Genomic DNA, 119,993 nt, shown 5'->3' with positions numbered 1-119,993 from the left:
AAATCTGCTGGGATGTCAAATGTGAAAAGACGCTTGGAAAGCATCTCAAAGTTGCGTCACTGAAGCTCTGGAGGTCTAGACTTGGCCACACCTATTTTAAAAGCTCTTAATTAGTGCTGATTACCCTAAAGTCGGTGTTGTTGGATGTTGGCCACATGCAGTTTTCTCATTTAGGTTAATCGGTTACATTCTGGCAAGTGAGTGAAAGCGGGTTGATTATGGATTAAACCTGCGTCCTTCAGCCAGGTGAGCTCATCTCCTGGGAATAAATCCTCGTGCGGCGCGCGCTTACGCCCAAACTAAAGCCCACGACATTTCAGGGAAGAGCAGGCAGGAGCTCCAAGGGGAAGTTATGATGTTTGACTCGCATCGATTGGAAACTTAATCATCCCTGCAGATGTTTGCATGTGCTAAGCCTCTTCTTCTTCTTCTGTTATAAACTGCAGCGCCTTCCTGTCCCAGAGCAAACATCAGAGATAACTCTGCTAATCCAGCCACTTCCTGAAGTGTCAGGTTATCATAACAGACTCTTCTTGTAAAGCGTTAAGCCTTGAAACTCTGTAAATGTTAGTTTTGTTGCTAACATTTGTATTCAAAGATGTTCAATATGTTTTTTTTAGAAGTGCTCAATGATGCAAAATCAGAGAATGTGAAGTGAAACAGTGAAATGTTTGCTTTACAGAAATCCAGTAAGTCCTACATTCATTAAAGTGCAGCTTAATAAATGATTGTTCTTGAAATTCAATAAAGTAAAACTTATATTTTATATGAATTAATTGTACACAGACATAAATTTAGATGATTATTGCATACAGGTGAGTTCTGTGTTCCAGAATATTGATAGAAAGTTGAGTGGAAAGAAAATAAATAAAACGTTTATTCAAGAGTTTTCATAGAAATACTTTGGTTACAGAAGTTTTTGTGTCGTTTCCTTTGTTAGCTCTGGGTGCAGCGCCCCCACAGGCCAGGAGAGGAACAGGTTTTCCAATTATTTTAGTTTGTTAGACGCAGAGCAAAGTGAAAGCAAACTTTGGTCCCAAATCAAACCTTCTGGATTATCAGGTGTGACAACAGTTTGCATCCATTGCATTCAGAGCCAGAATTGAACAACATTTGCTATTCCTGGCGCCGTCTGTCTGCTGTTTTCGACATCGTTCCTCGTCTTAATTTTTATTTACTCTTCTGAAGCAGACGTGAAGTTCTGCAAGACGCTCTAAAGTTTGCATAAGGTTGGTCGGAGGAATGTTTGCGTTGTGCTTCTGCCGCACCTGCCTGTCTTTCCCACCTGATTTTGGGTCATGTGTTGTACCTGGAAGCGCCAGCCCATTTGGATCAGAGTGACCTGGTCCGGGCCGCCGGCCAGCTGCCTCCGTTTCCACCGCCTGCTGCAGGAAACCGCGGCTCGACAAGGAAATATTCAGCAATCGTTTGTTTTTCTTCTCCTGTTTTCACACTAAGCCTCATTCTTCACCTTTAACAATAAAAATAATTCAGGCTCAGATTATATATTTATGAACATAAACAGTTTAGACGCTCTTGGTGATGGAAGAGGTTTGGAAATGTCAGTTTTCCGCCTGCCTGAGTTTTTCCTCAGTAATTTATTGAAAAGTAGATGAATAATAAATGAAGACATTTGACTGAAGCCTCAGGCTGCGTGGGAGGTTTATCTGATGACTGATGTCTGCTCTCTCTAAACATCATCCTACGGTCGTAATCCCTCCATGCGAACAAGCAGCAGCTGCAGCTCCGCTTAATAAGAAAAACAAAAACTAATTTTAACATCTTATTTAAAAAAAAAAACTTTCATTTTCACCAGATTTGCTACTCAGGATTAAGTTCAGCTTTTTGTCATATAACTTCAGTTTTGGACATTTTGGCGAAACGATTTGTAATTTTTTCATTCACTTTCAACAAAACTACACAACTGGTGTTAACTAAATATTATATTTTCTAAGATTTAACCGTTTGTAGTTAAACAAAAACAATGCTGCAGCTAAAGAAATTGTAATATTATCAAACAGTAAATGTATTTTAGTTATTTGACTCAAAATGTGGTATTTATATGGAAACCTGAAAGTGCCATAATTAAACAAAGCCGTTTAACATTTAGACGCGTTTCTGCTTCAACACTCCTCAGCTTGTTTAAATTTAAAGTGACAAAAAAAATCTTATTATCTATGAATTGTGCAAAAATTGTGCTGAAGATGTTTTTGTTATTCTGTAAACCGATCCTGACCTCTAGAAATAGTTTGTTTTTAGTAAAAAATAGTCCTACAGTTTTTGATTTTGCCCAGATAGTTGTGTTTCCACCTAATTGCGAACTTTTAAAGTGTCAGGAAAAGGAAAATAAATGTGTATTAGATGTGTTTTCACCTGTTGGTTTGGAGCGAATCAACCAGGCTATGGAAGGCTTGAACTGACCACATGATGGCGCTGCATACGACTTTAATAAAGAGGATCGCATATCGTGCCTCTGGATCGCTATATTAGAACTTACTCAGCCAATGGGAATCCATCTTCAGCTTATTTTCGTAAAAAAGCGAAACCATCAAAGTGAGAAAAACTTTTTTGTGTGAAATTGAGGAAGTTATTTAAGAATCTCTTGTTTCCATCAACGATACTTTAAAAATCCTTGACGGAAACACGGCCAGCGCTTCATTTGTTGCAGAAGGAGTTGCATTTCGCTGCTGCTTTGACTGGTCAGATGGACGTTTTGTGTCTTTTCCAGGCGGATTTTGCTGCTTCCTCCTGAACGGAGCAGATTACATCAGCGGATGGTTGACGGCACCTGCTGTAAAAAGGCCCACAGCCTCCAAACGGCTGCTATCTAATCCATACATCCTCTTCCTGTTATCTGGCGCTGGCTGGAGTCGGCCCAAGTGAGGCACAAGGCATGAGCGATTTAATTAGGGACGGGCCGGCGCGTCCCCCAGGCTGCGTTTTCTGGCCGCTGATTAGGTTATTTTCTGCCTGGTTACTTTCACAACTGCTTTTGGTGTTTAAAGTATTATTTTTTTAAGCTTTCCTCTCAGTCCGGATCTCCTTCCAGTTTACTTATCCGGCTCCAGTGCAGGGTAATGTTTTAGGCCGTTGCCCTGGCAAACGTTGATGGGAGCAACAGCTGATTGGTGGCTTTTTTTCCCCAAACATCCAGAGGTGGGTCTGATTGAACCCCCCTGTTTTACCTTTATATCCTGATTCCTGGGCCAAAGATTGTTGTAATTTTCAACAAACTGGTTCTAATAACGCGGCTGAAAGCTGTGCATGCTTGAGACCCAATCTAAAAATGCTTAACAGTTTAAACTCAAAATATAACTCAATTTGCTTAAATACACACAGTAGAAACCATATTAGCGCTATGCTAACTGAAGCTAACGTCAACAGATTTTTAGGAGAATCAGCCAATCAGACGGTAGGAAAAATGAATGCCACCACTGGATTGGGTACTTTGGAAATCAACTAGCATTGCTGCTAGGTATGTTAGCTTCCCAAATCGCTTACATTTGTAATACTTTACATATAAAAAGTATCTATTTGTAATCCATTCCACACATTTTTTTTTTTTTTTGCATAAATCATTCTTAGATAATGAGAATTTAGGGCGTCTGTCTCTTTAAATCCAGATAAAATGCTTTTGGCCCAAACTACCTTACAGCTTAGAAAAGCAGAGATGGATTTCACTATATTTGTGTTTTTATCACCAAAAACTGAAGAACCTTATTGCTGAAATGTGCTTCACAAATAAATGTGATTTATTAAAAACAAAATAAACTGAAGGGATTAAGATTTTTTGTAATATAAGATTAGCTTAAGTAGCTTCTGCTACTTGTATCATTTTTGTCCAGTTAATCACCAGAATGCTAAATTACTAAAACAATCTTTAGCTGCAGCTTTACAGTTGGAAGTTCCAGGCAGTAAAGGTCAGAAGGTCACGGTCCTGCTCCTGTTCTGTTTGCTGTCAGAGTGGCGAGTAGTAGGAAACGACCCCCAGCTGTGACGGTGATGCCGCTTCCCGCGGCCCGGTGCAGGACATGCAGCGGCGGCGACTCCGCCGGCTCCGCCTCCCAATCTCCTGCCCCGCCCCCCAGCAGCAAACATCTGGCTGACAGGAAGTCCACGGATCTCTGGGTGTGAAAACACTCCGGCTCTCTGAGCTCGTCTCTGATTGGCCGCGTTTCTGAATCGCTCACCTCGAACTGGATCGTTTCAGACAGCTTGACCTTTAACCCAGGAGGATTTCAGTTCAGCTTTGATTGGGATTAGGGCTGACGGCGACCTTTAGCGGTACATCCACAGGTCAGGGGTCACCAGGAAACGGTCCAACACGGCCACAGGCTGCATGGTTATGGTGTCCATAGAAACTGTGAGGCGCGTTCATGACAGGAAGTAGTGGAGGCGACGCTTGGTGAGCGTCTGGCGGCGATAAGTTTGGTTCTCTGAGGAGATTAACGGGTCAGCGGAGGCAGATTGATCTGCTTTCACTCTCAGTGGATCGACTGATCCCTCATTAGCAGATGCTGAACACAGCAATCAGGGCAGTTCAGTTCGGTTCGGTTCAGTTCAGTTCAGTTCGGTTCGGTTCAGTTCAGTTCAGTTTGGTTCGGTTCAGTTCAACAGGTAAAGGTGAGTTTCAGCATCAGAGCTACATCAGGAAACAAAGAGGCCGACTGTCCATCCATCCATTTTTATCCACCTGTTTGTCTCGTCGTTGTAAAAATGGCCGACATAATAAAACGTTTATCTCGATGTTTTCCATCGTTTTTGTTTTTTATCGCCAAACTCGCTCAGCGTTACTTGGATCTGCAGCCGATTCTCCTTCTCTTCCTTTGAATCCTCATCGTTGCTCCAAACAGAAATGCTTCAGGTTTTCTGTCCTGTTTTGTTTCAGATAAGTTCAACACCTACGTGACGCTGAAGGTCCAGAATGTGAAAAGCACAACCATCACGGTGCGCGGCGACCAGCCCTGCTGGGAGCAGGACTTCATGTTGTGAGTCACTGAACAAACTTTCACACATTTATCAGAAACAAACCTTCACTGCGGGTCTGACTCGGCAATAAGACCAAATGGCCGTAACTCTGCTGTTGACCTTTGACCTACTTTGACAGCATTATGCTGCAGCTGCTTTTGCTGCCACTCGTTTAATTTTCTGGATTTTGATGACACGGCCACCATGTTGGTTTGCCTTGCGTCATTGTTTGTCTTTGCTGCGGTGTTTGTTTTTCCAGGCCTTCATCAGCGTCTGTCAGAGGCTACATGCCGAGTTTCCAGCAACCAGATCGACTCAAATCCAGAAAGTTATCAGTTATTTTAGGAAAAATCCAAACTTTATTCTCAGTTCAGATTTTTTTTATTATGAAACTCCTATTTTTTATTTTGCCTGTCTAAACACTCAAGCAGTATGAATGAAGTTATTCTGGAAAAAAAGAGAAGTTGAGGAGAGGAAACAACTGTTTTTCAAAATAAGAGCATGTATATAAACATCTAGCTACTTAAAATTTTTACTAATTAAATGCGACCACAATCAGATTTCTGTGTGAACATTTTACGACTCCAAGCGAGTGTTAGCATTTGTTGCTAAGACTCGGCTTCCCTTAAATTAATCTTTCTGGATCATTTCTAAAGCGCTAATTTGCTTCTGTGTTTTGTAAACAAAATTAAATGGGTGCTTCCGGGTTGCACTTTCTGAATGGAAGATTTAATTTCAATTGAACTTAGCGCTTTAGCATTAGCTTCCAGTAAGTACAATGCTGACGCAGCGCATTTCCGTTAGCATATCCAATGTTTATGATTAGCGCTTTCGGGTTAGCATAGCTAGCTTTTTAGTTAGCAGTGTGCATTACTTATTAACCATTCAAAATACATTCACTAAAAAACAATCAACATTTTTAAAACTATTTTTTTGTTGTTTTATTATGTTACCTGATGATTTTTGTGCTGTTAAAACTGATTTTGTCCTTATTTGTTATAAAAAGTCAATAAAGTTTGAGATTCTAATGTTAAGTAAAATGGAGGAAAAAAGTTTGTGGATCATTTTTCAAGCTACCCAAGAATGAAACACATTTTACATATTAATTAATCACATACTGGTGTTTTGAAACCTTTATTTCTGTTAATTATGTTGATTTTCCACTTGTAGTTAATGAGAACTTGACATTTTAAAAACATTTCATAATAGAGATTTGGATACAATGAAAAGTAACACCAGCTTAAATATTGTTTTCAATAGGAGCTTTGAAAAAAGAGGCTTTTCAAAAGGCTTATTTTAATTTATTGAATGGAATGAAATGGATTATTTTGAGTTTGGTAATTTCTCCAAAATGCTCGTCTGTTTTTTTAAAGCAGCAATTTAACAACATTTTCAGTTGCTTCCTGAAATGCTTGTTAGTTTTCTTGTATTAAATAATAGACATGTGAATTACTGACGTTATCGCCACCCCAGACAGTTAAAGTCTCCCAGTTTGTCCCAGTTTGATGATGGATCTGTGGTTTATTCTTCTCAGCCTTCATCTCTGCACCTGGCTGCTCCGTCCCAATTATCTGCTGCCTTTGATTATCTTTTCTCATCTTCCTTTTGTTGGCTCTCGATGCGTCTAAACTTCAACATGCAAATGTCCCAGTCATCCTTTCAAAATGGAGGCCTCTTTTTATGCTGCCATCAAGCCCTTTGAGAGGCATGTTGAATGAAATGAGGCAGAGGTGGATTATAGCAGCTAAAACACAGCAAAAAGCGTCTTTTGTTGCAGCCTGATGGTAATTATGTCGAGATTTCACCTCTATTAAATGTTTTTCCAAGCAACAAAGCCGCCTGTTCTTTTATCTGTGACATTTTCCACTGGGTGCGTTAGGAAAACATCAACATTTCCCAGTAAAAACGCTGTTTCTGCTTTCAGTGAGATCAACCGGCTGGACCTGGGGCTCATTGTGGAGGTGTGGAACAAAGGCCTGATCTGGGACACCATGGTGGGAACGGCCTGGATCCCCTGAAAAACATCCGCCAGTCTGAGGAGGTCAGAGATCAAACTTACCCAGCGACAGATGACGCCCAGAAGCGCTAGCTATCGCGGCTAACAGGCGCTACAGCTGGTGCCTGTGAGCAGCGGCTGATGACATCACTGCGGTGAGAGTGAAATGTTTCTCCGTTTCCGATCACAGGAAGGTTCAGGCGAGTGGATCTTCCTGGACGCAGAGGTTCTGATGAAGGCTGATGAGATTTACGGCACCAAGAACCCGACGCCCCACCGAGTCCTGCTGGACACGCGCTTCGAGCTGCCGTTCGGTGGGTCTCATAAAACTATTAATCTGTTTTTACAGTGTCTCATCAAACCGCTGATGCCAAACAAAATGGCTGCAAGATTAATTGATTTTATTGATTAACCAAATTATTTGTTTTTGAAGATTTTATTTTTGTCAAAAGTAATTTCCTTCTCTGTTCTTTTTCTTTCTGTAATTGAATCCAAATGAAAGTGTTAATTGAATCTGTCTTTTCAGTAAAGTCAGATTTATTATTTTTTTTGAAATACTGTAATGTTTATTGCTAATATATCACTAATATTTTAAGATTTTTTGATAAAATTGTATGAATATATTATTGCTAATATTGTATAAATAATTTATTGCTAATAGTTTATTTGAATATGTTAAGTTCATGACTAATGTTTAATATTTATTGCTAATATTTTACTACAAATAGTTTGCTGAGGTTTTGTAAAGATAATTTAAAGTTTTTTGTTAGTTTATGCTAAAATGTCATTTAAAAAAATTATAGTTTTTCTTTAAAAACTTGATTATTGGTAATATTTTGTTAAAAATTGTTCAATATTTTATTCCATTTTTTGCTAGAAATTTTTTTGTTCCCTTCTAATATTTTGTCAAGTTTTTTGCTAATGTTTTGAAGTTTTTTTTTTTTTGCTTAAATTTCTTTGTTTTTCTCGTTGAGTTTTGAATTTAAATTTTTCTGCTACATGACAAAAAATGCAAACCTCCTGTGTTGAGAAAGTACGTTTATGTGTTTACGGCCTAGTTAAAGTAAAAAATAAAATAAAAAATCTGCATCACACAAGAATATTATTTCTGTAAATGTCTACCATTAAAATCTTGAGCCTTTTCTGGGAAAAATGTTGGTTTTTGACATGGATGGCAGGAAATCTGTCACATTTTTGAATCTTTTTTTTGTGCAGCGTCACATTTTTCACGGCGTGCTGGTTGCTGTTCTGAGCAGATCAAAGTTGCTGCTCAGCAGTGAGGCGCTCTTGGCGGCCATTAAAGCTGCAGGTCTCTTTGAAGGCTTTGTGCCCTTTAATGTGCATCTGCAGCCGCGCAGCTTCAGCTGGGAATAATGCGACGCTCCACTTCCTGTCGCTCACATTTTGTTCCAGTTTATTTCACATACACTGTAAATAAATAATGGTGTGTTTTCTGAATTATTAACTCAGATATCCCAGAGGATGAAGCGCAGTATTGGACGGGGAAGCTGGAGCGAATCAACATGGGAATCCATGATGAGGTAAAATTCAGATAAATTCAACTTCAATAAATTAGTGAATTTGTTTTAGTTTACCGACTGATCCATAAATAGTCGATTCTTCTTCATCACTTTCTCTAATTTATTTGTGCAAAATAAACCAACACCTGTACAATGAGAAAATACAACAAAAAAAGATTTTACTGCAAATACTTTTTCCTTCCACTCAACTTTTCATTTACGTTCTTGGATTTACGTAACATGCACTGCAAAAAACTAAATATTATCAAGTATTTTATGTCTAGTGAAAATATTTAGTATGATAAAACTGAATTACAAATAACCTTTTAGTGAGCTGTAGGAGTTTGCTTTAAATCAATAAAGCAAACTTTATTGATTTAAAGCTTTATTGATTAAACTACAACATGTTTTCTTTCCACTAAACTTTAATGTGTTTTTTACAAGGCAGTGTCAGTTTGAGCCCATGTTCCTTCCTCTTAACTTTTTATTAATATTCTTTTAATACTAAAGTTATTAAGATGCGTCTTTAACTTCTGGGGAAAAAGTATTTAAAACCTGAAATGATGTTTGATTCTCTGTTTTCTCTGTAGTTTCCTCTTCCAGATGAGGACCAGAGGACTCCGCTGCAGTGTGCACCCTCCAGTGCTGTGAGTTCCCTCTGTTCTCCGTTCAGCCATAGAGGGCGTCAGATAATTTAGTTTGAGCTTTCTTCTGTTTCTTTCTGTATCTTTTTATCAGAACCAACCAAACTTTTTGTCACAGCTGTTCAGGTTGATGTAGAGAACTTTTTTTTTTCTTGCTGCCTCCGTTTGGTCTGAAATCTCATTTGTAATATTTGCACTTTCACCAGGCAACTATTTCGGATGGGCTGACCCACTGAGTATGTAACGCAACTTAATGGATCTCTTCTCCTGGCCAACCCTAAATATTCCTGAATTAAATCTAACCTATAACTTTTCCATTCATTTTATTCATGTTTCTGCAGTCTAATACATTTTTTCCTTTTGTTTCCTTGATGTCCTTTCATTCCCACCAATCTCTTGCTGCTTGATGTAAAATCAGTTTTATTGTGAGAAACGTTTGACAATAAATGTTGAACTGAAATATTTTGAGCTTTTTGGAGGGAATGCTTTCCTGAAAGTCTTTCCCTCTACAGACAGTGAGAGAATAACAAGAGAAAATTTAAACTGCAGTACCATGTTTCCACCCCAAGAGGGCAGAATTTCAATGTTTTTAGCCCAAAATTTTGCAGAAATAAACAAATTTACACTAAAATGTCAAAATGTTTAAAGAAATTTGGACAGAAACAAAGAAAACACCATTAAAGACCAATTTAAATAGTTTATAAGCAAAATGAATTTTAATTGGGGATTAGTTGCACTTAAAGAATGATTAAAATGTTTAAAATCTGAGCGATTCTTGTTGTGATTATGCCAGAAAGATTTCTGCTTTCAGATTATGGCCTCCTTGCAGCCATCTGAGGACAGCAGGATGTATCTGTAATAAATTTACTGCCTCTAATTAAAAAGGGGGCGATGTCTAATTGTGGTTTCCCTCTGTTTGCCCAGATTGAATCACTCACACATCACACTAGGCTGTTCCTTGGTAACCACTCACAGCCCCATTATAATCCAGCTGCTCATTTATTCTGCAGTGTTGCTCCGAAAAATCCTGTTTTTAGTTGGACTGGATTAAATTTACTGTTACATTTACTGTTGTGTGCTTTAATATTATTTTATCTATCAAATCAAAGCAGTTTTTATTTTTTACTGCATTAATGAGTCAGTTAATTTTTTTGCGGAAATTGAAGCCAAATAATTAGATCCTTTGTCTTTTTGCACTAATTCATAATTATGGGTTTATTCCAAATTTTCCACAGAAATAATCAAAAACATCGGGTTTAAGTGACGCTAACTCCCACCAGCAGGTGGCAGTGATCGACGTGGCGAGTAACAAAACTTTTATCGCAAATATTGCAAAATTCTTCACCTAGCAACCCAAACACAAAATCAAATGTTTTATTTGATTTCTGTGCAGTTTCTAATGTAAATATCTTGGTTCATTTGAAATAAAATTAAACTAATTTCCAAGTAACTTTTTCGACAAGACAAAGGAATTTTTTAAAATAAATAATTTGTAAGTATAACAAAGAAATTTAAAGTGACAGAACCCAGAAAACAACTCATTCTGAAATGAGCGACTAAAATCTCTTTGTCTAAGAAGGATTTTGAGTAAAAAATGATGGACCTTTCCTAACTTGTTCAAGTGAACATTTAAAGGTGGAAGGTCGTCTTTCAATTAGTTTTATTGATCAGATCTTCCTGCTGCAGCTTTGGACGACCAGGACAGCGCCGTGGACGACCGGGATAGCGACTACCGCAGCGAGACCAGCAGCAGTTTGCCGCCTCGGTACCACACCACGGCCCAGCCCAACTCGTCCGTCCACCAGTTCCCCATGGGGCCCCGCGGCGCCCAGCTGCAGCCACACTGCTGCACCGACTCGGTCCACAGCTTGGACCTGGACTACCGGGACCAGAGAGGAAGCAGGTAGAGCCGAGCATAAACACCCATTCACACTCTGAACTGCAAAAACACAAAGTCTTTTTGTCTAAATTCTACTGCAAATATCTTAGTACACTTTAAATAAGACAAAACTAACTTGCAGGTAACTTTTCAGCAAGATATAGAAGCTTGTTTTACATCAATAATTCATAAATATGGATAAAAACAGTAGTTTCAATAGCAGATTATTTCTCTGGTCACATTGGAAAAATGTCAAAATTAAATAATCAACTAGTGGAACTAGTAAGTTTTTATTCTGGATTAAAGAATTATGAGATTAAATTAAGCTTTTCTTCCTGTAAAGTTACTTGTAAGTTAGTTTACCTTTTATAACACCTAGTGTATGGCTGAAACAATTAATCAATTAATCATTAATTAGTGTATACATTTAAAATAAAGACCATTTGCTGAATAAACAACATATTCAGAACATATGTCAAAGCTATAAAAATTATTATATTTTGGATTTAGGATAAAAACAAATTTGTCTGTAAATATCTTCTACCTCAAATTGTTAGTATTAAATTGTATTAAACTATTTTCATAATTAAAACTGAATTTATTTGATTTATCTGCATCTTTTGATGTATTTCTAATGTTGTATAAAAAAGCTTAAGTGGTTAAATAAAAAATTTGTACTGTGCCAATTTAGTTGCAGTCTTACTTTTCGTTAATGTTGAAACAGCAGCCTTACTAATGACATTTTCACCAATTTAAAAACCTGTTTTAAATTGGTGTCATTTATATATTTTATTTTTGAGAAACTGAATTTTGACTTGTCATTAAATATATAATAATCAGCTTTAAATATTTTTTTGAAATACCATCACTTTTTGGAGATTATTGAGTGGTATTTGTTGGCATTAAAATTATTTAAAAAAATAATTTTGAAGGGAGTTTTTGAATGTGCAGTTGTTAGACCATGGAGAAATGCTCTTAGATTCATTTACACCAGTGAGAACATCACACAAATCTGTCTGCGCTTCCTGATAGCAAGCTGCTAATTCTGCTGCAGAAAAGAGAATAAAAAATGGGATTCAAGCTCTTTGTTTCATTTTGTCAAAGAATCTGTTGTGCTGCTTCGGCTCCTCTGCAGTTTCAGAAGCTTTCGGAAGAGAAAACCTCTCTGTGACGCTCCCAGAGGGAGAGGGTCAGGCTTCTCTCTTTGGGGATTATAAACTTCTGAACCAAATGCCGTATGTTGGCGATTTAGGGTTTAGAGAGCTGGACATTTGTTCAGGCTAAATCTAAATTTGTTCAGGCTTATACAAATATGGTGACACAATATGTTTCAACACAAAAACAGAACTATTAACCATGCAAAATGCACAGAGGTGTGAATCTGCAAATATTCAGTCTCTCCAGGATGTTTCTGTTTGCTTTTATTTATCTACCTTTGCATGCAGTTTTCCTGTCTTAATGGCTTCTTTTTATCTTACTGTCTAACTTCTGTGTTTTTGTCTTCAATTTTTCTTTTTTTTTTTGCTTCCCCTTCGTCTTTCTTTCTGCTCCCATCCTTTACTCACTAAGATCTTTAAACCAGAAGGGAAGAGTTAGAATAATACCTGTAGATTCTGGCATGGGGTTTGAAGAGTGGGAAAACAAATACAAAGGACGATCAAAGCCTCAGCTGAGCGACTTCCTGGATGACAAGGAAGACACCGTAATCTTTCGAATGGGAAGACCTTACCCGGAGCCGACGAGAACAACAGTCAATCAACCTCAGAGCAGTTTTCGGGCTGCAACTTACCCTGAAAGCTATGACACTATTGACCGAAGGAGAAAGAAAAAAATAATGGACCCTGGAGGGCTTCTCCGCAACCACGGAGAAGAGACGCCTGCCGATCATCTTGCAAAGTTTCCGGAGAGAAGAGGGAGTCATTCCTGCGACAGGTAGCAGAGATGCAGGAGGAAGAGGAGCGCTTCATGACTTCATCGTGCCTCAGGCCGTACAAAGACGGACTTCTCTACAAAACAAGGATGTGGGCGAAAAATGACCTGGATAACACTTTGGAGAACTATGTAGCATATAAAAAAGGGTGCGAACCTCATCCGAAAGCGCGGTTTGACTTTGAATTTGACTGCAGGGATGCTACGTACCCTCCAGCGGTCAATAAACATACTAATGACTTTGTGGCTGGAGACTTTTACGAGCAGCATCACAAGGAGCGGCATCCCAATGAGGGCTACATGGAGTATCCCCAGGGTCTCCGTGAAAAGAAGTGTGGCAGAACTGGAGGATGGGTTTCTGAGGCGATACTTTCCCCTGTAGAGGAGCCGATTGATGAATATGTTGACCCGATGGATGAGCTTCAGTGTCTTGTTGAGACGGTCTCTGAATATCTCGCTGAAAAAGAAGAGGAAATTAGTAAATATGGTTCCCTTCCCAAATCAAGCAAGTCGAGGCTATCGTCTCTGGGTAGCAACCGGACAGATTCATTTGGAGAAGATCAGAGTATTTCAAAGGACTGTAAAGAAGAAGCTGATTCGGATCAGGGTATTTCAGGTGTGAAGAATGCAATGAGCTCATTGTTTTGCTCCATCACTGACAAAGTAGGAGGGGGAATGAAACAACCTTCACCGGCTCCACAACCTGCACAGTCTGGCATAACAAGGCTTCTATCCTTTATCCCCACAAAGGCAAACAGCACGGCTCCTGTAGCAGTCGTATCTCCAGTAGAAACTTCTCCCGACAAGTCCTTCGGTTCTCTGTCTCAGAACAAAACACAAGTCCCACAGGAAACAGGAAGTTCTACTCGAACCTTAAGAGAACATTCACCCAAGGTCCAGACTCAACCGCAAACTACACCAGGAAACTCAGTTATGGAAAAATTGAATCCTTTAAAGCTTTTTTCAGGAGGTGAAGTTCAAAGTTCTGCTGAATCCAAGCAAGAGTTTGAGACTAAATATTTCCAAGCAAAGAACCAGTCTAACGGAAACTGGGTTTCTAAAACCGTTCAAGGTAAACAGTCAATGACGGACGTTGGTGCTATGAAATCAGTGAGGTTGGGGAGTTCAGCTCAAGAAAACTATCTGGTGCACAGTCATGACAAAAATATACACTGGAAACAAAATCCAGATATTTATGAGCAAAATTTAAATCCTCCAGAGCCTCAGAAGTTTACTGACCAAACTACAAACACAGGATTTTTTAGCCCTTTCAAGAAATCATTGAGTTCATTGATTACACCAGTAGGTCTTGTTCCACCTCCAAATGCTCCTCCTGTGGCGGTTTATCCAGTGTTTCGAGCTAACGAGAATCCACAACCACAGAAACCAGTGGGGAACCAGCCACTAAGTAGCAAGCCAAAATGCCTTTTGTCCCCTCAGAAATGTTCCTACTCAGCAGTGTCCAAAACCAGAAGGAGGTGTACTTTCTGGTTTTTTGAGATTTTCATCCATTGAAGACACTGGTGCCTCTATGAAAACACAGAATTACCCACAAGAATATCATGATACTTCCCATGCCCCTACCGCCGTCCCACAAGAAAATGCAGAAAAAGGATGGTTTTCCAGCCTCTTTAACCCCTCGCCCAGTCCTGCTGGTCCAAACCAGAAGACTAATGTTCATCCTCAGAGCAGCAGAGTGCCAACTGACCGACAACATACCTCAAATCAAAAGCCAACAATAATGCCACAAAACCCTAATCAGCCTGGATCTCAGCATTTCAGCACAACACCTTTGAGAGGCAGCTCAGCCGAAAACATTTCTCAGATCGGCTCTAGTCAACCCAAACAAGGACTGCTATCTGGACTACTTAGCCTTGGTTCTGGTAGTGACTTGTCTGGCAATCCATCACCAAAAGGCAATATTCCCTCACACTCTAGCTCCCAACAAAGTTTCACCACTCCCCAAAAAGGTGGCCTTCTCTCAGGACTATTGAAGTTTTCGTCGACAGAAAATATACCACAAAATGTACAACAGCAGCCGCCTGAAGCTGAAAGGCAAAGGGAAATGCGCAGCAGTAGCCCTGGACAGCAGCAGACATCAGGCGAAACTCATCAAGTACAACCTCAACAGAGAGGCTTGCTTTCTGGCTTACTAAAGTTTACCTCCACTGAGAATACTTCAAATTCTCAAACAGATCCTCGATCTAGCAGTGATCAACAGCAACAAGCTAGCAGTGTGCAGAAAACTCAAGGACTAAGTGGAGGTATGAGAAACAGAAGAATGAGCCAGCAAGAAGTCCAAGAAACCTCTAAACCAGACTTCATTCGACAACAAACTGTTCCACCTCAGCAACCGTCGCAACAAGGTGGTCTTTTATCTGGTCTTTTCAAATTTTCTTCAGCTGACAGCATAAATAAACAAAGCCAACCATCAGCACAGCAGCATAAGATTTCCTCTAGTAAATCAAGTCATGAGCAGCCAAGACAAAGCGATTTCCCAATTTCCAACCAAAATCAGCCTCAAAGTAGCACAACCCAAACAGCTCAAGGAACTGGTTTGTTTTCTGGACTTTTTAAATCCTCTTCAGAAAATGTTTCTCAGCAACAGCCACACAAAAGCACCCAGGAGATTCAAGTAAATCAGCAAGTCAAAGTGCCTTGTAGCCAGCCTTGCCCAACACAGACAGAGGCAGCAAGTCAATCGGGAGTGCTTTCTGGGTTGTTCAGCAAGTTAACGAAAACACCAGAAAGTTCAGACCTGGCCTGTCAGAAATCAGCAGAAAAATCAATTCAAGAAAGGAACGTTGTGTCTACAGTTGCAAAGACAACTCCACACCAAGACCACATCCTTCATTCTGTTGCCAATTTAAAACAACAGCCCTTACAAGGACATGTAGATAAAGATGAAATGATTCACGGTGCTGCTCCGCAAGGTTTTATGTCAAGGCTGTTTAGCAAAAATGCAACTGAAAATCCTTGTTTCAAGGAAGCAAAGATGGGAAGTCAGGATGCAGAGCAATCAACACAGTGTGCCAAGACGACAGGATTATCTTCAGATTTGATAAGAAGAAGTACCACAAGTCTAGCAAATGAAAGGGTTGAAAGCTCTTCAATTTGTTTGACTCCAGGACATAGTAGGCACGCTTTAATTAGCACACCTGTGGCCATTCACAATGAGAGTCTAGACCTGCGAACTTCAGCTGCTTTTGTGCGATCTCTTCAAAGTCAGGCAACACACTGTTCATTTAGCACAGGTAATCTATCTCAGCTACACTACTCTCTTCCTTCAAATAACCCAATGGCTTACAGCACAGGAAATATTCACTCCCATTTTGAGAGCTGTACTACTTCTCCAGTCATGACCCTGGAGTCTTTTAAAGGTGGAAGTGCTCCCTCTTTGTTTGGGGTGACGAATCAGAACCTTTACCACGGTACTTTTTCTGAGTATGGGATTAGCCCATCATATGATGAAAACCAGTGGATCCGTGAAAGTGCTCTTTGGCAGCAGTTTCAGAATGAGTCTTTAAGCTACAACTTTCAAGGAGAAGATTACACACAAAACTGTGAAGGCATGCCATTGCCTGCATCTACACTTCACCGCGACTATTCAAATTAATCACCCAGTGAATAACATTCCTTGGCAAGATGTTGCACATCAAGAAAAACAAATGGTATCACATTCATTTGAAGGGCCAGGAAATGAATACCCCCAAAGAAAGTTATGGAACAGTTATGAAGACTTGGGAAATATTGCATGTTCATCTCAAAAAGAAGCTGCTTTGAACTTAACAACTAACCACAGTAATGCAAAATTTGGGAATGGCATTCGTTTAACGATGGTAGTTCTTACAGCTTGAATGGAGTCTTGTATCATGAAGGCTACTACGAAGAGAATGCACCAAGCTTGTCTTACTCATCAAACTGGCAACATGCAGTGGAAAGGGAAAATGCACAAATGCTCATACTAACTATTTAAGTCAGTATAGTCAATTTAACTCAAATAGAAACTGTTCAGCAGGTGCAAATGTTGATACAGAGGACTCGCTGTACCTCGAAGATGCAGTATCAGCAATGGCTGACCCTTCTGGAGCAAGGGATGTGGTGGCCAGCAGAGGGATGGTGACTGTGGGTACTTTGTTTACACCGACCATGAGTGTTTATGCCTTACTTACCGATGCGGCAGGTGAATATGTGTATGCCTGTACACCTGAAGGTGAATCATGGGACAATGGACAGACTTTATAGTCTACCCAGTGCTTGGCTACACAATGAAATGGTCTTGGTCTGTGGTTTTAAAATTCCACTTTACAATGAAGATGAGCTTCTTTGGCTTCCTGGTGAAAGTCATGGCAATCCTCAACTTCTTAATGCTCCCCTGGATTTATCCGCTGCATACAGAAAAGGAAACCAGATCATGAATTTAAATCTCCAGCAGTTCACCGAAATGTTTGAAAATTCATTTATGTCTCAAGGGCAACAAGGCGTGGATTTTGCATCTTACAGATTAAACAAAGTAAGAGTAGATCCAAGACAAACCTCTTATGGCTATCAAGATTACAATCAAGATGTTATTGATCTTTCATGCCATCAAAGAGACCACACCAGCCTTTATTGGAAAATCATGAAGTAAAGAAGTTGCTTGCTCAAAAAGTTTCTGTTTCTTTAAACTCTACTCCTGTTGAGAATTTAAATCATCAGATCCTAAACAAATGCTATCAGCCCAGCCAACGGCGGCGATCTTCTACTGCTGTTACAGTGAAACATGTAGATGATGTGTCAGAAGATGAATGGAGAAAACGGGTGTCTCAAGCTGAAGAATTTCCCAATCGGCAGGTTAAAAAGATTTCTTCCCTGATATCATCTTTTGTTACCAAACCATCCCAAGCGGAGGTGAAAAAACCTGGGGAGACGAACTCTGATCAAGCTGGTGGGAAACAAACCAAGAACATTCTGTCATCAGGCCTTCAAAATCTTAAGTCTAAGATTATCAAAGAAGACTCTTCTGCTACTGTTGCCCTTCAGAAAGCAATAAACAGCAAACAACTTCGCAGGGTAGAATTTTACCAACAGTTCCCTCAGTTGCTCAGGTCACTCAGGCCTCAACACTCTCAAGTTCGACTTCACATAAACCACAACTTTCACGTCAGACTACGATGGTACAGCAAGCATCCCCACCAACAACAAAGCCCAATGTTACTGTACCCTTTACACCAAAACAATCTACTATTAAACCAGCACAACCTACGCCTGCAACTGATAAGCCAGTGGATACAAAAGGCGAAAAGCCACCCGAACAACAGCAGGGAGGCTTTATGGGTTTTCTCAAGTCTGCTGTAGGCATGGATGAAATTAAACCAGATGTCCAGACATCTTCTCAGCCATCTCCTGATCTTCAAAGCAAGAGAGGGAGCACTACTTCCTTAACAGGCAGTGCCGCTGGAAATAAAGAGAGCACAGGTGTGTCAAATCTCTTTGGTTCAATTGGCAGCTTATTTAGTCCTGAACCTTCTCCACCTCCACCACAAAAACAGCAAATGAAACAGAGTGTTACAGAGGGAGCTCTCTCCTCTACATCTACATCAAAAGGTGAAGTAAGACAACAAACAGGTGGCCAGTCTGCGCAACCAACACAGCAGACACCAGGTAGAAGTATGTCTGAGGTTTTCTCCTCCAATTTACCCAAAGGTGTTGAAACTAGCAAGTCTGAAGTTGCTGGGCAAACAAAACAGGAGGCTGGAAATAAACCATCTGGACCATCTGGTGGACTTTTTGGATTGTCCATTGGCGATATGCTGGGTGGATCAACACCACAGACGTCTGCACAAGCAAGTGCTCCACAGGAAGAATCATTTAGTAAAAGTATATTTTCAATGTTTACGGGGCCAAGTCCTCAACAGGCAGCTCCTAAACCGGAACCCACACCTCAAACACACCCACCAGGTGCAGCTCAACAGCCTCCTCAACAAGAAACATTTGGTAAAAGTCTGTTATCAATGTTTGGAGGATCAACAGCTCCTCCACCCGCTAGCCATACCAAGCCGAACGCTGAGTCCTCACAAAAACCTACTGTTCTTCCAAAAGATCCTCCATCTACAGGATTTATGTCGATGTTTGGTGGGCCAAGCACCCAACAGTCTCAACCTCAATCAGAATCTTTTCTTGGGGACTTTTGCAAGGGTCATCAAGTTCATCTGAACGGACAGTGAAAGGACTATTTTCAGTGTTCAGTGATGCCGGCCCTCAGCAACCTCAGCCACCGACTACGCCAGCTCACCAAGCAGCTCCTCAGTCACAATCACAGCAAAGGAAGGAGCCTCAGGTACAGTCTACACCACAAATACCTTCTCAACCTCAAGAGCCGACTGCTGCATCTGTTCTCGGAGGTCTGCTCGGTGGATTATCTGGCTCCACTGAAAGTCCACGAAAAAATTTGTTTTCCATGTTTAGTGGCCCGACAAATTCTCAAACACCAAATATTCCCTCTACACCAGCAACTGTGTCACCACAACAAACTCCCAACTCATCAATTGGTTCCAAAGAACCCCAACAACAAAAATTATCACAAATACCTGATTCCAGTGGCCATCGTGAAGAGACGGGTGATTCAGAGACCAGAGCTACCAGTGTTTCAGCTGAATTGCCAGGTGACATTGCTTTGAGTACCAAACCGTCCAATAAGGAAGAGGCCACAATTGCAGACATGGATGTTTCATCTGTCAAACCTACATCAGAGCCTACTGAAATGCCTAAGGAAACCGTTGCAGCAACGGCACCCCAGGATCCTGGTACTGCTAAAGAATCAGCAGCTCCTGGTCTGCTTTCGATGCTCACTGGATCAGCCCCACATCCTCCATCCTCAGAAGGTCCAGGCAAAGGGTTCCTGTCTTTATTTTCTACACCAGGTTCTGAGGCTGCTAGCAGCCAGACAGGACCTTCACCTCCAGGATCTTTGCCAGCATCTTCAGGCTCCAAAGAGCCACCAGGCAAAGGTTTGTTCTCTATGTTTGGAGGTTCTGCTCCTGAGCCTTCCTCTCAGCCTGGAGGTTCACTGTTGGGGGCAATGTTTGGAGGGAGCTCATCTCAAACTACTACATCTCAGACTGGAGGATCATTACTTGGTGGTTTATTTGGAGGCTCTGCAGCTCCGCCTGTGTCTCAGGGTGGTCCTACTAAAGACTGGCGGGTCTATTCCTCAAACTGCAGGATCACAGACAGGGTCATCATTACTTGGAGCTTATTTGGTGGATCCGGTCCTCAGGTCACAGGATCTCAAACTTCTATTTTGGGTGGGATTTTTGGAGGCACCGCACCGTCACCTACTGTGCCTCAAACAAGTTCAACAACTCAAAACAAAAGCTCTCTACTAGGAGGGATTTTAGATGGATCGTCTTCCCAAACTGCTACAGCACAAACTGGTGCATCTTTTCTAGGTGGTATTTTACCAAGCGTTGGTGCTAATGATGCCTCTAATAAAGGTGTGTTTTCAGTATTTAGTGGGTCTGCTCAAGCTACAGCACCTACAGAAATGGACAAAAACAGTTCTGACAGCAAAACATGTACTGCTGTTGAAACAGGTGTAATTGATTCTGCTGCCCAAAGCACGGAGCAGAAGGAATCACAGCAGCAACCTGAGGGTAAAGGCCCTTGCCCTGAGGTCAATGCATCAACAACTGATGCAAAAGTCACAGATAATTTCCCAAGTACTGAACAGTCAGCATCTTTAACTAAAGATAGCCAGGCTAAAGAAGTAGAATCTTGCACACAACCACAACCTGAACTCAAAATTAGTGCAACTCAAGATTTAGCAACTCCTAAAGTAGAAGAGGAAAAAGTGGATCCTTTGACAGTAAGTCCTGCAGTTGAGACACAGCAAAAACCCCAAGAACCAGACAAATCTTCCATTGATTCAGCAGCAGATGCTGTTACTGGCTTTATGTCTTCTCTGTTTAAACCTGCATCTGCTCCTACTGAAGGCTCTCAACCAACCCAACAGCAGAAGAACTTGCCTTTTGGACCAACTCCTGCAGGTCAAACTGGAGCGTCACTGTTGGGAGGACTTTTTGGAGGGTCTAATACTCAATCGGCAACTCCCCAAACAGGTGGATCTTTACTAGGAGGCTTATTTAAAGGAGCTACTCCACAGTCTGGTCCTCAGACCACAGCACCTGTCAGTGGGGGGTCAATATTAGGTGACATGTTTGGAGGAGGATCCACTGCCAAACCATCAGCTGCCTCAAGTGGGGGATCACTTCTCGGAGGGATGTTTGGAGGTGCAGGTGCAGGGGCGACTTCACAGCCAGGTGGTTCTCTGCTTGGAGGAATGTTTAGTGGCCCCACCGGGCAGCCTGCAGGACCACAAGCTGGAGCATCTTTACTAGGAGGCATAGGAGGATCTCTGTTTGGTGGTTTAAGACAACCGGCTAAACCACCTGAACCAGTGCCAGCTAAGCCAAGGTTGGCTACTCCTCCTCCTGCTGCTGCTGCAACTGCTCCTACTACTGCAACTCCTGCTACAGCTGCAACTGATCATACTGCTACAGATGCTGCTACTGCAGAAAATGTCAGTATTGCTGCCACTACCACTACTACCAGTACTGGCACCCCGCCAGTAGTGATGCAACAATTGCTAGTACCTCTACCACTCTTGCAACATCTACCACAGCAACTACAAAACCAGGTTCACAGTCTGAAAATGAAAATATCTCACCAGAAGTAACTCTGCCTATGTGTGAGAGTACAACTCAGAAAAGGCATCAAACAGAAGTAACAAACAGTAGCAGTAATGGACAGGCATCTAACGCATCTTGTGCACAGGTTTCTGGAGCGATTGAGTCAGAAGATACTTCAAAAGAACTTACTAGTCAGCCAGAAAAGACTGAGCAAGAAATGGCAACTGCAGATAGACAAGTGATACATGAGAAACCAATGTTCATTGAAGAAAAACCCAACTCTAATCAAAATGCTAAGTCAATTCCTCCTCATTTGGATGCTAGTAAAGCCACCCCAACTGAACAACCCCCCAGTGGTGCTGAACAACCTCAAACTAAGTCATTTTTGGGTTTTATATCCGCACAAAGTGATGCAGGAAAATCTCTCGGTCGTTATTTTCTCCTGCTATGCCATCAGTTGTTTCATCACTACCTCAAACAGAAGGTACCGGTGGTCTATTGTCAGGACTGAAATCCTTTTCTGGAACCTTGTTTCAAGAAGAAAAAAGTCACAGCGAAACAAGAGCCCACAACGTCATTGTTTGGGGCAAAAATTAGTTTTCCATGGCAGGCAGAGCCCCCAAGTCTTCAGCTTCCCAGGTTACAACATCTCAACCCCAGTCTGTCAACAAGCCAACAAGTGGTCAAACACATAGTGCAGAAAAGGCTTCAGCACCTGACCCCCATAAAACCGAACTGGTAGGTTCTGCAGATGACATAGTAAACCCCCAGATTTGCATCTCAGCTCCTGATGTAGATCCTTCAGCATCCCAGACCCTAACGGAGAAGGAGAGGCTTGTAGAAACAGACCCCTCTGCAGGTTCTGCCGCAGGAGTGCAGCTGGACAACCAATCCAAGAAGGATCTATTGATTGAAAAAAGGCCAGTAAAAACATAATCAATGGTATCCCCCTTCACCATTTATGCTGCGTTGACAGCTTTTAAAATGTGTTCCCTGTCCAGCTCTGCAGTCCATTGTCTCTTGCGTAGTGTGGTTGTGAATGTGTTGGTGTGTCTGACTCCAGTTGTTTTAATTTTCTCAAATCAGAACTCCAAATAAATTTACACCAGAATAAGGAAGAAATCTGATAAATTATTTAGACCGATTTCTTCTTGTATTTGGAAATTTTGTTGCTTTGTCAAGAGCTACAATATGTTTTGTCTGACTGCGGAGTTCTGATTTGATCAAACCCATTGAAATCGTTTTACACTGTATGAAAAGATCAAACATTTTTCCCTAAAATTGACACTTTATGTGCGCATGGCTTGTAGCAGGTAAGTGGGATTTATTAAAGCCAGTTATATTTTTTTGCGGGACGATTAGTTCAGTGGACTCATGGGATTAGGTTTTAAATTCCACTGAAAAGTCCCCACTGTACTCTCAGCTTCTCTGATTTAACTACAAGGTATGGAAAAATGTCCCGTCAGTTTCTGAATGTTTCCCTCACTCCTCTCTCACAACTGTAGTCCGGTGGAAAGTAATCGTTTCGGGTCGTCGGGGAACCTGAGCCAGGCTAGCTCGCAGCTAAGCGAGACCGGCCATGAGAGCACCGGCGGCTCCGAACTGGAAGAGTCTTTCCACTCCTACCATAGCACCGGCTTACACCCGTCCACCAACGGCCAGCCGCGTCCCACCGGGCCTCCCGCCAACGGACACTCGACTGGCAGCGAGAAGGACGCAGACATTCAGTCCAACGAAGTACTGCAGAGTCTCAAGAGCGACGCATCAGAGAAAGAAGCACCAAAACTCCCAAGGTAACGTTGGGGTTTGAGTTTCTACTTTTTACTGAAGTGGAAGAGATCTGTGATGTTAACTCTCCATCTCAGATTCCATGATGGAGGCCAGCCGCTGCCTTTCTCCCCGTCTAGAGTTCGTTGGTTGAAAGCCATCAACAAAGTGAGAGTTCAGCTTCGGGAGGTAAAATCTTCTCTTTCAGTCGATTACTTCTTTTCCCAACACAAAGATGAAGTAAATGAACTTTGACTCTGGTTGAGTTTAACCTCTCTAGGTGTTTCACCATTTGCTAAAATGTTTGAAGTTTCTGCATAGTTTTTCTCTGATACCATTTTTACAATCAGTCTTAAATGGTAACGTTTTTAAAAGACTTTTAGCAGAGGTTTCGTATTTCAGTTGCTGCAGCCTGGATCCCCTGCATGTTATTGTTTACATATGGAAATATCACACATGCACTCAACTCTGGAGCCAAATGCAGAACAACTCTATTAAATAAATACTATTAGCTAATTTAAACACCTGCTCTACCGATGGTGTGTGTGTAGGTACCTTATACTGTATATTTATATTGTATTGACAACAATTAGTCTCTTTATCTTTCATATATTACAGGAACATTTAAGATTTAGCATGTTACGTTGAAACAGTTATTGAAATCTTTTACTCAATTAGTTACAGAAGAACAACACACAAAATTTATAGAAAACACATCAATTTTGCACTTAAGATGACGGGAAAAAGATCTTGTCTGTAAATATTATCCTTTGATACATTGAATGAATAAAAGTAAGAATTTGCTGCATTTCAGCCTCAGATTAGAAATTAGGCAGAAAATACGGAGAGAGAGGAAGAGGAGAGGAAGAGGAGAGGAAGAGAAGCTGCATCGAACGCGGTGGGAGGGAAACCATGATGCCTTTCTGAGGAAACGCCGCCTCCTCCCTCATCCTTCTCCTTTAAGTGAATGAAATTAAAGCTGTAGCTGTTAAATCGTCTGAAATGTAGCAAAACATCTTATGAAGCAACAAAAGGCTTCACTGATTCTCAGCATGTGGATCTGATTTATCCCCAACAAGGTAAGGTCTGTATTCACATTTTTACTTATTGGTGTTTTTAGCACAGTTAACATTTGGCGTCTGATTCATTCCCTGAAATCTGAAAAGTAAAGGACAAAGTAAGGACAGCTTTTTGTTTAAGGTACATTTAAATGTTTCCTTCCTTTTATTTTAAAACTCAGATTTTTTTTTTCATTTTTATATCAGCTTTAATTTAGTTTTCAGAAAAAACTGCATTTTTTCCTTCCTTCTTTTCACTATTTCGTCTCCTTTTCTTACTTCTTTCCCTCCTTCTTTTCATTCATCCGTCCTTATGCCATTTCTTCTTTGCTTTCTTTACTCTTTTTCCATCCTTCCCTCCTTCTTTCCTTTCTTCCCTCCATTTCATCCTTTCCTACTCCTTTCTTTGTTCCTTCTTTCTTTCCTCTCGTTCTTTCTTCCTTTCTTGCGTAACTGAAACTCTCAAACAGAAAATGACTAAATGATCTGCCATTAAATCAGGTTTTATTTAGTTTTCCTTCCCAGTAAAGTGTTGTACTTTAACTTCAGAGTGATCAGCTGTTGCAGCTGATTGACGTGACTTCAGGATTAAGAATCGTTTTGTCGTCTAATTGCTGCTCTGTCTCTCCAGAGCTGCTAATTACAGACAGCTAAGCAGCTGCTGGTTGTTACCTCCACAAATTTAGCTGAGATGTCAGTGAAAACTGGACTAGTTGTCTGATTTCTGCACTGTAAAGACTATAGTTGTCTCTGACTGAAATAGATCCTTCACTTGTCTGTAAAACAACAATTTATCCACCAAGTTGAATTATATTTTGGTAAATCTTTCATTGTTCTGCTCTTACTGTGGAAATAACCAGATATTTATGAAGACTGTTTAAAAAAACTAATTTTAGTTCAGAAAGTTGATGGATTCTGTGGACAAAAGCAAAAAACCTTGTAAATTTGTTGATTAGTAAGAAACGACCATTTTCCAAAGTTTCCTGACCAACATGGACTGAAAAGCCAAAATCACTGAAATCATGTTTTTTTTCCCCTTCAACATCAACAAAAAGATTTACTGTAGCTACTCTCAGTTGCAGAGCTCGCTGTTTTCCATGCGCTGGACCAGCTGACAACAAGCTCCACCTCCCAGGAATGTTCCCAAAGGACGACTGGTGGACAAGATGAAAATCCACTTCAGGTCTCCCCAAAAGGCCAAGCTGCAGACGAAGAGCTCAAAGAGTCCAGACTTGGGGGAAAGCTTGCACAGAAAGCCGCTGGGGATGGAAGATAATGCCCCTTGTAACGTTTCAGCAGCCAACTCTACCAGCAACAAAGCTAGCATAGCCTCAGTTGGGGAAAAGAGAGTATCTCAGCGCCAAGACGGCAGTGCAGCTGGGGATGATACCAAACATGGTGCACAGGAGAAGATGCCAGTTGAGGAAGCAGAGAAAGGTTCTGGTAACATAGTGGAGAACATCCTTAAAGAGCTGAAGGGTATCAATAAGATCCAGGAGGAAATATCTGATCTGAGGCAGTATTTAACGTCTGTGCGCGGCTCAGTGGATGAAGTATCCTGTTGTGTCGACGCAGTGCTCAGTGAAATAGGTGAGCTGTACTGCGGCGCTTCAGCCACACCTCAGCCGAGTCCGGTTCCTGAAACGGCACGTATCAGACGAGGAAGTCTGGGCAGACAGAACGCCGTCATGTGTCTCCACGAGAGAGATCCCAGTCCACTGTTGGATAACACCTTGTATGGAGAAGATTCAGGCTCTAGAGCGACTAAACATTGGCAAGAAGAGAACAAAACTGATGGTGTTCTCCGTCCATTTAGCTTTGACAACTTGGAGCAGAGTTCAAATCCTGACGTCTGCAACTCGGAACGTCATTGTGGACAAAACTACCAAAGCACCAGCTCTCTGTCATCGTCCTATAGCTCAAACTACCAAGAAGCAGGTTTTTCTTCTGGTGACACAGAATGCAATGTCTGGCGTTGGAGTGAAGAAGACATCTCCTCTTGTGGCCAAGACGGTTGGAAGAAGGAACCACCGTGTGTTGGAGTGGGATCTTCCCCAAACAGCAGTTCTGAGCACCTTTCTCTGTTGTTTGGACAGCAGTACCACTCTTCCTCAAGTTCTTCCAGTAAGGCTGCATGGAGGCCAACCGATGAAGCTGAGGAGGAAACCCTGGACTGTGACTGCGCTGCAAACTGTCCATATTCCCGAAGTTCTGGTTACCACACAACAGACGCCTGCGCAAACGACCTGGACAGCGAGCCATCGAGGAGCTTGAGCTGCTCTACCGTTCTGTTGACTGATTGCGATGACGGTTACCCGGCACAACATTCACCCTGCGATGAATATCCATCTTCTGCGGATACTCTTGATCTCGGGTCCGCTGAGAGTCTGGACAGGGAATGGACAGACCAGAGCCTTTCCAGAGGGGAAGTATTGGAATCATTATCACAAACATCTTCTGACATAGATTCAGAGACCATACCCCAAACCCCCATTGACAAGGTTGATGAAACAATGTTCAGCGAGGCTGTGGTCACTTTTAGTTCTGCTTTAAAAGGGGAAATGAGGAAGATTTCAGTGCCCAACCCTGAGGGAGTGACTGACTCTCACTTGTCTCCATCACCGGTTGGACGAGCCGGTGAACCCAATGAGAAGGAAGTTCACCAATTTACCTCTGCAATGCGGGACTGTGGGAGTAGTCAAACACATGACAAGACACCAGTTTCTCCACAAGAACTTCCCACTCCAACCAAGTATAAATTAGAATTGGCACAAAAACTGAGGAGAGCAGTGGAGAGTTGTCCAGCGTTGACGTAACCCCAAACCACAGTCCTGCAGTACGGCCGAAAAGTCTTCTGGACCCAATCAGCGAAAATGGTCCCACTGCTGAGGGAGACCAAGCGAAACCAACTGATCCCAGCCATAGAGAGCGAATTGCTAATTTTCAGCGCATATTGAGAGAAAAAAGACAGACACAGCGTCGACTCTCCAGATCCACTCAGGGTTCCTACGGGTCTCAGGGATCTCAGGGATCCCAATCGCAAGACGAATTCATCCCAGGTATCTCTAAAAATGCATTCAGGTTCTTCTTCTCTAACTTTAATTACAATGCCAGAAATTAGGGTTAGGTATTAATTGGTGTTTTGAAGATTTAATTTTTGGATAATCTGGGTGTGGGGATGAAAAATTGCATTTCAGCCAAAAATCACAATTGACCAACAAGTGAACGCAGAGTCTGATGCACTTGAATTTAAAAGAAAAATAATTTAAACCACTTTATGTGGTTTATATTCTCCATGATCTGTTTGTTTTTTCCCTTTTCAGAGTTTGGAAGAGAAGAAAATCAGGTTACACATAAAATATTTTAATTATTCGCCCATGTTTCTTTGTGGTGTTGTTTTATTTTTACTTGTTACCTCTAAAGAAAATAAAAATGTGTTTTATGTTTTATGTTGTGTGTGTTTTATGTTTTCATTTGTTTTGTTCACAAGTTTTACCACCAATGCCGGTTAGAAAGTATCTGCATTAAAATATTGGTTTCGATCTGAAAAGTAAGCCGATATCAACAACTGATAAATATTCCTCTACACTGTTATAAATCTGTATTTTTTAATATTTTGACCTGTGTGTGAATTTGCATGCTACCACTAGTCTGTCCCCACTGTGGAAAAATAAAGTATATTTTTGTTCTTTTTCTTCTTTTCGCCATCACCAGGATACCATATGTACAGCTACTGAGTTTAATAACTTAATGAGTTTTTTATGTGACATCAGAGAGGTTAACCTCAACCAGAACCGTTTCTCCTTTCCTCTCAAAATGTCTTCAACCTAAAATCTTTAAAATATTCCCACAGGTCAGAGATGTGGAGCCCAACAGCAGACAGGCCTGGGTCAAACCAGGGTAAGTTTTACCTTCTTATTACAAGTTTACTGATCACAGCTTGAATGCTTTGACCAGGAGGGAAGGAGTTTATGGTGCCAGTGCAGATCTAGTGGAGGTTTTCTGTGTTTTATGAGTTTCTGCCCTCATTATGTTGGCAGCGGTGGATCTGGCCTGTATGGAATCGACAGCATGCCAGATTTGCGTAAGAAGAAGCCCTTCCCCCTGGTCAGCGAGGTGGTCAGTACCGTTCATTCATTCTCTTCTATCTGTCATGTTATGTTGTTTGCTTCTTTGTCTTAGCTTTAAGTTTTTATTGTGAAACAGATGTTACAGCCTAGTTGATTTTCTTTTTTTTTTTTTTACTTTTGGGGGGATTTTATTGTAATCCATAAGGGGAACTAAGAAGAAAATCTTTGGGAACCATTGTGCAAACATATTAAAAACTTTTTAACAAAAACAAAGAGCTTCTGTGAAAGTAAACCCTTTTTAGCTATAAAAAAAAGTGAAAGGAAAAAGTTCACATTTGCATGTAAAAATGTAAACATGAACGTCTCTCCAGGATGAAGTCCTTCTTTGTCCACATTGGTAGAGGAAAAAATGAGCATTTTCTTATAAAAATGTAAAAGTAGCATCTCTAACTAAGAACAATGTCAAAAGGGCACAGAAACCATAAATACTTTATGACTTCCATGTACTATATGATCTTCAACATGTCAGTTTATTACCAGGCTGAATTAAAACAAATGTGTGTAGTGAAAAACGAATGCTAATTTTTCTCTCCCTCCTCTCCTAAACCTGAAACTATTCCCCCACAACTCTCTTGAATGCATTCTCTCTTCCTGGTCAGGCTATGGTAAGTTATAGACAGAGATGTCCCTCCCCTTTTCCTCCTCAGGTAAAAATAGATAAAGTACCAAACCGTAGAGGGTAATAAAACATTAGCAGCATGGTGCAGCGGTTTAATCTGGATAGAAACGTGCATGCACCCTGTCGGTCCTGGGTGACTCTTCTTCCTGCTTCATTTTATCAATTAAATATTGTTCACCAATCATTTCCTCACCCTGTGGCTTTCCTCACCTCTGTTAGTTAGAAACTCCAGGGCACTAACACAGTTCACATTGCAAAGTCACAACATATCACCAAGTATTGTGATCCAGTTTGCAGTAAAAATATCTTAGTTCACTTAAAATAAGACAAAACGAACCTATCAATAAGTCCTTTATTATAAGGAGTTATTGATAGGTTCGTTTTGTCTTATTTCAAGCGTATGATATTTGCACTAAAAACTAAACCAAATATACTTTGTAAGTAAGTGCTGCTTTCTGATTCAAGCTTCTGGTCTGAATTTTCTGTTGATCTGCTTCAAAACTAACAACACTCCGATGGGTTTGTTTCCTCCTTTAAGGGGTTGACTGATAAAAACCAAACTTTTCTAACCCTACTGACCTCTCCTCTAACCACCGTCACTCCAAACTGCTACAGCAATAAAAATGGACCTTTATTGGGTTTTTTTCTTTTTCGTGTGTGGCACATCAATTTGTTTACCGGATGCAAACTTATGCAAATGTCCCCCGTTCAGTCGCTCGTCCAAGCCAGAAAGGCAGGGATCGCCTCCGCCATGGCGGCACGATCCTCGGTCAAAGACGAGGAGCTGGTGAGTCAAACTGCTTTGCTGGTTTTTATTTTTATCTGCCTTTATTTCAGTATAGTTTTTAGAAAGACGAATCATTTACATTTTTTCAGTTGAAACTGGATATTTACATACACAAAGCATCCTTTTCCTCACAGTCTGAAGTTAAATCAGACCAAACTTTTCTTGTTTTAGCTTATAATTACCTCAATTATTTCAATTTGCTAAATTCAAAAGTTTACATACACTTGGTATGTAAACTTTTAAATACCATGGGTTTCCATAGACAAGCTTCTCATTGGTCAACTGACACATGTGAGTTAATTGGAGTCATTCTTGCTTTCTGGTTTGACTCAAAGGAAATTGGTCTTAGCTTAGAAGAAAGAGTCAAAAATGTTCATCTATATCTTCATCTACATAAACAGATACTCTCCATCCATTTGTAGAAAAACCACGTTTACAAGAAGACCCTGCAGGCGCTCATCTACCCCATTTCCTGCACGACGCCGCATAACTTTGAGGTGTGGACGGCCACCACTCCCACTTACTGCTATGAGTGTGAGGGGCTGCTGTGGGGAATCGCCCGCCAGGGCATGCGCTGCTCCGAGTGTGGCGTTAAGTGCCATGAAAAGTGCCAAGAGCTGCTTAATGCGGATTGTTTACAACGTGAGCATAGACAAGTTTCATGTTTCATGTTTACATCTGGAATCTCCAATTGGTGCACTGCATTCTGTCAGTTGGTGTTTTTAACTTTCTGGTGAATTTGCAGGCGCAGCTGAGAAAAGCTCCAAACACGGAGCAGAAGACCGGACCCAGAATATCATCATGGCCATGAAAGACAGGATGAAGATCCGAGAGAGGAACAAACCTGAGATCTTTGAGCTGATCAGAGAGGTCTTCGTCGTCACCAAAGCCATTCACGCTCAGCAAATGAAGACCATCAAGCAGAGCGTGTTGGACGGGACGTCAAAGTGGTCGGCCAAGATCACCATCACAGGTCTGATCAATACGTTTATTTAAAGCTTACCTCCTCAGTCTGCATAGCTTGATCTCTGTCTACGGTTATGTTTGTCTTTGTTGCAGTGGTTTGTGCGCAGGGGCTGCAAGCGAAAGACAAGACCGGTTCCAGTGACCCGTATGTGACCGTTCAGGTGGGGAAGACCAAGAAGAGAACCAAAACCATCTATGGGAACCTCAACCCCGTCTGGGAGGAAAAGTTCCACTTGTAAGTAAAGATTCATCTTGGTTTGGAAATCCAAACATGAAAAAGTTTTTTAAAATGCTTATTTTGTTTTAACAATGCCATTGGCAGTAAAAATTTATTTTCATTTATCCTATAAATATGGCCGCCCTTGAAGGGAAACGAATGGCTTAATAGCCAAGACGCATTGTTAGAACGGGAAATACTTTTTATGATAAGTTTGTATTGCTTAACTAATCTTTTCTTTTCTTACTTTAGCGAGTGCCATAATTCTTCAGATCGCATCAAAGTTCGTGTTTGGGACGAAGACGATGACATCAAGTCCAGAGTGAAGCAGCGTCTGAAGAGGGAGTCAGACGATTTCCTGGGTCAGAGTATCATCGAAGTTCGAACGCTGAGCGGAGAAATGGACGTCTGGTACAACCTGGGTCAGTACAGTGTGGAAAAATACAAATACAGAGGTTCACACAGAAACAAAAAGGGTCAAAAACAAGACAAATTAATCAGATTACCAATAAGAACAATGACAATACTGAGTTTTTGTAGCATTTTAGCATTAGCTTCTGCTAGAAATTCTCCTTTCTCCCCATTTTTTCCCCTCACAACATGAGATAATCAGCTGCAAATCAACCGTTCTGCTACATGTGAAAATTGCCCCTAATAATGCCCCTGTCAGGGCAAATAGCAGGCTGAGCCGCCGTTGCCCTGCCAGAATATTTCCATTAGTGCTGCAGAAACCGACTCCCTGCCATGGAGCTGCCATGTTAATGACCTGTAATTACAGAAAACAGATCATGTGTAACATGCAGCTCCAGAGCTGGAGCCGAGTTATGAATCAACAAGGACTGAATGTGTTTGCTGCAGAGAAACGGACGGACAAGTCGGCCGTGTCGGGAGCCATCCGCCTCCAGATCAACGTGGAGATCAAAGGAGAAGAGAAAGTGGCTCCGTACCACGTCCAGTACACCTGCCTGCACGAGGTACAGCGACAAACCAACCAGATGCTTTTACAAAATACGGAGAAGGATGTGGGCCACTGAGGAAGTCAGACGTTTGAGAAAAATGTCCAAATTCTGAGAAAATGTAGTTTTGAGAAAGTTAGAATATTGTGAAAGTCAGATTTTTGAAAAATAAAAGCAGAATTTAGGAAAAAAGTCAGACTTTTGATATTAATGTCAAAATTCCTAGAAAAATGTCAAAAATTTGAGGAAAAAAGTCAAATTTTATTGAAAAATATTCAATAAAATTTAGACTTTTTCTTAATATTGATAAAAAGTCTGAATTTTGAGAAATCAGAATTTTAAGTCATGCAACAAACTCATCTTCCATGAGTTTGTTGCGTTATTCATTTTAATCCTCTGGTTCTGAATTGCTTTCCTTCTGCAGAACCTGTTCCACTTTTCCACCGACGTTCTGGGTCAGGGTGCGGTTCGGATCCCCGAGGCCAGAGGAGACGACTCCTGGAAACTTTACTTTGATGACGTGGCGCAGGAGATAGTGGACGAGTTCGCAATGCGCTACGGGATCGAAGCCATTTACCAAGCCATGACGTGAGTCGCAGGCGCTCCCACTTCCTGTCTGTACAAATTAAAAGCCTGCAGCTGCATGTGGCTCTTCAGACCGAGGATGTTCAAAGTCTGGTTCGGGGGCCATTTGTGGACCCGGGATTGATTTTTCTTGTGTCCCCCCAATTATAAATTAAGACAAATCTACGACTTTTAAATCAAAATAATATAAACCACAATGTAACATCGAAAGCAGCAGCAGAAGTTATGTATCCAAGATTATTCAAACTTTTGTGCTAAAACACAATTTTTGTTGAAAGACGAATTCCCTTTAGCACAGAACGTATTCTAAACTTCCAAGTTTAATATGAATTCAATTTTAGCTTTTATTTTTAAGTGGAAGTTATGCTACCAATCTTAGCATAACTTTCATGGTTGCTTTTTGTTGTCGAGGTGTTTCCACTTTGTTGGCCCTTCTTGGCCTCCGTACATCCAAACCAACATTTTTCCTCCCCTAACTTTGACTGTGTCTCTGTTTCCAGACACTTTGCCTGCTTGTCCACTAAGTACATGTGTCCTGGGGTTCCTGCAGTGATGAGCAGCCTGCTGGCTAATATCAATGCTTTCTACGCCCACACTACCGCCTCCACCAATGTGTCCGCCTCCGACCGTTTCGCTGCTTCCAACTTTGGGGTTCGTACAGCTGTGACACGAACAACAACGCCTGCGTTCTTCTCTTCTCTCTGCCTTTTTCAGCGTTTCTCCCTGTGATTAATTTTACATTTATTTCCTCTTTCCTCACAATGCAGAAGGAGCGTTTTGTCAAGCTTTTAGACCAGCTTCACAACTCCTTACGTATTGATCTCTCCACCTATCGGGTAAGTTTTATTTATGAAACGCCTCAAAGATGATTAAAAATCACATGTTGGAATATTTTCACTCAGAAAGGTAAATATGCTTACATGTGAAATCATTTGCATTCCAAACACTAAACTCTTGGTTGCACAATGTGAGAAATTAGCTAGAAAGTAAAATTTATTGATATTGAACAAAATGTTCTTGTGATATTTTTCTATTTCTATTATATTATTTGAAAATTGCCTCAAAACAACAACGTTTATCGCAATAACTTTACCCTCCAGTGCATTAAATTCATGTTTTTTCTGTGCAGAACCATTTTCCTGCCAGCAGCAAAGATCGGCTGCAGGATTTGAAATCAACCGTGGATCTTCTGACCAGCATCACTTTCAGGATGAAGGTACAAAACACCCTAAACTCCTACGTTTCTCCATTTTTATGCTTCACATTAAGTTAGTTTCTTTATTTACTTATTTTTTCCAGGTATTTTGCTCTTTAACATCTTAGCTTCTTCTGTTCGTCGGCTCCAATATGGCCGACTTCACACCGGGTTTTCTGTATTTATTCTAACAAGAGGAAAAATTAACCTGTCAGTTACTGGTTGCGACAGAAATGGCAAGAGGAAACTGGATAATAGTTTTTCAGATAATTAAAACAACAAACTAAATAATCGGTGATTTAGACTGAAACGTTTATATTGTGATGAGATTTTGTAGAATTTCTTTCCAAACAGGACGTTGACGGTGGATCGGTTCCTCTCTAGCTGAACTGGTTTTGGATCTCCTGAAGCTGACAAACCTCCTGTTGTAACTTGATGTTGTTGTTTTTTCTCTGCCTGGCGTTCAGGTCCAGGAGTTGCAGTCTCCGCCCAGAGCCAGCCAGGTGGTGAGGGACTGCGTTAAAGCCTGCCTCAACTCCACCTACGACTACATCTTCAACAACTGCCACGAACTCTACAGCAGGCAGTACCAGCCTGCAGACGCAGTGAGTGATGCATTATGGGGATTCTGTTGGATTTATGGCTGTTTTTTGTTTGATTTGGTGAAGTTGTGGTTTAATTTCTGTAACCCAGAACAAGGAGGAGCTCCCCCTAGAGGAGCAGGGCCCCAGCATCAAGAACCTGGACTTCTGGCCCAAACTCATCATGCTGATCGTCTCCATCATAGAGGAGGACAGGAACTCCTACACACCTGTGCTCAATCAGTCAGTCGTCCGTTTCAATCGGTTTTTCCCCAGAATGTTTTTGATTTCTGAGTGAAACGTTTTCCTTCTCCAGGTTTCCACAGGAACTGAGCGTAGGAAAAGTTTCAGCTGAAGTCATGTGGACGTTGTTTGCTCAGGACATGAAGTACGCTCTGGAAGGTTGGTCTTTAGATCCTTTCATGATTCCTTTTGTTAAATTATACTCAAATTCAGTTAAACTGTGCAGGATATCTTTTCTCAATTAATCATTATCAGAACTACACAGAATAAAACATATTCAATATATATTCAGACCTGTAATTACTGTAATTGCCTTTAAAATGAAAACAGTTTTTCTTTTAATTTGTGGTATATTTTATATTCACTCAGTTCAAATTCTTTAAAGGAATAAAATGTTTTTCTTATTTAAAAATTATTCAAATTATTATCTTTTCTGTTAATGTATTTTTAACATTTTATAGAAAAGGCTTAAGTTAGCACAGCTTGTTGTGAATGCTAAGGCTAGTTAGCATGGCCATCGGTGGATAAGTTGTACCTGAGGATGATTGACAGCGCTAAGTCCCTCCTCCTGCCTCTGATTTGTTATTTTTGGTGCATTTCTTCAATAGTAGCTCAGGGAAGAGGTGGAAATTGTTCTTCTCACAGATTATCTGTGGTGACAGTTTGAGCAAATATGTAAAAAAAAAAATTTTAATAAAACTTACATTTTGAAGCATTAATTGTATTATTAAAGGCAGGATTGTTTGGTTTATAAATATTGTTTTCTCCTTTTCTACAGAGCATGAGAAGCACAGACTGTGTAAAAGCACCGACTACATGAACCTGCACTTTAAAGTCAAGTGGCTCTACAATGAATACGTCAAGGAGCTTCCGATCTTTAAGGATGTCGTTCCTGATTATCCATCGTAAGACTGAAAACGTTTTGAACGCAGGAGAAACGTGGGCAGGTCAGTGCTAACAGTCGATTTTCTGTTCCAGTTGGTTTGTGCAGTTCGTTCTGCAGTGGTTGGATGAAAACGAGGACGTGTCGATGGAGTTCATGAACGGAGCGCTGGAGAGAGACAAGAAAGACGGAGTAGGAACATTCAGCTGTCATATCTCTGTTTTCACCAGTAACGGCTGTTTCTACACTGAAACCCAATGTGATTTAGTTCCAGCAGACGTCGGAGCACGCGCTGTTCTCCTGCTCCGTGGTGGACATCTTCACCCAGCTCAACCAGAGCTTTGAGATCATCAAGAAGCTGGAATGCCCCGACCCCAGCGTCATGGCTCACTACAGCCGCCGCTTCTCCAAGGTAAAAAACCTTTATTTGTGATTCCTTTAATATTCTCTTTATTAGTGATGCTGATATTCATGTTTTCTTTTAAAATTACTTTTTCATCCATCGATTGGAAACAGAAACTATTAAAAACCAAATAATACTCCAATGTTTCAGTGTCTTTCTCCACTTTACCAGCAGCAATTTGCTTTGAGCAGATTTATTTACACTGATTGTCTTGTTAATTTGTTGAAATACACTTTGATCACAAAGTGTTGAGTAGCAGTGATGAGCACCACTAAATAAAAAAATTGCTGTGCTAACCATAGATATTAGTTCTGCTAATGCTAAAGTACTTTGCTTACATGGTATTTAGCAGAAGCTAATGCTGAATGCTACACCAACATGTTATTTAGTGGAAATCGAGGCTAAAATATTTACCAGAAGCTAACACTAAAGCCAAACACCAACATGCTATACCAAAATGGTATTTATATATTAAGGAGATGTACCAACATCGTATTTACTGACAGCTATCGCAGGATGCTAGGCTAACACTGTAGAAGCTAATGCTAAAGCGCTATGCTAACATAATATTTGGCAGAAGATGATGCTAACCACTATCCCAACATGATATTTTCAGGCTAAAGAACTGTAGCAACATGACATTTAGTGGCTAAATGAACATTTATTAGCACATTACAGATTTCTGGACCGATTCTTTGACTTCTCATTTCTTGCAGACAATCGCCAAAGTTCTCCTGCAGTACAGTGCCATCCTGACCAAGAGCTTTCCTTCTTATATTGACAAGGAGAAGATTGTAAGTTGTTCAGTTTTTTGTCATAGAACACATTCTTATAATGAATATTTATTTTAAATGAGTAGCTGTGAGTGCTGTTGATGAATCTGCTCATGCCCTCCTGCAGCCCTGTGTCCTCATGAACAACGTGCAGCAGCTGAGAATCCAGCTGGAGAAAATGTTTGAGTCAATGGGGGCCAAGCAGGTGAGTCAAATGGGAAACAGGTCAGGTTGGAAGGCTTTAGGAGTACAAAACATTAAAAATGTTGTTGATCCGCATTCGAATTTGCTCCTTCTGTGTCAGACTGCAACAGAGGAAGCGCGGGTATGTACGTTAGCGCTAGCTTGGATTGTTTGGTAGATGAAGGGAGTCGTTGGATTGGTTCTGGGCTGTAGTCACTGGAGTTTTAGTGTTTGGGTTTTGGTTCAGTTCTGGTTGGTTTTTGGTTGGATTGTAGGTTAGCTTGCAGATCAACACATTTATTTACTTTACAATTAAAGCAAGACGAAATCACAGAGGAGGAGGAGGAGGAAGCAGGAGAAGAGGAGGTAGGTTTGGGTCACAGTCTGCTCAGGGCGGATGTTTCTCTTTATAAAACTCATCTACACTGACTGTTTGTATCTGCCTGGAACAGCAGGTTGTTGCAGAGGATGAGGAGCCAAAACCGTTGGTGGGTGGATCGTTGACTAGACGGTAGTAGCTAGTCTGTAGGAGTCGTCCCAGAGCTGTAGAGTTCTTTAGCTTCTGCTTTTTATGCTCAAACGTTGATGCTTTGCAGTTTGCTGGTACCAGTAGTTTTTTCTCACTAGCTGCAGTTGTAGAAGCTCATGGAAAATCCAAATCCAGTTTTTATTTCATGTTGTTTTATCACCTTGACAAAATTGGCAATAAACACAGAAAAAAAAACTAATTAATGTGCAACAAAATGAGAACTTCCTCAACTTATTTGACGACGTAGTTTGATATAAATTACTTTATCAATCTGTAGAGATGAAATTGATAAGAAATTAGTGATAGATTCCAGTTTTGACATCATATCAATTTGATTTGTTATTGATTGTTAGGAAATGCACTATGTTAAAATCATATAAAAGAAAATTAAGGCTGCCTTGGAAAATACAAATCACTGTTAAATTAATATTTTAATGTGCAATTCAAAAGTTTTTGTGCGGACAAATCTGCAGGTTTTCCTTTATAGGAAGAATAATCTAAGACTTAATGCATCTCAAACTGTGAAAAAACTGATATTCAGCTCATATATCTTTCTGAAATTAGTTTTGTTTCATTTTAAGTGTCCAAATGTACTTGAACAATAAACTAGACCAAAAATAAATGGTAATATTTTGTTTTTCTCTGATAGTATCCACGTTTTAACTCAATATAAAGTCAGTTCTTGTAATTGTGGCTGGAGAAAGACATTCTCTACCTTTTCTCTGCTTTTCTAGCTGAAGAACAGCGCGCTAGCATGGCAGGCAAGTCCACTGCATATGCAAACATGTAAAACATGACTGCATATATGTCTTAAAAATAACTTTAAAAAACCACTGCACAATTATCTGAATGAAGCAACGAGACAAAACCTTTGTTGCCTCTTTACTGCAACTCCTAGTTTGAAGGAAGTGAGGAAGAGGAGGAAGTTAAAGAGGAAGGGGAGGAAATGGAGGCAGAGGTTTGTTGCAGTTGAAAGTGGTTTTTAACATCCTTCATTCTCCAAATCCAAAGTCATTTCCAAAGATTTTCCCCAAACTGAAACGAAAACATCCAACATGGTGGAGTTTTGTTGTCTGGTTTGATTCTCATCTGTGAGGATTTCCTCTTTAGATTAGCAGCATTTTCCCTTATTTCCCATAAAAGCGCCACTTTCACGTCACCTTCAACTGTATTTTTTCATTTTAAAAACTTTATTTTGTTCCTTTTCTAAACCATGTGTGATAGACTGAGAAGAAGAGGTGGTTAAACATGTTATCTTGGATTAAATCACCTTAATATTCACCAAAAGTCCAGAAATCATTTGGATTTATACAGCTCCTCCACCTCTTCAGGACAGTTGACACTGTTTGTGTTTTTTTATATCTCTAACAATTTTCTGACTCAAAGATGGACGAACCGTTTGAGAAGGTAGGCACAAGCAGAATATCCTAAATTAGATTCTTAATATGCAATTTTCCACTTGATGAGTGTCAAAATGGGGCATTTCATCCAAAATGTCTTGTTTTACCTCCCAACTTTCTGCCACATAGAGAGAAAATGCATGTGAGGATCATGAGGTGAGTTCATGCGTGTTACAGGAGGTGAACTGTAACATGCATGTTATTATGAGTAGAAATGCAAACTACACCAACAAGGTGTTTTAACGGACTCGTAATGCAACCGTAGACTCTCAGGTGTTTTGTAATAATTCAGCTTTAGAAGTAATTAGCTTCCAGGTTCTGAGTCGCAGTAAAATCCCAAAACTTCCCAGTTTTATTTCCCTTTTTCTTTCTCTAAAAACCTTTGTCAGCCTTTTGAACTTGAGGGTTTTCTCTCCTCCAGATGGACACGGAGGCCAGCGCCTGCTCAACGACCTGCAGGTTCGGCTCAACAACGTTCTGGACGACCTCAGCAGCACGTTTGGGAACAGGTACGCCGCCCTCACACCCCCAGTTTCCCCCACTTTGTCCCAGGCATTACTCTGGCTTTTCTTCTCCTGCAGCTTCCAGAGCCGCATCACCGACTGCATGCGGCAGATGGGCGTCGTCTGCTGTACCAGATCAAAGGACCGCTCAACGAAAACACCAAGAACCAGTGGAGGGCGACTCGGACAACATGCTGCGGCCGCTCATGGACTTCCTGGATGCTCAGTGGGTTCAGTGGGATTTCCCCAAACACGGCTCGTCCGTCGGCGTGTGTGTGAACGTCTTGTTTTTTTGCAGATTTAACGCTGTTCGCCACGGTGTGTGAGAAAACCGTCCTGAAGCGCGTTCTGAAGGAGCTGTGGAGGATCGTGATGACCACCTGGAGAAGAACATCGTCCGCCGCAAGGGAACGACACCTTGGTGAGTCTGACGCTCGTCTCCGTCACTGGACAGGTTTCCATCCAGATGGTTTTGAAATGTTGTCAAAAAGTGTGAATTACATAACAAAAACACAATCTTACCAAATATTTTTGATCTATTGTCAGTGAAACTATCGTAGAAGCTTGTTTTAAGTCAATAATTTCTTAATATTGCTGATCAAATTTGATTATTTCACCTAAATCAAAATATTTTGCAATATTACAAGGGACATATAATCAGACTAAAATCTCATTTTATTTCAATAATTTTGGGCAAAATAATGTAATGAACTTATTTTGTGTAGGAGATTATTTCACTTATAACAAAACATTTTTCCTTAAATTAAATAATCTGCCAACTACTTTTTTTTAATCAATATTAAGGAATTATCGACTTAAAACAAGCTTCTTCTTCTGATAAGTTTACTATTAAGTTACTTTTGTCTTATTTAAAATGTGCTGAGATATTTTAAATTCAAATTCAAACATACTTTTATTGATCCCAAAAGAAAGTTAAATGTTGTAATTCACATTCATCAAATTTTCACTAGAAACTAGAGCAAAAATACTTGGTAAGAGTTTATGGTTTTGCAGTGTAATTTACATTTTCTTTTATACATTATTATTAAAAATTTGCTCAAAATTTGAATCACAGCTGGATGGAAACATGGCTGCCATTTTGAAATGGATCAACTCGTAATTGTGTCAGATGATGAGATGTAAACATTTTGACAGACGTGACCAAACACAAAAAATATTTTTATGCATTATGTTTTAAAAATGATGACTGTGGCATATTCAGTTTAATTATTATTCAACAAACTGAACATCATCCAATCACATATAGAGCAGATAAATAACTCACTTATGTATAACATGAGTTTTATCGATGCTTTTTTTCCATCTCCATCAAACTTTACTAATATGATACTTAAAATTGAAACAAGGCTTCTGAAAACTAAAAGAATCATTCATTTTTCTGTTTTTCCTGAAGGGAGCACAGATCCTTTCTGCTGCTAAAGAACTGGGACACCTTTCCAAACTGAAGGTATCAGGTTGCCTTGAGTTTGCTTTCTCCTGTGAATTGGTCTAGTCAAAGTCCTGTTTGGGTTGTTTAGGATCACATGGCAGGAGACGCTAAAAGCCTGACGCCCAGGCAGTGTGCCGTCATGATGTGGCTCTGGATACCATCAAGGTGAGAGCGAAACGTTGACCTCTGGTCAAACAGAAAAGTACAATTCATTCACATTTTAAGAGTCTTTTAGTTGATTAACTAAAAGTCAGATTAACTCCACTTTAAGTTTAATCATTCAGGTTGTAGAACGCTGAGTCCTCTCTTTTGTTTCCTACGCAGCATACTTCATGCGGGCGGGAACGGCTTGAAGAAGACTTTCCTGGAGAAGAGCGCTGAGCTTCGTCGCTCCGCCACGCTCTGTCGCTCTAACACCCAGACCACCGACACGCTCATCAAAACCTTCGTGACCACGCAGCATTCACAGGGTAGATCCAAAACGCCTCAAAGGAGATTAAATACGGGAGAGTTTCAGATTCCTCGCTGCTTTTATCTCCTGGATTTGGTTGTTTAAGTTGCTGTCTTGTTTTATCTCCTGCTGCCTCTGTGCCAGTGCACAATGGGAAGGGTATTAGGTTAACCCCTAATGAGAAAATCCAGCCAGCAGGGGTAGGTCTCCATGAAATCATCATCAGCCCAACTTCCCTTCATCGTTTTCTCTCTTCTGTTTTGTGAAACCTGCGTTTCCGTCGCATGACTCTATAAAACGTGGTTTTTCTTTGCCTGCATTGGACCAAATGTTGTTTGTGTTAAACCAGGCTCAGCTGTGGACAAAACCCATCGGAGAGGTTTCCCTGCAGATTGAGCTGTACACTCATCCCAAAGCGGAGAGCGAAGTTACTCTCAAAGGTCCGTTTGGGCTCATTTTGAACCAATGAAATCAAAGCTGGAGCATTTTAGTGTCATTTCTGTTTAAATGTTTGTGTCATTGATGCAGTGATTGCAGCCAGTGATTTGAAGTGGCAGACGTCTGGGATGTTCAGACCCTTCGTGGAAGTCACGATGATCGGGCCGCACCTCAGCGACAAGAAGCGCCGATTTCAGACCAAATCCAAGAACAACAGCTGGTCTCCCAAATACAACGAGACCTTTCACTTGTAAGTTCAAACCAAACGTCGTGACACATTTAGGATTTGAAGCTCTTTTAATTCTGACTTCATAAACTGTTGGTTACATAAAACAAAGTCCTTGTGAAATTACTGGACAATGTCAGCTAATGCGCTAGCAGCACAGCTAATTGTTCATTTAGTGTTTCTGCTAAACATTTAGTGAACTTCCTCAAATTTAACTTTCCAAATAAAATCTGGATTTATTTTAAGAAATTAATTGTGTGGCATAGTTTTAAAAGTTATTAAAAAAAGCTAAAATTAGCTCTACTATTAGCACATTAGCAGCTTAATGGAAGTGTCCCTTCTACAGCAGATGTCAAACTTTATTCAACTGAAAGTCTGGAAAACAGCAAAAGTACATTAGTGCTTTAGAATTTACTTGAAAACTGATTTAGGGGAATCAAAATGTGTTGCACAACAAATTTGCTCAGCTATTAGCACATTAGCAGATTAGCAATAGTGTAATCTACCACTGCAGATGGTAGACTGAAATAAATGAAAATTTATGTTAGCAAAGTAAAATGTTTTGATTTAAAATGGAAAATTAGATCATCAATATCTAGGTGTACGAATGTTTTAAAGTTTCAGAAAAAGCACAAAATCAGGAATTAGCTCTGCAATTAGCGCCCTAGCCCATGTGCTCCCACTCCTGTGTTCTGCTCTCGCTCTGCAGCGTTCTGGGTGTTCAGGACGGGTTCGAGTGCTACGAGGTTCAAGCCTGCGTCAAGGACTACTGCTTCGGCCGCGCCGACCGGGTGGTGGGCCTGGCCGTGGTGCAGCTGAGGGACATCATGGAGAGGGGCAACTGTGCCTGCTGGTGCCCCCTGGGGCAGCGCATCTCCATGGACGACACGGGCCTGACCGCCATGCGGATCCTCTCCCAGCGCTCCAACGACGACGTCGCCAAGGAGTTCGTCCGGCTCAAGTCCGAGACCCGATCAGCAGAGGAGGGAAGATGAGCTCTGCTTGATGCAGTGGCACTGCTTTGACCTCTGACCTGTCTTGGCTGCTGTGTAAAACCTCACCAGCTTCCAGTGTTCTTCAACTTCACATTTTTTTAAATCTCGTCCGCCTCTACTGAGGAGACAGAACCCATCCAGAACCTGTCAAAGGGCCGAATAAGAACCCACCCGCCCCGAGTGTTCTTGTGCAATAAATCCAACCCACCCCTCCCAAAGTGTGGCCAAGTGTTTCAAGCCTTACACTCTGCAAGCTGTGAATGTGTGTTCATGTAAAAGGAAAGAAATCCCTGTTTTTAATGAACACAAGTCAAATATTCACTTCACTTAGCAAAGAAAAACTACAAATCACAATTTGTTTTCTAACAGTTTGAGCAGGAAAATGCCTTGTCATGCAGAAACGATGCTAATCCTCGTTTTCACATGAAAAATGTTTGAATTTAACTCATCGCTTCATTTCATCTCTATTGGTAGTAATTTTTATTTCTCTGTTTTCTGCATGCATGGCCATTTTATTTATATTTTTGTATATTATTTCCCTTTTAAAGATTTGATCTGATTTCTGCTTCATTTTTTGACATTTTTGAGTTTTTTGGGGTTTGTTACAAACTGAGTTGCACAGCAGGACTTGAGTTGGAATAATTACAAGTTTTCATATCTCTCTTTTTTTGTTAGTTATTCTGCTCTTCATACGAGTGGCCTTAATATAAAATGATTTATTTTTTGTTTATTTTTAATCTCTTGTAATCGTTATAATTTGCATCTTGTTTCTCCAGACTGATGTCCTTAACATTTTGTATTTTTCATTTTAGTGATTTTATGTAAGCTGTAATCTGTCATGCTGAGTATCAATCCATGTTTTTTATTTACATTTCTTTGTATTTTCTGTAGACAGCGATTATTTGAACTCTTTTTGTTTCAGCAGCTTTTTAATGGATGAAATTAAACTACAGATCCAGCCTCTTACCTTCCCTCAGTAATTCAATGTTTCTGTTGATGGGAGCAAATATTTCCTTGTGCCAAGTTAAGTTTTCACTTTAGGTTTTTTTTTTAATTATTGCACATTTTTGTAACTTTTGACCATAAAATCACTGCATTTATCTGGAGTTTTCATTGGACTGTCACGTCTCTTTAAACCTGTCTCACTGTGTATGATTTCCACTCAATATTTTGTATAAAGTATTTAAGACTTGGATGGAATGTCTTTTATTTCTTATACTACTGACTAAAAACGTAATTTTCACAGTGAAATCAGTGTATTTATACTGGGCAAATTTATAATAGATCTTATTGCACTTTGTGAGGAAAAAGGTGCAAATTAAACTGGAAGTCTCTTCTAACCCCACCTGCATCATCCAACCGTTGCTTCCTGTTCATCACCATTGATTAATCAACGCTGGTCCAAGACGCGTCACGTCCAATCACTGTCCAAGTCCCAGCTGATAATAGCACCGTCCATGGCGTCTTCTGCTGTCCAGCAGAGCTCAACCCTCCTCCACCCCTTCACCTCCACTCGCTCGGCTCTCCGGCTGCATCCTTTCTTCACCTCCATCACCAATGTCTCGTCTCGGGGGATACGTTCCTTTCAGCATATGGAATGCTCATCCGAGCTCATCGCAAAGATTGTGATGATCGATGTCCTCAGCCGGGGCCCAAGCGCCAAAGACTTAAATTTTGTATGTCAATAAACTCTTCTAATGGTTTCCATTTTCTCCGTCTGTCTCTCCAGATTGAATTAATGTTCAGATGAAATCAACTAAGATTTTTCCATTGTGAACTAACCATAAACGTTCATCTGAATATGTGTGAAGTGCACAATTCTAGTCCAAGTTCAGGGAGCAAAAACAATCTTTAATACATCTGCAGACAGAGGGAAAAATATACTCTGCATTAGGCGAAATCTAAATCTGCTCTAACAAACTCAGAGTTACATAGTTGCTTTATTCACCTCTCAGCTAACAGAGGAGAAGATTAAGTTCCCAGACGATCCGCCTGGGAAACTTCAGCAGACGCATCTTGTTCAGTTAGTTTGTACACCCTCTGCAGCTGCACCGAAAAACATCTTGACTATGATACAATTACATTTATGTGATACATAAAAGAACACTGTATGATGCAAATAAAACATTTTCTCTTTAAAGAAAAATCTACTTCACATATGTTGGAATGTCATTGTTCCAGAAATGGTGAATTTCATATGTGCATCTTTTATTTCACCAGTTTTTCTTTCCACTCCACTTTTTATTAAAATGTAATACTGTCTTCTGGGAAAGTCATCTTGTTCAAGAATGAATTTTTGTGGCAGATATTCACCATGATTGATTACTCCATAATGTGGCAATAGTTACCTTTTTTATTGGTTTTGTGTAACCATGCAATTTATTATCTTACAGAATAAAATTTGTTCAATTAGCTAACTGAAAAGTGAGTTTAAAACTTCTTTTAGTGTTGTAGTTCAGTCTCCATCCAGCAGAGCGTCCCACTGGTCATTCTGAGGAGCCATTGATACGAGTTTGCAGTGGTATCTCTGAGGAATGAGGAGGAGGTCAAAACTATCAATATGGTCCAGTTTTACTCCATTTGTGGATTGTTTGTCAAATTGAGAACATAAATTTACTGGATTGAACTGGAGCTTGATAAAACAAGAAGTGGAGTTTTCTAATTTGCATTTTTGTGCCATAAAAGAATTGGAAATCAAACGTGCAAAGAGTTTGATGGGAAAGTAAAAACCAGATTTAATAGAACACACTGTGTCAAATAAAGTGTTACTCCTTTGAAAACGTTCATTTCCAGGATTCCAACCACAGATGGATGTTGGAGGAATGTGTTGAATGGTCGGTCATCACACACGTCTTCTGGTTCTGACCACAAATAAAGACTTTCTGGGAGGAAATGAAACAGGAGACTGAGGACATTCTGAGGACAGATCTCCCCATGGAGCCTCTTCTGTTTCTGCTGGACATAAACACCAAGGATTTACTCACTAAACATCAATGTTACATATTGTTGCACCTTCTGCTGCTGGTAGCAAGAAAGACAATTAGACTAAACTGGATTAAACCCAGTTCACCAACTGTTGCTGAATGGAGGAAAAACTGAAACATGACAACATGATGGAGCGTCTGACTGAACAACTAGACATGAAAATGAAATATTTTTGAAAATATTAAATTTAAAAATCAATTATTATTTTGGAGAATACATTTGTAGTTTGCCAAATAATATTTATATTTGAAGTTAGATATATAGATAAATATTTACATTTCTTTACAGTGATCACAACAGTCATAATCAAGTGTCAGTACATCCTGTTGAGAATAAATAACTCTGTTTTCCTTCTATCTCTTTTAACTAGTTGAAAAGCTAAAGGAAATGCCCTCAAAGTTATGGTTAAAGGACATGACACACTGGGGGGAAGCTTAGATAGAGGCTAATAAATAGTAGAACTGTTTTTGGGTGCCATTTTGTCCTGCAAGCTCCTAAAGGAAGCATATGAAATGGACCAGCTGTATTTTGGTGTTAATAAATATAATTCATGAATTCAACTCATTGACTATTCTTTAACCTTATATATAACAAACGTAGCATGTAGAATGGATAATTCTCCAAGATCCTCATTTGAATGAGAACATTTCTCCTTCCTCATGAAGATTTTATCAACGTGCTTCTGATTTGACTACAGAGCTTCCGCTTCCTTGTTCTGCTGCTCTGAAAGAAGAATCTACACACCAGGTGAGTTGTGACGTTATTATTTCTGCAAAATCGCTCACATTTACTGTCAGTTTGAGTTACACTGTTAAGGTGTGGCTCTGATCAGGTTGTGGGATCTTTATTTGTTGTTCAAATGTTCTTCTTCAACTCTTGATCGCTTGAACAAATTGTAAGTTTGCTTTGTTTACTTGAACTTTGTCTTCAGGAACCTTCCTGTTTGTTTCTGCTCTCTAATGTTGGAGAACAGGTTCACTGATTATTTCAGCTCAAAGTTTCATCTATCTGCTGTTTGAAGGTCAGTATTATATTACTGATGATCTGGAATCAAAAACATGATGAAAGTATGATGTTTCTTTGATTTCTTCTCGGAAAAAGCTGCTTAATGTTTTTATTTCCTGTAATCAAACTCTGTCTCTATAGTTGTTTCTGACTCCATCAAGATCAGACACAACAATAACTTGTTGTTTCTTTTCAAAGAAAAATCTTTATCATCTTTGATGCAGAATATAATCCAATCAGTACCAATGATTAATTATTTTTTAATTATTTGTAGTAATTAAAAATGAACTAACTAAATCACTTCCTGTTGTTCAGGTTGAATCAGTGAATGTAAATGTGCTCCATGTCTCCATCTAGTGGACTGATAGTAGAAGTGCAGCAGCTGATGGCGCTTCCTCTGCCTCTCTGCTGTCTGACTGCATTCACCTGACACTGATATGAAGCAGAGAAGAAGAGCCAATCAGAGGAGGAGCAGCTGATCTTTTTCAGCACTAATGATGTAAAGGATGATCAGAGTTGATGTGCAGATGAATGATGTGTGTTTCCTCTGCAGGTGAAGCTAGAAAGTGTGTGTGAGCTGATGTGGATTCAGCAGCATGGATCAGTGTGAGGACAGAGAGGAGGGAGTCCCTCCCTCTAAAACCACTCTGTGTGGGGAAGATGAGAGCCAGAGAAAAGGTCAGAGGTGAGGTCACCATCTCTAACTATCCACAGCCCTTTTCACACAGCGTTCACTATATCAGGCCAGAACAGACGTGGTGATGAAGCTGCTGCTGCTCCTCTTTGCTGATTAAGTTTTAATCATCATGTTTCTGTCAGGATCCATCAGAGACTCAAACCAGACCAGAACCAGAACCAGCTGTGTGTCCTTTAAGAGCGACAGGTCAAAGGATGAGAACATTTTATTTAAATCTCCTGGATCTCCACCATCAGAGAGGTGAGATGTTTCTAACTGCTGTAACTGTGGAAACTGAACCAGTATGAATATCCCAGTTTTTATTTATTCTGCTGACAGTGTGGAGTGTTTAAAGTGCAATATCAACTTTTTTACATAATCTGAGTGATTCTAGTGTTACTGTAATCCATTTTCCTCTTTCTTACTCCTTTGTATTGTGTTCGTGTCATGCTCTGTTTTACTGCTTCAACTAATTTTACTGTGAAAATCCTGGTGATTTCATGGTGAAACTGCTGGATGAATATTTCTTGACTTCCTAATTGTTCCTGGTTCCTCCACAGAGTGGACCAGCAGACCTCAGAGGTTCACAGGGGTCCATCTGACCAGCAGCATCAAACACAGCTGGACTCCATATTTATGGTCTGTAAATATACAACTACTTTTCTGTGGGTTCTGTTCACAGTTATCTCCATGCTGCAATTTGTAGTCCAAAGGATCATGAGTCTGTTCAACATCATCTGGTGTTTGGCTCCATGATTTCACTCTGATGTTTCCTTCATCTATTATTCTGTTCCAGCTGCTGGAGAAAAAACATTGTTACTTATGTGAAGAAAGAACTGAAGAAGATCCAGAAGGTTCTGAGTCCAGATTACCCAAAACATCAGAGAGTCAGAGAGATGATGAAGTGTTGGAAGGTGATGATGAAGAGCAGAGGAGGAGCAGCAGAGAGGCAGTGATGAAGATCACACTGACCTTCCTGAGGATGATGAAGCAGGAAAAGCTGGCTGACCATCTGCAGAGCAGTAAGAGGATTTCTAAAGAGATTTGAAATGATTGATAAATCAGACATTTACTGATGTGGAATCATATTTATTAACATCATCTTCAAAAATTATTTTATTTAGTATTTGATTTTATATTTATATTTATTTAGAACATCTTATTTCAATTTGTCAACATCAACTTAAATCTGGTCTGAAGAAGAAGTTCCAGTCTGTGTTTGAGGGAATTGCTAAAGCAGGAAGTCCAACCCTTCTGAACCAGATCTACACAGAGCTCTACATCACAGAGGGAGGGACTGGAGAGGTCAATGATGAACATGAGGTCAGACACATTGAAACAGCATCCAGGAAACCACACAGACCAGAAACAACAATCAGACAAGAAGACATCTTTAAAGTCCCACCTGGAAGAGATCAACCAATCAGAACAGTGATGACAAAGGGAGTGGCTGGCATTGGGAAAACAGTCCTAACACAGAAGTTCACTCTGGACTGGGCTGAAGACAAAGCTCACCAGAACATCCAGTTCATATTTCCATTCACCTTCAGAGAGCTGAATGTGCTGAAAGGGAAAAAGTTCAGCTTGGTGGAACTTGTTCATCATTTCTTTAATGAAACCAAAGAAATCTGCAGCTTTGAACATTTCCAGGTTCTGTTCATCTTTGATGGCTTGGATGAGAGTCGACTTCCACTGGACTTCCACAACAAGGAGATCCTGACTGATGCTACAGAGTCCACCTCAGTGGATGTTCTGCTGACAAACCTCATCAGGGGGAAACTGCTTCCCTCTGCTCTCCTCTGGATAACCACACGACCTGCAGCAGCCAATCACATCCCTCCTCAGTGTGTTGGCATGGTGACAGAGGTCAGAGGGTTCAATGACCCTCAGAAGGAGGAGTACTTCAGGAAGAGATTCAGAGATAAGAAACAGGCCAGCAGGATCATCTCCCACATGAAGACATCACGAAGCCTCCACATCATGTGCCACATCCCAGTCTTCTGCTGGATCACTGCTACAGTTCTGGAGGATGTGTTGGAGACCAGAGAGGGAGGAGAGCTGCCCAGAACCCTGACTGAGATGTACATCCACTTCCTGGTGGTTCAGACCAAAGTGAAGAAGGTCAAGTATGATGGAGGAACTGAAACAGATCCACACTGGAGTCGAACCAGTAAGAAGATGATAAAGTCTCTGGGAAAACTGGCTTTTGATCAGCTGCAGAAAGGAAACCTGATCTTCTATGAATCAGACCTGACAGAGTGTGGCATCGATATCAGAGCAGCCTCAGTGTACTCAGGAGTGTTCACACAGATCTTTAAAGAGGAGAGAGGTCTGTACCAGGACAAGGTGTTCTGCTTCGTCCATCTGAGTGTTCAGGAGTTTCTGGCTGCTCTTCATGTTCATCTGACCTTCATCAACTCTGGGGTCAACCTGATGGAAAACTCATTTACACTTCAGGCAGCCAACTTATTTCAGAAACCTAAACTAAAGTCTCTCCATCAGAGAGCTGTTGACCAGGCCTTACAGAGTCCAAATGGACACCTGGACTTGTTCCTCCGCTTCCTCCTGGGACTTTCACTGCAGACCAATCAGAGACTCCTACAAGGTCTGGTGACAAAGCCAGGAAGTAGGTCACAGACCAATCAGGAAACAGTTCAGTACATCAAGAAGAAGATCAGTGAGAATGTGTCTGCAGAGAAAAGCATCAATCTGTTCCACTGTCTGAATGAACTGAATGATCGTTCTCTAGTGGAGGAGATCCAACAGTCTCTGAGTTCAGGAAGTCTCTCCACAGATGAACTGTCTCCTGCTCAGTGGTCAGCTCTGGGTTTCATCTTGGTGTCATCAGGAAAAGATCTGGATGTGTTTGACCTGAAGAAATACTCTGCTTCAGAGGAGGTTCTTCTGAGGCTGCTGCCAGTGGTTAAAGCCTCCAACAAAGCTCTGTAAGGACACACATTGTTATTGCATTTATTTTTGATAAAAATCTGTCAATGATGAGATAAATATTAAGTGTTGCTTCATCAGTTTGTTTACTCATACATTTTCTCCTCAATGTTGACCGCTAGCAGATGATGAGTAAAAGAGAGATCAGAGCTCATAGGTGATTATTCATAATGCTACATGTTCAAGCAGCAGCAGAAATTATTTTTCCTACTGATGCCGACACTGGATTAATGTAGCTCATTATAGAAATTAATGTTTCTCTTGCCAGCCTCCTTGATGGCTGCTGTATTTCAGTCTCTTAAGACTTTAGGCCCAACTATAGAATAGAGCTGTTCACAACACATGTGAACTGCCATGTATTGTGCCAGGCTTAAAGATGTGGAAAATATGATATTCTTTTCAATCTGTGCAAAATGAATATCTCTCAGGATTAACACCTATTAAACAAACATAGGAAAGACAAGAGAGTTAGATTCTTTCTTACGAGGAGAACAGACAGTCATGTGCTTTCAGTTACAATCTTCTGCTGCTCTGAAAACACATTTGCCTGCTCCTCTCTTTTTATTGTTTTCAGGATCCCTAATCACAAAGAAACACTGTAACTCTAAAGGGAGGGGAAAACACTTCATCACATAGCGACAGTGCCAATGACAATCACTAACTAAAACACAAGGTATCTTGCACTAGATAGTCTCGTTCCAGACACAGAGTTAAACAGAGCAAGTTGTACATCTTCACAGTCAGTTTTATAGTAATCTAGCCTGTCAAAGAGGCCTTGCTTCCTGCTGAGAGATAAACCTACAGAAACCTGTTGTCACTGATTTCTTTCAGTGAGGCCTTCTGAGAATCAGAGTAATTCAACAATACAAAATCATTCTTAATGCTAAGATGAAACTAAACAATAAAAGCATATAAGAAAAGATACATTATGAACAATAACAAATATTTGACAAATAACATCACAATTATCCAAAACTATCATTGACTGGAACATAAAACATAAAATTTTGAAGAATTATTTAATGACATATTTCCCTCCCTGTCTCCTCAGACTGAGTGTCTGTAACCTCTCAGAGAGAAGCTGTGAAGCTCTGTCCTCAGTTCTCAGCTCCCAGTCCTCCAGTCTCAGAGAACTGGACTGAGTAACAACAACCTGCAGGATTCAGGAGTGAAGCTTCTCTCTGCTGGACTGAAGAGTCCAAACTGCAACCTGGAAACTCTCAGGTAACTCTGGGCTCTTGACAAATTGATGCATCTTAGGTTCAAAAAGAAACATAAATACAAATCCCAACAGTTGGTTGACTTTCTGATTTATTCCACATGTTACAAATCCATCCATCAGTTCATACCTTGGTTTCTACCTCCATGTTCTCATTTTCTCATCATGTGATGAATTGTGTGTCTGCAGCTTATCAGGCTGTTTGGTCTCAGAGGAAGGCTGTGCTTCTCTGGCCTCAGCTCTGACCTCCAACCCCTCCCATCTGAAAGAGTTGGACCTGAGCTACAATCATCCAGGAGACTCAGGAGTGAAGCTGCTGTCGGCTGGACTGAAGGATCCACACTGGAGACTGGAAGCTCTCAGGTATGGAGGAACCTGCTGCAGGAGCAGAGAAGGTCTGATAGAGGAGGAAGAGGGAGAAATGTCTTTAGTCAGTCTGATGGCAAACATTTAGTTTGAAGCTGAATGTTTAATTTGATAATTAGATATCTAGACGCCTCATCTGGAGGCAGAGATCGTCACCCAGTTTTCTGGAATATTCTCCTGACAAAGAGATCAGCACCAAGAATCAAAGATGAGAAGAAAAGCAGCTCCATGTTGGTCAAATGGATGTTTAAAGTTCTCAGATAGAAAAATAACTGAATTTGGATTTTAAGCAAAATTCACAAATTTGATAAAGTTAAGTTGAAATATTTCACACATGAAACAGCATCCAAATGTGTGCAGTGCCACCTGGTGGTGCTGGTTGGTAGAGGAAGTGCTGAAAGGTTGGAGGTGTTTGTCAGAGGTGTGTGATGATGGAAGCCTCTCCCTGGTTTGTGAGTCTGAGCTCAGAGATCAAATCTTTGATTCTTGTTGAATCTTTGTTGAATGTGATGCAGCTTCTCCTTTTTAATGTTTGTATTTCTGGATATTACAGTGAGGCCACAGCAGGTTTTCAGCAGCAGGGCTGTTTAGTGTTTCATTCCTTCATCTGTGTGTGGGAGTGTGGATGGATCAGGTATCCAGGTGTTGATCAGAGTTTAGATTGATTGTATTTTAATGCTGATTATTAAATCAGGTGGAGCTTCCAGAAATGTTTCCTTAGTTTCCTGATGTCCTTTTAGGCTTCAGTGAGTTTCTTCAGGTTGTTACTGAGGGATTTCCTTTCTCCTCTCTGTTGGAGCTTTTCCTGTGTTGGAGAAATGAGTTGTGCTGCAGCAGCACCAACTGTCCTTCCTACATCCACTGCAGTTTGCAATCCAGATGTTGGACTGTTCCTGTCTCAGTGCAGGACAATGTGTGTCTGAGAGACATGTAATGTCCATGTTTGCTGCTGAAAGAGACTGATGGTCTGACCCCCTCCTCCTTTCAGGGTGGAGCCTGCTGGAGGCCGATTCTTGACTCCAGGTCTGAGGAAATGTAAGTGTGTTTTTCATCTGATTCATGACAACAAAGCAGCTCACATTCAACCATCTTCAAACTGTCACATCACTCATTCAGGAGTCAAAGTGTCAATAAATGATCAATAACTGCAGCTGGATTGTGTTGTTCTCCATCAGATTCCTGTCAACTCACCATCGACACAAACACAGTGAGCAGAAACCTCAAACTGTCTGAAGACAACAGGAAGGTGACATATGAGGAGGAGCTTCAGTCATATCCTGATCATCCAGACAGATTTGATAATTATCTTCAGCTGCTGTGTAGAACTGGTCTGACTGGTCGCTGTTACTGGGAGGTTGAGTGGAGAAGAAAAGTTGATATATCAGTGAGTTACAGAAGAATCAGGAGGAAAGGAAACAGTAGAGACTGTTGGTTTGGAGGGAATGATCATTCCTGGAGTCTGAGATGCTCTGATATTGATGGTTACTCTGTCATTCACAATTACAGACAAACTCGTCTCTCCTCCTCCTCTGTCTCTAACAGAGTAGCAGTGTATGTGGACTGTCCTGCTGGCATTCTGTCCTTCTACAGAGTCTCCTCTGACTCACTGATCCTCCTCCACACCTTCAACACCACATTCACTGAACCTCTGATTCCTGGATTTGGGTTCTGGTTCAGTTCTGGTTCTTCAGTGTTCTGAGCTGATTTGAGTCTAAAGAGTCTAAAGTTTTTCCTCCTGTCAGAGAAACTCTCTCACTGTTGAACAGATAGTTCAGTCTCTACAATCTATTTCTTGGTGAAACGATTCTGATTGAGTCCTTGGAAACTTTTTCTTCTTCTAGTCCTTTAAAGATGGAAGCTGGGATTATTCCCGGATTATTCCAGGATTTTTCCAGGATTCTTCGAGGATTATTCCAGGATTCACATGTTTTTCAGTTTGTTTTCTTGTCATAGCTTCACTCTATCAAGAGATGCTGGTATACTGGTGGTGAAGCAGCAGGCAGAAAACCCAGGATATAGTTAAATGATGGTTTTAATAGTAAAAATAGTCCAAGTGGAAACATAAAAACAGGCAGCATGGCTGAGCTGAAGCCAGGGCTCAACGCCTGTAGCAACTGTTCATCCTGGTGGACAGAAGAACAGGCTTGACAAAATGATGTGAAGAACGATGAGGACCCGATGAGGAACAAAGGACAACCGTGGGATTAAATACACAGATGGTAATCACAGAAACGAGAAACACCTGGGAACAATCAAGGGGAAACAGGACAACGCAGAGACTGGAAGCATCACAGAAAAATAAGGACCGCTCATTTTGAAGGCTGCCTACGTTCAATAACATGAAAAAACTGCATGTTTTATATGAATTCAATTAGTACTTAATACTCTTTACACAAAGTGAAAGTACAAATGTAATGTGTTTTTTCTAAATTCCTTCATTTTATGAAAAGATGGTTAGCTCTCTTTATACAGGAGAAAACTATTTTTAAGAGAGTTGCCACTGATCAATTAATCGTTATTGATTCTAAGACCAATCATCTTTAGATTAATTCAATCAATCTGTAAAAATGTTGAATAAATTAGTGGTTTTCACTGGCTATACCCAATAATTATTCATTAAATATAACAAATTCTAAAAACACCAGTCTCTTAATGTTATTCCTTTAAAAATAAGTTTTGTTTCTAAAATGATCAAATTAAAATAAGTTACTTGTTGATTTTATAAGGATATTTTGTAAAATTGTAACAGTTTCAAATTTCACAATAAAATAATCTAATTAATCCTACATGATTAATTTTTCATTTTTATTCAACAATTAATCATTTCACCTCCAAAACCCTAATTTTTAGTTTATTCCTTGACTATTTTTTTATTATTCCCCAATAATTAAATCAAATTTACTGACAAAGATCCATAAGTTAAAACCTGAATCTCTAACAGGGAACATTTAATATCCATATCTGGTTTAAAAGGCTCAAAATTAGCAGCCATGTTTAAAAATGTTGGTCATCCTGAAACCCAAGTGGCTGATGGGAAACCTGAGGGGTTAGCATGCTAATCTTTATCCCTGTATCTACACTTTAATTACTTTTTCAGTGAAATGCTGAATTTAAATACTTCATCATGTATATTTACATAAGTCTACTCTGAGTCTAGTCAAAGTTTTTATAATGAATCAGTGATTTATGATGTGTTCAGAGCCAATCCAAGCTAAAATTATTTAATTGTTCATAACATAAATATCATGTTTTATTATAATTAGCAAACCAAGAGATTATTCATGTGATTTATTTACTGTCACAAAGCTTGACCTCATGACCTCGTGTGTTTTCTCCTGTAGAGGAAGTGCTGCTGCTTCTGTTTTAGCTCAAACCTGAAACAATCGACCTCCTGATGAACACAAAGTTCTGCAGAGTGTGTGTGAACACACCACTGGGTGTGTGTGTGTTGACCGCTGCCTTCTTGTCTTGATCACATGCAAATCAGCTGTTATGAAATGTATTTCCTGCTCCATTTCAGAAACACTTTCCCACTCAGAAGTAATAAAATACACACATTTTGAAGCGATGTTCATTTATATTTGTCAAACTGGCAGATTAAGCAAAGATCAGAGTGTTTGGTTATTGATCTCTGTTAAAAAGGGAGAGGTTTCGGGTTTTCATAACTTTAGAGCAAAGATAAACTCTGAAGGATTTTCCAGGATGTGATTACATGATCCTTACAAAAACATTTTATTCTTAGACCAAAAATAAACCATCATCCATCAGAGAGGTTCTATTAAAATAATTTATTGTATATGCAGGTCAGATAATAATCAGGTCTGGATTCACTGGGAAAATTAGCTCAGATTCCTAAAAACATGTGGTTTAATCACAGTTAGTTCATGATTTAATAAAGGGGTGTGAATATTTGCTCCTTCTTATGAGTGTGTTAAGTTGTGTCATCTTTTGATTTTTTGCACCTTTTTTGTACTAGGCCAGGGGTGTCAAACTCAAATACACAGTGGGCCAAAACTTTAAATTGAACAAAGTCACGGGCCAAGGTTGAACAAATGAATCTTTTAATATGGACCCAAACAAGTTCTTATATAACAATAAATATTGAATAAGCAAAGCTTATCTAAATTAAAAGAGCAGGTGTGCAAAATTGAGTTGCTAATAATAATAAAACATATTATTATATTAAATAAAATATAATAAATAAAATACATTTAATATATGAAATAAAATATTAAACATATTAAATAAAATTTAAATAAAAATTTTATGCTCCTTTCTGACCTAAATGTCAAAATTAGGTTCGTACACAGGCTAATAAATTTGAAAATAAATCATTAAATAAACTATGAATAAACCATTCAGGCCTTTGCGTAACAAGAAAAGGTGCATAGTAAACTTATTTATTGCTCTTTTTGCGCCACACTGATCGTTGGCCAAGCCAAATACCTGTCATTAATGACATTGAGTTCATCAATGTGGGGCCTCGTGGTTTGAGCTGACGAAACGATTCATTATCGAAAAAAAGGTGTTCGTCAGTCAGACGTCTCCTGTGAGATGTTTTCGTCATTTTCATTGAGGAGAAAAGTTGCTCACATAGGTAAGTGCTGGTGCGCAAGAAGACGGATCACCACCTTCATAATACACCCATGTCCGCTACCATAAGTGCGACTGACACAGAGGAGAAGGCGTCTCTGCCTCTCAGTGGCGGAGCTAGACTTTTTTTCAAGGGGTGGCCAAAGGGTGAGCAAGGCTTTATCAGAGGGGTCCATATACAAATGGACCGTTCCATGGAACGAAAGGAAACAAATATTTTTTCCTTTCGTTTAAAATTAATTAATGTAACTAGTTAGGTTATAATTCAAAGCTTTCATATGACATAGCCTACTTACATTTCAGTCATTATAAAACTTAATGGTTTTTCACATATTCTTTCCACACATTTCAAGCAAGAGCTGGGAGAAATAAAACATTAGAGGGCAGCATGTCACTAAAACATGTTAAAAAGAATCTGTCTAAAACACGATCTACCAGCACTAGCATGGCTAATATAATAAACGAGGCACTATGCAGCGGTGCACAACCATTTTGTTTCTTTTTAGAAATGTATGACAAGTGCCGCCTCTCATTAGGAAGGTAACAGCGGTTACTGCTGAGCGGTAAAATGTAAATACCTGCAAAACTCCTGGACGGTGTAACTCTAAAGCCGTTGATGTGTTTTGGATCAAGCAGGAACCAACATGTCAGTTTAACCAATGGACAGCGTCGGGCATCGGGCTGCCTTCAGGGACAGTCGGAAATTACAGTTTTCCTGGCAAATCTTTGCCGATCTCATAAGTATTATATTTTAAAATGACCATTTCCAGTGGGTGGCAGTAGGGGTGGCAAGGGCTCTGTTGGGGGTGGCAAGTGCCACCCCGGCCACCCTCTGGCTCCGCCACTGCTGCCTCTGTCCTGATTGACACACCAAAAAACAGCAGAGCATTATGGATTCGTAGTATAACCGGTGAATGTGGCGTCACCGCATTGCCACCGTATAATACCGGTGGGCCGGCTCTAATATTGATTTGAAATTGCCTCGCGGGCCAAATATAATTACACTGCGGGCCAGAGTTTGACACCTATGTACTAGGCGCACATGAGTGGTGGCAGCTGGTCTTTGGGCCGGGTCAGGATCTGGTAAAGCAGTTTGGACATCCTGAAAAAGTTTGGGATGTTTGACCGATTGTATGACAGGAAACCGGCTCAGCTCACTTACAATGTTTGGAGGTTTGTCTTTGAGTGGCTGGACAGGAGCTATTTCAGCTGGATTCATCATGTTTCCTTGTTCAGCAGTTATGACCTGGGTTGGTTTGAGTTGAATTTGAGGTTTGGTTATTCTGCAGTCCTTCGTTCCTTTCTTTAATTAGATTAGTCTTGTTTCTATTTTTACTTTAATATCTTGTTATTCTTGCTATTTTATGTTTCTTAGGTCCAGTTACAATGTGGTATCTTGGTTTTTTTTTCTAGTTTCCCTGTTGTGTTCTCTTCTTTGCCCCCTGTGCCATTTTCTCTCTCTCTTTCCTCCAACCTGTTAATCAGCCCAGGTCTTTTGTTCCAGCATTCACCCTCACAGTATTTATTCTCTTCTCCTGCTCACTCTTATTGCTGTTCCTTCTCTTAAATCCCATCATATCCTGGTTACTTGCCTTTTGATATTCTGCTTATTTTTGCTCCTGGTTCCTGTTTTTGGTCTGCTCTGGCTCCTTGTGATTTCTGTGTGTTTTCAGGTTTCAAAACATTCAATATGATCCATACTCCCAGCTTCTGTTTGCATTTGTCCTCTCTGCTCTTGATCTGACTCTGACTTTAAATTCAGGATGATGATTGAAATGAAATGGTGGAGGATGAGAATGGGGCGCGGCGAGGAGGTGGAGGAAGAGCGCCGTGATCCATCTCTCTGCTGTGGAGACCTGAGGGAATCTGACAGAGAAACAGCAGCCTTGAAATTACAACAACACTATTACTTAATAGTGTTGTTGTAACACTATTGCTGTTATTACATTATCAATGACGATAACGTTTCTCCAACATTGATGTTGAGGGTCAAGTGTTCAAATTAGTGATAGATTCCAGTTTTGACATCATATCAATTTGATTTGTTATTGATTGTTAGGAAATGCACCATGTTGAAATCATATAAAAGAAAATTAAGCCTGCCTGGGAAAATACGAATCACTCTGTTAAATTAACATTTTAATATGAAATTCAAAAGTTTTTGTGCGGACAAATCTGCAGGTTTTCCTTTATAGGAAGAATAATCTAAGACTTAATGCATCTCAAACTCCCTCCAAGCTCATATATCTTTCTAAAAAGTTACTTGTAAATTAGTTTTGTTTCATTTTAAGTGTCCAAATGTACTTGAACAATAAACTAGACCAAAAATAAATGGTAATATTTTGTTTTTCTCTGATAGTATCCACGTTTTAACTCAATATAAAGTCAGTTCTTGTAATTGTGGCTGGAGAAAGACATTCTCTACCTTTTCTCTGCTTTTCTAGCTGAAGAACAGCGCGCTAGCATGGCAGGCAAGTCCACTGCATATGCAAACATGTAAAACATGACTGCATATACGCCTTAAAAATAACTTTGAAAAAACCACTGCACAATTATCTGAATGAAGCAACAAGACAAAACCTTTGTTGCCTCTTTACTGCAACTCCTAGTTTGAAGGAAGTGAGGAAGAGGAGGAAGTTAAAGAGGAAGGGGAGGAAATGGAGGCAGAGGTTTGTTGCAGTTGAAAGTGGTTTTTAACATCCTTCATTCTCCAAATCCAAAGTCATTTCCAAAGATTTTCCCCAAACTGAAACTAAAACATCCAACATGGTGGAGTTTTGTTGTCTGGTTTGATTCTCATCTGTGAGGATTTCCTCTTTAGATTAGCAGCATTTTCCCTTATTTCCCATAAAAGCGCCACTTTCACGTCACCTTCAACTGTATTTTTTCATTTTAACACTTTATTTTGTTCCTTTTCTAAACCATGTGTGATAGACTGAGAAGGATGAGGTGGGTTAAACATGTTATCTGGGATTAAATCACCTTAATATTCACCAAAAAGTCCAGAAATCATTTGGATTTATACAGCTCCTCCACCTCTTCAAGACAGTTTGACACTGTTTGTGTTTTTTTATATCTCTAACAATTTTCTGACACAAAGATGGACGAACCGTTTGAGAAGGTAGGCACAAGCAGAATATCCTAAATTAGATTCTTAATAAGCAATTTCCCACTTGATGAGTGTCAAAATGGGGCATTTCATCCAAAATGTCTTGTTTTACCTCCCAACTTTCTGCCACATAGAGAGAAAATGCATGTGAGGATCATGAGGTGAGTTCATGCGTGTTACAGGAGGTGAACTGTAACATGCATGTTATTATGAGTAGAAATGCAAACTACACCAACAAGGTGTTTAACGGACTCGTAATGCAACCGTAGACTCTCAGGTGTTTTGTAATAATTCAGCTTTAGAAGTAATTTAGCTTCCAGGTTCTGAGTCTCAGTAAAATCCCAAAACTTCCCAGTTTTATTTCCCTTTTTCTTTCTCTAAAACCTTTTGTCAGCCTTTTGAACGTGAAGGTTTCTCTCCTCCAGATGGACACGGAGGCCAGCGACCTGCTCAACGACCTGCAGGTTCGGCTCAACAACGTTCTGGACGACCTCAGCAGCACGTTTGGGAACAGGTACGCCGCCCTCACACCCCCACGTTTCCCCCACTTTGTCCCAGTGCATCACTGGCTTTTCTTCTCCTGCAGCTTCCAGAGCCGCATCACCGACTGCATGCGGCAGATGGCGTCGCTGCTGTACCAGATCAAAGGACCGCTCAACGAAAACACCAAGAACCAGGTGGAGGGCGACTCGGACAACATGCTGCGGCCGCTCATGGACTTCCTGGATGCGCAGTGGGTTCAGTGGGATTTCCCCAAACACGGCTCGTCCGTCGGCGTGTGTGTGAACGTCTTGTTTTTGCAGATTAACGCTGTTCGCCACGGTGTGTGAGAAAACCGTCCTGAAGCGCGTTCTGAAGGAGCTGTGGAGGATCGTGATGACCAGCCTGGAGAAGAACATCGTCCTGCCGCAAGGGAACGACACCTTGGTGAGTCTGACGCTCGTCTCCGTCACTGGACAGGTTTCCATCCAGATGGTTTTGAAATGTTGTCAAAAAGTGTGAATTATATGACAAAAACACAATCTTACCAAATATTTTTGATCTAGTTGTCAGTGAAACTATCTTAGAACAGCAGAAAAATGAGAAAACTAACTCACAAGTAGCTTTTCAGCAAGAAATAGAAGCTTGTTTTAAGTCAATAATTTCTTAATATTGCTGATCAAATTTGATTATTTCACCTAAATCAAAATATTTTTGCAATGTTATAAGGGAAATAATAATCAGACTAAAATCTCATTTTATTTCAATAATTTTGTGCAAAATAAATATAATGAACTTATTTTGTGCAGGACAGATTATTTCACTTATAACAAATCATTTTCCCTTAAATTAAATAATCTGCCAACTACTTTTTTTAATCAATATTGAGGAATTATCTACTTAAAACAAGCTTCTTCTTCTGATAAGTTACTATTAAGTTACTTTTGTCTTATTTAAAATGTGCTGAGATATTTCAAAATTCAAATTCAAACATACTTTATTGATCCCAAAAGAAAAGTTAAATGTTGTAATTCACATTCGTCAAATTTGCACTAGAAACTAGAGCAAAAATACTGGGTAAGAGTTTATGGTTTTGCAGTGTAATTTGCATTTTCTTTTATACATTATTATAAAAATTTTCTCAAATTTGAATCATAGCTGGATGGAAACATGGCTGCCATTTTGAAATGGATCAACTCGTAATTGTGTCAGATGATGAGATGTAAACATTTTGACAGACGTGACCAAACACAAAAAATATTTTTATCCATTATGTTTTAAAATGATGACTGTGGAATATTCAGTTTAATTATTAGTCAACAAACTGAACATCATCCAATCACATATAGAGCAGATAAATAACTCACTTTACGTCTGAACATGAGTTGTATCGATGCTTTTTTTCCATCTCCATCAAACTTCACTAATATGATACTTAAAATTGAAACAAGGCTTCTGAAAACTAAAAGAATCATTCATTTTTCTGTTTTTCCTGAAGGGAGCACAGATCCTTTCTGCTGCTAAAGAACTGGGACACCTTTCCAAACTGAAGGTATCAGGTTGCCTTTGAGTTTGCTTTCTCCTGTGAATTGGTCTAGTCAAAGTCTTGGTTTGGGTTGTTTAGGATCACATGGCAGGAGACGCTAAAAGCCTGACGCCCAGGCAGTGTGCCGTCATGGATGTGGCTCTGGATACCATCAAGGTGAGAGCGAAACGTTGACCTCTGGTCAAACAGAAAAGTACAATTCATTCACATTTTAAGAGTCTTTTAGTTGATTAACTAAAAGTCTGATTAACTCCACTTTAAGTTTAATCATTCAGGTTGTAGAACGCTGATTCCTCTCGTTTTGTTTCCTACGCAGCAATACTTTCATGCGGGCGGGAACGGCTTGAAGAAGACTTTCCTGGAGAAGAGCGCTGAGCTTTCGTCGCTCCGCCACGCTCTGTCGCTCTACACCCAGACCACCGACACGCTCATCAAAACCTTCGTGACCACGCAGCATTCACAGGGTAGATCCAAAGCGCCTCAAAGGAGATTAAATACGGGAGAGTTTCAGATTCCTCGCTGCTTTTATCTCCTGGATTTGGTTGTTTAAGTTGCTGTCTTGTTTTTATCTCCTGCTGCCTCTGTGCCAGTGCACAATGGGAAGGGTATTAGGTTAACCCCTAATGAGAAAATCCAGCCCAGCAGGGGTAGGTCTCCATGAAATCATCATCAGCCCAACTTCCCTTCATCGTTTTCTCTCTTCTGTTTTGTGAAACCTGCGTTTCTGTCGCATGACTCTATAAAACGTGGTTTTCTTTGCCTGCATTGGACCAAATGTTGTTTGTGTTATACCAGGCTCAGGTGTGGACAAACCCATCGGAGAGGTTTCCCTGCAGATTGAGCTGTACACTCATCCCAAGAGCGGAGAGCGGAAAGTTACTCTCAAAGGTCCGTTTGGGCTCATTTTGAACCAATGAAATCAAAGCTGCAGCATTTTAGTGTCATTTCTGTTTAAATGTTTGTGTCATTGATGCAGTGATTGCAGCCAGTGATTTGAAGTGGCAGACGTCTGGGATGTTCAGACCCTTCGTGGAAGTCACGATGATCGGGCCGCACCTCAGCGACAAGAAGCGCCGATTTCAGACCAAATCCAAGAACAACAGCTGGTCTCCCAAATACAACGAGACCTTTCACTTGTAAGTTCAAAACCAAACGTCGTGACACATTTAGGATTTGAAGCTCTTTTAATTCTGACTTCATAAACTGTTGGTTACACAAAACAAAGTCCTTGTGAAATTACTGGACAATGTCAGCTAATGCGCTAGCAGCAGAGCTAATTGTTCATTTAGTGTTTCTGCTAAACATTTAGTGAAGTTCCTCAAATTTAACTTTTCCAAATATAATCTGGATTTATTTTAAGAAATTAATTGTGTGGCAATAGTTTTAAAAGTTATAAAAAAGCTAAAATTAGCTCTACTATTAGCACATTAGCAGCTAATGGAAGTGTCCCTTCTACTGCAGATGTCAAACTTTATTCAACTGAAGTCTAGAAAACAGCAAAAGTACATTAGTGCTTTAGAATTTAACTTGAAAACTGATTTAGGGGAATCAAAATGTGTTGCACAACAAATTTGCTCAGCTATTAGCACATTAGCAGATTAGCAATAGTGTAATCTACCACTGCAGATGTGGACCTCAAATCAAAGTAAAATGTTTTGATTTAAAATGGAAAATTAGATCAGCAAAATCTAGGTGTACGAATGTTTTTAAAGTTTCAGAAAAAGCACAAAATCAGGAATTAGCTCTGCAATTAGCGCCCTAGCCCATGTGCTCCCACTCCTGTGTTCTGCTCTCGCTCTGCAGCGTTCTGGGTGTTCAGGACGGGTTCGAGTGCTACGAGGTTCAAGCCTGCGTCAAGGACTACTGCTTCGGCCGCGCCGACCGGGTGGTGGGCCTGGCTGTGGTGCAGCTGAGGGACATCATGGAGAGGGGCAACTGCGCCTGCTGGTGCCCCCTGGGGCAGCGCATCTCCATGGACGACACGGGCCTGACCGCCATGCGGATCCTCTCCCAGCGCTCCAACGACGACGTCGCCAAGGAGTTCGTCCGGCTCAAGTCCGAGACCCGATCAGCAGAGGAGGGAAGATGAGGCTCTGCTTGATGCAGTGGCACTGCTTTGACCTCTGACCTGTCTTGGCTGCTGTGTAAAACCTCACCAGCTTCCAGTTTCTTCAACTTCACATTTTTTTAAGTCTGAGGAGACAGAACCCATCCAGAACCTGTCAAAGGGCCGAATAAGAACCCACCCGCCCCGAGTGTTCTTGTGCAATAAATCCAACCCACCCCTCCCAAAGTGTGGCCAAGTGGTTCAAGCCTTACACTCTGCAAGCTGTGAATGTGTGTTCATGTAAAGGAAAGAAATCCCTGTTTTTAATGAACACAAGTCAAATATTTCACTTCACTTAGCAAAGAAAAACTACAAATCACAATTTGTTTTCTAACAGTTTGAGCAGGAAAATGCCTTGTCATGCAGAAACGATGCTAATCCTCGTTTTCACATGAAAAATGTTTGAATTTAACTCATCGCTTCATTTCATTCTCTATTGGGAGTAATTTTTATTTCTCTGTTTTCTGCATGTCATGACCATTTTATTTATATTTTTGTATATTTATTTCCCTTTTAAAGATTTGATCTGATTTCTGATCCATTTTTTGACATTTTTAAGTTTTTTGGGGTTTTGTTACAAACTGAGTTGCACAGCAGGACTTGAGTTGGAATAATTACAAGTTTACATTTCTCTCCTTTTTTGTTTTTTATTCTGCTCTTCATACGAGTGGCCTTAATTATAAAAATGATGTTTTATTTTTTGTTTATTTTTAATCTCTTTATCTTGTAATGGTTATAATTTGCATCGTGTTTCTCCAGACTGATGTCCTTAACATTTTGTATTTTTCATTTTAGTGATTTTATGTAAGCTGTAATCTGTCATGCTGAGTATCAATCCCATGTTTTTTTATTTACCATTTCTTTGTATTTTCTGTAGACAGCGATTTATTTTGAACTCTTTTTGTTTCAGCAGCTTTTTAATGGATGAAATTAAACTACAGATCTAGCCTCTTACCTTCCCTCAGTAATTCAATGTTTCTGTTGATGGGAGCAAATATTTCCTTGTGCCAAGTTAAGATTTCACTTTAGGTTTTTTTAATTATTGCACATTTTTGTAACTTTTGACCATAAATCACTGCATTTATCTGGAGTTTTCATTGGACTGTCACGTCTCTTTAAATCTGTCTCACTGTGTATGATTTCCACTCAATATTTTGTATAAAGTATTTAAGACTTGTATGGAAATGTCTTTTATTTCTTACACTACAGACTAAAAACGTAATTTTCACAGTGAAATCAGTGTATTTATACTGTGCAAATTTATAATAGATCTTATTGCACTTTGTGAGGAAAAAGGTGCAAATTCAACTGGAAGTCTCTTCTAACCCCACCTGCATCATCCAACCGTTGCTTCCTGTTCATCACCATTGATTAATCAACGCTGGTCCAAGACGCGTCACGTCCAATCACTGTCCAAGTCCCAGCTGATAAATAGCACCGTCCATGGCGTCTTCTGCTGTCCAGCAGAGCTCAACCCTCCTCCACCCCTTCACCTCCACTCGCTCGGCTCTCCGGCTGCATCCTTTCTTCACCTCCATCACCAATGTCTGGTCTCGGGGGATGACGTTCCTTTCAGCATATGGAATGCTCATCCAAGCTCATCGCAAAGATTGTGATGATCGATGTCCTCAGCCGGGGCCCAAGCGCCAAAGACTTAAATTTTGTATGTCAATAAACTCTTCTAATGGTTTCCATTTTCTCCATCTAAGTCTCTCCAGATTGAATTAATGTTCAGATGAAATCCACTCAGATTTTTTCATTGTGAACTAACCATAAAAGTTCATCTGAATATGTGTGAAGTGCACAAGTCTAGTCCAAGTTCAGGGAGCAAAAACAATCTTTAATACATCTGCAGACAGAGGGAAAAATATACTCTGCATTAGGCGAAAATCTAAATCTGCTCTAACGAACTCAGAGTTACATAGTTGCTTTATTCACCTCTCAGCTAACAGAGGAGAAGATTAAGTTCCCAGACGACCCGCCCGGGAAACTTCAGCAGACGCATCTTGTTCAGTTAGTTTGTACACCCTCTGCAGCTGCACCGAAAAACATCTTGACTATGATACAATTACATTTATGTGATACATAAAAGAAGACTGTATGATGCAAATAAAACATTTTCTCTTTAAAGAAAAATCTACTTCACATATGTTGGAATATCATTGTTCCAGAAATGGTGAATTTCATATGTGCATCCTTTATTTCACCAGTTTTTCTTTCCACCCAACTTTTTATTAAAATGTAATACTGTCTTCTGGGAAAAATCATCTTGTTCAAGAATGACTTTTTGTGGCAGATATTCACCATGATTGATTACTCCATAATGTGGCAATAGTTACCTTTTTTATTGGTTTTGTGTAACCATGCAATTTATTATCTTACAGAATAAAATTTGTTCAATTAGCAAACTGAAAAGTGAGTTTAAAACTCTTTTAGTGTTGTAGTTCAGTCTCCATCCAGCAGAGCGTCCCACTGGTCATTCTGAGGAGCCATTGATACGAGTTTGCAGTGGTATCTCTGAAGAGGAATGAGGTCAAAACTATCAATATGGTCCAGTTTGGGGTCTCCATTTGTGGATTGTTTGGAAAATTGAGTTAATCAATTTACTGGATTGAACTGGAGATTGATAAAACAAGAAGTGGAGTTTTCTCATTTGCATCTTTGTGCCATAAAAGGATTGGAAATCAAACGTGCAAAGAGTTTGACTGGAAAGTAAAAACCAGATTTAATAGAACACACTGTGTCAAATAAAGTGTTACTCCTTTCAAAACGTTCATTTTCAGGATTCCAACCACAGATGGATGTTGGAGGAATGTGTTGAATGGTCGGTCATCACACACGTCTTCTGGTTCTGACCACAAATAAAGACTTTCTGGGAGGAAATGAAACAGGAGACTGAGGACATTCTGAGGACAGATCTCCCCATGGAGCCTCTTCTGTTTCTGCTGGACATAAACACCAAGGATTTACTCACTAAACATCAATGTTACATATTGTTGCACCTTCTGCTGCTGGTAGCAAGAAAGACAATTAGACTAAACTGGATTAAACCCTGATCACCAACTGTTGCTGAATGGAGAAAAACTGAAACATGTCAACATGATGGAGCGTCTGAACAACTAGACATGAAAAAAGATAATTAAATATGTAGCTTTGAAAATAAAAACTGAATTAGAAAATTAAATGTTTACTTTGGAAAATAAATATTTTTTTGAAGCCAAACATTTAGCGAAAGTTTGATTTCAAAAAATTTTGTTTTCAATCAAAGTAAATATTTAGATTGTGAATTAAATATTTAATTTGGAATCAACGTATGGATGACTTGGTGAAAATGTTTGTTTGAAAAATGCATTTTCACATTTTTTCCTTTATGACATGACAAATAAACTAAAATACTATTCTTCATTTTTTGTCACTATCAATCATCACTACAGTCATGATGAAAAGAAAGTACACCATCATTTTATCAGAACTTCTCTCCTTCCTCATGAAGATTTATCAACCTGTCTCTGATTTCACCTCAGAGCTTCTACTTCCTGGTTCTGTTGCTCTGAAGGAAAAAAAAACTCAGCTGTGACATCATCAGTTATACAACATCCTTCACATTTACTTTCAGTTTGAATTTACCTGAATAGGTGTGGCTCCAGTCTGTTTGTTGGGTTTCAGTTTGTTGTTTAAATTTTCTTCTTTAACTCTTTGGATCGTTTGAACAAACTGTAAGTTTGATTTGTTTATTTCTTGAACTTTTTCATCACTTTAACTTTTTCCAGATTGTCTATTCTCTGATGTTTGTAGAAAAGTTTCACTTCTGATTTCAGCTGAAACTTTAATATCTGCTGTTTGAAGGCTAATCTGCAGAATTATTAGATTATTGATGAACTGGAATCAATCAACATGATGAACAGCTGATGTTTCACTGTTTTCTTCTCCGAACTAATTCATGTTTTTATTTCCTGGTACTGAACTCTAGTCTCCACCATTAATGTCAGCAACAGTTTCCTGTTGCTTCCTTTCAAAATAAAATATTATTAAAATATTATTATTGATTCAGTCAAATTATTAAATAGTTAACATTTAATGGAGCAAATAATCCACTTGTATTTATTACTAATTGTGAACTATAAGACTTGTTCAGGTTGAATCAGTGAACGTAAATGTTGCTCCATGTCTCCATCTAGTGGACTGATAGTAGAAGTGCAGCAGCTGATGGCAGCTTCCTCTGCCTCTCTGCTGTCTGACTGCATTCACCTGACACTGATATAAAATAGAGAAGAAGAGCCAATCAGAGGAGGAGCAGCTGATCTTTTTCCAGCACTAATGATGTAAAGGATGATCAGAGTTGATGTGCAGATGAATGATGTGTGTTTCCTCTGCAGGTGAAGCTAGAAAGTGTGTGTGAGCTGATGTGGATTCAGCAGCATGGATCAGTGTGAGGACAGACAGGAGGGAGTCCCTCCCTCTAAAACCACTCTGTGTGGGGAAGATGAGAGCCAGAGCAAAGGTCAGAGGTGAGGTCACCATCTCTAACTGTCCACAGCCCTTTTCACACAGCGTTCACTATATCAGGCCAGAACAGACGTGGTGATGAAGCTGCTGCTGCTCCTCTTTGCTGATTCAGTTTTAATCATCATGTTTCTGTCAGGATCCATCAGAGACTCAAACCAGAACCAGAACCAGAACCAGAACCCAGCTGGTGTCCCTTTAAGAGCGACTGGTCAAAGGAAGACATTAACTTTAAATCTCTGCTCCACCATCAGAGAGGTGAGCTGTTTTTAATTCCTGTTAGTGTGGAAACTGAACCAGTATGAACTTAGATGTTCCCAGTTTTTATTTAGTCTGTTGACAGTGTGGAGTGATTAAAGTGCAATATCAACTTTTTTACATAATCTGAGTGATTCCGGTGTTACTGTAATCCATTTTCCTCTTTCTAACTCCTTTGTTTTGTGCTGATGTGATGCTCTGTTTTACTGCTTCAAGTATTTATAATGTGAAACTCCTGGTGATTTCCTCCATGAAAACTGTTGGATGAATATTTCCTGACTTCTGTTAAGAACAGAGAAAATAGCTTCACTGTTTCCCAGGTGCATCAGTCTCCGCGTGCGCAGAGGAATAATAAAGAACAATCATACGACATGAGACTTCAGACATATAAGAGCTTTCTCCAGAGAATTCAATGCATACAGAATGTTACATCAGCATTACACCCAGATCATCAAAAAGTCTGACACATAACAACACAGAAAGCGTTCCCTGGGACGAGTTGAAAAGAAAAAACAAAACAAAATTGCATTTTTGAGAGTCGCTCACTCGGGCACAAAGTGATTGGAGCTTCTGCTGTAAAACAGAGCTTTTTATAAGAACGTGTATTCCCTTCATTTAAATATATGCATTAGGAGGTGTGTTGTTCCCCTTATAGGGCTGTCTCAAAGTTAATTTTATTACCTCTGAGACCTGCTAAAACACCCAGATCTTCCAGTGCCAGTCTCCTCCTTTTTACGTTCCAGGCCATGATTTATGACCTGCAGCTGGACAGTCCTCTCTGCCTCAGAGATTCAGCAAGAAACTGATTTCTATTTTAAACAAACTGGCACAAAAATGAAATGCCAAATAATAACTATAAGTTTGGATCTAACAATAACAGGGTTATCCACTTTTGGAAAAGCTATTTTTTAGAATACCTGAAATTTAGAAGTAAAGTAGTTTCCTGATCCTATCGTATTTCAATAATATAAAATGCATGCAAATAGTATGGTTAAAAGCTAACTAATTCAAACATGCTGTTAATGCTTAAAGGAAATATCTTAATGCGTTTGATTATACTTTGGAGAAGACTTTTTAAAGTTTTAATGTTTCACTGAACTCTTGAACCGACAACAAAAAATGTATTGATGCTGATGAAAGATAGACTCCCTGTCTGCAGACTCCTTATGGGACTCCAACACTGCCTGTCAGAAAACCCTCCTAGAATTTATGTAAGTTCAGAGAGTCACCAGTTGTTTTAGTTTGGATCTTTGTCTAAGTTTACCTAACTTGAAATCTACTCTAAATGTTCATGCAACATCTAATATTTCATATGCATAAAGGTTGACTGTCTTTAAAGTTATGCTAATGAGACTTATATTCTCAACACTTCCTAATTGTTCCTGGTTCCTCCACAGTTGGACCGGCAGACCTCAGAGGTTCCCAGGGTCCATCTGCCCAGCAGCATCAAACACAGCTGGACTCCATATTTATGGTCTGTATATGAACAACAATTAATTTTCCACGAGTTCTGTTCACATTCATTCATGCTTCACTTTGTAGACCAGAGGACTGTCAGTCTGTCCAACATCCATCTGGTGTTTGACTCCATGATTTCAGTCCCATGTGTCCATCTATTATTCTGTTCCAGCTGCTGGAGGAAAACATTGTCACTTTTGTGAAGAACGAGTTGAAGAAGATTAAAAAGGTTCTGAGTCCAGATTACCCAGAACATTCAGAGAGTCAGAGAGATGATGATGTGTGTTGGAAGGTGATGATGAAGAGCAGAGGAGGAGCAGCAGAGAGGCAGTGATGAAGATCACTTGAACATCCTGAGGAAGATGAAGCAGGAAAAGCTGGCTGACCATCTGCAGACCAGTAAGAGCATTTCTAAAGAGATTTGAAATTATAATTACACATTTGCTGAAGTGATGTAATCAAAATCAAAACATGATTTTCTTTCATATCTGATTTTCTTATTGTGTTAATTTAGGACATTTTGCTCCAGTTTGTCAACATAAACTTAAATCTGGTCTGAAGAAGAAGTTCCAGTCTGTGTTTGAGGGGATTGCTAAAGCAGGAAGTTCAACCCTTCTGAACCAGATCTACACAGAGCTCTACATCACAGAGGGAGGGACTGGAGAGGTCAATGATGAACATGAGGTCAGACAGATTGAAACAGCATCCAGGAAACCACACAGACCAGAAACAACAGTCAGACAAGAAGACATCTTTAAAGTCCCACCTGGAAGAGATCAACCAATCAGAACAGTGATGACAAAGGGAGTGGCTGGCATTGGGAAAACAGTCCTAACACAGAAGTTCACTCTGGACTGGGCTGAAGACAAAGCCCACCAGAACGTCCAGTTCATATTTCCATTCCCTTCAGAGAGCTGAATGTTCTGAAAGAGAAAAAGTTCAGTTGGTGGATCTTGTTCATTCTTTAGTGAAACCAAAGAAATCTGCAGCTTTGAACACTTCCAGGTTCTGTTCATCTTTGATGGCTTGGATGAGAGTCGACTTCCACTGGACTTCCACAACAAGGAGATCCTGACTGATGCTACAGAGTCCACCTCAGTGGATGTTCTGCTGACAAACCTCATCAGGGGGAAACTGCTTCCCTCTGCTCTCCTCTGGATAACCACACGACCTGCAGCAGCCAATCAGATCCCTCCTCAGTGTGTTGGCATGGTGACAGAGGTCAGAGGGTTCAATGACCCTCAGAAGGAGGAGTACTTCAGGAAGAGATTCAGAGATGAGGAACAGGCCAGCAGGATCATCTCCCACATGAAGACGTCACGAAGCCTCCACATCATGTGCCACATCCCAGTCTTCTGCTGGATCACTGCTACAGTTCTGGAGGATGTGTTGGAGACCAGAGAGGGAGGAGAGCTGCCCACAACCCTGACTGAGATGTACATCCACTTCCTGGTGGTTCAGACCAAAGTGAAGAAGGTCAAGTATGATGGAGGAGCTGAAACAGATCCACACTGGAGTCCAAGAGCAGGAAGATGATTGAGTCTCTGGGAAAACTGGCTTTTGATCAGCTGCAGAAAGGAAACCTGATCTTCTATGAATCAGACCTGACAGAGTGTGGCATCGATATCAGAGCAGCCTCAGTGTACTCAGGAGTGTTCACACAGATCTTTAAAGAGGAGAGAGGTCTGTACCAGGACAAGGTGTTCTGCTTCGTCCATCTGAGTGTTCAGGAGTTTCTGGCTGCTCTTCATGTTCATCTGACCTTCATCAACTCTGGTTCTGACATGATCAAAGAAATACAAAGATCTAATACATCTTCATTACTTAATACATCTGATCTACAATCTCTCCATCAGAGAGCTGTTGACCAGGCCTTACAGAGTCCAAATGGACACCTGGACTTGTTCCTCCGTTTCCTCCTGGGACTTTCACTGCAGACCAATCAGAGACTCCTAAAAGGTCTGCTGACAAAGACAGGAAGTAGCTCACAGACCAATCAGGAAACAGTTGAGTACATAAGGAGAAGATCAGTGAGAATGTGTCTGCAGAGAAAAGCATCAATCTGTTCCACTGTCTGAATGAACTGAATGATCGTTCTCTAGTGGAGGAGATCCAACAGTCTCTGAGTTCAGGAAGTCTCTCCACAGATAAACTGTCTCCTGCTCAGTGGTCAGCTCTGGGTTTCATCTTAGTGTCATCAGGAAAAGATCTGGATGTGTTTGACCTGAAGAAATACTCTGCTTCAGAGGAGGTTCTTCTGAGGCTGCTGCCAGTGGTTAAAGCCTCCAAGAAAACTCTGTAAGGACACACATTGTTAATACAGTTATCTTTGATAGAAATATACTAATGATGAGGTAAATATATATGTTAATTTTTCAGCTTATTTATTGTTGCATTGTCTCCTCAAAGTTTCTCACTGGGGGTGATGTGTGAAGGAGACACAGACTCCCTTCAGCAGCTGACATAGTGATACATATTAAAGCAGCAAAACTCGTCCTCTTTATGTTAAAATTTAAATTGTAGTAATTTTGTTAATTGTGGAATTTTATCATTCTCTTTCCAGACTTCTTGTTTCCTGTAGTTATAAACTTTAAGGATGGAGGACTAACTATAAAATGAACCATTTCGCAACAAAAGGCATCATAAACATGTGTAAAATAAGATTGATCCTTCTCTGTCCAAGAAAAACCTTGAAAAATATTTTTTGTAGAATTGTATAATAACATATTTTCCTCCCTGTCTCCTCAGACTGAGTGGCTGTAACCTCTCATGAGAAGCTGTGAAGCTCTGTCCTCAGTTCTCAGCTCCCAGTCCTCCAGTCTCAGAGAACTGGACCTGAGTAACAACAACCTGCAGGATTCAGGAGTGAAGCTTCTCTCTGCTGGACTGAAGAGTCCAAACTGCAACCTGAAACTCTCAGGTAAAATGTTCTCAATCCTAGTGAAACCAGATTTCTGTCCATTATATTTATCAGTTATGATGCAAATGTTTTTTCAATAATAGAAGAAAATGATAATAGATGTCTTACTGTTAGATGGGTATTTCCCCCTATATTGGTTTTCTCAATGTTTTTTTTCCAAACATGAGTTTAAATTGGAGCAGTTTCTTTCACAATCCTTTTATAGAACAATTTGATTCTTGTTCAAATAGTTTTTGTCAGTTGCTGCTCAGTTTTCCATCTCTGTATCCAACAGTTAAACATGTAAAGATGAAACTAGATTTGCTCTGCTTTGATTCAAGCTGCTGTTTTCCCTCAAACCAGCTCTGATGCTGATCCTCAAACTGAGCCTGATGCTGATCTTCAGCCCAGCCTTGATTCTCAGGCTTCATTGGACTCTTTCTGTTAAAACTGACAGGGATTCATTTAGTTCATAGAGGAATTTAATATTTCTCTTGCCAGCCTCCTTGTTGCCTTTAGTTCAGTCCTTCATGGCTGGAGACCCAAATATAGACTGAACCAGTTCACAACAAAAGGCAACATGATTATATAAAAACAGTTCATTAAATCAGTAAAGAGGAACATTGTTGATTGGAAAAAAGACATTTATTTTTTTTAATAAGTATATTTATTAGTTTTCAATGTTTTGACAAATGAACAAATACAATACAAACAAAAGAACAGTCCAGCTCTTACAGTTGCATACAAAAAGAGGAAAGAAAAAAGAAAAAGGAAAAACAACAGCAATAATAGCAGTGTAATACAAATGGTCTACACCAAAGCATTTCAGATGTTTGCAATTCAGTCCCCCTCAAATTACAAATCCTCTCCAGAAAGATGCAGAAATTTCAAATCCTACATAGGACATAAAAGGCTCCCAAACTTTATGAAAGTTGTCTTCTTTATCGTGCAGTTTGCTCGTTAAGTAGTCCAAGGATATATAACCCAGTACTGTATTTAGCCATTGTGATTTACTTGGTGCTTTGTCAGAAATCCAGTTCAGTATCACACATTTTCTTGCACAAAAAGTAAGCATTCTGTAAAGTTGACGCTGATATTTGCCAGGTAAACTGGTGTCAGTCAAACCGAGTAGGAAATACAATGGATTGAATTGTGTGCAAACAGAAAAAATCTTATCTAATTCACATTTTATTATACACCAAAAATGTAGAATTTTCCGACAGGACCAGTAACAATGTGTAAGGCTACCAGTCTCTATTTTACATTTTAGACACAATGGCGAGAGGCTAACACTGAACTTACTTCGTTGAGAAGGAGAGATGTGCGCCCGGTGTAAGATTTTCAATTGAATGGCCTTAACCCGATTACAAATACTTAGAGACTTTGCATTCTTCCAAGCCTCGTCCCATTCCTCCGGATTTATTTCCCACTGTAATTCCCTTTCCCAAACTTCTTTCAAATGTGTTGTATTTGACAAGGGGTACTCTTTCAATAAGTTGTAAAAGGTTTTAATTAAATTTGTACCCTAGGGGAGAATAACTGTTTTTCACACACCGAAATCGTTTGGTCTGCTTCGAGTGTGGTTTTTTCTGTATGAAATCTCTAATTTGTAGATAATGAAAGAAATCCTGCCTCCCAATATCATATCTATCCATTAGCTGAGAGAACGATAATAACGCAGCACCTCCCTTCAAGTCCGAAAGTGTTCGAATTCCCTTCATTGACCATGTTTTAAAGCCAGAGTCCATAGTGCCTGGTAGGAACATAGGGTTATCACAAATGGGTGTAAGAGGTGATATAATTTGGAACCTGCCCTCCAATTTTTTAACCATTTGCCAAGCTCTCACAGTATTAATAGTAATGGATTACTGCAGTACTTTTTTATAGTATCATTTTTCTTCAGGAATAATAATTTTGTAAAGGAAACCTGGACATAGAGCTTTCTATATCAAGCCACAGAGAGGCAGAACCCCTTATCCATTCAGCGGCAACACACATGTGAGCGCTGATCTGATACTTTCGTATGTCTGGGAGATCAAGGCCTCCACTTGCGGACGAGAGACACAGTGTAGAAATTTTTAGCCGTGAACTTAACCACCCATTTAAAGTCTTAATCGTCTTACGGAGAAAAAGAACTGGGATCATTTGTATGGGATATAAAAGCCTGGGTAAGACATTCATTTTTAAGAGAGACACGCGGCCCAACCAAGAGAGAGGCAATGTTTTCCATCTTTCAAGGTCCAGCCGGATACGTTGGAATAAGGGAGTGAAATTCACCTTATATATTGTGTCAAAAGAGGGGTGATTTTTATTCCCAAATATGTGAATCCTTCTGGGGACCAAGTGAAAGGGAATGGGGTAGGCATAGACGGTTGATGTTTTAATAAGCCTAGTGGCATAACCTCTGATTTGTTAAAATTGATTTTATAACCCGAAAAATCCCCAAACCTATTAATGGTCTCTATGAGAAGTGGAATAGAGTCCTCAGGCACGTCGTCAGCATATAAAGTAATCTTGTGTTGTCTCTCTCCTATGGTTAGACCGCCTATACCCCCATGGGTCCGTACTGCCTCTGCCAGAGGCTCTATAGCTAAAGCGAAAAGCAGGGGCGAAAGGGGGCAGCCTTGGCGTGTTCCCCTCCGCACCTGAAAATTTGGTGATCGTAGACCATTAGTGACAACAGCTGAACAGGGCTCACTGTAAAGTATTCTGATCCAGTTAACAAAATTTTCCCCCAAACCAAACTTTCTCAAAGTGTAGAAAAGGTATGACCACTCCACGATCAAATGCCTTTTCGGCGTCTAGGGAGACCACTAAACCAGACATTGCACTTTGATTGAAGAACTGGATCACGTTGAGCAGCCTACGCATGTTATTGAATGAACTACGTCCCTTAATAAAGCCAGTTTGATCCTCATTGATAAGTGTTGGGAGTAAAGTCTCCAAATGTCTTGCTAATATTTTTGAAAGGATCTTTAAGTCCACATTTAATAAGGAAATTGGCCTGTATGAGGCACAATCTTCCGGTGGTTTGTTCCTTTTAAGTATTAAGGATATATTGGCTTCCCTCAATGACATGGGCAAGTGACCCTTTCGGGAAGAGTCGTTAAACATGTGCAGCAGTGGTTCGACTAGGAGGGTAGCGAACTCTTTGTAAAATTCTACAGTAAGAAAGTCAGGCCCTGCCGCTTTACCAGACTGCAGACCTTTAATGGCCTCCCTGACTTCTTCAATGGTTATAGGGCTATCTAACGTTGACTTTTGAATTTCTGTCAGACAAGGAAGGTTGAAGTTGGAAAAAAAGGTGTTCATCAACTCTGTAGTGTCACTAGAGACCTGGGATTTATAAAGGTTCTCGTAAAAACATTTGAAAGTGTTATTAATACCATTTGAATCAAAGAGCTGTTTGCCATTCCTGTCATTAATGAATGCAATATTTTGGGAGTCCGATTTCTTTTTGATCAGGTATGACAAATATTTCCCAGGCTTGTCACCGTGTTCATATAGTTTTTGTTTAGCAAATCTAATTTTTTTTTCCGCATTCATTTAGTAGACAGTCCAGCGCTGAGCGGAGAGTCTGAATCTCTTTAAGTTTCGCCAGGGTAGGTCTGATCTGATAGGCTTGCTCAGCTGACTTCAATTTAGAGTCCAGAATAAGTCTTTGTTCTGCTTGCCTGCGTCTTTTGCCATTTGTATAAGTAGTAATGAGGCCTCTGCAGTAAGCTTTGGAGGTCTCCCACAGTAAAGATGGATCATCAGTAGAAGATGCATTGACTGAAAGAAAGTGTTTGAATTCCGCTGCAAAGTAGGTTCTAAATTTTTCGTCATATAAAATGGAAGAGTCAAAGTACCACCGTCTTGTTCGCCTGGCCCCAGTTCAAATGTTACATTTAATATACACAGGCGCATGGTCTGATATTATTATGTTGCCGATTGAACTAGAAATGACTGATGGCAAGAACTGCCTGGGAACAAAAAAATAATCAATTCTTGTATAACAAGAATGTACTTTAGAGAAAAATGTAAATTCTTTATCTGCTATATGTTGCGTCCTCCACACATCTACATAGGCCAACTCCTCACACAGAGTCGAAACCATTTTAGCTTGAGATGAGGTACGACATTTACCAACAGGGGATTTATCACCAGGGGGAGAGATGACAGTTAAAATCTCCACCCACAATCGTATTCTTAATATTCAGATCCACAAGTTTTGTAAAAGCAGACATTAGAAATGTACCTGGCTGACCAGGGGGAAAGTATACATTCATAAAGGCAATCTCCTCCCCAAACAAAATACCTTTCACAATAATATACCTCCCACCAGTGTCTTTTATGCAATCTATAAATTTAAATGGTACATTTTTCCGGATCAGAATGATAACACCTCTACTTCTAGATGTAAAGGAGGAAAAGAAGGCCTGATTGAAAGGACCCTGTTGTAATTTTGCATGTTCTTTGGCATCCATATGGGTTTCTTGTAGCAAAGCTATGTGAACATGTTCCCTTTCAAGATAAGTTAGGACCTTTCTCCGTTTAAGAGGTGTGTGAATACCATTAACATTCCATGTACAAATATTAAGTGCAGACATAATAGCAGTCAGTTACATGCAAAAGGCACATGAGCTCTGACATAATGTCTTTCTTAAGTATGCTGAAATCTGACATTTTTTTCCCCCCTCTCCCTCCCTCCACATCCCAAAAGACATTTTGATGGATTAATACCATATTTTCCTCCCTGTCTCCTCAGACTGAGTGGCTGTAACCTCTCAGAGAGAAGCTGTGAAGCTCTGTCCTCAGTTCTCAGCTCCCAGTCCTCCAGTCTCAGAGAACTGGACCTGAGTAACAACAACCTGCAGGATTCAGGAGTGAAGCTTCTCTCTGCTGGACTGAAGAGTCCAAACTGCAACCTGGAAACTCTCAGGTAACTCTGGGCCATCCCCATCCATCCATCCATCCGTCCGTCCATCCGTCCGTCCGTCCGTCCATCCATCCATCCGTCAGTTCAGATCTTGGTTTCTACCTCAATGTTCTCATTTTCTCATCATGTGATGAATTGTGTGTCTGCAGCTTATCAGGCTGTTTGGTCTCAGAGGAAGGCTGTGCTTCTCTGGCCTCAGCTCTGACCTCCAACCCCTCCCATCTGAAAGAGTTGGACCTGAGCTACAATCATCCAGGAGACTCAGGAGTGAAGCTGCTGTCGGCTGGACTGAAGGATCCACACTGGAGACTGGAAGCTCTCAGGTATGGAGGAACCTGCTGCAGGAGCAGAGAAGGTCTGATAGAGGAGGAAGAGGGAGAAATGTCTTTATCAGTCTGCTGGGAAACATTTAGTTTGAAGATTAATATTACTTGTTGCTCAAAGGAACAGTTTTTGTCAGTCACTGCTCAGTTTTCCATCTCTGAATCCAACCAGTTAAAAATGGAAAGATATAATCTGAGATTCTCTCTGCTTTTGATGAAGCTGGTGTTTTCCTCAAACCAGCTCTGATGCTGATATTCAGACTAGATTTTCAATGGACTCTTTTGTTAAAACTGACACTGGATTAATGTAGTAATATTTCTCTTGCCAGCCTCCTTATTGCCTGTAGTTCAGTTCTTTAAGGTCAGAGTCCCAACTATAGAATAAAGTTTTGAAAAATATGACCTATTCTTCAGTAAATCCAAGAAGAATATTGTTGACTGGAAAGTAACACAAACATTTGATGATTTCTTAAACATTGGGGGTTTCTGTAAAAAAGAAACGACTTCCTCTGCATGGATATAAACTATAAAATTAAACAGTTCATAACAAATGGAAATATCATGTAAAATAAAATTGTTCTCTCAAATCAACAAAAAAACATTGTTGACTGGAAAAAGGCTTGTATTAATAACATATTTTCCTCCATGTCTCCTCAGACTGAGTGTCTGTAACCTCTCAGAGAGAAGCTGTGAAGCTCTGTCCTCAGTTCTCAGCTCCCAGTCTCCCGTCTCTCAGAGAACTGGACCTGAGTAACAACAACCTGCAGGATTCAGGAGTGAAGTTTCTCTCTGCTGGACTGAAGAGTCCAAACTGCAACCTGGAAACTCTCAGGTAACTCTGGGCCATCCATCCATCCGTCCGTCCGTCCATCCGTCCGTTCAGACCTTGGTTTCTACCTCAATGTTGTCATTTTCTCATCATGTGATGAATTGTGTGTCTGCAGCTTATCAGGCTGTTTGGTCTCAGAGGAAGGCTGTGCTTCTCTGGCCTCAGCTCTGACCTCCAACCCCTCCCATCTGAAAGAGTTGGACCTGAGCTACAATCATCCAGGAGACTCAGGAGTGAAGCTGCTGTCGGCTGGACTGAAGGATCCACACTGGAGACTGGAAGCTCTCAGGTATGGAGGAACCTGCTGCAGGAGGAGAGAAGGTCTGATAGAGGAGGAAGAGGGAGAAATGTCTTTAGTCAGTCTGCTGGAAAACATTTAGTTTGAAGCTGGTATACAGTCATATCATTTATAAATGAATGGATAACATTTTGAACCCCATTTTATCTCTTATTACAGTTTAATAACTCAAATTATCTCTGGTCATTTTGGTTGTGTAACTTTTCAAACAGCAGCTCATTTAAACTATAAGAATCTTTCACATGGTTCTGAATGAAGCTGGGAAACCAACCCATCTACTGGAACCACAATAACATGGTATTCAGAGCAGCAGGGGGCCAAATATAGCTCCATGTGGAACCAAGAGGTTGGAGAGAGAAAATCAGTTGAAACTGTTTCCTATCAGAGTTCAGTTTGTCTCTCTGTCTTCACAAACCAGGAGCATCATGGGCTGGGCGGGGCTTCCACTGATGATCTACTGAGGAAATACAAGAAGCTGATTGGCTGATGGACAGGAAGTTAAAAATATGCAGATTAATGATATCATATAAAAGATATGATATGTAATTGTAGAGACACAGCTGGGAAACAATTTGGACTTTAAAAGAATATTTCATGGAGATCTAGACCAATCAGCCCAAATGAGGAAAGATCAGAAAATGGTCAGATGGATGTGGAAAAGTTCTCAAAAAGTGAAACGAAGATTCACAACTTTCAGGACTTAATGAAACCAAAAAATACACAAAAACATGAAGCAAACTGTTTGAGGCAGAGTTTAGCAGTTTTATTTGTATGGTAGTTTGTCCTCAACTAGATGGCTCTAGAGTCAGGAGGAGCAGCCTGGAGAAAAGGCTGTTCCTCCCTGATCTGTTTCCAAGCAGTCAGAGTGTAGAAGTTGAGAGCTGGAGAAGTTTCCTCCTGTTGCTGCAGCAGCAGAGATGTTCTGCTTCATGGACTAAATCAGGTTGGAAAGAGGAGAGATCTTTACTGAGCTGCAGGATAAAAGCTGCTGAAACATTTCAACTCTTTCTGGAAACTAATGAGACAGAAAACCAATGGATGTTTTTACCATCCAGACCTTTGGAACCAGTTCAGCTCAATAATTCAGTTGTATCTGTGGAAGATGAACAGATTTGATGTGAAATGATGAAATTCTTCATTTCTATCTGATGTTCCAGCAGATCAGTAGAAAATGGAGCTGCAGCTCTCAGACATTTCATGTTTTCTATCAATGAATCCACTGATTAAAGCAGGAATCTCATCTCCATGTTCTCCTCCAGAGGTTCCCAAGGTTTGTTCCTGGAAGCTGCTGCTGGTTCCTCCAATCCAGGCTCCGCCCCCTTTAGAGGAAATCTGTCCATATATGGTGCTAAGAGTCACCTTGATGCTGCAAAGCTTTGTTCAGGGTTGAGATGTCAGGATGTTGGTGTCAGTCTGTTCCAGGCTTTAGTTGTTCTCCTCATGAGGAGCTGAAGTCTCTGACAGGAACGTGGAGCTGAACAGGAGAAGAACTTGAAGCTTCTTCTTGGCCTCTGATTGCAACAGCAGGACAATCCAACATTTTAGTCTGACTTCATCTGGAAATATTTCTTTGACCCTCAATCAGTGTGAAGGCAGGCCAGCTCCTCATCAGAGCTGAGATCTTCTCTGTCCTCCATGCTGGAAATGTAGAAGTCCAGCAGCTCCTGATCAGTGACATCAGAGCATGACATCATCAGTAGAGTGATGATGTCATTTCCTATCAGAGCAGCTTGGAAATCTGAGAGGAAAGATGCAAACAAAGACTCTCTGGACTGTTGGATCTGCTGGTTCTGGTTCCAGATGCTCCTTGGACACTTTCACAAGCCATTACTGCAGCTGCTGGATTCAGGATGCTGCTTCTTCTTCTTGGGCTCATTGTAAATGTGTGCAGCGCCACCTGGTGGTGCTGGTTGGTAGAGGAAGTGCTGAAAGGTTGGAGGTGTTTGTCAGAGGTGTGTGATGATGGAAGCCTCTCCCTGGTTTGTGAGTCTGAGCTCAGAGATCAAATCTTTGATTCTTGTTGAATCTTTGTTGAATGTGATGCAGCTTCTCCTTTTGAATGTTTGTATTTCTGGATATTACAGTGAGGCCACAGCAGGTTTTCAGCAGCAGGGCTGTTTAGTGTTTCATTCCTTCATCTGTGTGTGGGAGTGTGGATGGATCAGGTATCCAGGTGTTGATCAGAGTTTAGATTGATTGTATTTTAATGCTGATTATTAAATCAGGTGGAGCTTCCAGAAATGTTTCCTGATGTCCTTTTAGGCTTCAGTGAGTTTCTTCAGGTTGTTACTGAGGGATTTCCTTTCTCCTCTCTGTTGGAGTTTTTCCTGTGTTTGGAGAAATGAGTTGTGCTGCAGCAGCACCAACTGTCCTTCCTACATCCACTGCAGTTTGCAATCCAGATGTTGGACTGTTCCTGTCTCAGTGGAGGACAAAAACTACACTTGGTTGCAGCCTGCGGAAAGGGGCGGGGACGGACCATTGTCAGTCTCAGACCTTATATGGAAATGGGACTATTGCGTTCCGGAAATGAAGGGGGCGCTAGTGACACCATTTCCTGTATCAGCCGTGTTTCAATATTATAATAATAATAACGCATTTTATTTGACAACGCCTTTAAAAACACCCAATAACACTTTTAACATTTAAAATTAATTACATATTAACTACAAATTAAACAGTAAGGAAATGACATACCATGTGTTACGTCACGTGGTATGTCCCTTTTTTATTTTAAATCTTTATTATATCTTTGTTTTGGATGTTAAAAATTATATTAGTAACAAACAATCTAAAATAAGCAATAATAAGGAATCATTATGGAGATGTATTTATCTATCCTTACACCCTAACTTTCCCAAACAAAAGTCATAAAACATAAATTAACATTTTAGAGACAAATGTACACTATATTAAAAACACATTTATCAATCCATCAATGATTTTACTCTCAGGTTATCCGTGCAGTGGGTGATGAGAGCTGCTGCAGGGACCCTGGACAGATCGCCAGTCCATCACAGAAAACAGATATAAACAAATACCTGCTGGTGCTGAAATTCAAACAATAGATTTTGATGTTGTGAATGGTACTCTTAAAATAAATAAGTTAAAATCTAAAATAGAATATCCTTTGCCTTATTTAATAAGGACTAGATGGAAAAGAGGCCGATAGTCAAAATCATTGACTAACAGTAAAACGTTCAGTCAATTTTGGCCAACTTGGTCTGTCCATTCACAGAACACTTTTGTTCTGTTTATTTGGCAAATATTTTTCTTATTCACATTGTGAATATAATTTACAAACAAATTAAATGACTTTTGAACTTCTAACAAGCTCAACTGTTACCATTGTTTACCATAATGTCTTAACCAGTAAACTGATTGGTGTCCCACTATTCTGTTTAGAAATTCAAAATCAATTCTACCAATTGCAATTGATTCATAAACTGAGCCCCAAAGACCTTAAATATGCCATTGTTGCAAAACCCAAAGTGATTCATTTAAAAATTTAAATGTAGCTTCAACCTGGAAAGACTCACAGAAAGTAGGTTTTAGAAAGTTCATTTGAGAAGAAATAATCTTCGGACCCCGGCAGTAGACACTGTGCTGGTAACAGCCAGAGAGAATGATTCGCTGTTGGGTTTCTTTTTCTCTATGAAAACCTTTTTGAATAAATTCACTGGATACATAAATTAAATCTGTGTAAATTGTAACCGACTTCATCTCTGATCACGGCGCCGGTCTCATCTCCTCCGTCCTTCACAAACTCCGGCTTGATGTGCAACTGCTCCTCACCTGAGCCTCCATCACCTCCACCTGGTCTCCACCTTCACTCTGCTCACCTTTAGTCTTATGTTTGTATTATGACTTTGTAACTAAACAATGTTTCTGTATGTTCTTGCTTTATTATAAAACAACAGTTGATTCTGACTGTTAAAACAAACAACTTAGCCGTATGTCAAGTTTGTAAAGAACATTTGTAATGATTCCAGTCATTGTTTAAAAAGTATAGGAAACATTGCATTTACACATTCAAAATATTGCAAGTTATTATCTTAGCATGTATTTCAAATTTTTAAAACAAGGTGATCCAATTGCTAAACAACACTGTTACAATATATTTACAACTACTTTATTTTATCTACTCTCTCCAACAAAATGCAGCCACAATGTAACACCATTTCTTTAAAAACTAAATAATGTAAATCAACTGAGCTACAACAAAAGGAACATTCAAAAATGTACATAATATTGAAATAACACATTATGAAAACAAATGACTGAACAAGTCAAAAGGCAAATGTGCTTCAGCATAGATGATTTAAAAATGACATTTCACAAAAAAACACAATGTGTGACAACTGAAATGTGTGAAAGACTATAGAAAACAACTAATACTGTCCTAGCATTCAGTACTGGCATTCAGGGCAGTGTCCAGATGTGCCATCAGAGTAGTAACGAGGGAACTCTCCTCATCTTCCATGTCCAGTGAAGCCCACACAGTCTTTATGTTGCCGGTTGCAGGAAGAACATCTTACAACCGCAAAAGGAATCCTGTTTTCTGCCTTGAATGATTCTGAAAATGTCGCCCAGCTGATCTCACCTGTTGATGAAAAACTGATTTATGTAGTTGAAATCTAATTTCACATGTTTTAGGTGAAAAAAGTCAAAGGTCTTTACCATCTAGCCAAGCAAAGTGAGTCTTCTTCCTGAAAACTGGGTCAGACACAATGGCTTCTAAGCACTTGCAGGTCAATGCCAAGGTGAGGGAAGATGTGCCTCCCTGTGCCAGAATCACCTCCTGGAGAACAGCTTCCAGTGCAATCAAAGGCATCTGAAAATAATAATAATAAAAAAACATGTGCAATGCAAGACTCATACTGGAAGAATGGCTATGACATGATTATGAATGAATCTTAAAAAAAGAAATGAATAAAATAAAAAAAAAAACATCTATATACATTGCAGATAGTCTAAACAAGATGTGATTCATTCTCACTCAGAACAGAGCGAAGACTCAGCCTAATAGCTACTAAGATAAAAGAAAAAGGTTATTACACCAGGAAATATACAAATGATTGGAAGAACAAAAGGCATGTTTGAATTAATCACTGTAGATTCTTTAACATTGTTGTAACTGTTTTGTAGGATTTAACAATTAATGGCTTCCAGATAACACATATATGTTCTGCACAAAATGAACAGCCAAAGATTAACTAATCAGATTTACTCAATTACTCTGTAACTTTGATTAAAAAAAATAAATAATTAGGACCATTTTTCCAAATGTTATACTCTTGAGTTAATGTTGTTGATATGCAACATAATGCGAGAAACTTAACTGAATGAAGATCACATTTTAATCCATAAAGAATTAAAACACGATACACTGATAAATGTTGTTTATGTTAGGTTTCTTCTAACCTTAATTTGTTGTCTTGTATTAAAATACCTAACAGTGCACATAACTTCATTTTTATTAATGTCTGCTGAAATAAATGGGTAATATTACATTGCACATTATAATCAGTAAAACAGTACTTAATAATAGCCATTTCACAAAATACTTTGTTACTTTTAAATGTGTAGTTTGCTGCACAGTTACTAAAAATACATTGAAGTAGTGCTGCTCGTCATTACAGTATCATCTCTGGGTTCCACTTATGATGGCAGCTGTTAGCTTATAAAAAAAGCTGTTAGTTTATAAAAAATATTAGACTTTCAAGAAATTTAACATTGGTGTACAAAAACATATTTAAAAAAATATTAACCTTTAAAAATGAAATAAAAACACTAGAAAACTGATAAGAATGTAAAAAATAAACATTCATAAGTGTAGTTTTACATACTGTTATGTTGAACCATAGCAGTTGTTGCTATGTGGTTCTGTACCTTTAAGACTCCTCCGCACTGTATGAGCAAAGGGGACAGCGGTATTTGTCTTCAGACAGTACGGGAAGAATTTTCTGTCCGATCCCAATGTTGCAAATTGATAAGTGCATCTGTATAACGAAAAAAAAATTGGGGCATAAAATACATTTCTCAAGTTCTACTTTTCGATTTTTATCTAATGATGCCCTGCACGGAAATAATTAGCTATGCTACATGCTAAAATTTGCCTTCCCCTGTACGAACTATGAATTTCACTCGTTTGCAGCTGTCAATTATATTTTCAACCTAATCTAGAAAAAGCGCTTTGATTTACTATGTGAAAAAAGTTTTAATAAGGTAGAAAATACCTTTTGCTGACTTTGTTCTTGTTCCATTATGAATAGCGTTCCGAACGTCAATGGCGAAACCTCTCAAACTTCTTCCAATCGACCTCTTCACCCGCTTCTTTAAGGTATTAGTGATTGTGAAAATAGCGCCCCCTTCATTTCCGGAATGCAATAGTCCCAATTCCATATAAGGTCTGAGACTGACAGTGGTCCGTCCCCGCCCCTTTCTGCAGGCTGCAGTCAAGACCCTCTCGAGGACAATGTGTGTCTGAGAGACATGTAATGTCCATGTTTGCTGCTGAAAGAGACTGATGGTCTGACCCCCCTCCTCCTTTCAGGGTGAAGCCTGCTGGAGGCCGATTCTTGACTCCAGGTCTGAGGAGATGTAAGTGTGTTTTTCATCTGATTCATGACAACAAAGCAGCTCACATTCAACCATCTTCAAACTGTCACATCACTCATTCAGGAGTCAAAGTGTCAATAAATGATCAATAACTGCAGCTGGATTGTGTTTGTTCTCCATCAGATTCCTGTCAACTCACCATCGACACAAACACAGTGAACAGAAAACTCAAACTGTCTGAAAACAACAGGAAGGTGACATGTGTGGAGGAGCTTCAGTCATATCCTGATCATCCAGACAGATTTGATTCTCCTCAGCTGCTGTGTAGAACTGGTCTGACTGGTCGCTGTTACTGGGAGGTTGAGTGGAGAGGAGATGTTTATATATCAGTGAGTTACAGAAGAATCAGAAGGAAAGGAAACAGTATAGACTGTTGGTTTGGATGGAATGATCATTCATGGAGTCTGATCTGCTCTGATCGTCATGGTTACTCTGTTTGTCACAATAAGATAAAAACTCGTCTCTCCTCCTCCTCTGTCTCTAACAGAGTAGCAGTGTATGTGGACTGTCCTGCTGGCATTCTGTCCTTCTACAGAGTCTCCTCTGACTCACTGATCCTCCTCCACACCTTCAACACCACATTCACTGAACCTCTGATTCCTGGATTTGGTTCTGGTTCAGTTCTGGTTCTTCAGTGTTTCTGAGCTGATTTGAGTCTAAAGAGTTTAAAGTTTTTCCTCCTGTCAGAGAAACTCTCTCACTGTTGAACAGATAGTTCAGTCTCTACAATCTATTTCTTTGTGAAACGATTCTGATTGAGTCCTTGGAAACTTTTTCTTCTTTCAGTCCTTTAAAGATGGAAGCTGGGATTATTCCAGGATTATTCCAGGATTATTCCAGGATCCTCATGTTTTTCAGTTTGTTTTCTTGTCATAGCTTCACTCTATCAAGAGATGCTGGTATACTGGTGGTGAAGCAGCAGGCAGAAAACCCAGGATATAGTTAAATGATGGTTTTAATAGTAAAAATAGTCCAAGTGGAAACACAAAAACAGGCAGCATGGCTGAGCTGAAGCCAGGGCTCAACGCCTGTAGCAACTGTTCATCCTGGTGGACAGAAGAACAGGCTTGACAAAATGACGTGAAGAACGATGAGGACCCGATGAGGAACAAAGGACAACCGTGGGATTAAATACACAGATGGTAATCACAGAAACGAGAAACACCTGGGAACAATCAAGGGGAAACAGGACAACGCAGAGACTGGAAGCATCACAGAAACATAAGGACCGCTCATTTTGAAGGCTGCCTACGTTCAATAACATGAAAAAACTGCATGTTTTATATGAATTCAATTAGTACTTAATACTCTTTACACAAAGTGAAAGTACAAATGTAATGTGTTTTTTTCTAAATTCCTTCATTGTATGAAAAGATGGTTAGCTCTCTTTATACAAGAGAAAACTATTTTTAAGAGAGTTGCCACTGATCAGTTAATCGTTATTGATTCTAAGACCAATCATCTTTAGATTAATTCAATCAATCTGTAAAAATGTTGAATAAATTAGTGTTTTTCACTGGCTATACCCAATAATTATTCATTAAATATAACAAATTCTAAAAACACCAGTTTCTTAATGTTATTCCTTTAAAAATAAGTTTTGTTTCTAAAATGATCAAATTAAAATAAGTTACTTGTTGATTTTATAAGGATATTTTGTAAAATTGTAACAGTTTCAAATTTCACAATAAAATAATCTAATTAATCCTACATGATTAATTTTCCATTTTTATTCAACAATTAATCATTTCACCTCCAAAAACCTAATTTTTAGTTTATTCCTTGACAATTTTTTTATTATTATTCCCCAATAATTAAATCAAATTTACTGACAAAGATCCATAAGTTAAAACCTGAATCTCTAACAGGGAACATTTAATATCCATATCTGGTTTAAAAGGCTCAAAATTAGCAGCCATGTTTAAAAATGTTGGTCATCCTGAAACCCAAGTGGCTGATGGGAAACCTGAGGGGTTAGCATGCTAATCTTTATCCCTGTATCTACACTTTAATTACTTTTTCAGTGAAATGCTGAATTTAAATACTTCATCATATTTACATAAACCAAGAGATTATTCATGTGTTTTATTTACTGTCACAAAGCTTGACCTCATGACCTCGTGTGTTTTCTCCTGTAGAGGAAGTGCTGCTGCTTCTGTTTTAGCTCAAACCTGAAACAATCGACCTCCTGATGAACACAAAGTTCTGCAGAGTGTGTGTGAACACACCACTGGTGTGTGTGTGTTGACCGCTGCCTTCTTGTCTTGATCACATGCAAATCAGCTGTTATGAAATGTATTTCCTGCTCCATTTCAGAAACACTTTCCCACTCAGAAGTAATAAAATACACACATTTTGAAGCAATGTTCATTTATATTTGTCAAACTGGCAGATTAAGCAAAGATCAGAGTGTTTGGTTATTGATCTCTGTTAAAAAGGGAGAGGTTTTGGGTTTTTATAACTTTAGAGCAAAGATAAACTCTGAAGGACTTTCCAGGATGTGATTACATGATCCTTACAAAATCATTTTATTCTCAGACCAAAATAAACCATCATCCATCGGAGAGGTTCTATTAAAATAATTTATTGTATCTGCAGGTCAGATAATAATCAGGTCTGGATTCACTGGGAAAATTAGCTCAGATTCCTAAAAACATGTGGTTTAATCACAGTTAGTTCATGATTTAATAAAGGGGTGTGAATATTTGCTCCATCTTATGAGTGTGTTAAGTTTTGTCATCTTTTGATTTTTTGCACCTTTTTTGTACTAGGCGCACATGAGTGGTGGCAGCTGGTCTTTGGGCCGGGTCAGGATCTGGTAAAGCAGTTTGGATATCCTGAAAAAGTTTGGGATGTTTGACCGATTGTATGACAGGAAACCGGCTCAGCTCACTTACAATGTTTGGAGGTTTGTCTTTGAGTGGCTGGACAGGAGCTATTTCAGCTGGATTCATCGTGTTTCCTTGTTCAGCAGTTATGACCTGGGTTGGTTTGAGTTGAATTTGAGGTTTGGTTATTCTGCAGTCCTTCGTTCCTTTCTTTAATTAGATTAATCTTGTTTCTATTTTTACTTTAATATCTTGTTATTCTTGCTATTTTATGTTTCTTAGGTCCAGTTACAATGTGGTATCTTGTTTTTTTCTAGTTTCCCTGTTGTGTTCTCTTCTTTGCCCCCTGTGCCATTTTCTCTCTCTCTTTCTCCAACCTGTTAATCAGCCCAGGTCTTTTGTTTCAGCATTCACCCTCACAGTATTTATTCTCTTCTCCTGCTCACACTTATTGCTGTTCCTTCTCTTAAATCCCATCATATCCTGGTTACTTGCCTTTGATATTCTGCTTATTTTTGCTCCTGGTTCCTGTTTTTGGTCTGCTCTGGCTCCCTGTGATTTCTGTGTGTTTTCAGGTTTCAAAACATTCAATATGATCCAGACTCCCAGCTTCTGTTTGCATTTGTCCTCTCTGCTCTTGATCTGACTCTGACTTTAAATTCAGGTTGATGATTGAAATGAAATTTCAACCTGGATCAGCAGAACCTCCTCAGCTGATCCTGGTTTTAACCAGAGACTGTCCTCACTCTGCTCACCACACTAACATCATGATCAATGATTATATAGGAGCTTTAGGAATAATCTGCATTAGAACAATGTGTGGTTTCAGCTGCAGTAGTGTGGTGATGTTAAGGATTATAGTTTAGTTTTTCTGATTATTTCCTGTTTGTATTTATATTCTGACCAGTTACTGCAGCAGGAATCAAGCAGCTGCTCTTTTCTCTGGACTCTTTTCTCCTCATGACTCCATCATGAAACATTTTCATCAGAACTTCTGTCCTTCCTCATTATAAACCTTTCTCTGATTTCACTACAGACCTTCTGCTGCTCTGAAAGAACAAACTAAAACGCATGTGAGTTGTGATCTCATCAGTCATGCAATATCCTTCATATTTACTTTCAGTTTGAAAGTCGGTCTTTTGTTCCGATGTTCTTCAACCCTTTGGATTATTTGAAGAAACTGTAAGTTTGCTTTTTCCCCTACTTGAACTTTGATTTCAAGAACTTTCCTTTTTGTTTCTGCTCTTTGATGTTTGAAAAGCAAGTTCATTTTGCATTTCAGCTCAAAGTTTAATCTCTCTTCCTTATGAAGGTTAATCTACAGCATTATTAGATTAGTCATGAACTGCAATCAAACAAAATTAACAGCTGATGTTTCTTTGTTCTGTCTCTGAACTAACGACATCACCTTCATATTTAGTGGATTCCAATTTTTTTGTGCTGTTTCACAAAACAAGAATAGCAGATTAAGACAGAGTTTTTCAGATATCCTGGTTTAATCAAGCCTTGATTTGGTTTCACAAAAGTAATAGCACATAGTTACTATGGCAATTTATACTAAGCAACCATCAGAAACCAATGCTTGTTAGTGATTCCACCTACTTATGTACATGTTTTGGTCTTTTTTCACCCTGCATTAAAACGCAGCTAATTCATTCTGGTATTCAGTCATGTAGTATTAGTATTTTAACATTATGATTGTAGAAAATACTATTATCAAGCTTAAAATAATTTGTGTCACTAAAGACACTAAAGACAAGTGTGAGGTTGCAAAAAATCTGCACATGCAAAGAAACACACTGACAGCATAAAAACAGGACATGTGATACAGGAGGTGAGGGAAGTTGTGATGCTGGTAAGGGGTTCAAGTGAGCAACGCAACTAGCTGGTGCATTGCAACAGTCTAGGTTGCCTTACTGTGGGAGGAAGAGAAAGGGCGGCCAGCAAAGGTGGTGGGTTGAATAAGTGTGTGTTTATAGTTATTCTCAAGTATGTATGTGATCAGGCAGACTCCATTAATTTTTCCATCTTCCTTAAGTTCTCACTGTTACATTTCAATGGCGACTCCAGACAGCAGAACTTATGATCAGTCCCGTCAAGCTGAGCTTGCAGCTTCTCCAACGTCTGTTCCATTAATCGAGCGAGTTTCAGGAACTGCAACTGAGCTGTGGCTCTGAGCAAGAATCACTTCCAGTTTGTGGTTCTGCTCACACAGCATCTGAGTCTGAGTGTTCACAGCAAGACATATCTTGTTACGAGACTTCAGCATCTCAATGGGCAGAACAGCTGCCAATGCTTTCTGAATTTCCTGATATGCGAGGTTTACGTCAAATCCAAACAGCAGAAATTGTGTCAACAAAAATTCCGTTATATATTCATCTCCAACATCCTCAACCCACAATGTGGACATGCAAAGATTCTTCCACTTCTCCCAGGAATTCATCACGTGTCCAGCTGCAAATGCCCCATTGAGGAAAGAGGGCTTTCATTTCCTACTTTTTGTCATCAAGACAAGATCCATAGTTTGCCATTTGGAAGATGTGCAAAGAAAGATAGCACAGGACACTGAGCAAAAAGCACAGCAGATGAGGGAAGTAGCTGGAGAATAAAAAGCATCCACCTTCACTGAGAACAGGAAGAGAAAAAAAGTCCACTATCAGGTCAACACTTTATATTCATTTCCAATGTTAATTTATAAGTTTAAAGTTACTTATTTGAGCAAATGGTTGGCATAATTATGATGGTTTTTAGTTAAGAATGGTTTGAAAATATATATTTTGAGCTAATTACACATTCAATCTATTCACAATTATTTACTATTGTAGCAGCAATTCATTTTATTGAGTATGATTTAATTCAGCACAACATCCACCAAAAATAAAAAAAATTAGAGGCCTCATATTGACAGTTCCCTCAGCCAATCACATTCAACTTAACACATGTACAGACTGTCTCTGTCAAAAGATGTTAGTCTTTCTGTTAGGTATGGCGTATGCTATTTAACTATTGCGGCAACGGTGAACAGGTGATTGATCTCATCAAGTCTTGAAGAAATCTGTTCAAGTACACCTCTTGAGTTTGATTTAGTCTTTGTGAAACGGATAAAGCCAGGATGAACTGATGGAGATGATAGGTATTTGTGAATCTAAATAGAAGAACAAACAGACAACGTAAGTGAATTTTATGAAAGCTTTTGCAAAAGGAGAGAACCCAGCAAACTGCTGCTTCAAGCCGTTCACTGAGCGCTCTGAAGACCCTTTGTTACGGCTTTCTCTTTTATTACAAAGTAGAAAAGGAATGTGAGGGAGGCAGATAGGAGAATCCCAAAGATACAAGTGGCTGCAGCTCCAAAGTCTAACAAGTATGAGAGCTTTTCTCAGGGATGTGAATATAAATCTATTATAGCTACCAATGTAAGAATGATAACAAAACATAATTATTCTAACATTCCCCGTTTATAATTCTTACGTAATAACTATGCAAAAAAATAGTATAAAAAGAAAAGAATGGATTATACATGTTATACAAGAGTTGTAGAATGCATAATATATAATATAAGAAGGATAGAAAAAGAGAAATATAAAAGAAACATTAAAAACCAAATGCATATAATGTTGTGTTAATGATATAATAATGTTGAATGTAAGAATGAGAACACAGAAAAAAAACAACCCCAAAAACAAACAAACAGCAGAAAATCAAGTGCAGTTATCATCACTAACACCATTTGTTTTCACATTGTCAGTGTAGGAGTCATCAAGCAAATGATTGAATCTGTTTATTAATTTACAAGACATCATCTCATGTACTCGTTTTCCAGTCATCTTCTTTCTTCTGGAGCAACATGTAGTCCTCATCTGTGTCAGAGGTTACCCTGACCATCTGATAGCTGAGCAGAGCAGTGTTAAATGTCTTTAACAGCATGCTTTGAAAACATGAAATGATGCAGGTTGTGAACAGACAGAATAGGATCAGTCCAGTCAAGATGGGTGTTCCAATCTTAAACAAAAGCTGCCACCAGAGTCTGGAGTCAGCCAAGAAAGAAAGTCAAAAGTTTGTGAACCCTGAGTTGCACTGTCCACATAGTTCTTAAGCTCTTCCAAATCATGCAGGGCATCATGAATAGTTCCACCAGTTTCCTCTTTCATTTCATGCTGAACCTATGATCTTGCAGACGCCTCCTTGAGAGGTTTTGAGAAAAGCCAACACAACACGGTTTTCAAAAGCATGTAAGCTCCATCTCCACACAGGAAGTACCAGTCAGCCATCACCCATTGACCATAGTCTTCTGGCCCTAAGGCGCTGCAACGAGCTTTCTCCTGTCGTCCTCTCGTCTGCTGAGTGATGTCGATCCTCCTTTCCTGAAGCAAAGCATGACAGTCTGGATTGTTGTTCCAGATGCTGCAGCCTGAGGTTGGCTCCTGACCTCTGCAGGCGACGAATTCCGGTGTTGTTTCGCAGAAGGTGTAAACTGTGTTACACAGGTTCCATGGGAGCATTCCTAGTGTTCTAGTTCCATTGTTGTAAATGCAGCTCCTGAGAGACCCTGGTTCGGCTCCTGCCAAGGAAATGGTCTCTGGTATTCTCATCACAGTCTGTGGAAATGGAAGAACATCAGCAGCAAGTGAACAGTTCATAGCTCCAAAAAGTCCTTTAACAGCAGCTCCTGTCCAAAGTGAAAAAGAATAGTCCTTTTTGTACCATCTGCAGCCCTTTGGTATGGGGATGTTGTACCGTGGGTGTGTGCTCAGGTCATAGAGACACATCTGTTTGTCATCAGTGATGTTACCTGGTCGAAGGCCTGAGATGTGTGTGGCGTAGGCCAGCTGTGCACACACATAGCAGTTAGTGCTGTAGTCATGTGGATGAGACTGGGGGAAGAGTGTTTGTGCTTCTCTCCTCATCTTGTGGAGGCTGAGGCAGCTTCCACTCCAGAACAAAAAACATGCTGCAGTCACAGCGCAGCAGAGATTCCACCTGGCCTGTGAGAATCCCATTGCTGCTCAGATTACAGAGATGTTAGGAGTTACCCAGGACTCTATAGAACAGGGGGTTGATGATTTCTTCACCACCGTTGAGACGAGTGACCCTAAAAAGCCAAACCCCTGTGAAGGTGGACTCCCACCTGCTCCCACCTAGGCTTCCAACACTCTCTGCAACTTACAGTGACTGAGATGAATCCAGCTGGGTCGTTCAGCAATCTTTACAGCAGTTGGAATCGTTATCAGCACTTAGAATGGTCCCTCCCACCGCGGGCTGGCCCAGCTCTTCCTCTTTATGACTTTGATGAACACCCAGTCTCCTGGCTTGCTGGGAGTGGTTTCCTGCGGGAGAGGAGAGTCAGAGGGCAGTAAATTTGCATTTGACACCTCCTTCTGTTTCAGAGTCCTGATCATGTAATCTGCCAGTGTTTGCTCCTCATCTGCATGTTGCAAATCTGGAGAAAATATAGGTAATCTGTATGGTCTGCCATGAATTATTTCAAATGGTGTTAATCCTTCTTGTGTGGGTGTAATTCTCATGTACAACTTTACCAAATCTAAACATTTTAACCACGGTGTTCCATACATTTTCTTTAATCTACTTTTCAGTCTAGTTTGTGGTATTGGAATAATAGTTTTACATATAGCTTTAGCTACTGTCAAAGCATCTGGATGCTTTGCTAGAACTATTTCAACCCATTTAGAAAAAGCATCAATAATTACCAAACAATATTTGTTTGCATTGTTTGGAATAGATAAGAAGGTTTTGGGAAACTTCCTCTTTTTGACCTTATGTTCCCTTGTGTCTACACAAACTGGACATGCAGAACAAAAAATTTTTAGGTAAGAATTTATTCCATATGTTGTGAAATATTGTTGTATTATCCCCACTATTCCCCCTGTTGACACATGGCATCGCCCATGTGCCACAATTGCGGCTGCTTTAGATAAAGACTTTGGGAGAACTGGTTTGTTATTGACTTGAAAAATTTCCTCATCATTAATTTTCACAACCTTAGTTATCTGCAATTGTTTTTCTGCCTGCGGAAAACGTCATTTGGCATGTCTGCTAAAATAGTTTTATCTATTATAAGTTCTTCTTTTAATTTAATATTGTCGTATCTGGCAGAAATGTTGCTGCAGTTTTGACTGCCGAAGGAGGAACAGCTTATCCTGCTCTCTCGTCCTTACTGATAACTCTGCCTGTGAATTATTTTTTAATTTTAAGGCAACAGTTTTTATAGTTATATTTACATTATTGACATCTTAACTGGATTTTTCCAAACCTAAGGACTGGGGATTTTCTTACTTTTATTTTCACCTTACTTTTCTTTACCTCCAAGTTAAACCAGGGCAAAATGCCTCCGGCTGACCCCAAGGACATGAGCAGTATTTTACAACGACTTCAGTTTATAGAAATGAAGATTAAACTACTGGAGGTGAACTTTGAGATCAACGCTACTTGTGGAAATGAAACAACTCTTCCTCAAATCAACGGAGAGGTTGTGCGCCCTGCACCGAGCAGCTCACCCTGGAACACTCTGGGTGCCAAGCCGAAACGGGAATCTCGCACTGCGGATCCGATGAGACGACTATCAGGTAGAACCCCGCACCTGGACGAATCAGCATGGCCGGCTCTGAGCCGAAACCCACCTTCAACTTCAACACCTGCTCCGCCAAAGAAAGACAAACAAGCAGCTGCAACCAAAACGCCTCCACCGACCCCGCTGACCCCGCTCCCAGGGACAAAGCAACCAGCAAGAGCCTCAAAACATTCTGACTCTGTGGGAATCCCACTGAAAAACAGATTTTCTGCACTCCAGCCTGAGCCTCTGAGTGAAACTTCGCCTTCAAACATCAACAGTGAGGCAAGACCAACACATCGATCCCCCAAAGCTCCCAAGGACAAAGCGACCACCAGGAAAACTAAAGGTAACCCAAAAGTGCTTGTTGTTGGAGATGAGGCAGTAAAGGGAATCAGTGACGTTTGCAATCCAAGGAAAACAAGAGTGATGTATTTTCCTGGTGACACTGTATCTGATTTAACCAACAAACTGCTCTCTCTAACCACTGATCAGCCAGATATTCAGACTTTAGTTGTGCATGTTGGAGCCAACGATCTGGCAAAGCAAAAGTCTGAGATTCTAAAAAAGGACTTTAACATTCTTCTGGACACTATGGGAAAACTGAGAATGAAGTTATTTCTCAGTGGTCCAATTCCATCACCTCAATGGGGAGACGAAAACACTCCAGGCTGCTCACGATCAACAAATGGCTGATTAAAACCTGCTCTACCAGCTCAGTGACCTTCATCGATAACCTCTGGATCTATTGGCAGCGCTTTCACCTTTTTGGAAGAGGAGGACGCAATCTTAATAAACATGGGATAAAGCTACTCACTGCAAACCTTTTTTATTTTATCAACAAGGACAGCAACAGGATCATCGCGTCAGAAGAACAGGCTCAAGGATGTCTGACCAGGATGGAACGCTCCCCGGATCAGGAGCACGATATTCCAAAACAAGCTGATAAATCGACTGGAGACGGAGCGACTGCTTCCCTCGCTCCTTCCCCCCTCCCTCTCTGCTCCTCCAAACATTCACAGGATTCAATGGATACCAATGAAGAAATGTCTTCCGGACCAGAGTTTCTTAAATTTACAGATGGAATGAATCAACAGGTTCGCCTCGGCACGTCTCTCCTTAGCACTCACGTAGCAGACCTCACTACATTTAAGCAACCTGCCCCTGACTTCCCAGAGGATCCATCACTCTGCGTTTCTGAGGTCTGAGGCCGGGGACCAGATATTATCTTTACACCTGTCTCCATCCAGAATGTGTCTGGCCCCCAGGTTCTGCAGAACAGGACATTACCTGTCCGGATCACTACAAGAAAATTTACAAAAACCAGAAATATGAAATACAGCGGTCCTAATTCAAACCTCAGAGTGATCCCCTGCCTAAAGGAACCTCAGACTGAAAATCTTTTGGCCTCCAAGCCACTTAAAGTAGCTCTTTTAAATATCAGATCACTCTGTGCTAAAGCTCTGTTAATTAATGATTTCATCACTGAGTATAATGTTGATGTTATGTTTCTGACAGAACATGGTTGAATGACGATAATGACCAAATTGTACTCATTGAATCAGCGCCTCCTGACTACAATTTTTTAAGTGAGAATAGAAAACATAAAAAAGGAGGAGGTGTGGCTTCTATATTTAAAAATACCATAAACTGTAGTAAAATCTCTTTCGGTAATTTCACATCTTTTGAGTATCTTGGAATTCAGGTTAAAGGCTTCAAACGAACTTTGACACTAACTTTATACAAAGCTCCAGCATATGTGGAAAATTTCTTTACTGACTTGAATGATCTTCTTTCTCTCATATGCATTGATTATGATTGTTTAATAATTGTTGGTGATTTTAACATTCACGTGGACAAACCCGAAAACAGAGGAGCAAAAAAGCTCTCTGATATTTTAGAAAATTTTGGTTTAACACAACATGTTAAACAGGCAACACACACTCAAGGACACACACTGGACCTGGTTATCAGTAAGGGTGTGAATATTTCCAATGTCTCTGTAACTGATGTCACCCTGTCGGATCACTTTGCTGTTATCTTTGAAGGTTCTTTATTCTTTGACCCACTTGGACAAAACAGCTGCTGTCACAAACGTTCTTTCACAGAAAACACAGCAGAAACATTTAATCAAATCTACTCTTCCTCCTCACCCTTAAGCTGTAATGATGTAGATCAGTTGTTAGATGACTTTCAGTCCAAAGTTTCATATATCATTGATTCCATTGCTCCAATTAAAGTAAAGGTTTTGACTGGTAGAAAGAAATCTCCATGGAGAAATGCACAAATAGTTCGGTCTGCAAGACAACTCTGCCGCAGGGCAGAACGACAATGGCGTAAAACTCAACTTCACGTTCATCACGACATCTACAAAGAAAGACTACGTAACTATCACTTAACACTAAAACATGGAAGGGAGGCTTTCTTTGCAGATGTCATAAACAAAAACATCAATAATGCTCGAACTTTATTTGCAACAGTTGACAGGCTCACACCCTCCTGTGACGTTTCCACCTGAATTCCAATCTAATGTTGCCTGTAATAAGTTTTCTGATTTCTTTTCAGAGAAAATCCAAAGAATCAGAGGATTAATCTGCACATCAACTTCAAAGCCAGAACCATTGCTGTACCAAAACAAAACAAATACAGAAAAAATGACCCATTTTCAACTACTTAATTATAAAACTCTAGAAGAAATTATAAGTCAATTAAGTTCAAGCTCCTGCTGTCTGGATGTCCTTCCCACACTTTCTTAAAGAAAGTCCTGCCTGTTATTGCTACTGATCTGATCCAAATCGTAAACTCATCGCTTACATCAGGTGTTTTCCCCCAGGCTTTGAAAACAGCAGTCATCAAACCACTGTTAAAAAAGAACAACCTGGACAAATCACTATTGCAGAATTACAGGCCAATCTCAAACCTCCCATTCATCAGCAAAGTTATTGAAAAAACTGTATGTAAACAATTAAATAGTTTCCTCATGATGACCAACTGCTTTGACACTTTCCAGTCTGGTTTTCGTGCTCACCACAGCACGGAGACTGCCCTCGTAAAAGTATTCAATGATATCCATATAAATACGGACTGTGGGAGAACCACGGTGCTGGTACTGTTGGACCTCAGTGCAGCTTTTGACACTGTCGACCATGACATATTACTGAATCGACTTGAAAGTTGGGTTGGACTCTCTGGTTCGGTGCTCGACTGGTTTGAATCCTACATAAAGAACAGGGATTTCTTTGTTTCAATTGGAAACTTCTCATCAAAGAGGTCAAAGGTCACATGTGGGTACCCCAAGGTTCAATCCTAGGACCCCTCTTATTTAATATTTATATTCTCCCACTAGCTCAGGTCATAACAGGAAATAATATTAGCTACCACAACTATGCGGATGACACACAGCTCTACATTACGATGTCACCAGGTGACTCTGAACCCATCCAATCACTGAATAAATGCTTAGAGCAGATAATGTGTGGATGTGCCAAAACTTTCTCCAACTGAACAAAAATAAAACTGAAGTCATTTTTTTTGGACCTAAAGAGGAACGATCTAGAGTCAATGCACAGCTTCAGTTATTACAACTAAAACCTAGCGATCAGGCCCGAAACCTGGGAGTAGTGATGGACTCGGACTTGAACCTCCAGAGCCACATAAAGACAGTAACAAAATCGGCCTTCTATCACCTGAAGAACATCTCCAGGATTAGAGGACTAATGTCTCAGCCAGATCTAGAGTAACTCATCCATGCATTTGTCTTTAGTCGTCGCATTATTGCAACAGCATCTTCACAGGCCTGTCCAACAAATCAATCAAACAGCTGCAACTGATCCAGAATGCTGCTGATTGCGTTCTCACTAGAACCAGGAAGATAGAGCACATAACACCAGTTTTAAAGTCCCTCCACTAGCTCCCTGTAGCTCAAAGAATAGATTTTAAAATACTGTTGTTAGTTTATAAATCACTGAATGGTTTAGCACCACAATACATCAAAGATCTGCTGTTGTTGTATCAACCTTCCAGACCTCTCAGGTCTTCTGGTTCTGGTCTGCTCTGCATCCCCAGAACCAGAACCAAAAGAGGAGAAACAGCTTTCAGCATCTATGGACCAAAAATTTGGAACAAACTTCCAGAAAACTGTAAAACAGCGGAAACCCTGACTTCCTTCAAATCTCAAGTAAAAACGCACCTGTTTAGAGTTGCATTTGAAATGTAATATGTATGGATTTGATTTTGTGGATATTTAGGTAACTTTTATTTTTATTTATTTATTTTTTTTTTATTTTTTTTTATTTTTTTTCCTGTTGTGGGCAACGGGGACCGGCGAATACCCGTGGTTAAACGGACGGTGGAGTCCGGCGGTAACAGGCGCTTAAATTCCGTGCCAAAGGGAAAGGGGAAGAAAGGGAAAGAAGAGGGGAAAAAAAAAAAAAAAAAAAAAAACTTGGTATTTTATTCTATGTTGCATTTTGTTTTTTGTGTTTATGATGTAAAGCACTTTGAAATGCCTTGTAGCTGAAATGTGCTATACAAATAAAATTTGATTGATTGATTGATTGATTTAATCTGCTAACCTTTATTATTATTTCTTTATGAATTTAACGATCATTAATCAATCAACCTTGGATTAAAGGTTTTAAGCGTTATCTAGAAAACATTATGTTCATTCACAAACATCAATTTGGAGTAACTAGTTAGATAAAATATCACAATTTAATTTAACCTTGCATTTCAGACCAGTTGACAATGTAATTTTTATGATTTAAATAATAATTTGATCAGTTACTCAGTTCTTGAGTGCAATCTGTTCCCATAAATCATTTCCATCAACGTGATGCGACACAAACAAAAACATAAAAATTAATCAGCTTTTCAGCCACAAATTTATAGTCTGCTTTTATTGTTTTCCTTTGCTCAAATGGTTATACAATTTTTTGAAGCTTCAAGAATTTTCTTTTAAGTAATGTATAGATTTTAAAAGCTATCTCAGACGTGTTGGAAACCAGCCACAACTGAATTTCCTGCAGCTGAAACACTTCACCAATTTCAATAAAATGTAGATTCATAACTGTTCAAATTAATATTATTTCATTTATTTCTTATTTATTTATTTTTTAACATTCAGAGATATTTAATTTTAAATCCAATCTAGCATGTATTATCAAGATAGTCCTAAAAGAAAAAAAGAAAAAGAAAACTTTTGTAAATAATTATTAGCTTAGAATCTTTGATCATTTTTAGCTGGTGTAATTTAGTGGCATAATTTCCATTAGTTCTTTGCTGATCTTTTAGCGAATGCAATTTTCCCTTCACGGTTTCCCAACCTGTGGCTCATGGACCCTAAGAGGATCCTTAGCAGTGGTCCTGCTGTTCAGGACTCAGAGTTAAAAGGGACAAACTGAGAGAATTTGTCTACCATTGAACATAAAAGCCGTTAAGACTTTATTTTCTGGCTAGATAATATGTGAACAGGGTTATAAAGCAAGCAAGTCTTCATTGCAGTAGCAGTGTATAACAGTTGTGTATGTGTATAACACTTATCTTGGATGAGCTCACTTCTCTCTCCTCCTCCTGCTGCTGCTGGTGTCGCTGCAGCCTGGTCCTCTCCTCCTCTCTCTCTGCAGTTTCCTGTCCGTCCAACTGGTTCTGTATTGGATCTTTGAGTTGCCCAGACTGTCCCTCACTCAATGTCCATGCTGTCCACAAATGAAACAAGGGTCAAACAGTTCAGTTTGTCGTCTCTGAAGCACATTATCCTTCCTTCTCCAGGCTGATGTCAGGGAGTAAACCAGCGGAGGTTGTAAGAGTTCAGTTGCACCCAAACACAGGAATGTAGTTTCAGTCCAAATGTCCAGCAGGACTCCATGCAGTAGTTGCTCAATGACAGTTCCAGGTGTCAGAAAATTAGGATCAGCAGATCTCTTCTTTGTCTTTCTGATCTTCTTTGTCTTCTTGATCACTGTCATTAGCTGGTGAGGGGGGAGGGACATCATCTCGGCCATGGTAAGACAGGTTTGAGTTGAGGTCAGAGGTCAGACGCACCGCAGCGAGGCTCAGACAGAGGAAAAAGAAAGAAGCAAATAGGAGTCAATTAGAGTTTGTCTTTCTTTTTGTTTTTTGTTTTTTTATTTATTTCTAAATATATATATATTTCATATCTATATCTCTTTTCTCTCTTTAGATTATATAATTTTAGCCACTTATTACCCAACATTTTATTTAAAAGTTAAAAGTCATTTACTTATTCGAACACATAAAAATGAAACATGTTAAACCCACAGTCTGTTATCCTTTGCCATGTTAGATTTTAATGTAGAATGTAAGTTAATTTAAGTTCAAATTTACTTAGTCTGAGTAAACATCTTATCAGGGATCAATGAATTACTTTAAGTTTGTTGATTCTAATGCTGAGGTGTGAAGTCAGCGAGCAGCCCTCTTCTCATTTTAAGCCTAAGTGAGATAAGAGGCTGGATAATGTCCAGGTCGGTACCAAAACTCTGATCGCTGACCCCCCAAACATTCAGCCAAAGGATCACAGCACCAAAGTTGGTGTCATTTTCTTTTGTAATTGTTCTGCCAAGTAATCAATACATTGAAAAAAAAAAAAAAAAAAAAATGTTGTCATCTGTTGCTTTCCCTGTATAATTTCCCCTTATTTTTGCCCAATCTTTCCCTAATGAGGACATGGCTGCTTCTCCTACTTCTACCCCATTTAGTCTGTATGAGTGAATTAATCCAGCCATGTCTTCTATCCACTTATCGGGGTTCTCTGCAACATGTGTTATTCCTTCCACAGCCTTCCTGGCCTCTTCTAAAGTCCAGGGTCTAAAAACATAAATATGTGGTGACTGGCCATCTCTAGGATTTGGGTTTGGGACCTGGATCATTAGATATTGTTCTGTACCGTCAAAACTGTTCAAAACTTTTGGCTGTTTGTACTGCCTTAGATTATATGAATGTCCCTGATTAGTGGGACCTGCGCCTTCCTTCTCATATAGCAACGCCAGTAGACAGGAAGGGGTGGATAAAGTGTATTTGGAGTGAGAACTGACAGTGGATCTGTGGTCAGCTCAGCTGGTGGTGATTTTGCAGGAGTGAGAGTTGGAGGGGCAGAGGGGAGCGCTGTCTGTGTGCGTGGAGGAGGAGCCTGCATTGCACCTAGTATGGGCTCGTTATCTTCTGGCTTTACAAACAAAGTAGTGGCTTCCTCACTTTTACTCCTTTTGTCTTTGTTTTTTCTAATTTGTTCTCTCCTTTCTTTAGTTGCATCTAACCATTGTTTAGCACATTTCAGTTCTTCCTCCTTTCTTTCTCTTTTTATTAATTTTTATTTCCCATTATTTAAGTACTCTGCAATTTAGCTTTAGAAATGACTTGATATTTTGTGCTCTCTCTCAAGTAAGTGCTGGAGGTCAGCGCTTAGTGTCTCCTGAAGAACAGGCTTCTAGACTGAGACTAGCCTCAGTCCGGTTCTTCACTTAGGATTCTAATTCTGAGGACAGAAAGTTTTACTCACAGAGAGATGAGCACCACTCGCTCTTGCATGCACACGCACACACACACACACAAACACACACAGCACGGCAGCAATGACACAGCAATAAAAATCGCAGCAACTAACAATTTCCTATCAGTGCGAGGATTCTTCCTTATAGGAAGTCCTCATTAAAAGAGGGGCTCTAAAAAACACTTCACTTTTAGATTTTAGTTGAGACAACAGGGATTCTACAACCTTTCAGAATTTAATCAAGGTGTTCTGACAAGGCCTCCAACCTGGGAATATAGCTGAAAAACATCAGCTGGGCCTCCAACCCTTTGGAATTTAGTCAAGTTGTTCTGACAAGGCCTCCAACCTTTTAGCTGATAAACATCAACTGCAATATATCAATTGTCTCACTTACGCTTTCTGTCGGCTCGTTCTGTTCGGTCGGATCTCGGCAGTCCCGTCGCTGGCAGACAAAGTCGGACCTAAGGCGCTGGCCTGGCGAAGAATTCACTTCCCGGGTCTTTCTCTCCAAGTCCTAATGACTCTGGCCGTGCACGGTTTCAGCGCGTCGTTCTTCATCTGTCAGCGAACAAAACGAGAGATCCGGGTCACAGCACCAAAATGATAGGTATTTGTGAATCTAAATAGAAGAACAAACAGACAACGCAAGTGAATTTTATGAAAGCTTTTGCAAAAGGAGAGAACCCAGCAAACTGCTGCTTCCAGCCGTTCACTGAGCGCTCTGAAGACCCTTTGTTAGGGCTTTCTCTTTTATTACAGAGTAGAAAAGGAATGTGGAGGGAGGCAGATAGGAGAATCCCAAAGATACAAGTGGCTGCAGCTCCAAAGTCTAACAAGTATGAGAGCTTTTCTCAGGGATATGAATACTAAATCTATTATAGCTACCAATGTAAGAATGATAACAAATCATTCTAACAGATGTCCTCAGCCGGGGCCCAAGCGCCAAAGACTTAAATTTTGTATGTCAATAAACTCTTCTAATGGTTTCCATTTTCTCCGTCTAAGTCTCTCCAGATTGAATTAATGTTCAGATGAAATCAACTCAGATTTTTCCATTGTGAACTAACAATAAAAGTTTATCTGAATATGTGTGAAGTGCACAATTCAGAGACTGATAATTGTCTCAGTCTCTGAACAATTCAGACTGGAAACAAAAAATCCACTGCATTAGGCGAAAATCTAAATCTGCTCTAACGAACTCAGAGTTACATAGTTGCTTTATTCACCTCTCAGCTAACAGAGGAGAAGATTAAGTTCCCAGACCCCGCCTGGGAAACTTCAGCAGACGCATCTTGTTCAGTTAGTTTGTACACCCTCTGCAGCTGCACCGAAAAACATCTTGACTATGATACAATTACATTTATGTGATACATAAAAGAAGACTGTATGATGCAAATAAAACATTTTCTCTTTAAAGCAAATCTACTTCACATATGTTGGAATGTCATTGTTCCAGAAATGGTGAATTTCATATGTGCATCTTTTATTTCATCAGTTTTTCTTTCCACCCCACTTTTTATTAAAATGTAATACTGTCTTCTGGGAAAAGTCATCTTGTTCAAGAATGAATTTTTGTGGCAGATATTCACCATGATTGATTATTCCATAATGTGGCAATTATTACCTTTTTTATTGGTTTTGTGTAACCATGCAATTTATTATCTTACAGAATAAAATTTGTCCAATTAGCAAACTGAAAAGTGAGTTTAAAACTTCTTTTAGTGTTGTAGTTCAGTCTCCATCCAGCAGAGTGTCCCACTGGTCATTCTGAGGAGCCATTGATACGAGTTTGCAGTGGTATCTCTGAAGAGGAATGAGGTCAAAACCATAAATATGGTCCAGTTTGGGGTCTCCATTTGTGGATTGTTTGGAAAATTGAGTTAATCAATTTACTGGATTGAACTGGAGATTGATAAAACAAAGAGTGGAGTTTTCTCATTTGCATTTTTGTGCCATAAAAGGATTGGAAATCAAACGTGCAAAGAGTTTGACTGGAAAGTAAAACCAGATTTAATAGAACACACTGTGTCAAATAAAGTGTTACTCCTTTCAAAACGTTCATTTCCAGGATTCCAACCACAGATGGATGTTGGAGGAATGTGTTGAATGGTCGGTCATCACACACGTCTTCTGGTTCTGACCACAAATAAAGACTTTCTGGGAGGAAATGAAACAGGAGACTGAGGACATTCTGAGGACAGATCTCCCCATGGAGCCTCTTCTGTTTCTGCTGGACATAAACACCAAGGATTTACTCACTAAACATCAATGTTACATATTGTTGCACCTTCTGCTGCTGGTAGCAAGAAAGACAATTAGACTAAACTGGATTAAACCCAGTTCACCAACTGTTGCTGAATGGAGGAAAAACTGAAACATGACAACATGATGGAGCGTCTGACTGAACAACTAGACATAAAAAAGATCATTAAATATGTAGTTTGGAAAATAAATACTGAATTTGAAAATTAAATGTTTAGTTTGTAAAATAAATATTTATTTTGAACCCAAATATTTAACAAGTTTTATTTCCCAAAATTTTGTTTACAATCCAAGTAAATATTTAGATTGTGAATTAAATATTTAGTTTATAATGAACGTTTGGATGACATGATGAAAATATTTGTTTGAAAAATGCATTTTCCCAACTTTTTCTTTATGACATGATGAATGAATTAAAATACTGTTAGTATTTTCTGTTACTATCAATCATCACTACAGTAATGATCAAAAGTAAGTACATCTTCATTTTATCAGAACTTCTCTCCTTCCTCATGAAGATTTTATCAACCTTCCTCTGATTTCACCTCAGAGCTTCTACTTCCTGGTTCTGTTGCTCTTGAGGAAAAAACTACAAGTCAGGTGAGCTGTGACGTCATCAGTTATGCAACATCCGTCACATTTACTTTCAGTTTGGATTTACCTGTTCAGGTGCGGCTCCAGTCCGTTTGTCGGGTTTCAGTTTGTTGTTTAAATTTTCTTCTTTAACTCTTTGGATCGTTTGAACAAACTGTAAGTTTAATTTGTTTATTAATTGATTTTTTTTATCACTTTAACTTTTTCCAGATTATTTCTAATCTCTGATGTTTGGAGAAAAGTTTCACTTCTGATTTCAGCTGAAACTTTAATATCTGCTGTTTGAAGGCTAATCTACAGGATTATTAGATTATTGATGAACTGGAATCAATCAACATGATGAACAGCTGATGTTTCACTGTTTACCTCTCCAAACTGATTCATGTTTTTATTTCCTGGTACTGAACTCTAGTCTCCACCATTAATGTCAGCAACAGTTTCCTGTTGCTTCCTTTCAAAATAAAATATTATTAAAATATTATTATTGATTCAGTCAAATTATTAAATAGTTAACATTTAATGGAGCAAATAATCCACTTGTATTAATTACTAATTGTGAACTATAAGACTTGTTCAGGTTGAATCAGTGAATGTAAATGTTGCTCCATGTCTCCATCTAGTGGACTGATAGTAGAAGTGCAGCAGCTGATGGCAGCTTCCTCTGCCTCTCTGCTGTCTGACTGCATTCACCTGACACTGATATGAAGCAGAGAAGAAGAGCCAATCAGAGGAGGAGCAGCTGATCTTTTTCCAGCACTAATGATGTAAAGGATGATCAGAGTTGATGTGCAGATGAATGATGTGTGTTTCCTCTGCAGGTGAAGCTAGAAAGTGTGTGTGAGCTGATGTGGATTCAGCAGCATGGATCAGTGTGAGGACAGAGAGGAGGGAGTCCCTCCCTCTAAAACCACTCTGTGTGGGGAAGATGAGAGCCAGAGCAAAGGTCAGAGGTGAGGTCACCATCTCTAACTGTCCACAGCCCTTTTCACACAGCGTTCACTATATCAGGCCAGAACAGACGTGGTGATGAAGCTGCTGCTGCTCCTCTTTGCTGATTAAGTTTTAATCATCATGTTTCTGTCAGGATCCATCAGAGACTCAAACCAGAACCAGAACCAGAACCCAGCTGTGTGTCCTTGAAGAGCGACTGGTCAAAGGGTATTGTCACTGACTTTAAATCTCCTGGATTTTCACCATCAGAGAGGTGAGCTGTTTTTAATTCCTGTTAGTGTGGAAACTGAACCAGTATGAACTTAGATGTTCCCAGTTTTTATTTAGTCTGTTGACAGTGTGGAGTGATTAAAGTGCAATATCAACTTTTTTACATAATCTGAGTGATTCTAGTGTTACTGTGATCCATTTTCCTCTTTCTAACCCCTTTGTATTGTGCTGATGTGATGCTCTGTTTTTCTGCTTCAAGTATTTCTAATGTGAAACTCCTGGTGATTTCCTCCATGAAAACTGTTGGATGAATATTTCCTGACTTCTGTTAAGAACAGAGAAAATAGCTTCACTGTTTCCCAGGTGCATCAGTCTCCGCGTGCGCAGAGGAATAATAAAGAACAATCATACGACATGAGACTTCAGACATATAAGAGCTTTCTCCAGAGAATTCAATGCATACAGAATGTTACATCAGCATTACACCCAGATCATCAAAAAGTCTGACACATAACAACACAGAAAGCGTTCCCTGGGACGAGTTGAAAAGAAAAAACAAAACAAAATTGCATTTTTGAGAGTCGCTCACTCGGGCACAAAGTGATTAGAGCTTGTGCTGGAAAACAGAGCTTTTTATAAGAACGTGTATTCCCTTCATTTAAATATATGCATTAGGAGGTGTGTTGTTCCCCTTATAGGGCTGTCTCAAAGTTAATTTTATTACCTCTGAGACCTGCTAAAACACCCAGATCTTCCAGTGCCAGTCTCCTCCTTTTTACGTTCCAGGCCATGATTTATGACCTGCAGCTGGACAGTCCTCTCTGCCTCAGAGATTCAGCAAGAAACTGATTTCTATTTTAACCTCCTCAGACCCCGCGTCCTCATATGAGGACATTACATTTTTGCTGTTCTGCACCATGATACTGAATTTGTAAGAATTTTGACCAATTGTCCTCATCTCGGGGGCATGCCCGCACCACCTAGTGGTCTCATAATGAAATTACACTCATTTGAAAAAAAACAGCATGGCGGAGATGACGGCCAATTTCTTCGACGGCAACTCCCGACAGAAACATGGACAAGGTAAAAATCCTAATCAAATTTATGATTGAAACTTGTTTATTTATGCACAATAATGTCTGTAGCTTCACCTGGCATGCCTTTTTGATATATTTGAGTAATATTAGCAAGCTACAACGTCTGTAAACATGACGTACTCGTTTGAGGACATCAGGTCTATCTTCAGTGCAAAACGTAAAATGTTCTCAAGAGCATTTGTGTTTATTTCTAGTCAAAATTTCTAATTTCTAGTCAAAATAAGTCTTATTACACTTAAAATAAGGCTGATCCTTCAAAAGGGTGCAGGTTTACCCTGTTTTCCGTCAAGATGGCTGCCATAAAAAATTGTCCTTGCTACATCACTTAGAGATTATCTAATTGGTTTTGTTTTTAGGTGAACCTAACTGGTACAGTCATGAAGAACAGGATCCCAAAAGCAATGCAGAAGCTTCCAAGTGACAAGATCATGAAGCAGCAAGACAGATGGTCCTCCGCATCAGTTGTCAGGGGAGTTGGGAAACTGAATGTAGTGAAATGGTTTGACAACAAGCCGGTCCTGATGCTCTCTGCTGTCCATGCTAAGGAGCCAGAGGACACCTGCCAGCGGTGGTCCAAGAAGGACAAATGCTATTTAACCATCAGAAGACCAAATATTGTACAGGAGTACAATGCAAAAATGGGTGGGGTAGACTTATCAGACAGAATGATGAGTTCGCTATAACATGTTCATAATGAAGTTCATAAACTTTGCACTTTTCCATGCAAAAGCTGCACACTTTTTTCTGCAATTTTGTGTTTGTTGACAGTATAAAATAAACTTGTACTTTGTTAACCAATGGTGTCTTCCTTGTGAAAGTCTGGACAGAAAGCAGCGTAAATGTACATACTGTGAAACACAGACGTAAATAATAACATTGATTGTATGGTCTTATCGTCACACAGATAGACCCAATGTCCTCATATGAGGACATTTAGTTTTGATATCACCACTTATTGTAGAAAGCTAAAATTTCATTTTTAGGCTAATTGGGTCCTTTTGATCCCAAATGGCAAAGAAAAAATTATATGCAAAAACAGACCCAATGTCCTCATATGAGGACATTGGTTTTGACATAGTTCAAGAGCACATAGAAAGCTAAAATTTAATTTTAACTAAAATTAGGTCAGACTAATCCCAAATAGTAAGGAGACATAAAAAATGCACATCAAACAAAAGTCCGGGTCTCAGGAGGTTAAACAAACTGGCACAAAATGAAATGCCAAATAATAACTATAAGTTTGGATCTAACAATAACAGGGTTATCCACTTTTGGAAAAGCTATTTTTTAGAATACCTGAAATTTAGAAGTAAAATAGTTTCCTGATCCTATCGTATTTCAATAATATAAAATGCATGCAAATAGTATGGTTAAAAGCTAACTAATTCAAACATGCTGTTAATGCTTAAAGGAAATATCTTAATGCGTTTGATTATACTTTGGAGAAGACTTTTTAAAGTTTTAATGTTTCACTGAACTCTTGAACCGACAACAAAAAATGTTTTGATGCTGATGACAGATAGACTCCCTGTCTGCAGATTCCTTATGGGACTCCAACACTGCCTGTCAGAAAACCCTCCTTAGAAATTTATGTAAGTTCAGAGAGTCACCAGTTGTTTTAGTTTGGATCTTTGTCTAAGTTTACCTAACTTGAAATCTACTCTAAATGTTCATGCAACATCTAATATTTCATATGCATAAAGGTTGACTGTCTTTAAAGTTATGCTAATGAGACTTATATTCTCAACACTTCCTAATTGTTCCTGGTTCCTCCACAGAGTGGTCCGGCAGACCTCAGAGGTTCCCAGTGGTCCATCTGCCCAGCAGCATCAAACAGAACTGGAGTCCATATTTATGGTCTGTATATGAACAACAACTATTTTCCACGAGTTCTGTTCAAAGTCACCTTCATGTTTCACTTTGTAGACCAGAGGACTGTCAGTCTGTCCAACATCCATCTGGTGTTTGGCTCCATGAATTCAGTCCCATGTGTCCATCTATTATTCTGTTCCAGCTGCTGGAGGAAAACATTGTTACTTTGTGAAGAATGAACTGAAGAAGATTAAAAAGGTTCTGAGTCCAGATTACCCAGAACATTCAGAGAGTCAGAGAGATGATGATGAGGTGTTGGAAGGTGATGATGAAGAGCAGAGGAGGAGCTGCAGAGAGGCACTGATGAAGATCACACTGAACTTCCTGAGGAAAATGAATCAGGAAAAGCTGGCTGACCATCTGCAGAGCAGTAAGAGCATTTCTGAAGAGATTTGAAATTATAAATTACACATTTGCTGAAGTGATGTAATCAAATTCAAAACATGATTTTCTTTCATATCTGATTTTTCTTATTGTGTTAATTTAGGACATTTTGCTCCAGTTTGTCAACATGAACTTAAATCTGTCTGAAGAAGAAGTTCCAGTCTGTGTTTGAGGGGATTGCTAAAGCAGGAAGTCAAACCCTTCTGAACCAGATCTACACAGAGCTCTACATCACAGAGGGAGGGACTGCAGAGGTCAATGATGAACATGAGGTCAGACAGATTGAAACAGCATCCAGGAAACCACACAGACCAGAAACAACAGTCAGACAAGAAGACATCTTTAAAGTCCACCTGGAAGAGATCAACCAATCAGAACAGTGATGACAAAGGGAGTGGCTGGCATTGGGAAAACAGTCCTAACACAGAAGTTCACTCTGGACTGGGCTGAAGACAAAGCCCACCAGAACATCCAGTTCATATTTCCATTCACCTTCAGAGAACTGAATGTGCTGAAAGAGAAAAGTTCAGCTTGGTGGAACTTGTTCATCATTTCTTTAGTGAAACCAAAGAAATCTGCAGCTTTGAACACTTCCAGGTTCTGTTCATCTTTGATGGCTTGGATGAGAGTCGACTTCCACTGGACTTCCACAACAAGGAGATCCTGACTGATGCTACAGAGTCCACCTCAGTGGATGTTCTGCTGACAAACCTCATCAGGGAAAACTGCTTCCCTCTGCTCTCCTCTGGATAACCACACGACCTGCAGCAGCCAATCAGATCCCTCCTCAGTGTGTTGGCATAGTGACAGAGGTCAGAGGGTTCAATGACCCTCAGAAGGAGGAGTACTTTAGGAAGAGATTCAGAGATGAGGAGCAGGCCAGCAGGATCATCTCCCACATGAAGACATCACGAAGCCTCCACATCATGTGCCACATCCCAGTCTTCTGCTGGATCACTGCTACAGTTCTGGAGGATGTGTTGGAGACCAGAGAGGGAGGAGAGCTGCCCAGAACCCTGACTGAGATGTACATCCACTTCCTGGTGGTTCAGACCAAAGTGAAGAAGGTCAAGTATGATGGAGGAGCTGAAACAGATCCACACTGGAGTCCAGAGAGCAGGAAGATGATTGAGTCTCTGGGAAAACTGGCTTTTGATCAGCTGCAGAAAGGAAACTGATCTTCTATGAATCAGACCTGACAGAGTGTGGCATCGATATCAGAGCAGCCTCAGTGTACTCAGGAGTGTTCACACAGATCTTTAAAGAGGAGAGAGGTCTGTACCAGGACAAGGTGTTCTGCTTCGTCCATCTGAGTGTTCAGGAGTTTCTGGCTGCTCTTCATGTTCATCTGACCTTCATCAACTCTGGTTCTGACATGATCAAAGAATACAAAGATCTAATACATCTTCATTACTTAATAAATCTGATCTACAATCTCTCCATCAGAGAGCTGTTGACCAGGCCTTACTGAGTCCAAATGGACACCTGGACTTGTTCCTCCGCTTCCTCCTGGGACTTTCACTGCAGACCAATCAGACTCCTAAAAGGTCTGCTGACACAGACAGGAAGTAGCTCACAGACCAATCAGGAAACAGTTCAGTACATCAAGGAGAAGATCAGTGAGAATGTGTCTGCAGAGAAAAGCATCAATCTGTTCCACTGTCTGAATGAACTGAATGATCGTTCTAGTGGAGGAGATCCATCAGTCTCTGAGTTCAGGAAGTCTCTCCACAGATAAACTGTCTCCTGCTCAGTGGTCAGCTCTGGGTTTCATCTTAGTGTCATCAGGAAAAGATCTGGATGTGTTTGACCTGAAGAAATACTCTGCTTCAGAGGAGGCTCTTCTGAGGCTGCTGCCAGTGGTTAAAGCCTCCAACAAAGCTCTGTAAGGTCACACATTGTTAATGCAGTTATCTTTGATAGAAATACTAATGATGAGGTAAACATATATGTTAATTTTTCAGCTTATATATTGTTGCATTGTCTCCTCAAAGTTTCTTACTGGGGGTGATGTGTGAAGGAGACACAGACTCCCTTCAGCAGCTGACATAGTGATACATATTAAAGCAGCAAAACTCGTCCTCTTTATGTAAAATTTAAATTGTATTAATTTTGTTAATTGTGGAATTTTATCATTCTCTTTCCAGACTTCTTGTTTCCTGTAGTTATAAACTTTAAGGATGGAGGACTAACTATAAAATGAACCATTTCGCAACAAAAGGCATCATAAACATGTGTAAAATAAGATTGATCCTTCTCTGTCCAAGAAAAACCTTGAAAAATATAAATCTTTGTAGAATTGTATAATAACATATTTTCCTCCCTGTCTCCTCAGACTGAGTGTCTGTAACCTCTCAGAGAGAAGCTGTGAAGCTCTGTCCTCAGTTCTCAGCTCCCAGTCCTCCAGTCTCAGAGAACTGGACCTGAGTAACAACAACCTGCAGGATTCAGGAGTGAAGCTTCTCTCTGCTGGACTGAAGAGTCCAAACTGCAACCTGGAAACTCTCAGGTAACTCTGGGCCATCCATCCATCCCATCCATCCATCCATCCATCCATCCATCCATCCATCCATCCATCCATCCATCATCCATCCATCCATCCATCCATCCATCCATCCATCCATCCATCCATCCATCCATCCATCCATCAATCCATCAGTTCAGACCTTGGTCTCTACCTCCATGTTCTCATTTTCTCATCATGTGATGAATTGTGTGTCTGCAGCTTATCAGGCTGTTTGGTCTCAGAGGAAGGCTGTGCTTCTCTGGCCTCAGCTCTGACCTCCAACCCTCCCGTCTGAAAGAGTTGGACCTGAGCTACAATCATCCAGGAGACTCAGGAGTGAAGCTGCTGTCGGCTGGACTGAAGGATCCACACTGGAGACTGGAAGCTCTCAGGTATGGAGGAACCTGCTGCAGGAGCAGAGAAGGTCTGATAGAGGAGGAAGAGGGAGAAATGTCTTTAGTCAGTCTGCTGGGAAACATTTAGTTTGAAGCTGAATAGTTAACTTGTTGCTCAAAGGAACAGTTTTTGTCAGTCACTGCTCAGTTTTCCATCTCTGAATCCAACCAGTTAAAAATGGAAAGATATAATCTGAGATTCTCTCTGCTTTTGTTGAAGCTGGTGTTTTCCCTCAAACCAGCTCTGATGCTGATATTCAGACTAGATTTTCAATGGACTCTTTCTGTTAAAACTGACACTGGATTAATGTAGTAATATTTCTCTTGCCAGCCTCCTTATTGCCTGTAGTTCAGTTCTTCAAGGTCAGAGTCCCAACTATAGAATAAAGTTTTGAAAAATATGACCTATTCTTCAATAAGTTGAAGAATATTGTTGACTGTAAAGTAACACAAACATTTGATGATTTCTTAAACATTGGGGGTTTCTGTAAAAAAGAAACGACTTCCTTCTGCATGGATATAAACTATAAAATTAAACAGTTCATAACAAATGGAAATATCATGTAAAATAAAATTGTTCTCTAAATCACAAAAAAACATTGTTGACTGGAAACAGAAGGCTTGTATTAATAACAGATTTTCCTCCCTGTCTCCTCAGACTGAGAGGCTGTAACCTCTCATGGAGAAGCTGTGAAGCTCTGTCCTCAGTTCTCAGCTCCCAGTCCTCCAGTCTCAGAGAACTGGACCTGAGTAACAACAACCTGCAGGATTCAGGAGTGAAGCTTCTCTCTGCTGGACTGAAGAGTCCAAACTGCAACCTGGAAACTCTCAGGTAAAATGTTCTCAATCCTGGTGAAACCAGATTTCTGTCCATTATATTCTCTCAGTTATGATGCAAATGTTCTTTCAATAATAGAAGAAAATGATAATAGATGTCTTACTGTTAGATGGGTATTTCCCCCTATATTGGTTTTCTCAATGTTTTTTTTCCAAACATGAGTTTAAATTGGAGCAGTTTCTTTACACAATCCTTTTATAGAACAATTTGATTCTTATTCAAATAGTTTTTATCAGTTGCTGCTCAGTTTTCCATCTCTGTATCCAACAGTTAAACATGTAAAGATGAAACTAGATTTGCTCTGCTTTGATTCAAGCTGCTGTTTTCCCTCAAACCAGCTCTGATGCTGATCCTCAAACTGAGCCTGATGCTGATCTTCAGCCCAGCCTTGATTCTCAGGCTTCATTGGACTCTTTCTGCTAAAACTGACATGGATTCATTTAGTTCATAGAGGAATTTAATATTTCTCTTGCCAGCCTCCTTGTTGCCTTTAGTTCAGTCCTTCATGGCTGGAGACCCAAATATAGACTGAACCAGTTCAACAAAAGGCAACATGATTATATATAAAACAGTCCATTAAATCAGTAAAGAGGAACATTGTTGACTGGAAAAAAGACATTTTAATAAATTATTTAATAGTATATTTTCCTCCCTGTCTCCTCAGACTGAGTGTCTGTAACCTCTCAGAGAGAAGCTGTGAAGCTCTGTCCTCAGTTCTCAGCTCCAGTCCTCCAATCTCAGAGAACTGGAACTGAGTAACAACAACCTGCAGGATTCAGGAGTGAAGCTTCTCTCTGCTGGACTGAAGAGTCCAAACTGCAACCTGGAAACTCTCAGGTAACTCTGGGCCATCCGTCCGTCCGTCCGTCCGTCCATCCATCCATCCATCCATCCGTCCGTTCAGACCTTGGTCTCTACCTCCATGTTCTCATTTCTCATCATGTGATGAATTGTGTGTCTGCAGCTTATCAGGCTGTTTGGTCTCAGAGGAAGGTTGTGCTTCTCTGGCCTCAGCTCTGACCTCCAACCCCTCCCATCTGAAAGAGTTGGACCTGAGCTACAATCATCCAGGAGACTCAGGAGTGAAGCTGCTGTCGGCTGGACTGAAGGATCCACACTGGAGACTGGAAGCTCTCAGGTATGGAGGAACCTGCTGCAGGAGCAGAGAAGGTCTGATAGAGGAGGAAGAGGGAGAAATGTCTTTAGTCAGTCTGATGGGAAACATTTAGTTTGAAGCTGGTATACAGTCATATCATATATAAATGAATGGATAACATTTTGAACCCCATTTTATCTCTTATTACAGTTTAATAACTCAATTTTTCTCTGGTCATTTTGGTTGTGTAACTTTTCAAACAGCAGCTCGTTTAAACTATAAGAATCTTTCACATGGTTCTGAATGAAGCTGGGAAACCAACCCATCTACTGGAACCACAATAACATGGTATTCAGAGCAGCAGGGGGCCAAATATAGCTCCATGTGGAACAAGAGGTTGGAGAGAGAAAATCAGTTGAAACTGTTTCCTATCAGAGTTCAGTTTGTCTCTCTGTCTTCACAAACCAGGAGCATCATGGGCTGGGCGGGGCTTCCACTGATGATCTACTGAGGAAATACAAGAAGCTGATTGGCTGATTTAAAATAAGTTAAAATATGCAGATTAATGATATCATATAAAAGATATGATATGTAATTGTAGAGACACAGCTGGGAAACAATTTGGACTTTAAAAGAATATTTCATGGAGATCTAGACCAATCAGCCCAAATGAGGAAAGATCAGAAAATGGTCAGATGGATGTGGAAAAGTTCTCAAAAAGTGAAACAAAGATTCACAACTTTCAGGACTTAATGAAACCAAAAATACACAAAACATGAAGCAAACTGTTTGAGGCAGAGTTTAGCAGTTTTATTTGTATGGTAGTTTGTCCTCAACTAGGTGGCGCTAGAATCAGGAGGAGCAGCCTGGAGAAAAGGCTGATCCTCCCTGATCTGTTTCCAAGCAGTCAGAGTGTAGAAGTTGAGAGCTGGAGAAGTTTCCTCCTGTTGCTGCAGCAGCAGAGATGTTCTGCTTCATGGACTAAATCAGGTTGGAAAGAGGAGAGATCTTTACTGAGCTGCAGGATAAAAGCTGCTGAAACATTTCAACTCTTTCTGGAAACTAATGAGACAGAAAAACAATGGATGTTTTTACCATCCAGACCTTTGGAACCAGTTCAGCTCAATAATTCGGTTGTATCTGTGGAAGATGAACAGATTTGATTTGAAATGATGAAATTCTTCATTTCTATCTGATGTTCCAGCAGATCAGTAGAAAATGGAGCTGCAGCTCTCAGACATTTCATGTTTTCTATCAATGAATCCACTGATTAAAGCAGGAATCTCATCTCCATGTTCTCCTCCAGAGGTTCCCAAGGTTTGTTCCTGGAAGCTGCTGCTGGTTCCTCCAATCCAGGCTCCGCCCCCTTTAGAGGAAATCTGTCCATATATGGTGCTAAGAGTCACCTTGATGCTGCAAAGCTTTGTTCAGGGTTGAGATGTCAGGATGTTGGTGTCAGTCTGTTCCAGGCTTTAGTTGTTCTCCTCATGAGGAGCTGAAGTCTCTGACAGGAACGTGGAGCTGAACAGGAGAAGAACTTGAAGCTTCTTCTTGGCCTCTGATTGCAACAGCAGGACAATCCAACATTTTAGTCTGACTTCATCTGGAATATTTCTTTGACCCTCAATCAGTGTGAAGGCAGGCCAGCTCCTCATCAGAGCTGAGATCTTCTCTGTCCTCCATGCTGGAAATGTAGAAGTCCAGCAGCTCCTGGTCGGTGACATCAGAGCGTGACATCATCAGTAGAGTGATGATGTCATTTCCTCTCAGAGCAGCTTGGAAATCTGAGAGGAAAGATGCAAACAAAGACTCTCTGGACTGTTGGATCTGCTGGTTCTGGTTCCAGATGCTCCTTGGACACTTTCACAAGCCATTACTGCAGCTGCTGGATTCAGGATGCTGCTTCTTCTTCTTGGGCTCATTGTAAATGTGTGCAGCGCCACCTGGTGGTGCTGGTTGGTAGAGGAAGTGCTGAAAGGTTGGAGGGTTTGTCAGAGGTGTGTGATGATGGAAGCCTCTCCCTGGTTTGTGAGTCTGAGCTCAGAGATCAAATCTTTGATTCTTGTTGAATATTTGTTGAATGTGATGCAGCTTCTCCTTTTTAATGTTTGTATTTCTGGATATTACAGTGAGGCCACAGCAGGTTTTCAGCAGCAGGGCTGTTTAGTGTTTCATTCCTTCATCTGTGTGTGGGAGTGTGGATGGATCAGGTATCCAGGTGTTGATCAGAGTTTAGATTGATTGTATTTTAATGCTGATTATTAAATCAGGTGGAGCTTCCAGAAATGTTTCCTTAGTTTCCTGATGTCCTTTTAGGCTTCAGTGAGTTTCTTCAGGTTGTTACTGAGGGATTTCCTTTCTCCTCTCTGTTGGAGCTTTTCCTGTGTTTGGAGAAATGAGTTGTGCTGCAGCAGCACCAACTGTCCTTCCTACATCCACTGCAGTTTGCAATCCAGATGTTGGACTGTTCCTGTCTCAGTGGAGGACAAAAACTACACTTGGCTGCAGCATGGGGAAAGGGGCGGGGACGGACCATTGTCAGTCTCAGACCTTATATGGAAATGGGACTATTGCGTTCCGGAAATGAAGGGGGCGCTAGTGACACCATTTCCTGTATCAGCCGTGTTTCAATATTATAATAATAATAACGCATTTTATTTGACCACGCTTTTAAAAACACCCAATAACACTTTTAACATTTAAAATTAATTACATATTAACTACAAATTAAACAGTAAGGAAATGACATACCACGTGTTACGTCACGTGGTATGTCCCTTTTTTATTTTTAAATCTTTATTAAATCTTTGTTTGGATGTTAAAATTATATTAGTAACAAACAATCTAAAATAAGCAATAATAAGGAATCATTATGGAGATGTATTTATCTATCCTTACACCCTAACTTTCCCAAACAAAAGTCATAAAACATAAATTAACATTTTAGAGACAAATGTACACTATATTAAAAACACATTTATCAATCCATTAATGATTTTACTCTCAGGTTATCCGTGCAGTGGGGGATGAGAGCTGCTGCAGGGACCCTGGACAGATCGCCAGTCCGTCACAGAAAACAGATATAAAGAAATACCTGCTGGTGTTGAAGTTCAAATAATAGATTTTGATGTTGTGAATGGTACTCTTAAATAAATAAGTTAAAATCTAAAATAGAATATCCTTTGCCTTATTTAATAAGAACTAGATGGAAAAGAGGCCGATAGTCAAAATTGTTGACTAACAGTAAAATGTTTAGTCAATTTTGGCCAACTTGGTCCATCCATTCACAGAACACTTTTGTTCTGTTTATTTGGCAAATATTTTTCTTATTCACATTGTGAATATAATTTACAAACAAATTAAATTACTTTTGAACTTCTAACAAGCTCAACTGTTACCATTGTTTACCATAATGTCTTAATCAGTAAACTGATTGGTGTCCCACTATTTTGTTTAGAAATTCAAAATCAATTCTACCAATTGCAATTGATTCATAAACTGAGCCCCAAAGACCTTAAATATGCCATTGTTGCAAAACCCAAAGTGATTCATTTAAAAATTTAAATGTAGCTTCAACCTGGAAAGACTCACAGAAAGTAGGTTTTAGAAAGTTCATTTGATAAGAAATGATCTTCGGACCCCGGCAGTAGACACTGAGCTGGTAACAGCCAGAGAGAATGATTCGCTGTTGGGTTTCTTTTCTCTATGAAAACCTTTTTGAATAAATTCACTGGATACATAAATTAAATCTGTGTAAATTGTATCCGTCTTCATCTCTGATCACGGCGCCGGTCTCATCTCCTCCATCCTTCACAAACTCCGGCTTGATGTGCAACTGCTCCTCACCTGAGCCTCCATCACCTCCACCTGGTCTCCACCTTCACTCAGCTCACCTTTAGTCTTATGTTTGTATTATGACTTTGTAACTAAACAATGTTTCCGTATGTTCTTGCTTTATTATAAAACAACAGTTGATTCTGACTGTTAAAACAAACAACTTAGCCGTATGTCAGGTTTGTAAAGAACATTTGTAATGATTCCAGTCATTGTTTAAAAAGTATAGGAAACATTGCATTTACACATTTAAAATATTGCAAGTTATTATCTTAGCATGTATTTCAAATTTTTAAAACAAGGTGATCCAATTGCTAAACAACACTGTTACAATATATTTACAACTACTTTATTGGTTCTACTCTCTCCAACAAAATGCAGCCACAATGTAACATCATTTCTTCAAAAACTAAATAATGTAAATCAACTGAGCTACAACAAAAGGAACATTCAAAAATGTACATAATATTGAAATAACACATTATGAAAACAAATGACTGAACAAGTCAAAAGGCAAATGTGCTTCAGCAGAGATGATTTAAAATGACATTTCACAAAAACACACAATGTGTGACAACTGAAATGTGTGAAAGACTATAGAAAACAACTAATATTGTCCTAGGATTCAGTACTGGCATTCAGGGCAGTGTCCAGATGTGCCATCAGAGTAGTAACGAGGGAACTCTCCTCATCTTCCATGTCCAGTGAAGCCCACACAGTCTTTATGTTGCCGGTTGCAGGAAGAACATCTTACAACCGCAAAAGGAATCCTGTTTTCTGCCTTGAATGATTCTGAAAATGTCACCCAGCCGATCTCACCTGTTGATGAAAAACTGATTTTATGTAGTTGAAATCTAATTTCACATGTTTTAGGTGAAAAAAGTCAAAGGTCTTTACCATCTAGCCAAGCAAAGTGAGTCTTCTTCCTGAAAACTGGGTCAGACACAATGGCTTCTAAGCACTTGCAGG

At 39.9% G+C, this 119,993-nt stretch overlaps 1 protein-coding gene, 1 long non-coding RNA gene and 1 pseudogene across 2 annotated transcripts; all 3 read left to right on the top strand.

Moving 5' to 3' along the window:
• Positions 1–10,851: 10,851 nt before the first annotated feature.
• On the top strand, positions 10,852–64,028 carry LOC129354558 (protein unc-13 homolog B-like). The gene is made up of 32 exons (XM_055024020.1): positions 10,852–11,031; positions 23,111–23,398; positions 23,471–23,561; positions 28,284–28,330; positions 28,471–28,549; positions 29,892–29,966; positions 30,389–30,608; positions 30,712–30,939; positions 31,026–31,167; positions 31,402–31,571; positions 32,008–32,123; positions 32,530–32,693; positions 33,191–33,341; positions 33,458–33,526; positions 33,820–33,906; positions 34,353–34,490; positions 34,579–34,709; positions 34,783–34,868; positions 35,488–35,614; positions 35,688–35,784; positions 35,861–36,004; positions 36,712–36,789; positions 36,896–36,973; positions 60,268–60,356; positions 60,429–60,575; positions 60,646–60,769; positions 61,821–61,874; positions 61,947–62,024; positions 62,185–62,332; positions 62,664–62,756; positions 62,845–63,004; positions 63,672–64,028. The coding sequence occupies exons 1-32, from the start codon at positions 10,940–10,942 to the stop codon at positions 63,955–63,957; spliced, it is 4,077 nt and encodes a 1,358-aa protein (XP_054879995.1). The 5' UTR covers positions 10,852–10,939; the 3' UTR covers positions 63,958–64,028.
• Positions 64,029–67,611: 3,583 nt separating this feature from the next.
• On the top strand, positions 67,612–68,654 carry LOC129354553 (uncharacterized). The gene is made up of 3 exons (XR_008605162.1): positions 67,612–67,691; positions 68,352–68,483; positions 68,618–68,654. It is a non-coding gene; the product is annotated as an uncharacterized LOC129354553 (long non-coding RNA).
• Positions 68,655–71,447: 2,793 nt separating this feature from the next.
• LOC129354580 (NACHT, LRR and PYD domains-containing protein 12-like) lies at positions 71,448–87,345 on the top strand (annotated as a pseudogene).
• The last annotated feature ends 32,648 nt before the right edge of the window (positions 87,346–119,993 follow it).

The sequence above is a fragment of the Poeciliopsis prolifica genome, unplaced genomic scaffold (genome assembly GCF_027474105.1).
Source record: "Poeciliopsis prolifica strain line A6 unplaced genomic scaffold, Auburn_PproV2 SCAFFOLD112, whole genome shotgun sequence".
Lineage (NCBI taxonomy): Eukaryota > Metazoa > Chordata > Actinopteri > Cyprinodontiformes > Poeciliidae > Poeciliopsis > Poeciliopsis prolifica.
Note: the sequence above shows the minus strand (reverse complement) of the source record. Positions and strands in the feature narration are given on the sequence as shown.

Excerpts from the sequence above, each read along its gene's own strand:
- LOC129354558 (XM_055024020.1), top strand. The coding sequence starts at position 10,940 with ATGGGGCCCCGCGGCGCCCAGCTGCAGCCACACTGCTGCACCGACTCG. Across the intron at positions 35,615-35,687 it reads GTCGTTCCTGATTATCCATC|TTGGTTTGTGCAGTTCGTTC; the intron begins GTAAGACTGAAA and ends TTTCTGTTCCAG. Across the intron at positions 60,770-61,820 it reads CGCAAGGGAACGACACCTTG|GGAGCACAGATCCTTTCTGC; the intron begins GTGAGTCTGACG and ends TTTTTCCTGAAG.